The sequence below is a fragment of the Bos taurus genome, chromosome 2 (assembly GCF_002263795.3).
Source record: "Bos taurus isolate L1 Dominette 01449 registration number 42190680 breed Hereford chromosome 2, ARS-UCD2.0, whole genome shotgun sequence".
Lineage (NCBI taxonomy): Eukaryota > Metazoa > Chordata > Mammalia > Artiodactyla > Bovidae > Bos > Bos taurus.
The window spans coordinates 109,177,867-109,322,045 of record NC_037329.1 but is presented as its reverse complement, the minus strand read 5'-3'; positions in this window follow the sequence as shown (position 1 = coordinate 109,322,045).

Genomic DNA, 144,179 nt, shown 5'->3' with positions numbered 1-144,179 from the left:
AATAATTTTTTCCACTTATTTTTTTTGAATGAAAGATTCTTTAAATTTTATAATGCTTTACAACTTTCAAAAGTTCCACACACATGATTTCACATAATCACATAGTAACACCTTTTGCCCCCCCAACCCATATGCTGCCCCTCCCACTCCCCTCTCCCCACAGGTGACCATGAGTTTGTTCTCTCTATATATGTGAATTTGCTTCTTTTTTGTTTTGTTCACTAGTTTGTTGCATTTTTTTTTAGATTCCACATATAAGTGATATTATACAGTGTCTTTCTCAGTCTGACTTATTTCACTTAGCCCTCCAATCACATTCATGTTGCTGCAAATGAAGATTTCATCCTTTTGAAAATTTTTATCAGAGTCCTCCCCTTGGCATGCTGGTGAATATTTAACAATTGGACCTCAAAGAGGGTGGTGTGGGGAAGAAGATTTGTGAAATTTGCAGTTTTGGCGGCATAAATACTGCCCCCATGACTGATTTCAAGCTGCCAAGCTGATGTCAACTGATTCATAAAAGTTCTGAAAACTTACCAACTGGCTCTGATATGAACCAATTCCAGCCTACACTGAAATTACAGAGTGGAAACTCTAATTATCATTGCTTTTGTGTATGTATTTAAGGAGTAGCTCTGTGGCCCTCCCTGAGGGTTCAGATGTGAATCAGAGATTGTAGAGCTCCAGAAAGAAATGATATGGATTCCTCTGATGTCCTGGTCCCAAGCAGGGCTATTCTGATACCACTGAATGTTATGCTTTAGAAGAGAACCTTGACTGCGGAGGTCACAGGGCACGGCTGCAGGATCATTCTAATACTGTAATCCACACAGGCAGAATTAGTGTGGTATGCAGCCTGCTCTGATGTTTCAGGTGCTTGGATTCTGAACACAAAGGTAGCCATTGTGGGAAGAGGGGATGGTGCAACCTTTGCAAAGAAGAGAAGCATTCGCCCTGGGGCAGGAGACAATAGCAAGCGGATAAGGAGGTGGAGGCACTCTTACCTGCCCCAGACCAGAAACAAGTTTAAACAGAGCAGGTAGAGAATCCATCAGTATCAGATAATAAAGCAGCCCACAAAAGGACACAGGTAAAGAAGGAAAGGGTGGAGAAGTTTTAGAAGTGGCAGCTGTAGGCAGAGAGACAAGGAAGAAAATGAAGGAACAAGAATATGGAGAGAAGAAACTAACAGGAAAATAACAGGAAAGCCTGTCACCTGTCAAACATGTGGGTCAGCGGTCTCATAAGTGGGATTATGTTAGGGAGGGTGATTGCACAAAAGGGATGAGGAATGTTTTCAAGGGAAATTGATTGAGACGTTGTAAACTTCCTATGAGCAGATACGAATCTATATGTGTGTATACGTGTATGTATTTAATATTAGTCATTTCACCCAGGTAAGAGTCAAAACATTTGGAGACAAAAGAGAAACAAGTACCCAAAAAGTGCAGATAGAAAAATTCCAATGTTTGAGACTGAAGTTGATGAAATGCAAGCTTGATTCTGTCTTTAAAGAGAGAAAAGTAGAAATTTCTGCTACTCTTCAAATCTTTCCTCTTATGATTTGGTTGTAATAATGTTCAAATGTCCCAAACTAAAGGGACAGTGGATATTCTCAAAGGAAAAGTAGCCCAAGTAAGATGTATCTTTGGCTACCATTGAAGATAAGAAGAATGGAGATTGAGCAAGATACTTAGGTAGCTCTTAAAAGAAGAAAGAATAGATGACTTTAGGGGGATTGGATTTGTGCAGGAAAATGACTACTTTGAAAAAAAACAAATGCTGTTTGCTTTTGGGGACAGTGATCCTGACTGGGCTCCTTTTGGACTTGAGGGGAGACGGATGGCAAGCAATTAACTGCCTCCTTCACACAGAGATATGTATCTGTTACCTTATGATAAATTATGATTTATATGCAAAGAATAATCCAACTGGTGTCACCTTCTCTCCAAAAAGGAGAAAATAAAAATCGACGTACTCAGGTATATTCTCAATGAAGATGTTGGGAAACCTGTCCTCTACTCCCAATCTGAAGAATATTTATGGACTTCAAGGTAGAAAGAAATCAAAGATTTTCAAATGCAAATTCACATTAACTCAGGAAGACAATTTTAAAAGACAAATAGAAATGCTCTAGTCTTGGCTTAGGCAGAATTGAATTTCAGCCCAAACCTGGCCTCAACATTCTTTGCTACTTGGGACAAGTTTCATGCTTTCCCCAGCCTGTCTTTAATAAAATGCAGAAACTGGAGCAGATACATATGGGTTCTGTTCTGTATGAAATTGACAAAGCATTCTACAATCAAGACAGACTCATTTTCTTTAAATACAAAGTAAATAATACATTTTAAAATTTAATTAATTCATTTAAAATACATAAATAATGCATGAATAAATGTTCTGCATAACAAGCTTAACTAATATAAAATTATATAGAAAACAAAATCATCATATGCATACCTCTCTCCCCACCTCATTTCTCTCAATAAAGGTAACCATCATTCATGGTTTGCTGTGAACCTTTCTGGTTCTTTTTCTATTCACTTATATATAATATCATTTTTATATTTTTCTACTATTGAAGCAATGTAATCATATTCGATAGAATTTAGAAACTAGAAGAGTAGAGAATAAAAGAACACCTGTAAGTGCCACTCAATAAGAATTTAGTATCCAGTTTGATCAATTTCTTCAAATTTTTGCTTATGCATAATTTTCAATAATAGTAATAATATAAAAGGAAGGTATTCAATGCTTGGGCCAAAAATTAGCATGATTGTGTATTTTGCTTTGGGGTTATATTTTAGTATTTTAATAGTGCATCTATTAATAATCAGACCTTTGTGACATAGAGGAATGGATTTTGTTTTCAAGAGATGAAAAATATATTCATATTTTTTCATATGAATATGAAAAATATATTCATATTTTGGGGGCTACTTTGGGATTTTTGGGGGGTACTGAGCCCCTTTTGGGATACTCAAGATGGATGATAAATGTATTAGAAAAACATGAAAGCAATGATTTTTCATTAATGAAAGTCATATATAAGAATATATAGTAAATAATTCTTATTTGTTTATAATGTTCAGATCTATAGTAATTATTTATCTATGCTGTAATGTCTGGTGCCAGCTTTTATGTGTTTGTATGTAAGCAGATAGGGGTGAGTTTTTAAACACAACATTTACATATACTATACACTCCAATGTGTAAAATAGATAGCTAGTGAGCACCTGCTGTATAACATAGGAACCCAGCTCAGTGTTCTGTGCTGACCTAGATGGGTGGAAAGGGGGTTGGGGTGGGTGTGAGACACAAGAAGAGGCGATATATGTACACATACAGCTGATTCACTTTGTTGTATGGCAGAAACTAATACAAATTGTAAAGCAATTATACTCCAATAAAAGATATATTTATATGCTGTCATTTTTCAGGTAGTAGATAACCACAGTATATCCTTAAACCAATATTATTAGTAGTATTCCTAAAACCTCTTTTTAAGTAATAGATGTTCACATCATTAAAAGTAGAAAATATATATAAGCATGTTAATAAAAAGAAAATAAGAGCTACCTAAGTGCCAATATAGAATTATCCTCTTAATATTTTGGTGTCTGTCTTTTTGAATTTCCCCAGACATCTGTGCTTTTTGAAAATAATAAAAGACACATTTCCCTTAATATTTCTCATATTATGTGGTCTTTCCTTCTCTATCTCTATGAAAGCCAAGAGAATAATGAAGTTTTAATGGAGGTGTATATTTAGCTTTATTTATCTTTCAATCAATGCTAAATCTAGATTCCTAATTTAATTTCTCAGGTCCTTAGATTTAATGCATTTCTATCACATTTGATTATATGTTAAAAATAAATACAGAACACTGCAAAGGACCAAATATAATAAACACCTATCTATTTACTACTCAAAATGCATAAATATTAACCCTTTTCTAAATGCTTCAGATTTAAAATTATTATTTAAAGCTATAAAAAAAGAAATATTGTTATGAAATTCAAGGCCCTCATGTCATCTTCCCACTCCCATCCTTCTCTCTTCCTCCCTCCCTCCACAGAGACGATCTCTGTCATAAAGTTTACTCTGTAAAGTTCCCATGTAACAGCACATAAACTTCTGAAGGACAGCAGCTACAGACTTTGACCACTGGTGTATTTTAATGGTAACTGCAATATTTGTAGTCAAATATGTGTTGAATGAATATTCATCCATAAACCATATTCTAACACATATATAGTTTTATCTAATATGTAATACGTGTTTGTGTAGATGTAATATATATAATGGTATCTATTTTATGTAGTGATATTTTTGTGTATTTTTCAACTCTGTATAGATGGCATCATACTCCAGATATGTAGCAAATTCTTTAGGTTACTTTTTTCACTTAGATATTAAGTATCATATAAATGGAGAAGGCAATGGCAACCCATTCTCTGTCCTCTTGCCTGGAAAATCCAATGGACGGAGGAGTCTGGTAGGCAGCAGTCCATGGGGTCGCTAGGAGTTGGATGCGACTAGCGATTTCCCTTTCCCTTTTCACTTTCATGCTTTGGAGAAGGAAATGGCAGCCCACTCCAGTGTTCTTGCCTGGAGAATCCCAGGGACGGGGGAGCCTGGTGGGCTGCTGTCTATGGGGTTGCACAGAGTTGGACACGACTGAAGCGACTTAGCAGCAGCAGCAGCAACCATATAAATATGCACTATAAATAGCTCAGCAGGTAAAAAAAATCTGCCTGCAATGCAGAAGATATAGGAGACTCAGGTTTGATGCCTGGGTCAGGAATGTTCCCTGCAGAAAGAAATGGCAACCCACTCCAGTGTTCTCGCCTGGAGAATTCCATAGATAGAGGAGCCTGGAGGGCTATAGCCCGTGGGGTCACAATGTGTTGGACATGACTGAACACATACACGGCATGGCAAATATTCACTGAGTATGGTAATGTGTACATGTCTCATTCATCCATTAAATTTTTTCTTATCTATTTCATGTTTACATTTATGCATAATAAGCAGTATCCATTTAAAGTACACGATTCATTGTACACACTCATGAAGCCACCAGCAAAACCAAGATATAACATTTCATCACAGCAAAAGATCCCCATGCCTTTTTTCCTTTTGTCCCTAGACCAAGGCAACCACTGATTTGCTTGTCACTATAGCATCAGTTCAGTTCAGTTCAGTTCAGTCGCTCAGTTGTGTCCGACTCTTTGCGACCCCATGAATCACAGCACGCCAGGCCTCCCTGTCCATCACCAACTCCCGGAGTTCAATCAGACTCACGTCCATCGAGTCAGTGATGCCATCCAGCCATCTCATCCTCTGTCGTCCCCTTCTCCTCCTGCCCCCAATCCCTCCCAGCATCACAGTCTTTTCCAATGAGTCAACCCTTCACATGAGGTGGCCTAAGTACTGGAGTTTCAGCTTTAGCATCATTCCTTCCAAAAAATCCCAGGACTGATCTCCTTCATAATGGACTGGTTGGATCTCCTTGTAGTCCAAGGGACTCTCAAGGGTCTTCTCCACAGATCAAAAGCATCAATTCTTCGGCGCTCAGCCTTCTTCACAGTCCAATTCTCACATCCATACATGACCAATGGAAAAACCATAGCCTTGACTAGACGGACCTTAGTTGGCAAAATAATGTCTCTGCTTTTGAATATGCTATCTAGGTTGGTCATAACTCTCCTTCCAAAAGGAGTAAGCGTCTTTTAACTTCATGGCTGTAATCACCATCTGCAGTGATTTTGGAGCCCAAAGAAATAAAGTCTGACACTGTTTCCACTGTTTCCCCATCTATTTCCCATGAAGTGATGGGACCAGATGCCATTATCTTCCTTTTCTGAATGTTGAGCTTTAAGCCAATTTTTCACTCTCCACTTTCACTTTCATCAAGAGGCTTTTTAGTTCCTCTTCACTTTCTGCCAAAAGGGTGGTGTCTATAGCATAAGTTGCATTTTATATACATTAAATCATACTCTATATCATTTCTCTGTGCCTGGCTTCTTTCTCTCAGGAAACTGATTTAAGATTCATTTTGCATGTATCAGTAGGTTTTTCCTTCTTACTGATGAGTGGTATTCCAACTCACGGATGTGGCATCTTTTATTTAAACATTCTGTTAAACACATCTAGGTTGTTTCCAGTGTTTGGCTGTCATGAACTAAACTGCTGGGGACAGCCATGTCATTGGGTGGACATGTTTTAAGATTTTAAAATCTAATATCTTAAAAACTACCAAACATTTATTTATTTATTTTTGCTCCATTCTCTCTCTCTCTACTGGGACTCAATTACCTGCATATTAACTTTTTTTCAGTAGTCTCAGGTCCTGAGGTTTTTTTTTTTTTTTCAATTTCACCTCTTTTTTCTTCTGTTTTTAAATTATTTTCAAGATTATACATTCAAGTTAATTGACACTTCTGTCATATCTAGTTTTTTAATGCCTATTCAATGATTTTTAAACTTTAGATACTATAGTCTTAGTACTTTTTCAAATTTTGTTTGCTGATTTCCTATGTTTGAACTCACTTTGAGTTTATTTTTCTTTATCATCTTCAGTTCAGTTCAGTCGGTCAGTTGTGTCCGACTCTTTGCGACCCCATGGACTGCAGCACACCAAGCTTCCCTGTCCATCGCCAACTCCCGGAGTTTCCTCAAACTCATGTTCATCGAGTCATTGATGCCATCCAACCACCTCATCCTCTGTCATCCCCTTCTCCTCCTGTCTTCAATCTTTCCCAACATCGGGGTCTTATTCAATGAGTCAGTTCTTTTTGTATCAGGTGGCCAAAGTATTGGAGTTTCAGCTTTAGCAGCAGTCCTTCCAAGGAATATTCAGGACTGATTTCCTTTAGGATGGACTGGTTGGATCTCCTTGCTGTCCAAGGGACTCTCAAGAGTCTTCTCCAATACCACTGTTAAAAAGCATCTTACTGATCATCATTACAATTAGTGTGTTAAAATCTTTGATAGTTTCAATATTTTTGTCATCTTAGTGTTGACATCTGTTGATTATCTTTTCTTGGAAATAATTCACACTTTTCTTTCTTTGTTTTTAACATATATGCTGTGAATATTTTGGTGTATTGAGAAAGCTGCACTGTTAACTCTGGGTTCTGTCAAGTTGCTCCAAAAGTATTGATGTTCTTGTTTTAGGACCAATGAACTTGATTAGGCACAAATTTCAGGATGTCATGTTTGAGCTTAGTGAAAATTTTCAACCCTAGTTTCTAGTGCTTTCAGATTGTCTGTGTCAGCTTAGGTCAGGGGTCAGTCTAGAGAGGCTGTGTGTACACGATCTAGGTGGCCCCTTCCCTAGCTCTTCCATTTCTGAGACTCCTTTTTGCTCTCTGGCAACTCTGGTTGTAACTGACTTCTTTCATGCTTGTCCCCACCAAAATTTTAGCTGCTGCCACACATCTAAGCACACACGCATGCCACCATGACCACTGCTTTCAGGACAGTGCCCTCAAGAGACAGAGAATTCATTCTATGATCGTTTCTTTAAGTTTTGATTGCCTCCCAAAGTCTCCTTGCTTTCGTTAATTCACCAGCGCCGTCTGGTAGTGGTTTGTGTGTGTTTTTCAGAGATTCCTGGTGGCATTTATGAAAGAATCAGTTTTTTAGGGGTTCCCTCATCCATAGACTCACATATTCATTTTAACTACTCTGTAGTATTCTGATGACTGGTCATGACCTTATTTATTTATTTCTTCATCTATTGATGGAATTGTTGCTTTTAATTTTCAACTGTATAAATAATGTAGAATTAAATCTGAATGACACGTGTTTTTGTGCATTTGTATTGGAGGGTATATTTGAGATCTTGGGTATACCCATCTTCAACTTTACTAGATATTGCTAAATGATTCTTCAATATATTTGTAGCAACTACACTTCCAACAAAGAGTTTTGCAATTTCCTATTTTTTTTGCATCCTAACCAGTATTTGGTATTCTCAATTATTTCAGTTTTCAGTGTTCAAATGTCGAGAATGTTGTCTGATTGCTGTTTTTATTTGCAATTCCCTAATTACTAGTGGGGTTGAGCAAATGTTTATTTACAGACTATTTGTTTTATCTCTTCTGTGAATTGCCGGTTCATAATTTTTTTTTCATTTTTCTATTGGATGTTTGTCTTCTTATTGATTTGTAGGAATGTTTCATATATTTCTTGATTTCTAGTTATTTGCATCACAAATATCTTCTCTCATTCTGTTGCTTACATTTAAACTTTACTCGTGGTATAGCTACTAATAAAGATGTTTTACATTTTCATGGAGTTAGGATTATCACATTTTTTATGAGTTCTAGTTTTGATGACTTTTAAAGAAAATTTCTCTCTCTTTTTAAAGTATGCACTCAAATATATTTATGAACACCTGTTTATGTTCCAGGCACTCTCCCAGACACTGGAGAATATGCTAGCTAAAAAATGTAGTAGGAAAAATAGAAAATACACAAGTAATGAAAGCTGTTATAAAGAAAAATAAAATAGTAGAAGATAGCTTAGCAACAGAGTTAAGGGAGCAGGCTTTAGATTACCTGGGTTTACATGCTGGCTCTGCCACTTACTAGCTGACAGCAATAAGTTTAACATGTGTGTGCTTCATTTTCCCCACTCATAAAATGATAAAGATAATAATGTTAGGTTGATAGGGTTGTTTTGAAGAATTAAGTGCATAATTTAATTATACTATAATATATTATAGATAATATACATTATACACATATACATATGTAGTTTATGTGATAAACATGGTATATATAATTGTATAATAACATATAGTAAATATTTAAATAATATATATTATTATAAAATAAAATACAATAAATACATATTGTACTATGCCATATTATATGTTCATATACACATATTTTATTTTAATAAAATAAGTAATAAAATATATACAAAATATGTAATGATAAATATGTATCATATATTTTATAAGATATAAAATGCCTACCACATAGTAAGCTCGATATCAATGTTCACTGAATTATATAAAATACAATGAGATAATACTGGATAATAGATAGGGTTCTTTATTATAGATTCTTTATGAAAAACTTGACCAGGAGGTGACATTTGACCAGAGACTGGGATAAAATAAACTGGGAAAATCCTTTATGCTTATGTTGTAAAAACTTAAGATCTTATCCTATAGTTTCTTTTAATAACTTAAATTTTACTTTTTCATTGTTTGTTTTTAAATCCATCTGGAGTTTAATTTCATGCATGGTGTGAAATAGGGTTATAATTATATTTCCTTCCATATGGAAGCCAGTTGTGCCAACAACATTTACTGACTAGTCCATTCTTTATTCTCAATTTAGCAATTTCGTTCATATTTATGACAGTGTATACTTAAGGACCCACTGATCTATTTGACTGTCACTGTGCCAATGCCATGCAGTCTTAATTACTATGCATAGTAAGGTTTAGTACTTTATAGGGCAAGTTCTGAACTGAATTGAATAGGCCATCTTCTGAATTGTCTTGAGTGTTCTTGTTCAGTTATATCTTCATGCATATCTTAGAATCTTTTTGTTAATACCATGAAGAATCATATTGGAATTTTTCTGCAATCACATTGAGTGTGGTGGAGAACTGACACCTTATCAAGTTTTTTTCTTCCATGGAAATTGCATATGCACACAAGTATTTATTAAATTCTCATTTTATGACAACTTTTAAAATTGTCTACATAAAATTCCTCTATAATTTTGTAAACATTTTCCTAAGTATTTTTTTAGTTTTCATGGCTAATATAAATATCTCATTTTATTCAGTGCAATTATGTTTTTTAATTAGTTATTGTTAGTGTATAAGGAGTTAACAAATTTTGATATTTATCTTGAACTCTACAATGTGTTAAACTTTGTTACTAGTTGTTTCTTATGAGTTTATCTATAGCATCTCTAGGTTTTACTGTAAAAATAGTCAGGATAACTGTCTAATCATATACTTCTTTATTTTTTTAAGTGATTAAAATTTCCATTACAATTCTAAATTAATAGGAAGTAGAAAATATCCATATAGTGTTCTTGATTTAATGGAAATCCTTTGAAAATAACATCATTAATTATGTTAGTTGTAGGTATCTATTTGGTGCCATTTAGCAGATTAAACCATTCTTTCTATTCTTAGTTTTTTAGGAATTTTATCAAATGATTTTTTGGCATTTAAGGTTTTCCACTTTTACTCTCTTAATTTTTATTTTATTAAATTGGATTTATGATGTTGAAAAATGTAGCACATCTTAATCAAGTTATTTGATTCTGATGTTTTAAAATATATGCTGGATTAATTACACTTCTTATGTTGAGGATTTTTGTGTCCGTGTTCATAACTGAACTTTAATTCTTTACCTGTTTGCTGTCTGCTCTGCTCCTTCTGCTTCTGCTCTGTGCATTGCAGGAAACATTTTCCATTCTTTAATGACCTCTGACTTCTGAGCACATGTGGCCACTGTGAAAAACTGGTTGTATTATAAACGGTGGGGAAAAGGAAAAAGCAAGAGTGTTATGACTTCGATCTCTCTGGCCAGACTGAATTGGCTTCCTGTTAACGCTAATCTTTCAGTGATTTCACAGTCCCTTCTTTGGCCTTTAAAGAAAAAAAAATTTTTTTAATCACCTGTGTTACCAATTATCAATGATATATTCCATGTGCTTTAAGTATCTAGATTGATTTCAGGTTTTCCTAATGGGATCCTGACTGATGCAAATAAATATAACTTAACTGCAAAGTTATATTTATGTGCTCTTCTTGTACCATTTGACATCATGACACAGTCTCATAAAATGAAACCAATAGTTATCACTCTTCTTGAACATACTTTCTCTGAGATGAAAATTGGCACTGAAAATCTTTTATGGTGTCAGAAAAACTAAGAAATTGCATTAAAGATAAATAAAAATTGTATTATCTCGTTTTCTCAAATTACATTTTAAAAGACAACAGAAGTTGGAATATGTGTTTTCAAAAATTTTGCAACCATTTTCCTTAGAGAGGGAGTGTCTTCACATGAAACTAATAAAATAATCAGCAAATTTTCTTTATATGAATTTAGCTGATGGTCTTATTTAATTTCAATTCTTATAGACTTTAGTTCTAAAGTTAAGGGGAAGACTTTTGTGCTATGTGTATCTTATAGGTAAAACTTTCACACAAAAGATGCTCCTGTAACTCTAATGTGTCATTAATTTTGTTGTTGTTATTAAACAAAGATAATTTCCTTTTAGTCAATGGATGATGACTTTATGTAACTCCACCCAGCATTCCAACACCCCCTTCCCATACTGGAATAAAGGAAGTCATTGAGAGATTTTCAGCTTTGTTATGCCAAGCATGACACACAAGAGAAACAAAACCTACCTGATGGAATATTTGGATGCTGATGCTTAAATGTGTAAGTAGGTAAAGAATATTATTATACTAGGAACTCAATTTTATCTCCTCTCTGTAATCTTAACTTCCAAACATTCCTGTTGATTCTATATACGTCTATTTTAATCACTGAAGAGGTTATGGATGATATTTTCTCCTTACTAGTAAGTATCACTGTTTTAGTTCTTCTATGTATATTGTCATCTAATACTCACAAAATCCTGTAACATGTATTATTGCAACCATTTGGCAGATGAGAAAACTGAGGCTCATAGGGATTAAGCTATCCCACGTTCACAGAGTCTTTAAATGTTGGTTAATAATTTAAAACAAACATGCCTGACTTTAAATAGAATACTACATGATAGGTATCACATTACCAGTAGAGCACTGTTTGTTGTTTCTATACAAAATCAGAATCTTCTCTTCTAGGAGTCTCTCCTACATAATGGAGCATGTCAAAATCACTTTAGGGAACTTTTTACAGTATACAGATAGTCAGGGGTGGTCTTAAAATATTAGCTAACTACCTCCTTGCTTCACTACACTCCCACTTGCATATCACAGCTGAATATCAATCTTATATATATATTTAAACTCACTCCTTTCTTCTGTGGGGTATGCATTCAGAATCTGGATCGTTTAATTTAATAATCCATGAGATTTTTTTTCCAAGCCATGACACATTTGTGAGTTTCCTGACATGTACTGGGAGGAAGGAGGGAAGCTAGGGAGAAGACACAGCCATCTGACCATCAGACACCTGCCATTCCCAGATGTATCATATGTGTGTATTTGTTAATTATGAAAAACCATGAATGTTTCTATTCTCCATATACATGGTAGTCTTCCTGTGTCTTCTCTTTATTGGAGTACTCATTTCTACCTTTCTTGCAAAATATCCAAAGCCAAGGGAAATATTTATACACTAAATCATAATTCTGTTTGATGGTAATTTTGTCCACAATAACTGGGGAAAATATAATAGATGATCTGCTTTGAAATGCTCACTTCTGTCCCTGGGTCTGGACATCTGTTTGTCTTTTCAACTGAGAATGAGTATCAAATCCGTAGGTTTGATTAAGCTGAGACAGAGACTGCCTATTCATCAATCCACTGTAAACCTCCTTGGGAAATCAGTCTCGTAAGGCACCCAGTCTTTGGCAGGGTCCAGAAAAGTTATGCAATGAGAGCATTTATCGGAGACTTTTATAGTGGAAACCAATCTGTGAAACCAAAGGAAACTTTAAATTGCATAGTGACTGTGGAATCATAAACAAGGGCTCAAAATCATGAACTATTGAGAAATCATTTCTCACTTTTTGGAGTATACTCATCTGGGAAAAGATACTTTTGTATTCTGGTTGAACAGTCTTCCTCTTTGGAGCTATACTATGCTATGCTAAGTCACTTCAGTCGTGTCCAACTCTGTGCGACCCCATAGACGGCAGCCCACCAGGCTCCCCCGTCCCTGGGATTCTCCAGGCAAGAACACTGGAGTGGGTCGCCATTTCCTTCTCCAATGCATGAAAGTGAAAAGTGAAAGTGAAGTCACTCAGTCGTGTCCGACTCTTAGCGACTGGGCTAATACTAATACTGATCTTTTCTTCTGATCAACTTTTCAAGATGCCATATTCCTTTTTGCAGATTTTCTGATTTCCATTGTGTTTCATGATTTTCAGATATCACTTTCTTCATCTTTCCAGTTCTATATCAGCTTTCCTGGAGTTAATTCCCTGAAATTAAGCAGGAATTACGACTTTACATATTCCAAGTCATGCTTATAAGTGTGCATGGTTAATTCTTGGTGCCAATTTATTCTCTAGCTTGGCTCAAGACTGCTTTTATTTTGCATTTAATTATGTCAGGGTGGAATGTTAATACATGTTGGTTCTTTCCCAAGATCACTAGCCTGGGAATCAAGAATCTTTACAAAGTTGACTTAACCTCTGTGAGCCTCAATTTCTCATTATTAAAATAGGGAGCTACAAGTAAATGTATTTCTTGCCTTTTCTTTTTATCAAAGTCTTCAGTAGTACTTGATATACAATATGTACTCAACAAATTATTGTTAAATTAAATTGCATTATTTATTTTCTCTCTCAGTTCCATTTACTGAAGCAAGAAAAATTTCCATATCCTTGCTGTTACTTTATATAGAAATACTAGCAGGGCCTCCTTTAAAATCAGGAGAACATGACAGAATCAAATGATGAGTGATATAACTCCAAAATGAATGTCAAAGGAATTTCAGTTTTAATATGGTGACATCAAAGCTGATTTATGGATTACATGAAAAAAAAAATCCGCCTCCTTACTTCAGTGTTACACCCCTTTTTGGACCAAAACATGAATTACTTGGTTTGATTACCCACCTATTTACTGAACTTGGCTCTAAATGATTTTTGATTGTTCCCAGAAATCAAATCCATCTTCAAAGGACAGAGATTTCTTAACATTGAAGGGATTCAAAAGATTATGCCATAAGCTCTGATCTGAAGGTAACAAAAAGAGGATCCGGCAGTTGCTTTGTTATAAATTAATAAGCAACAACAATAAAAAATAGGAATACCTGGATTCTAGCCCTAGCTTTGCAAATAATTAGCTGGGTTTTAGGCAAGTGACTTTACTATGAATCTCAGCTTCTCCATCCGTATAATGAAGTATGTGGGCTAAGAGATTCCTTCCAACTCTACTATTTTAATTTGAATCTAGTAGACAAATGTGGGAAATGCATTGTTTACACATGGAATCACCCACGTTTGTAAAAACCTTGAACGTTATTTATGTTACTGTTATTGTTGAGTGGTTTCAAAATTTATTTAGAATACTTTAAATGGGAAAAAGTAGCAAGGAATTGAATGATAATCATTATTTTTTGGTAGGATTAAAAAATCATTTTCAAAAGCCCATGCAATACCGTGTTGTAAACATGGAGTTTAATTTAAACTAGTTGAAACAACAAAGAAAAGTACTGGTCTGTGTAATTAAAATGTCCAGTGGAGGATCTGCCTTCCAGCTCTGCTGGATTCAAAATTCAGGCAGTGTCTTTGGAGTCCTAGTTTCTCCTTCTCTGTCTTGCCATCCATATAGTGACCCTTTTCTCAGGATCTATAAGTTGGATCCATGCTGGCTCCAGCTCTCCTCTTATAGAAACAAAAAGTTCCAGACCTCAGACTTATTTATGCTAAAAGAAAGAGAAAAATTGGGAAAGGAGTACATCAAGGCTGTAAGTTGTCACCCTGATTATTTAAATTGTATGCAGAGTACATCATGTGAAATGCCAGGCTGGATGAAGCACAAGTTGGATTCAAGATTGCCAGGAGAAATATCAATAATCTCAAATATGCAGATGATACCACCCTTATGGCAGAAAGTGTAGAGGAACTAAAGAGCCTTTTGGTGAAAGTGAGAGAGGAGAATGAAAAAGCTGGTTTAAAACTCAGCATTCAAATAATGAACATCATGGCATCCGGTCCCATCACTTCATGGCAAATAGATGGAGAAACAATGGAAACAGTGGCAGACTTTATTTTGGGGGGCTCCAAAATCACTGCAGATGGTGACTGCAGCCATAAAATTAAAAGACACTTGTGCCTTGGGAGGAAAGCTATGAAAAACCTAGACAGCATATTAAAAAGCAGAGACATTACGCTGCCAACGAAGGTCTGTCTAGTCAAAGCTATGACTTTTCCAGTAGTCGTGTATGGATGTGAGAGTTGGACCATAAGGAAAGCTGAGTGCTGAAGAATTGATGCTTTTGAGCTGTGGTGTTGGAGAAGACTCTTGAGAGTCCCTTGGACAGCAAGGAGTTCAAGCCAGTCAATCCTAAAGGAAATAAGTCCTGAATATTCATTGGAAGGACTGATGCTGAAGCTGAAACTCCAATACTTCGGCCACCTGATGAGAAGAGCTGACTCTTTAGAAAAGATCCTGATTCTAGGAAAGATTGAAGGCAGTAGGAGAAGGGAAAGACGGAGGATGAGATGGTTGGATGGCATCATCAACTCAATGGACATGAGTCTGAGAAAGCTCCAGGAAATGGTGAAGGACAGGGAAGCCTGGGGTGCTGCAGTCCGTGGGGTTACAAAGAGTTGGACATGACTGAGGGACTGAACACCAAAAACAAAAGAAAGAGAAAAATCTCATCTGAGATTCATTCCCTGAAGCCCACAAATCTTCTATTAACAGGTGAGCTCTGATTAGATAGCATGCTTCTCTCTGAGCCAATCACTGAAGTCATTGGAATCAGACAGGAATTTTTATTGAAGCCAATCAGTATTTATTCCTGGAGCTAGGGATGAAGACATTTCCATACATATATGATAGAGAATGGTTAGGATGAGGTTCCTCCAGGGAGAAATTTTTACCTGAAGGATGGGGTATGGGAGCTAGAGAACAAATACAACAAATGCTTGTGACACAATATTAAATCAATAATAGTAACCAAGATCTGAAGATCTGCAATAACACCTTAACAATAATAGCACTTTGTAAGTTATGGAGTCCTTTTGCACATTTGACTTCCAAAATACCCATGTAGAAAAGGCAGGACAGGAGCTCCAATTCCCATTTTACTGATCAATAAATCAAGACTCCAAGGATACAGTTCTGTCAGTGATAGAACTAGGTGCTGTGAAATCTCAGGTTTTCCAATCCTAGAATCCCAGTGTTTTTCAGATTGCCCATGTTCAAAGTTTAACTCCACCCTCCTCTCAGTAAATTCCTTGACTTCATTAAGCCCTAGTTTCATCATCAGTAAAATGGGAAAATTATAATGCCAACGTAATGCCACTGTTGTTTGAAACAAATGAGCTATTTATTTATTCAAATAAATAATTCTGCACGGTGCCCTAGAAATAGAAAACATTTAGCAAACATTATTTTTGGTGCTTTTTGTTTGTTAGTTTCACTATTTGTAAACATTATTTGATACCATCATTATTCCATGATAACTCTATGAAAGAACACTCACCATAGAATCCATTTTGTATCCCATGAATACTGTTGCTCTGGACCATCTCACTAGCATTATTATATCTCCTTTAAATATAGGCCTGAACATTTCCTTATACAACTTGCTTTATAACGTGTTTATTAATAACTCCTTATACATTGATTGGCTGGGAATTTGACCAATTATATTTATTGTGACATTTAAAAGTGGATATTTGACATATTTTCTGGCTTCTCAGAATCTTTTTATCTCTTTTCTCAAGTCTGAAGACTTTTCTATGTTGTAAATCCCACCTCCCCCTTGCAAGTGAGTTTCACTTCCCAGCTTCCTTTGCGCCTCAGGCCCAGGCCTATAGTATGATTTAGGCTCCAACCAGCCAATGAGTTGCATGAGACTTCAATTTAGAACTGAGCACAGTGAGGTGATAGTCGTCAGACTCATCTGGTGAGTGGCTGGTAGGCTCATCTGATTCCTGGGGGGCAGTGGTGGTAGAGTTTTGGATATCTAGTCCAACGCAGTGCCCATGAAGCCATGAAAGTGCTGTAAAGAGATGGCAGCAGTGCTTTTTGAGGTGAAGTCCCAGAATATGATGAGATTTTAAAATCGCATTTCTGTATTGGCTCATGTCACCGAAACTTCCAGCAGGTCTCCTGTGCAGCATTTACACCTGGTTCTCTGGCTTCCAGTAGACTTTGTAAGCTCCATGCACCCTCAATAAATTATTGTTCTACTTGAAGTGAGCAGAGTGGATATTGTTGTTTGCAACTGGACAGTTGACTCACGCATTGAGGTTGTCCTCGGCCTGTCACACTTCTCCTTACTCTTCCAGCTTTGAGAAGATTAGCATGTGGGTATTAAAGCATGTCCTTACACAGGGAACAAAATGAAATGAAGGACATAGTTTGGTACTGATGGTATTTAGTGCAATTTATACTATTTCTTGATTTTTTTACTATCAAAATTTCCCAATTACTTGGGTTAATAGAATGATTTTTTTAATGATCAGGGAAAAAAAGAAATTTTAAAGCTACTGATTATTATACATTTTGTCACAAACTGCTTCTCTCAGAAGATAATTTTATCATCAAGCCACATAACGTGAGGATTTGAGTACTGCCCTTTACTCCAAAGAATTCATAAATTTGAATTAGTGTCTTAAACAGCCTTTCAAATAACCCTGTGCACTCATGGACCTTTTACGACTAATCAGACATAATTAGTAGTATTTCTCTGCTGTTTCCATTTAATTTTCTGGTCTTTAAACATCAATAAGCCAGAGATGTGGATAATTTCTAAAGTGTAAGAGAGGTCATGCCATTTGGGTTTTGAAAATGTTTCCCAAGCTCAAAAGTTGTTGGTAGTTTTGTGACTATTTGAGTCATGAAGCTGAACCCCATGGATCACATTTTATCATTGTGTATCTGTTTCAGAATAATGGAGCTACATGTGATTCTTTTCCATATTTCTTATCTCGTGGCAGAATTTCAAGATAAATATTTTCCATTTAAACTCACACCTCAAAAAATGACCATAAGAGAAATATTGGCAATTCCTAAGCTGCTCTAGGAAAAAAAAAATTAAATGGAAATGAAGAAAGAAAAGACCTTTGAAAATATCAGTGCATGCATGCTCAGTTGCTCAGTCATGTCTGATTCTTTGTGACCCATGGACTGTAGCCCACCAGACTCCTCTGCCCATTAACTTTTCCAGGCGAGAATACAGGAATGGGTTGCCATTTGAAAATCTCAGTAAATTCTTCCAAAGTTGATTTATATTAACTTGTTTTAAATTTTGTCTGACTGGTGAGCCAAACTTTTGTTCACACTGAACAGATAAATTTAAGTAATCATATGCTTGTATGAAAGCTATATATTCAATATACAATATTCACATATACCTTAAAATATCCAATTGTCTCATAAGGTTTATAAACAAAAACAGTAGTTCCCTTCTTCTTTTAAAATTTAATAGTCCCATTTCTTTGAGATAATCGTTTTGAGCTCTTTCAGTTTCTTCTGGAAATTAAATCCATATTCTTAAATAACATCCTTGTAGTGATTTTATCAGTATTATACATAAGCTATTGAATATACATAAGCTATTTATAAAGATAAATGGGAAGATTTAATTATCTCATACCACACAGACACATACCTCCTCTACTTTCAATCTCTCCTTTTATCTGATTGTACATATTTATATGAAGTGGCTTCTATTGAGCCAAGAAGTATCTACAATCACATTTCTTTTTTCATACAATCCTTTATTTCTCCTGAAGTTCGTAATCACTTAATTTTTTATTTTGCTTGAGTTTTATATGGACCTACTGCAATCTTTTCCCCAAGCACTCCAATACATCTATTAAGTGCTTATCTGTAACGTTTCCAAGTATTCAATTCATCTGATAATCCATCAATCCCACTTTCTTCTGGGGGGACCTCCATTTTGTTCTCTAATCTGGGATGCTCTTTTGGCATCTTTCCCCTCCAGTTAAAGTGGAATGTCCTTGGTATCTTCCTGCTCTCATCAGGAAGGGCCTTCTTATGACCTGTACTGTCATCTGGAGATTACCTGCTGCTGCTCTCCTAAACAGGAAATAGCATAGAGAACATGAAACAGAAATGACTTGCTTGACTAAAGTAAGCATAGAGTTCACATCAGTTATTAATACATCCATGGAACACAGAAGAATGGCTTAAAGTGATCATGAGGGCATTTAAAGAAGTTTTCCTATTCCATATTTCATATTAAATGTGAAATTCATTTAGATTTCTGTATGAAACCACTCTTTTCTATTGCACGTTGACGTTCTTTGAAAACAAATTGTTGCTTCAATAGGTTTTCATTCTCTAGGCTAAAGCAAAATATCTAAAGAGACCTACAAAGTTTCTAAGGCCCTTTATCATCTGGTCAGCCTCTCAAGTGCCACATGGTTCCATTCTCTTGCTCAGTCTCTGAGCATCAGCAATACATCTATTCACTTTGCCTCATATGTGCCCCATGCCCAGCTTATACATGGCTGTCCCATCAGCCTGGGATACTCTTCAACCAGCTCGGTACCTCTCCTTTACCTGGTTAACTCATTTACTTTTACCTTGACTCATTTCCTTGCAGAAACCTTTGGGTGCTCTCTTCAAGCTCAGTGTCCCCAGTTGTATGCTCTCAGAGGGCCTAGGACTTCTTGTACATTGAGCACAGTGTGTTTTTACAATGTGTGTGTGTGTGTGTGTGTGTGTTTGTTCAGTCATGTCTGACTCTGTGACCCCATGAACTATAGTCCGCCAGGCTTCTCTGTCCATGAATTTTCCAGGCAAGAATACTGGAGTTGGTTGCCATTTCCTTATCCAGGGATTGAACCTGCATCTCTTGCATCGCCTGCATTGTCAGGTGGATTTTTTTAAACACTTTGCCACATGGAAAGCCCATGTATTTACATATTTGTTGATTTTTTGATTATCTAACTCTCCCAAGAATTCATTGGTTACATGAGAGCTGGGGACCATGTGTGTTTAGACTCAGCATTAATTCCTCAAGACCTAGCATAATCCCTGGAAATAGAAGGCACTTCATGAATACTGACATGACTGGATAACTAAATACATAACAGCTAACTAATTAAAATTTGGTAAGAAATAGGCATCTCAGTGTGGCTCTGTTTGCTGTACCTTGAACACAAGACAGTGCCTACACATGGTTATCGTTTAGTGGATGTTTCTTGAATTAATGCATTAACTGATGAAATTTTACTTGGTAGCTTCAAAGTAACAAGTCATGGTAGGTTTGACTCCAAGAGAAATTTGAATATGGGCATATTTCCTTCCAAATCCCTAAGAAGGACCCAAATTATCATTGAATTCAGATGCATGTTTATTTGTACTATTACTTTTTAATTTGTCTAAACCATTCTCTATTAGACTGCATCTGCCCAGTTAAGAAATCTAATTGGATCCAGATTGTAGAGGTGCATTTACTATTGCGTCATTTTGTTAGTAAAGCCATCTTCTAGATATCCATAGAAGAACTCTGAGGTTTTTACCTGTGGCTTATTTGCTCCTACTTTACTACACTTTTAACCACCTTAGTATCTACCCTCAATTTTGCAAATTAAAAGGGAAGAGAGTTTATTAAGGAATGAAAGAGAGTTGATTGCAAAGAAGGTGACAGAAAATCTTTCAAAGGCAAACACAATTAAAACACACACACACATAGAAACTGGAATGATTCAATTAATTGCCAAAGTGTTCCACATTCCTCCGTTGAATCTAAGGACATCTAAGTAGTATTAAAGTAAATGATAAGCGTTAAAATGCTTTTGACTAATTAAGAAATAACTAACTCAGTTTAACACACAGGGAATGCCACGTCCATTTTCAGAATGTTTCAATTCAAAGTAATTAAGTAACACAGTTCCAGGACTTAAGGGAGTTTACCCTCAGGGGTTTCCAAAGCTTGACTTTCTGGAAGGATCCATTCCCTAAGGAATCTGAATGGCCAAGGTTTTATTTTACTTCCTGAGCTAAATTTCCTGCTGATAATAAAAAAAATAGAGGGTTTCCTGTTTGGTTTCCCTTGTTTGTGTGTCTCCATAGAACTCATGGTGGCATAGAGTTTAAAGTGACAAAAAATATTCAAAATACGAAGAAATCCCTTTTCCCATGTTGAGGACTGAACTTTGAAATGGTGTATGTAGTTGCATATATTGTTTTTTGCCTGTGCAGTGGTAATGTTTGTTGAATATTAAAAACTATTTGAAGAACAGGAAGAGCCAGTAAAATATTGGAACTCCATCTCTTTTAAGCATTGGTAAGAAGAATAATACACTGATGTTTCCATTGAAAGCACCAAATTAGAAGATCTAATGATTCAAATATGAATCCTGCTACTATACACTTTACTGAACAGAGGTGATATGAACCATCTTGGGCAATAGTGTTTTTATGGATTAAAGTGAAAGTGAAAGTCACTCAGTCATGTCCGACTCCTTGCGACCCTCATGGACTATACAGTTCACGGAATTCTTTATGCCAGAATACTGGAGTGGGTAGCCTTTCCCTTCTCCAGGGGATCTTCCCAACCCAGGGATTGAATCCAGGTATCTTGCATTGCAGGTGGATTCTTCACCAGCTGAGCCACAGGGAAGCTTATGAATGAAGAAGAAATACTAATGTTCATCCTATTAGTCAAGGTTTGCTGTTGTTCAGTGGCTCAGTCGTGTTTTACTCTTTGCAACCCCATGGACTGCAGCATGCCAGGTTTCCCTTTCTGTCGCCAAGGTTTGGATAAACTAAAGAAGATATTAAATACAAAGTGGGCTTTAAAAAGAAAACAAATATAAATGTTAATCATCATGTTTTTGGTATGCTTATGATAGCAATACAGATGTATTGGTTTGGGCATAGTACTGGCTTTTAACAATGCATCTTGCTTTTATTAATATCCTAGTGAAATCAACCAGGTATAATGGCTTCAAAGAAGTATAGTGTCAATAGTAATTGGCATGGTTCTTATTGTCTTGAATTCTAATTTCCACTGGATATGGGCAAATTTCTTTCAAGTCTTAGGTCTGTTTTAGTTGCTACCCACATTGCTGAAAATTTGGAACAATACTAGCACGTTCGGATCAGCTAAATGGGGGTGGAGACACCTTCCTGTGAATGCACACAGACCAGTGCCATGGAGCTGGAGGCGAAGAGGCCTGTAGTCCAATTCCTTTGTGCGTGCATATCCCTTTGTTATATATTAACAATGCCGAACCGATTTAATTGTTCTAAATAAAATAATTTGTGAACAAAATTGCCAAGGCATTCAAAATGCCACAAGTATTTACAGCACGCATGAAACGTGCATGTCCAATGTGTCGCACTTCCCAGATTTTTAGTGCAATTGAATTGTGTTGATCCTTTGCAGTTGGGGACGAATTAACTGGACTCCTCTTAGATTTCATTATGAACTCTGCTAAATGGAAGGTCCTTATTATGCTTTTGAATTTGGAGAGGCAGGATGTGTGTATTTACATGCAATAAATGAATAACCTTGCCAGAAATTGCTCCCATCAAGATTTTTTTTTTTTTTTTAAGCCATTCTTGCTCTACAACTGGCATTGTGTGATTTAAAATTCATATTTTCCAGGGATGCTAAGAAATTCAAGTTGTCACAAGTGGGGAGAAACATCCATGTGTTTCTCAAACACACGCGAATGGGAAGAATCTTATAGGTGAAGAAGGAAAGCAGATGGTCATTACCAGGTAGTTATGAAACCACACAGAGGAGCCAGCATCTTTCTCACTTATTTCTCATCATCTGTGTCAGGGAACCGACATTCCAGTGATGCAAACATGATGCTATTCTGAGCAGATAGTTCACAATTAAACCTGCACCTGAGTTTTGGAATGATGTCAGGAATGGATTTATAGGGGGATATGATGAAGTCTTTCCTTTTGTGAATCTTGCAGCTCTGTTAAAGCAGGCTAAGTGAAGAAGTAGCCAAAATTATTCCAAAATCCTTCAAAATTCTTCCACCTTTTAAAAAGTGTTCCAGATTTATATGGCAACAGAAAATGACAACAAAATAAAGATTGCTGATTTGTCAGTCAGCAAGCTTGTAGACATAAAGTGCTTTAGGTAGAAGACTCTGACCAAAAACCTGTCTATTTTCCTTATCTTCTTCTTCTCAATTTTCTCTCTTTCAGTAAAGTATCCCACATTTTTCTAGCTAATATAAACCTGGGTCACACAGCTAAGTTAAATGGGATTGGAATTTATTGAACAAGTGACTACGTCTTATCTTTAGTAGAAACTTTTTTTTACCAAGGCCAGAAAAAAAAAAATATTAGAAAAATAACCACTGTATATAAAGAAATTATACACGTAAGAGTGATATTAGTGGCTACAAATCAGAGTTAAGATAATACAAAAAATATTTTGGGGCATTTTTTTCCCTTTTTCATTCTCTAAGTCTCACTGCCTATGTCATCATTTGAAAGTCATTTATAATCTTGCCAACAGCGCTAAAAATGTTCTGAAGAGAACAGGTACTAGAGATTAGACCTAAAAATATCCAGGAGATAAGGGAGGATCCATAGATTTCCATAAGCTTTAAACAAGCATTGAATTTTTCCAAAATGAAGATGAGCCCTGATTGCACTCTGAGATGTCTGATTTAAAAATCCAACATTTCCATCATGTTGATGTATTAATTCCTAAAATCTGGGAAATAGGAAAGAGGATGCATGCTGAGATTCTTTCTGCGTAGTAAATGCTTTTAGACTTATCTATTGTTCCCTACTTCCTTGTTCTTTCCCAACAGCATTGTAATTAGGGCCAAATTTAGTTGATCTTTCTATGAGCAGAACAAAGAAGCTTTGAAAGACAGCCATAGAAAACTGTTAACACTATGCTAAGTCACTTCAGTCATGTCCGACTCTGTGTGACCCCATAGATGGCAGCCTACCAGGCTCCCACATCCCTGGGATTCTCCAGGCAAGAACACTGGAGTGGGTTGCCATTTCCTTCTCCAATGCAGGAAAGTGAAAAGTGAAAGTGAAGTCGCTCAGTCGTGTCCGACTCTTAGCGACCCCATGGACTGCAGCCTACCAGGTTCCTCTGTCCATGGGATTTTCCAGGCAAGAGTACTGGAGTGGGGTGCCATTGCCTTCTCCGATGCCAAATTAAATACATTATTTAGGATTTAAAAGTTTCACTTTGAAAAGTTAAATTTAATAGATTATTGGTATGGAACCAAATAATCCCCCCAAATTTTAGACCAGACTTTGGCAAACTACTGCTGTGGAACAAATCCGGCTTCCTACCTTTTTTATTTTTTGGTAAAGCTTTACTGAAGTGCAACCATGTCCATTTGTTCATGAATTTTTGTCGTTCAGTTGTTAAGTCATGTCCAACTCTTTGTGACCCCGTGGACTACAGCAGGCCAGACTTCCCTGTCCTTCACCATCTCCTGGAGTTTGCTCAAACTCATGCCTATTGAATTGGTGATGCCATCCAATCATCTCATCCTCTGTTGTTCCCTTCTCCTGCCTTCAATCTTTCACAGCATCAGGGTCTTTCCCAGTGAGTTAGCTCTTCACATCAGGTAGAATTGTCTATGGTTATTTTCTCACTATAATGGCACAGTTGAGTAGTTGTAAAAGAGACCATTTCTTCTCCAAAGACCTAGATTTTTACTAACTGACACATTGCAGAAAATAGATGGCCAACTCCTGTTTTAGGCATCACCATTTTTTATTAAGGGCTTCTCTGGTGGCTTGGATAGTAAAGAATCTGCCAACAACAAGGGAGATCCAGGTTCAATCCCTGGGTGGGGAAGACACTCCAGAAAAAGAAATGGCAATCCACTCCAGTATTCTTGCCTGGAGAATTCTATGGACTGAGGAGCCTGGCAGGCTATAGTCCATGGGGTCGCATAGAGTTGGACAATGATTGAGCCACATGCAGGCACACACACACACACACACACTTTTTTAAAAATTAAAATTATCTCAGAATACGAGAATATGAAAATACTCTTGAAGTAATTGGTTTACCTGATTCTCTTATCTCTCTGTCTGTCTTTCTCTCTCCTCTGTTTCCCTTTTCTCTTGAATCTTGAATACTGCCATATCCCAGACACAGTGCAAAACTTTGTATATATTATTTCATTTAAATTTAACATTTCCTCAGTGAGGAAGGTACTATTAATATCCTCACTGAAAAAAGCAAAAATGTTAGTTGCTCAGTCATGTCTGACTCTTTGTGACCTCATGGACTGTAGCCTGCCAAGCTAGTCTGTCCATGGAATTCTCCATGCAAGAATATTCGAGTGGATCCATTCCCTTCTCCAGGGCATCTTCCCAACCCAGGAATTGAGCATGGGTGTCCTGAATTGCAGGCAGATAATTTGCTATCAGAAGCACAAGGGAAGCCCAATATCCTCATTATTAACAAGGAAATTGGATTTTGAGAAGCTGAATAAGTCACATAAATTACCCAAGTAGTAATTAAGGGTTGAGGGGCTCAAGTTTCTCAAACCCTAATACAGAAAGGAGGATCCAAATCCTTTTGAAGGAGTTTGCCATTATCTTCATTACCTCCACCATAGTTTGGCCTCAGGTCAGACAACAGGGAGGGAACAGAGCTCTGCCCATCAACAGAAAATTGGATTAAAGATTTACTGAGCATGGCCCTGCCCATCAGAACAAGACCCAGTTTGCCTCTCAGTCTCTCCCATCAGGAAGCTTCCATAAGCCTCTTATCCTTATCCATCAGAGGGAAGACAGAATGAAAGCCACAATCACAGACAACTAACCAAACTGATCACATGGACCACAGCCTTGTCTCACTCAATGCAACTATGAGCCATGCCATGGAGGGCCACCCAAGATAGATGGGTCATGGTGGAGAGTTCTGACAAAACGTGGTCCACTGGACAAGGGAATGGCAAACCACTTCAGTATTCTTGCCTTGAGAACCCCATTAACAGTATGAAAGGCAAAAAAGACACTGAAAGATGAACTTCCTAGGTCAGTAGGTATCCAATATGCTACTGAGATCAGTGGAGAAATAACTCCAGAAAGAATGAAGAGATGGAGCCAAAGCAGAAACAGCACCCAGTTGTGGATAGGACTGGTGATGGAAGCAAAGTCCAATGCTATAAAGAGCAATACTGCAAAGGAACCTGGAATGTTAGGTCCATGAATCAAGGCAAATTGGAAGTGGTCAAACAGGAGATGGCAGGAATGAACATCAACATTTTAGGAATCAGTAAACTAAAATGGACTGGAATGGGTGAATTTAACTCAGATGACTTACTGTGGGCCTTGGAAGAAGAGGAATAGCCATTATAGTCAACAAAAGAGTCTGAAATGCAGTACTTGGATGGAATCTCAAAAATGACAGAATGATCTCTGTTCGTTTTCAAAGCAAACCATTCAATATCACAGTAATCCAAGTCTATGCCCTGACCAGTAATGCTGAAGAAGCTGAAGTTGAAAGGTTCTATGAAGACCTACAAGACCTTCTAGAACTAACACTCCAAAAAGATGTCCTTTTCATTATAGGGGACTGGAATGCAAAAGAAGGAAGTCAAGAGATACTTGGAGTAACAGGTAAATTTGGCTTTGGAGTATAAAACGAAGCAGGTCAAAGGCTAACAGAGTTTTGCCAAGAGAACACACTGGTCATAGCAAACACCCTCTTCCAACAACACAAGAGAAGACTTTACATATGGGCATCACCGGATGGTCAATACTGAAATCAGATTGATTATATTCTTTGCAGCCAAATATGGAGAAGCTCTATACAGTCAGCAGAAACAAGACTGGGAGCTGACTGTGGCTCAGATCATGAACTTATAGCCGAATTCAGACTTAAATTGAAGAAAGTAGGGAAAGCCACTAGACCATTCAGGTATGACCTAAATCAAATCCTTTACGATTATACATTGGAAGTGACAAACAGATTCAAGGGATTAGATCTGATAGACAGAGTGCCTGAAGAACTATGGGTAGAGGTTCATGACATTGTACAGGAGGCAGTGATCAAGACCATCCCTGAGAAAAAGAAATGCAAAAAGGCAAAATGGTTGTATGAAGAGGCCTTACAAATAGCTGAGAAAAGAAGAGAAGTGAAAGGCAAAGGAGAAAAGGAAAGTTATACCCATTTGAATTCAGAGTTCCAGTGAATAGCAAGGAGAGATAAGAAAGCCTTCTTCAGTGATCAGTGCAAAGAAATAGAGGAAAACAATAGAATGGGAAAGATCAGAGATCTCTTCAAGAAAATTAGAGATACCAAGGGTACATTTCATGCAAAGATGGGCTCAAAGGGCAGAAATGATATGGACCTAACAGAAGCAGAAGATATTAAGAAGAGGTGGCAAGAATACACAGAAGAACTATACAAAAAAATCTTCATGACCCAGATAATCATGATGGTGTGATCACTCACCTAGAGCCAGACATCCTGGAATGTGAAGTCAAGTGGGCCTTAGGAAGTATCACTAGAAACAAAGTTAGTGGAGGTGATGGAATTCCAGTTGAGCTATTTCAAATCCTAAAAGATGATGCCATGAAAATCCTTCACTCAATATGCCAGCAAACTTGGAAACTCAGTAGTGGCCACAGGACTGGAAAAAGTCAATTTTCATTCCAATCCCAAAGAAAGGCGATGCCAAAGAATGCTCAAACTACTGCGCAATTTTACTCATCTCACATGCTAGCAAAGTAATGCTCAAAATTCTTCATTCAGGCTTCAACAATACATGAATTGTGAACTTCCAGATGTTCAAGCTAGATTTAGAAAAGATTTAGAAAAGTCAAGGAACCAGAGATCAAATTGCCAACATCTGTTAGATCATCAAAAAAGCTAAAGAGTTACAGAAAAACATCTATTTCTGCTTTATTGACTATGCCAAAGCCTTTGACTATGTGGATCACAACAAATTGTGGAAATTCTTCAAGAGATGGAATACCAGACTACTTGAGCTGCCTCCTGAGAAATCTGTATGCAGGTCAAGAAGCAACAGTTAGGACTGGACATGGAACAGCCTGGTTCCAAATTGGGGAAGGAGTACATCAAGGCTGTATATTGTCACCCTACTTATTTAACTTATATGCAGAGTACATCATTCAAAATTCCTGACTTGATGAAGCACAAGCTGGAATCAAGACTGCCGGGAGAAATATCAAAAACTTCATATATGCAGATGACATCACCCTTATGGCAGAAAATGAAGAAGAACTGAAGAGCCTCTTGATGAAAGTGAAAGAGGAAATCGAGAAAGTTGGCTTAAAATTCAACATTCAGAAAATGAAAATCATAGCACCTGGTCCCATCACTTCATGGCAAATAGACGGGGAAACAAGGGAAATAGTGACAGACTTTATTTTGGGGGGCTCCAAAAATCACTGCACATAGTGACTGCAGCCATGAAATTAAAAGACGCTTGCTCCTTGAAAGAAAGTTACAAGCAATCTAGAGAACATATTAAAAAGCAGAGACGTTACTCTGCCAACAAAGGTCCCAATAGTCTAAGCTATGCTTTTTCCAGTAGTCATATATGGATGTGAGAGTTGGACTATAAAGAAAGCTAAGCACTGAAGAATTGATACTTTTGAACTGTGGTATTGGAGAAGACTCTTGAGAGTCTCTTGGACTGCAAGGAGATCCAACCAGTCCATCCTAAAGGAGATCAGTCCTGGGTGTTCATTGGAAGGATTGATGCTGAAGCTGAAACTCCAATACTTTGGCTACCTGATGCAAAGAGCTAACTCATTGGAGAAGACCCTGATGCTGGGGAAAGTTCGGAGGAGAAGGGGAAACAGAGGATGAGATGATTCGATGGCATCACCAACTCTATGAACATGAGTTTGAGTAAGCTCCAGGAGATGGTGAAGGACAGGGAAGCCTGGTGTGCTGCAGTCCGTGGGGTTGCAAAGAGTTGGACTTGACTGAGTACAGAAAATACAGTTTTGGAGTTAGAGTATATGGTTGCACACATACAAACATTCTCTAGAATGGTAGATATGAGGATTAAATAACATAACCCATAAAGGTATTTGAAAGTGCCTGACATAATAGATGCTTAATAAAAGCTATCTCTGATCTCTTACATCTAGATTTCATTGTCCTTATTGAATTAAGTTTTAGTATAGAAAACAAGCAGTATATAATTGGCAGGGGAAGAGCACAGGTGATTGGGCTTAAAGGCAAAAGTTATAAGAATTTCTTCCTTGTAAGAGCATCCACCATCAGTGGATCATGTGTGCTTTTGTACACTATGGTGGTTAAAGGTGGTTCTGAGCCATCCACATGCCCCTATGCAGTCTCAGTTGGGAATAAGGATGGACCTCTGTGAAAAGAATGATTATAGTTAAAGGTCCAAGTCAAGGCTATGGGAATTGTTTATTTACTTATCTTTTCAACACTTACTGACTCCTAGGGAACAACTCCCTGACTTTAGCATCATTGCTACTGCTGCTAAGTCACTTCAGTTGTGTTCGACTCTGTGTGACCCCATAGATGGCAGCCCACCAGGCTCCTCTGTACCTGGGATTCTCTAGGCAAGAACACTGGAGTGGGTTGCTGTTTCCTTCTCCAATGCATGCATGCATGCTAAGTCGCTTCAGTCATGTCCGACTCTGTATGACCCTATGGACAGCAGCCCACCAGGATCCTCTGTCCACAGGATTCTCTAGGCAAGAATACTGGAGTGGGTTGCCATTAGCCTCATTAGCACATGCTCTAATCAGCTAAGCTAATTAATTGTCATTCTGTGCTCAGTCGCTCAGTCCTATTCAACTCTTTGCAACCCCATGGACGATAGCCTGCCAGGCTTCTCTGTCCATGGAATTTTCCTGGCAAAAATACTGGACTGGATTCCCATTTCCTCCTCTAGGAGATCTTCCCAACCCAGAGACTGAACCCATGTCTCCTGTGTCTCCTGCACTGGCAGGCAAATTCTTTACCTTTGCACCATCTGGGAAGCCCCAGTTGTCTTACTACGATTCATAAACTCTAACTCAGTTGTAGTCTAGAAAGAGAAGCTGCTTAGGTTCACTTACATTTTTGTTAACTTTCCTTGATGAGATGACTCTTTCCTTGAGTGACTAAGCTAATCTATTTTTGTTGTGCCAACTTATTTTATACTATTTTCTTTTTTTTATAACTAAAGATCCTTTGGCTATAGAACTGGACTGAAAATAAACCAATAGAAAAATTGAAACTGTGTCCCAAATTCACACATTATATACTTCTGTGTTTTACAAAGAAGGTTGAAGTTTTCAGCTCTGCGAGAGAAAGGTAGGGGTGCTGGCCTCATAACTGCAGGTCTGGGCAGAGACAGGTTGGTCTTCCATTCAGACACTTACCTTTATTTGTTCTTCAGTAGACACGCTGACATTGATCCTTACTTCAGTCAGATTGCCAATCCACGCATGCCCACCCATTCCTGGCAATTGAAAATAGACACAGTCTAATGAAATGGCAAACCACTCCAGTATTCTTGCCTGGAAAATCCCATAGACAGAGGAGCCCGGCAGGCTACAGTCCATGGGGTCGCAAAGAGTCGGACACGACTTAGTAACTAAACCACTATATATTTACTACTGAACACAGTCTTAAGCTTGTAGCCATGTAGCATTTGTCTAAATTCTTGAGGGAAATCTGGATACTGCTTCATATGCCTTCTTAGTCCATGCTTTTGGTAATTCCCACCAACTGATTCACACTGGCGCTGCTATTGGCCATCTCTGCCTTAGAGGCTTTTTTCATGCAGCTTTTTGAAGTACTGCCTCTTAACTATAACTTCAGTAAAATTGGCCCTCTGATTTCCTTAGTGGGAAATATAACCTTCGCACCCATTAAAAGACAGTAAAATCAAATGGTGCTGTAATAGCAATAATATGTACCCTTAAAAATAATTTACTAAATAATAATCTGCCAGAATGTATCTCTTTTAAGACTGAAAAAATAAGTTTCTCCTTCCCTTTGGCCCATAAAATCTTAAGTTTAAGCAGTATAATTGTAGGGCCACGCCTTCACTCTGAACAACTCTAGCTCTTGAAGGCTGTGGAAACCTTTGCCTAGGTGTGACTTATCTCAGTCATGTGTTGTGTAAGGAAAATGATTTCCATATGTCCCTGCTATTTCACAGCCAAAACTTTACTGCACAGGTTGGGCAAATGCTTCCCATAGGGTTCATTCGCCTGGTTTCAAGTCATGAGTAGAAATGCTTTGTATTGGAGAAAAGAATTTGACTGTCATTACAGTGTGTATACACACACACACACACACACACACATAAGCACACTCATGTGTGCATGTATCCTCTTTGTCTTGCAATGATTTAAAGTGGTTTTCAGTCATTAACCAGTTATATGTGTTTTAAGGAAAAGGCCATCATCAGTGTTTAAATCAGTGTTGCATCAGAGACAAATATTAAAGGGAAAATAGCTATAAAAATTTATTTTGATATGTGTCTTAGAAAACCTCAGCGGTCCAAATATGTTGTTTGCCTTCCTGTATTTCCAGCCCCCCCAGAGCAACAGCCCATTCCAAAGCCAAGCAATTTTGAAAATTTAAAACATATTTTATTAATAGCTCAAATACAGGAAGAACACAACAGCCCTTCCTGGTGAGGTAATTGAACTTGATGATTTGAATTAAGAATATGCTAACATCTGGTAGTACCCCAAACACAGCCTATTAGAAATGAAATAGGCTAATCTCTGAAGTCATTGTCATATTTTTTTGTTTTTTGTTTTTTTAATTTTTATTTATTTATTTAATTTTATTTTTTAACTTTACAGTATTGTATTGGTTTTGCCATATATCAACATGAATCCGCCACAGGTATACATGTGTTCCCCATCCTGAACCCTCCTCCCTCCTCCATCCCCGTACCATCCCTCTGGGTCGTCCCAGTGCACCATAGTCATATTTTTAATATATGTTTTAGAAACAAGAAGTCTACTCCTCCAACAGAAATCTATATAAGTAAAAAAAGTTTGATTATAATGCTGTACCCAAACTTACAGAGATGGCAGTCAGGCACACGGGCTTCTGAAGAGTCCCATGGCCAGTCATGAAGTGAAAACAGAAAATGTCTTTCTTCTGATGTTATGTCAACATGTTTCAAACAGGTCAGAACCAAAGTACTATATATTTTGCAGCATGATAGAATTTGTGTTAAAGTACACAGATAAGTAGTTAGATGCAAAGTTAAACCCAGCCAGGAACTTGAAACAGTTCCTTCATCATGTTGTTATTAAGACATTGTCAGATCTTGAAAGGAGTTAAATTATATTGTTGCAATTTAAAATGTTTACCTTTACATGCACACACCAAAAAGGAAAAAAAAAAGAAAGAAAGAAATGAAAAAGAAAACAATATACAAAATTTCTTTCATTTCAATTATCACGAAAGGCCTCAGCAGGGGTTTTCATTTGATAAATGCAAAAAGACAACCTAATAACAGCTTGCTTTGTTCCAAAATTAGGAAAGGAAAAAGGTGGGAATGAGCATGTCACAGAGTTCTTAGAAAAAGGACAGTTTGTTTTCAGGACTGAAAATTAGAGATAATTTGTTGTCCAGAGCATGGAAAATTACTAGTAAGTTTATAGAAATTATTCCTAAAAGTGGCTTCAGACATCACTGTGCCCACTGCTGGTTGTTTTTTTACCTCACTCAGCAAATCTTCTTTAAAAGGTGAAGGCTTTCTATTTTAGGTTTCTCAAGAACAATCATATCTCAACAATGTACTTCCCAGAGAATGTGCCTGAAGCTTCTGTTCTTTACCTTTCTATCATGGAAAAATTCATCTTTTATCTAGCTAAGAGAACACCTCTCAGTTGCAAAATAAAATAAATCAACATTCATTTGTACAGCAGAGATTTTGGGGGGTAATTTTTCATCTTTGTATGGTATCAAAATTTCAGAAAAAAGTGCAAGAAAAGGAAAAAGGAACTCTTGTATATTATTCACCAATTGTTTATATTTTGCTTGTTTTGCTTTCTAATTCTCTCTCCTCTTTCTTCATAGACACACACACAGAAATACACACACAAGCATGCTATATTATTTTGGGGGAAACATTTTAGAGTAAGTTAGAGACATGTGTCTCCAGGTCCAAAACAACATCACATCGTTTTTCCATTTCCCATATTTGTGACTCTCTTCTCCAAAACTAAGAAACTTGCTTCTATTATCCTTAATATAAATACTGATTTGCTCAAGTTTAGAACATATGGAACAGTCTCAGAATTGTTAATTGTATTACTGCAAAACACAGACTCACTAGTTAGGGTTTGCATTTGTTTATAGTTTTTTGATGTATAAATCCATACAGTGGTGTGAAAAAATTTTAAGTATACAATTTCATGAGTTTTGACAAATGTATATTATTTATCTATCCTACCACTAAGATATAGAAGTTTTCTATCCCTTTGCTCCTTGCTAATCAATCCCCACTCCAAAGCAAATTTACCTAAAACAAATAAGATAAATGAAAGAATGAAGGTAAGACTAGAGAAAAGTAAGACAAGAAATGACAAACAACAGAGAAAAATCATCAAAACCAACAGCTGAATCTTTGAATACCACAATAAAATTGATAAATCCTTACCTAGACTGATCATTATTAGAAAAAAAAAAAGAGGAGACATGAGCATAAATCTTAAAGATAGTAAAAGATTGCAAGGAGATATCATGAATAATGTTATTCAATTTTGTTTTAATTGGGGTATAGTTGCTTTCCAATGTTGGTGTTAGTTTCTGCTGTACAACAAAGTGAATTATGTATACCTCTTGGATTTCTCTCTAAGTGTTCTATTAATTTTCCCCATAGGAGATAGATTATCTTTTTTTATTGACTTTTGTGTCTTTCATGTGGTTAGTTTCTTTTCCTTTCTAATCATTTGTGGTTAAAATTTTTATCTTTGTATTTGATTCATCTTGATGCCTGTTAGTGGTTTTCAGTTCAGTTCAGTTCATTCACTCAGTTGTGTCCGACTCTTTGAGACCCCATGAATCGCAGCATGCCAGGTCTCCCTATCCATCACCAACTCCCAGAGTTCACTCAGACTCACGTCCATCGAGTCAGTGATGCCATCCAGCCATCTCATCCTCTGGCATCCTCTTCTGCTCCTGCCCCCCAATCCCTCCCAGCATTAGAATCTTCTCCAATGAGTCAACTCTTTGCATGAGGTGGCCAAAGTACTGGAGTTTCAGCTTTAGCATCATTCCTTTCAAAGAAATCCCAGGGCTGATCTCCTTCAGAATGGACTGGTTGGATCTCCTTGCAGTCCAAGGGATTCTCAAGAGTCTTCTCCAACACCACAGTTCAAAAGCATCAATTCTTCGGCGCTCAGCCTTCTTCACAGTCCAACTCTCACATCCATACACGACCACAGGAAAAACCATAGCCTTGACTAGACGGACCTTTGTTGGCATAGTAATGTCTCTGGTTTTGAATATGCTATCTAGGTTGGTCATAACTTTCCTTCCAAGGCGTAAACGTGGTTTTAGGTTTTATTTTTAATACCTTGCAATGGTGGCTCAGTGGTAAAGAACCTGCCTGCCAATGCATGGAACGTGGGTTTGATCCCTGGGTCAGGAAAAGCCCCTGAAGAAGGAAATAGCAACCCACTCCAGTATTCTTGTCTGGGAAATCCCATGGACAGAGGAGCCTTGTGGACAACAGTTCATGGAGTCTCAAAGAGTTGTACACAACTGAGTGACTACACAACAACAAGATTTTCAGTTAGAGTTACACAAGAGAAGAGGGAAGGTATAGGACAAGATTGTCTTCTAGATATGAGGCTCTCTTTTCCTTCTAGTAGGTGACTTGGGCCTTCTACCCAGGACAAACTCAGCAGAGCTCTTATAATAGACTTCAATTTCAGAGCACAGGGCTCAGAGAATGCTGGAATGCTGGCATCAGCTCCTGTCCTCCTACTTTTCTTTCCTTCTGTGGCTACCAAGGTCTGCAGTGGTCTTAATCTATTTGTTGTTCAGCTGCTAGTCAAGGCTATGGTTTTTCCAGTAGTCATGTATGGATGTGAGAGTTGGACTGTGAAGAAGGCTGAGCACTGAAGAATTGATGCTTTTGAACTGTGGTGTTGGAGAAGACTTTTGAGAGTCCCTTGGACTGCAAGGAGATCCAACCAGTCCATCCTAAAGGAGATCAGTCCTGGGTGTTCATTGGACGGACTGATGTTGAAGATGAAACTCCAATACTTTGGCCACCTGATGTGAAGAGCTGACTTATTTGAAAAGACCCTGATGCTGGGAAAGATTGAAGGCAGGAGGAGAAGGGGATGACAGAGGATGAGATGATTGGATGGCATCCCCGACTCAATGGACATGGGTTTGGGTAGACTCTGGCAGTTGGTGATGGATAGGGAGGCCTGGTGTGCTAGGTTCATGGGGTCACAAAGAGTCGGACACAAATGAGTGAATGAACTGAACTGAACTGTTCAGCTGCTGAGTAGTGTCTGACTCTTTGTGACCCCATGGACTGCAGCATGCCAGGCTTCCCTGTCCTTCACCATCTCCCAGAGCTTGCTCAAACTCATGTCCATCCAACCATCTCATCCTCTGTCATCCCCTTCTCCTCCCACCTTCAATCTTTCCCAGCATCAGTGTCTTTTCTAATGAGTCGGCTCTTCACATCAGGTGGCCGAAGTATTGGAGCTTCAGCTTTAGCATCAGTCCTTAATCTAGTACAACACTCATTCTAGACTCCCTCCCAGCTGTGCTATCCCCCACCCTTTCTTTCTTTCTTTTTTTTAAAGAAAACATTTCTCTAGTGTTTAAATGGAGAGAAAATGTCATTGTTTCATGGTTGGCAGGAGAATCACAAGACTGTCCAACTATTTTAAATCCTGTTCTTTAATTACTTCCTCTAATAATTGCCCAATGCCTTTGTCCTGCTCTTGACATGACTTTTCCTGAGCTTTAGTTATCCCTGGAATTTCTGGAAGAACTCATTTCTCTTGAATGTGCAAGTTTGTGGTTTCTCTGCTCCTTCTTATCCCTTAATATGAGCCTATTAGCGTCTCATCTCAGGATGTGTCAGTATCTCTGGTATACCAATGATGCGTTCCTTGTTTTCAAGCACTGATGTGAATTTATATCATCTTTCTTATTTTCCTTCCTGTGAGATTTGAAGCAGAAGACAGGAGTATTTTATCCATTCTTTTATTATATCCTCATCTTTAAGGCATTCATATAACATGATCAATTTTACAGATGAAAAAAAAAATGAGATGGCTACTCACCTCGCCCAAATTCAGTTAGCTGGCAAGCTGTAGACTGAGTTTAATCACTTAACTCTTTATGTAGAGTTTGCTTGTCTCTCATTAGTATCCAGTTATAAATGGTAACATGATGGGGCATTCTTAATACCCTTGATGAACAGTTAGTGTACTTACATAACCAGGCAAATTATCTTGAAATTCTGGCAAACCGCATATTGAATCACACGTCAGTGACTCTGAAGCTAACAGTGTATATTTTAATATCACTGCAATTCAGTATGGCGTGTGTTTGGGCTTGCTACCATAGTTTCATGTTTTCTCAAAATACACAATGTATACATACACTCTCAAATTAATAAACTAGCCATGAAAGTTGCACACATGCTCCATATGGAAGTCACTCAGTCCTGTCTGACTCTTGAGACCCCACGGACTATCCACAGAATTCTCCAGGCCAGAATACCAGAGTGGGTAGCCTTTCCCTTCTTCAGGGGCTCTTCCAAACCCAGGGATCAAACCAGGTCTCCCACAACGCAGGCAGATTCTTTACCAGCTGAGCCACAAGGGTGGGTATCAATATATTTCTTGCAGAGGAAAATGGGTATACTAACCCAGTGCCTCATTATTGTCCTTCTCAGTGTTAATTCCATCATTTGCTTTGGAATTTTCATTTGTATTATCCTGTTGATTAGGGGTTGTTTTTCTGTCTCTGCCTAATTTATTCCTGTCTCATCATTTGTAGTTGTCTCCACCTGATCTCGTTCATTTTCAAGTCAGTATGAATCTTGTCTTAGTGGGTTGGGGTTACCATGCCATGCTGATGCTGAAGATCCAGTTCCGGTCCAATGGAATACTGAAGATGCAGTTATTGAACTAGGTTTCTCTGTGTGCTCTTGTACTCTTTCTGCAGGTATGCAACTTCACATGTGCGGTAGTCTTGGGGAGAATGTGTATATTATTTTAGCTCTTCCCCAGCCTCCTGTATAGCATCATGAGCTGGTGCTGGTCCAAGCTAAAGCATGGGTTCTTTTTGACCTCTCTTACCCGTGGATTCTTGATATGGGTGCCAGCAGGTTTAAAGCTCCTTTCTTCCTGCTCAGAACTTGTGAGTCCATATCCTTGTTCTGTCGCTGATCAAAGAACATGTCTTTGATTGAATCTTCTTGATTTTATGTCTTCAGTTTTATCCACTATTTGATAATTATTTTCTTCTCATCTTTTGTTGCATGGCAGTGACCAGGACAGGCCCCTCCCTCTCTATGTTTTTAAAAGTTCACTGTGATTCTGATAAAAATATCTCTAATTAATTTATTCCTGTCATTAAATGTTTAACAGCAGTACTCAAACACTTTCAGATCACACTTAGTGCTAGCCAGCTCAAGGGCCGGACAGATGCCAAAATATTTTTCATTTGTATTTTGGTATTTCATATTTGCTAAATATGAGCCATTATGTGATATATTTACATATATATGATGAGCATGAATCAAAACATTTCCCTCTGATTTTCTTAATTGGTTGTGGAAGGAGAAATGTCTTTAATCTTGTTTGTAAATGATGTTTAATTTTCTTAGCGCTAATTGGTGGCAATACGAAACACTCTTCATGGGTAAAACACATTCTGGAAGATCTTATTTATGGCTTTAATATCCTTAGTTAATGATTCTCGCACCTGGAGCCATTCTCTTGTATGACTTGACTCAAGAAGTAACGCTAGGTAAGGTGAGTTTTAAATTATAGACCTGTACGGTCTAAGGGGGAAAAATAAACATGGGGAGTGAGTTACTCAAATCAATTTTTAGCAAAACATGTTTATGGGTATCAATCAGACATTTTTCATAAATATGCCCTTCAAGGCTAATCTAGACTTTTATGAAAAACAGGGAAGCATATTAGATCAAGGCAGAATAACTACATGAATTATTGGAATATAATTACCATGGGTTATAGCAGCCTTTTGTAATAAAAGTCTTAGAATTTAAAAAGTCAAATCGATATTCTTTTTCTATATACAAATACTGTCCAACCCTATCTCACATCAGCCCTCATACCACTTCTAAAAGGTTAGAAGAAACTTTTCAAATTATGTTTACACTTGTATTTAAAATAAGGGAAATAACCTCATGATTGAAATCACTGGGATTTGTGACAAAGGCTCTTTTGATGAGAGGTTGATCTGGCCACACACAGAGCCAACAAGAGCTCAGTGGGCAATCACACAACGGACTTTCTTCAAATACTGCCCCTTACATGTCATAAACACACATCCAGGCCTGCACTGCACACAGGTAGGAAGGAGGGACAGCTGAGTTTAATACAAGGTTTCCAGATAGCTAGACAAAAGGTTTTTGAGACTATAGAAGGCATAGAAAACTTCATTCTTTCATCATTTATTTTCTTTCATAGAAATAAATCTCATAATTGCATTTCCTTCTCACCTACCTGCTTCCCTTCTACCATCCATCCATGTCAGATCCAGGAAGATATGACTCAAGATCCTCTCAGGAAACTGTTTATACTTGGAAATAAGCAATCTGATTAGGATTATCACTACTTCATCCTGCCTAATTCAGAGGTTATTGGTGCCCATAAAGTTACATGGACTTTTTATTACTCAGCTTTCCTGTTGTAGTGAAAAGCTACAATTTGATTAATTGTTGATTGCTACAAAGTTACTGAAAACTTTTATGTGAGTCTATCAAAGCAAAGGGAGAAAGTGCAAGAGGAAAACTCAATAATAAATTGCTCCACATAAGGATGGGACTGTACTTGGGATGCATACAACATATATAAAAGTGTTTTATCATTTGATTATATGTCATGAAAGTCATAATTGGACTGACCAAACACCATGATGAAACAATGAAAGCAGTGAATATAGATACATCTTTTGGGGAAAAACATACTTATTTATAAAACAAATGGTGGAGGGTAAAGAAACAAACATCTATAGGGACAGAATGTGGACTGACACAGCATATTTATAGCAGTTTGAAGGTACATTTTTGTGTGTACTAATTTCAAAACCGGCGACCAAGGTGGCTGCAACCGCGGCCGGGAGAAGCTACCCCATGCCCCTAAGCCCAAGGCCAGGGGTGGTGGCCGGGAGGACCGACCCCACATCCAAAGAGCTGTGGCTGCGTGGGCGCGGGCGCAGAAGGGTCTAGAGGAACTATCCCACGTTGAAGGTCAGGAAGGGCAGCAGTGAGGAGATACCCCTCGTCCAAGATAAGGAGCAATGGCTGCATTTTGCTGGAGCAGCCATGAAGAGATACCCTACGCCCAAGGTAAGAGAAACCCAAGTAAGACAGTAGGTGTTGTAAGAGCATCAGAGGGCAAACACACTGAAATCATACTCACATAAAACTAGTCAATCTAATCACACTAGGACCACAGCCTTGTCTAACTCAATGAAACTAAGCCATGCCCGTGGGGCAACCCAAGATGGGCAGGTCATGGTGGAGAGATCTGACAGAATGTGGTCCACTGGAGAAGGGAATGGCAAACCACTTCAGTATTCTTGCCTTGAGAACCCCATGAACAGTATGAAAAGGCAAAATGATAGCATACTGAAAGAGAAACTCTCCAGGTCAGTAGGTGCCCAATATGCTACTGGAGATCAGTGGAGAAATAACTCCAGAAAGAATGAAGGGATGGAGCCAAAGCAAAAAGAATACCCAGCTGTGGATGTGACTGGTGATACTTCTATCAAGGTCCGATGCTGTAAAGAGCAATATTGCATAGGAACCTGGAATGTCAGGTCCATGAATCAAGGCAAATTGGAAGTGGTCAAACAGATGGCAAGAGTGAATGTCGACATTCTAGGAATCAGCGAACTGAAATAGACTGGAATGGGTGAATTTAACTCCGATGACCATTATATCTACTACTGAGGGCAGGAATCCCTCAGAAGAAATGGAGTAGCCATCATGGTAAACAAAAGAGTCCGAAATGCAGTACTTGGATGCAATCTCAAAAACAACAGAATGATTTCTGTTCATTTCCAAGGCAAACCATTCAATATCACAGTAATCCAAGTCTATGCCCCAACCAGTAACGCTGAAGAAGCTGAAGCTGAACGGTTCTATGAAGACCGACAAGACCTTTTAGAACTAACACCCAAAAAAGATGTCCTTTTCATTATAGGGGACTGGAATGCAAAAGTAGGAAGCCAAGAAACACCTGGAGTAACAGGCAAATTTGACCTTGGAATACGGAATGAAGTGAGGCAAAGGCGAATAGAGTTTTGCCAAGAAAATGCACTGGTCGTAATAAACACCCTCTTCCAACAACACAAGAGAAGACTCTATACATGGACATCACCAGATGGTCAACACCAAAATCAGATTGATTATATTCTTTGCAGCCAAAGGTGGAGAAGCTGTATACAGTCAGCAAAAACAAGACCAGGAGCTGACTGTGGCTCAGACGATGAACTCCTTATTGCCAAATTCAGACTTAAATTGAAGAAAGTAGGGGAAACCACTAGACCATTCAGGTATGATTTAAATCAAATCCCTTATGATTATACAGTAGAAGTGAGAAATAGATGTAAGGGCCTAGATCTGATAGATAGAGTGCCTGATGAACTATGGAATGAGGTTCATGACATTGTACAGGAGACAGGGATCAAGACCATCCCCATGGAAAAGAAATGCAAAAAAGCAAAATGGCTGTCTGGGGAGGCCTTACAAATAGCTGTGAAAAGAAGAGAAGCAAAAAGCAGAGGAGAAAAGGAAAGATATAAGCATCTGAAAGCAGAGTTCCAAAGAATAGCAAGGAGAGATAAGAAAACCTTCTTCAGTGATCAATGCAAAGAAATGGAAAACAACAGAATGGGAAAGACTAGAGATCTCTTCAAGAAAATCAGAGATACCAAAGGAAAATTTCATGCAAAGATGAGCTCGATAAAGGACAGAAATGGTATGGACCTAACAGAAGCAGAAGACATTAAGAAGAGATGGCACGAATACACAGAAGAACTGTACAAAAAAGATCTTCACAACCCAGATAATCACGATGGTGTGATCACTGACCTATAGCCAGACATCCTGGAATGTGAAGTCAAGTGGGCCTTAGAAAGCATCACTATGAACAAAGCTAGTGGAGGTGATGGAATTCCAGTTGAGCTATTCCAAATCCTGAAAGATGATGCTGTGAAAGTGCTGCACTCAATATGCCAGCAAATTTGGAAAACTCAGCAGTGGCCACAGGACTGGAAAAGGTCAGTTTTCATTCCAATCCCAAAGAAATGCAATGCCAAAGATTGTTCAAACTACCACACAATTGCACTCATCTCACACGCTATTGAAGTAATGCTCAAAATTCTCCAAGCCAGGCTTCAGCAATACGTGAACCGTGAACTTCCTGATGTTCAACCTGGTTTTAGAAAAGGCAGAGGAACCAGAGATCAAATTGCCAACATTCGCTGGATCATGGAAAAAGCAAGAGAGTTCCAGAAAAGCATCTATTTCTGCTGTATTGACTATGCCAAAGCCTTTGACTGTGTGGATCACAACAAACTGTGGAAAATTTTGAAAGAGATGGGAATACCAGACCACCTGATCTGCCTCTTGAGAAATTTGTATGCAGGTCAGGAAGCAACAGTTAGAACTGGACATGGAACAACAGACTGGTTCCAAATAGGAAAAGGAGTACGTCAAGGCTATATTGTCACCCTGTTTATTTAACTTATATGCAGAGTACATCATGAGAAACGCTGGGCTGGAAGAAACACAAGCTGGAATCAAGATTGCCGGGAGAAATATCAATAACCTCAGATATGCAGATGACACCACCCTTATGGCAGAGAGTGAAGAGGAACTAAAAAGCCTCTTGATGAAAGTGAAAGTGGAGAGTGAAAAAGTTGGCTTAAAGCTCAACATTCAGAAAACGAAGATCATGGCATCCAGTCCCATCACTTCATGGGAAATAGATGGGGAAACAGTGGAAACAGTGTCAGACTTTATTTTTCTGGGCTTCAAAATCACTGCAGATGGTGACTGTAGCCATGAAGTTAAAAGATGCTTACTCCTTGGAAGGAAAGTTATGACCAACCTAGATAGCATATTCAAAAGCAGGGGCATTACTTTGACAACTGTTCATCTAGTCAAGGCTATGGTTTTTCCTGTGGTCATGTATGGATGTGAGAGTCGGACTTTGAAGAAGGCTGAGTGCCGAAGAATTGATGCTTTTGAACTGTGGTGTTGGAGAAGACTCTTGAGAGTCCCTTGGACTGCAAGGAGTTCCAACCAGTCCATTCTGAAGGAGATCAGCCCTGGGATTTCTTTGGAAGGAATGATGCTAAAGCTGAAACTCCAGTACTTTGGCCACCTCATGCGAAGAGTTGACTCATTGGAAAAGACTCTGATGCTGGGAGGGATTAGGGGCAAGAGGAGAAGGGGACGATAGAGGATGAGTTGGCTGGATGGTCAGTCCATCACTTACTTGATGGACATGAGTCTGAGTGAACTCTGGGAGTTGGTGATGGACAGGGAGGCCTGGTGTGCTGTGATTCATGGGGTCGAAAAGAGTTGGACACCACTGAGTGACTGATCTGATCTGATCTGATCTGAATTTCAAAACAATATCTATAGTTGACCAAGTGCAGCATAACCCCCTTGAATCTGAACTTGAAAGTGGTTTTCAAATACAAGTCTGCTTTGCCAATGTCAACTGATTCACAAAGAGTAACACAGGTTATTTGTACCAACTCAATGAATTGTTCTGGGTTCATGTGTATGGAAAGTAGAAACAGGCAACAATGATATCTTGTATGGGATCCATTGTGCTCTAATGCAAAACTGCATTCAAATAAGGATTATAAGTATGAATATGCTCTGAAAACCAATAGGTGACAAGTTTAAAACATTACAGAATGTTTCTGCAAGGAAAAGATAAAATGATAAAATGAGAAGATGTGAGAGCTGGAAGAATTCTTAGAGTTGTTCTAGCCCAACTTTTCCCAAAGTGTGGTCTGCCGACACAAGACATTCATTGAGGAATAAACAGGAAAAAAAGAGACGATATGAACTGTTTCTGGGAAAGTTAGTTTAAGAAAAGTTTGCTTAAACTCTTAAGTTTATTCCTTTATTGCAAGATTTTTCAAACAAGTGTATTTTAAATCTCCAAGAAAGAAAATCTTCCCAAATTTGACACAGACAGAAGTGTAAATGCAGTATTTGTGCACATCCATACCTATGTGTGTGCATGAGAACTAATGCTCTATGGGAGACACTTTAAAACTTTGATTCTCATTCAGCACCCCTGTTTTGAAAGATAAGTACTGAGGTCCAACATCACAGCCCACGGTGGTCAAGGTGTGCAGTGACCGCTGTTCCTACAACTCAGATTTCCTGACTCTGGAATGCTCCCCTTCACATTGTGCCCTTAAAGAGGCTGTGGGCCATGGTGTCCACCCCCTGAGTAGAACAGGTGATAGCCAGCATTACCAACAGAAAAAAAGATTCAGAATATCCCCCCACTGGCCTGCTGAAATGTCAAGAGTTTTATTCTTTAAGGCCTTCTTAGAGGCATAAGATTTTTAATTGAGCCTCAGCATGAAATAACTGCAAAGAATCCTATATTTAGCCAATTTAGAGTATTTTCACTGCTAATACCTAGGATTGGAAGAAGCAGGGGGCAAAACTAGTCTTCTTTAAGGCATGTCTGCCTGCTTTAAAGGGAGAGATTAGGAAAAGTTTTCATTAGTACTTCCCAGTTTAATTGCTTATGTGGCCATCTGGTTGAATTCTGTAGGTCTGAGGTGGACCTGAGAGTCTGCATTTTTACCAAGCTCCCAGGCCAAGCTAATGCTGCTGGTTTATAGGACTATGCTTTTGAGGAACAAGAGGCTGGGTTGGGAAATAACAAAGAAGCAAGATTTTTCTGTGTGTGTATGTGTGGGGAAGAGAGAATGGTATAAATGTAAAGGCCAGCACAAAACCCCATAGTTTTGCTGAGAAATACAAGGAGAGAATATTTGAAAAGTGACTGAGTTGAATTTAAATATTAACTCTAAATTATGGAATTTTGCTATCTGTTTGGCTACTGTCTTCCCTGGATCTCCCATTTCACTCAGCCACTTTTTATTCTGAGACTGAGAAAAGACCCAGGTATACGATTGCCTTCATCCACTTACTATTTCTGTCTTAACTTTGAGAACAATTTGTTAGTTGCTCAGTCATGTCCAACTCTTTGTGACCCCATGGACTGTAGCCCACCAGGCTCCTCTGTCCATGGACTTCTCCAGGAAAAAATACTGGAGTGGGTAGCCATTCCATTATCCAGGTGATCTTCCTGAGCCAGGAGACAAACCCAGGTCTCCCGCATTGTAGGCAGATTATTATCATTATTATTATTTTTACCATCTGAGCCACCAGGGGAGAGAGTAACAAGACCCTTACAGGAAATGTTTTACAATTGAGGTTAAGGGCATCCATTCCTCTTTTACGTGGACTCTTTTCTGAGCTTCTGTTTATGATCTATTCCATGAGGACTAAAAAATATGACTATAAAATGAGGCAATATACATGGACTTACTTGTAAAACACTCTACGCCAGTTCCTCATTTTCTGTCTTTGTCCCTGGGAAGATCAATGACTGAAACTTGAGGCTGGAAGTGAATACAAATTTTGGATGCCAGCAAAATTTGCAGTTAGGATGCTGTTGCTTTGTCTCTACTGTTGTTCCCAAGACAGACACCTGTTCCCCCAGTACCTCTGTTTCTCCATCAGCAAACACGCTTCCTATGCTGGGGAGTCAGTGATACAGATGGCGGTGGCAGCAGTGTTCTGTTGAGGAAACAACAGTCTAGCCTGTTTTGGAGTTTCTGGCTGTTTTTAATTCAAGACACTTATTTCTGTCACACAATCAAGTATTTTCTAGACAAAAAGCTTTATGTATACTGTCAAGGAATTAGTTTTCCACCATCGTGCCATACTGAAGCACTGCCTTTGCACTACAAAATGCGAGAGAGAACAGAAAACAGCACAGTCATTTGGGAAATCCTTGCAACTTGAGATATATAAATCAGGTTTGCTGAATTTTCTCAGTGGGCCTGAGTTCTACAGGGAGAGAAGAGAGGGCTGTGCTGAGGGTTCAGTTTCTCTGAAAAGGAGTGTCTACCTTAGTTGCAGTTTAGCCCATTTTGGAGTCTCTGGCTATTTTTAATTCAAGACATTTATTCTGTCACATGATCAAGTTGCAGTAGGACCCATAGATGGTAGTTAGTGAAGGACTTGCAGCCGCGGAGCTTCTCTTCACACTCAGGCATGGACCATGGTGCCAACATGGACTTCCCAGGTGGGCTCGTGGTAAAGAATCTGTCTGCCAGTGCAGGAGATGCAAGAGATGTGAGTTAGATTCCTGGGTTGGGAAGCTCCCCTGGAGTAGGAAATGGCAACCCACTCCAGTATTCTTGCCTGGAGATCCCACGGACAGAGGAGCCTGGCGGGCTACAGTCCATGGGTTGCAGAGTTGGACATGACTAAGCACTGTGGCCTCAAGGCCAACTTGGGTTCAGGGATAGATTCTGCTGTCTCATCTCTGTGTAGACTGAACTGACCTCACTGTTCTGAACCTCAGTTTCCACATCCAGAAAATGGTGATACTCGCCTTTCAAATTGGAGTGAAAATGAAAAACAGCACATGTTAAACACCCTTCCACAATAAGACCCAAAGGAATAGCTGTCATTTTATTTTTACTGTTTATTTTATTGCTCATTCTACTATTAGTGCTTATATTACTATTTTCTTTTCGGATCTTTGTTGATGCTACCCTTTCCCTGTCCCATGGCATTAGAGGCTGACCTTTCCCACTGCCTTCTTTCCTTTCTTCTTCATGGTATCTGTAGTATGTAGTATTCATGGTCTCATTGCTGTTCTCCCCTTCCCCAACCCTGCTTCCACATCCCCACCTGCCACACAGTTAAATCCTGTTGTATACTCATCTTCACAAAACTGGCAGGCATACAGAGTCCCATTGAACATTTCAGGTATAGAGCCAAGGCACAGAGCCAGCTCATAATTACTTTCTAGAAAGTTATGTTTTAAGTGCTAATGTAGCACATCTGAAATCCTATGCATGTAGGGCCTGAATTGGTTAGAAAGTGTAAGGTTCTTTCTGTTACTGGTCTGCCTTTTATAACTTTGAACAAGTCATTTTCACTCTTTTTTGCTCACACCCCTAATGGAAATATTAGGGAGATAATAGCAGAAAGGTGTTTCTAAATATTAAGTGATGTATAAAGGAAACAAGTATCAGATGCTGTCTGTTGGATGCTGCTGATTCTTCCACCATATGTTTTTCTGTGACCTTCAGTTTCCTAGGATCAGTCTAGGAATTAATAATATTAACACAAGTCAAGAAGTACTCCAGTTTTCCAGTGTCTTCTTAAGGTGGCTGTTCTGCTTGTTCTGTTGCTGGCAGATTTTTAATTGCTTGTTGCACATACTTGGCCTATTTCCTAATATCAGAGATTGTTGGTATTGAGGCTTAAAATGAAGTCCTAGGTACATGCAGAATATAGAAGAGCACCCAGCTTAAGAATAAGAAGAGTACTCTGTAAATACATTATAAATCCTGACTCTCCTGGCTGAGTTGGTTCCTCCTCAGCTCTTACGTTTAAAACCTAGCATTTGACCTTGTTCTCTGAGACTCAGACTCTAATTTCACAATCACTACCTTCTAGACCATGCCTTAGTTTTTGGACTCTTCCTTCTCAGTTTTCCCCCAGCTATTTCTGCCCCAGATTTAAGTCAGGCAATTTGCAATCTACTGCCTTTGAGACCGTGCATTGACAGAGTGAGGGTGAAGCCCGTCGCAGAACTTATCTGTTTTATAAAGTAAAGCTTGAGCAAATGTCTTGACATGACTGGAGAGTGGGAGGAGGGAGACTGTAGTCAAGTGGACTCACTCCATCCTCCTGGATTCTTCCAGGCTACAGACAAATCTAAAATGACCTTAGAGATGGTTCATTTTGCCAACCCAAGAGTAAATTGTTTCCTGTCATTTGAAATGTCCTCATGAGCAAACTCATTCTAAATGTTCACACTTAGAGCTACCTAGAAGGTGTGTTAATACTTTCAAAATAATATTTGAGACTTGTAAGATGATGGTTTAGTGCTGGATGTTTTAGTCATTGCTAGGTGCTTTAACTGATGATGATGAATGTATAAAATAGCTTCAAAAATGGCTTAAATAGAAATGTATATATTTCTAGGTCTGTTTCTCTTTTCTTAGAGCTATAATCATCTATTCTAGTAAAATTATATTTTCTTTTCTTTGTGATGAACTTTTCTTATATAGTTCATTTTTATTCCTTGCCTGAGCTATTTTCATTTCAAAGTTACAACTCCTAAACTGGAGATGATTACCGTCTCGCTTTTTAGTAATTTCCATTTGAATACTATAAAAGTGTCATTCTCCTTAAATCTCTTAATATTTTGAGCTTTCTATTTATAATTAAAATAAAAACTCATTTTCACATATCTTCAAGGAAGAAAGTTTTATTTAAGCAATTATTTTGCACATGCCTTTCTGTTTTGCAGTAGCTATGCAGGCTATCCCCAGGCAAAATCCTGTTGAGCATGCAGCTGATTCTTAGCATCTCCCTGTCCTCTTTCATGGGAAGTTCTTGTCCACGGCCATCCCTCCATAGGCTTGCTGTGGAAAGTACCACTGCACAATCTAGACCAGGAGTCCAAACTCCAATGCCTGTAGGAATGAAGTAGTGAAAGGTAATGAGCAAAGTCAACAGCATGGAAATGGTGAAGACTGTGGTGAGCCAGAGAGTAGCTGCCCTATTCAAACTGGGCAGCCATTATTCAATTTCAATAGGCTTATTGCCAAATCATTATTCTAGATCTACCGCTTTTTCATGAGAACCCTGAAATCCAGATTCAATTCAAAGTATAATGTGGACAAATATTGCATGGACCTAACAAATCACATCAACATACTGCCCTTTGGAGATCTTTTCCTTTGTCCCCCTAACTGTTTGTGACATTTACACTTATCTGTCCCAAGATGTACCTTTCTCTGCTGGGGTTAAAATGAGTAAAAGTATTAACACTTATAAAAGTACAAATAATGTGTTGATAAAGTAGTAAATGACTGTGACATAGTAGTGTTAGGGGTAGAATAACAGACAGGGTATCAATTGGAGACGTATTTGGTAGAAAGATAAAAATAAAAGCAGGCAGAAAATTGATTTTGATTTTGATAAGGCAGCTTTTGGCCATGTTAAAATGTACTGCTTTAATTTAAGTATGGTGCCAATTGTGGTTGAAATTAAACATGTGCCCATTTCTTCTTTCATTAAGCTGTATCTTTAAACTGTCCTCAATCACTATAATTCAATGGAATGAGTGATGAGGGATATGAAGAAGAAGGCAGCCACCTCTGACTATTTTGCAGGGGTCCTCAACCTCCAGGATCTAATCTCTGATGATCTGAGATGCAGATGATGTAATAATAATAGAAATCAAGTGCATGATAAATGTAATGTGTTTGAATCATCCCCAAATCAGCTTCCCACCACCGTCTGTGGACAAATTGTCTTCCATGAAACCAGTCACTGGTGCCAAAAATGCTGAGGACCACTGGAGGGTTTAAGTTTAAAAAGTTTAAAATTTAAGGAAAGACTAAATGATTCTCTTTTGTGATGGCCAAAGTCAGGAACAAATTTACCAGATAAAGGATAATGCCAGAAAGATAAATGATATTTAAATCTTTTTAGTCCTTTCCAGATACATTTTCTTCTAGATTTTGGATTTACCTTCAAAGCAAACTTTTAGGAAAGTTCTGAAACTTTTTTGCCATGGATGCATAAGAAAGACCACACAGGCACATATAAAACGGAAACTTACTAGAAATTGACCTCAGTTGAAAACATTTCCTGTATGTGTGCTATCATTATCACTGATCATTCTCCACAAAAAATATTCTCAAAGCTACAACAAATCTACTCCTTTGAAATTATTTGTTTTTGAACCTTAGTTATCAAATACAGAAGTCTGTACACCTAGCTATAGTTTCTCTACATGGTTGCAAAATGTGTGTTTCATGAACTCAGACTCTTCTCTAAGAAGTATTTGAATGCCTGAAAGATTGCTTGTTTATCTGTCTCTCTCTCTTTTTTTTTCTTAGGAAGAGAAATATGACTGGGAAATTAATCTTGGGAAATGTCCTACACAACTTGGCCTTTGAAGACCAAAGATATTTTTTCAAAGAAATTTATTGATTTTGTCACAGATTTTTGGAAGGATGATCAAGAATACTACAGGGGAAAACAAAAACAAAAAAAACAACCAAACATTGTCGTGAATTGTGCTAAGTTTTTAGCATATATAAATTAAATATGACATGAATCTGACAGGTACTAATTTGAGTTTTTTCTAACCCTAAGTAATAATAATAAATAAGAACACACTCATGCATTACAAACCTCCAATACAGCAAGATTTCATTCACAGAAGTAAGAAAATTTCAAACTGCAGACTCAGCTTAGTTCTGAATTATACATCTTGGAACAGTGTTAAGTCAAATATTTGAGTATCTGTAAAACTAAGCCTTCCCATTTCAATTACAATCCATTATGAGTCTGTCCCTCTTTACAAGACTGATGTTAGGACTGCATCATGTCTCTAGCTCTGCTAAGGCAGATCTTTAAAGGAAATCTGGTTGGCCAATCTTATGTGAAGAACGGCAGGAACCGTTTGGGTATAGAGCTCTGAAAATAAGTGATAAAACATGTACCCTCCAGGAAATTGTTTCAAACCAAGCTTGTGTTCTCTAGAAGTCATTTTTATGTTATAGATGTTGAAGGCTTCCTGTTAGGCATGATTTTTATGGCTTTTGGTTTCAGAGACTTAGGGAGTTACTCCAGGCAGTCCTTTAAATGACTTTCTTATATTCCAGATGAGCAGTAGTCAATGGGCTGATCAAAATAAAAAATGAGTGTATCATTCTGGTTTATTTGTCAGTTCATGAGAGCTCAGTCAACCCATGGTGTATCGAAGACATAATCTGACACTACTCATGGGATTAGGTACTAAATTTTTATTGCTCCAGAGGGAACATGGATGCAAGATTCCACTTTGGGATTCCAGAACATATCTCACCCACTTAAACTCTGGCAGAAAAGACAGACAATGCATCTTCAGTGATGGCCATTGTGGTTTTGAAGAAAAGATTCTCAAGAAGTGAGAACTAGAGAGAGAGTGTCCAGGCTGGACTGAAGGTTCTCAAAGCAATAAGTCTGCCCAGGCAGAGTGTGAATGACAAGGAAGCAAGACAGAAACCACAGAGGGGCAAAACATGTCCACCAAGTCCCAAGGATAAAATAATTACTGTGTTTCAGATTTCATTTACTTCTCATACATGTGTACTAAGTCACTTCAGTAGTGTCAGACTCTGTGTGACCCTGTGGACTGCAGCCCCCAGGCTCCTCTCTCCATGGGATCTCCAGGCGAGAATACTGGAGTAGGTTGTCATGCCCTCCTCCAGGGGATCTTCCCCAACCAGGGATCAAACCTGTGTCTCATGTCTCCTGTACAGGCAGGCAGGTTCTTTATCAGTAGCATCACCTGGGAAGCTCTCATTTGCTTTTCATAATGACCCTTTATATAGTTAGTTATTGATGCATACTAATCCACCTAAAAACACAGTGGCTTAAAAGTGAATATTTAATATTGTTTATGAGCTTACAGGCTAGTTGAATACTTCTCTCATTCTATCCAGACTGACATATATCTGTAGTTAGTTGCAGATGGGTATATGGCTTTGCTGATCTTGGTTGGTTTTTACCGTGTCTCACCCTCTTCCGAAGCTTCCTTGGTAGCTCAGCTGGTAAAGAATCTCTTGTAATGCAGGAGACCCCAGTTTGATTCCTGGGTCAGGAATTTCCTCTGGAGAAGGAGTAGGCTACCCACTCCAATATTCTTGGGCTTTCCTGGTGACTCAGGTGGTAAAGAATCTGTCTGCAATGCAGGAGACTTGGGTATTATCCCTGGGTTGGGAAGATCCCCTGGAAGAGGGCATGGTAACCCACTCCAGTATTCTTGCCTGAAGAATCACCATAGACAGAGGAGCCTGGCAAGCTATAGTGCATGGGGCCGCAAGCAGTCAAACATGACTGAGAGACTAAGCACAGTACAGGACCCTTCCTCAAAGAATTTCAGTGATTCTCTTCTACCTACTCAGGCGTTCTCAAATCTGTTTCATCTTGAAACCAGACCACTTTGTTTTCTTAATGATTATTGAGACCCTCAAAGATCTTTTGTTATACGGATTATATCAATCCAAACTTAACATATCCAAAAATTAAAAATATTCATTAATTTGTTTAAAAACTAAATTTTTGTGTGTTCATGTAAAGAACATAATCTTAATGAAAAACAATTATATTTTCCAAAACAAACAAAATTACTGAGAAGAGTAGTGGTGCTTACATTTTTACAAACGTTTTAATGTTTGACTTAAGGTAGCAATATCTGGTTCTGCATTCAGTCTATTGTAATGTGAAATGTCAGGTACACTCTGGAAAAATCCACTGTACATTTGTGAGAGTATGTGAGTAGACAAGGTAAATAAAGTTTTAGTACTATTTTATGAAAATAATTTTGACCTCGTGAACCCCCTTTAAATATCAGTAACTTTGGGATTCCTGGACTTGACTTTGAGAACCCTGGTCTAGAAATGAAGTATGTACTTTCTGCTTTAAAGATTTCATGATTTTGGTTCACTTTATCCTCAGTGTAAGTATATTTAAATTTCTCTCTTGCCATTTACTATCTATAATAACTTGGACAATTTATCGACTTTCCCTATTGGTAAAAATGGGCATACTCATATCTTACTCATGGAGTTGTAATATAATTAAGTAGATGTTCTGTGTAAAGAAGCAAAGGACTGGAGCAAAGGTTTTATGGTGAGAAAGTGTCTTGTCTGGGGAAAAAATGAGTTATCTATACTGATGTTTGTGTAGGATAATTTGTAATGAATTATCTAGGCGGGTGTTTGTTATCTTGCAGAAGATAAGAAGGAAGGAAGACAGAGTAGTAAGCCTTGAAGGGCTGAATAGTAACAATAGTAATGGTAATTATGGCCTCCAAAGGTAAGCATCACAGTTTATAACCCTTGGGGCATATAATATCATATTCTCATTTGTAGGTGGCCAAATTGCAGTGAGTTTTCTGGTATCTCCTCTCATTTCATTCCCTTTCAGCTATTTGATGCAGAGTTTATCCTGTAAGCCGTGGGTAGGATACTGTTTTATAAAAGATTTCTGTAAACTTGCTGTTCCTTGACCAGTTGTGTCCGACTCTGCAACTCTATGGAGTGCAGGCTGACAGGCTCCTCTGTCCCTTGGGAATTCTCTAGGTATGAGTACTAGAGTGGGTTGCCGTATCCTCCTGCAGGGGATCTACCTGACCCAGGGATGTACCTGACCCAGGGATCTACTCGACCCATTGAAGGCAGATTCTGTACCACTGAGCCAACAGGGAAGCCCTCCTGTAAGCATATTCATGTTCAAAGGATGGAAATGGAATTCATCTTTTTGGAAAACAAGTATACTTGAATTTGAAAAATTCTCTATTGAAGGTTTTATTTAAATTAAAGCAAGTCCTAGAGTCCAATCCCAAGAGGTCAGATAAAGAGGTATTAAATAGTTCTGCAGGATAAATGAATCAAGTCTTTTTGGGGAATGAGAAGTTATGCTAATTAAGTTCTTGCTTTTGGGAGTCGAAGACTCAAGGCAGGGAAGTTCAAGGGACATGGACATGGACATCAAGTTCACAGGGACATGGATCTGAGCAGTATCAGGTCCTTACATCATGACCTTATATCAGAGGGAGCCGGCAGGGGAGTTTGCATATCAGATACAGTTTGTGGATAATACTGGGTGCTGTTCTTGATCAGTTGCTGAGTCATGTCCGACTCTTTGTGACCCCATGGACTGCAGCATGCTAGGTTCCTCTATCTTTCACTATCTCCTGGAGTTTGCTCAAATTCTTGTCCATTAGGTCAGTGATGCTATCTAACTATCTCATTCTCTGCTGCCCCCTTCTCCTTGGACCTTCAATCTTTCCCAGTGTCAGGGTCTTTTCCAGTGAGTCAGCTCTTTCCATCACGTGGTCCAAGTATTGGAGGTTTAGCTTCAGCATCAGTCCTTAAAATGAATATTCAGAGTTTATTTCTTTTAGGATTGACTGGTTTGATTTACTTGCTGTCCAAGGGACTCTCAAGAGTCTTCTTTATCATCACAATTCAAAAGCATCAATTCTTTGGCGCTCAGCCTTCTTTATGGTCCAGCTCTCACATACTGGAAAAACCACACATTTGACTATATGGACCTTTTTTGGCAAAGTGTTATCTCTGCTTTTTAATATGCTGTCTATGTTTGTCATAATTTTCCTTCCAAGGCATGTGTCTTTAAATTTCATGGTTGCAATCATTTGCAGTGGTTTTGGAGCCCAAGAAAATAAAATCCATCACTGTTTCCATATTTTCTGCATCTATTGGCCATAAAGTGATAGGACTGGATGTCATGATCTTAGTTTTTTTGAATGTTGAGTTTTAAGCCAGCTTTTCACTCTCCTCTTTCACCCTCAAGAGACTCTTTAGTTCCTCTTTGCTTTCTGCAATTAGAATGATACCATCTGCATATCTGAAGTTGTTGATATTTCTCACAGCAATCTTGATTCCAGCTTGTGATTCATCCAGCCTTACATTGCACATAATGTTCTCTGCATGTAAGTTAAATAAACAGGGTGACAGTATACAGCCTTGACATACTCCTTTCCCAGTTTGGAAACTGTCCTTTGCTGCATGTCTGGTTCTAACCATTGCTTCTTGACATGCATACAGGTTTCTCAGGAGACAGGTAAGGTAGTCTGTTATCCTCATCTCTTTAAGAATTTTCCACATTTTGTTGTGATCTACACAGTCAAAGGCTTTAGCATAGTCAATGAAGCAGAAGGAGATGTTTTTCTGGAACTCTCTTGCTTTCTCTATGATCCAATGGATGTTGGCAATCTGATCTCTTGTTCCTCTGCCTTGTCTAAACCCAGCTTGTGCATCTGAAAATTCTTAGCTCATTTACTGTTGAAGCCTAGCTTGAAGGATTTTGAGCATTACCTTGCTAGCATGTGAAATGAGTGCAATTGTGTGGCAGTTTGAACATTCTTTTGCATTGCCTTTCTTTGGGATTGGAATGAAAACCGACCTTTTCCAGTCCTATGGCCACTGCTGAGTTTTCCAAATTTGCTGACATAATGAGAGCAGCACTTTAATAGCATCATCTATTAGAATTTTAAGTAGCTCAGCTAGAATTTCAACACCTCTACTATCTTTGTTTACAGTAATGCTTCCTAAGGTGCACTTGACTTCACACACCAGGATGTCTGCCTTTAGGTAAGTGACCACACTATCATGGTTATCTGGGTCATTAAGACCTGTTTTTGTATAGTTCTTCTGTGTATTCTTGACACCTCTTCTTAATCTCTTCTGCCTTGGTTAGGTCCTTGTCATTTCTGTCCTTTATTTGCATGAATATGTGTATGAAATATTCCCTTAATATCTCCAACTTTCTTGAAGAGATCTCTAGTCTTTCCCATTGTTTTGTTTTCATCTATTTCTTTGCACTGTTCTCTTAAGAAGGCTTTTGTGTCTCTCCTTGGTATTCTCTGGAACTCTGCATTCAGTTGGGTATCTTTCCCTGTCTCCTATGCCTTTCACTTTTTTTCTATTTTCAGCTGTTAACATTTGTCAGGCCTCCTCCAACAATGACTTTACCTATTGTATTTTTATTTGGGATGGTTTTGGTCACCGCCTCCTGTACAATATTATAGACCTTTGTCTATAGTTCTTCAGGTGCTCTGTCAACCAGATCTAATCCCTTGAATCTATAGTTGTAAGGGACAGGTTCAGAGTCATTAAAAAACCCTTTAGACACTTTAAAGCTGAGTGAGAATATATATTAAAAGTACGTGTGTCTATACCTAGCCTTTCGTGAGTTTGGGAACTCACTCTGCTGGCATTCTTATTTTTCCCCCAGTTTTTAATTCAGATGTAATTGACATATAGTATTGTACTAGCTTAAAGTGCATAGCACACTGATTATATATACATATATGTACGGTATGTCTCAGTCTCCAAAACTTCTATTTCAGGAGGCAAAGGGCAACTTGAATAGAGACAGAGAAGTCTAGTGTATATGTATATATATATAGTCTATATATATGTATACATATATAATAAAAGGATTACCACATTCATCGCCTTGTTTAGTTAACATTCATTATCTCACGTAGTTACAATTTCTTTTCTTGCAATGAGAACTTTTGAGATCTACCCTCTTCACAATTTTCAAATGTAGAATCCAGTATTGTTAACTATAGGTATTATGCTGACATTATATATCCAGAATTTACTTACAACCGGGCACTTATACATTTTGACCACCTTTACCCAAATCCCCATTCCCTGCCTCCCGCCTGTGGCAACCACCAACCGGGTCTGTTTCTGTGAATCAGTTTCCTTGTTTTGTTTTCAGATTTAACATGTAAGTGACATCATATAGTATTTTTCTCTGACTGAGTTATTTCACTGAGCATAATGCCCTCATGTTCTATCCATGTCACTGCATATGGCAGGATTTCCTTCTTTCTTACGGCTGGATAAATATTCAGTCCCACTCTAGACTTCTCTGTCTCTATTCAAGTTGCCCTTTACCTCCGGAAATAGCAGTTTTGGAGACTGAGACACACCATACCTCTTACACTCTAGGTCCAATGCTGTCCAATAGAACTTCTGTGATGAAGGAAATCACGTATATCTGTGCTGTCCAATAAGGTAGTCATTGGCTATTTGTGCCTAGTGAGCCTTGAAAAGGTGAATGAGATTGAGAAACTAATTTAATTTTAATTTATATTACATAGCTCCATGTGGTAAGTGGCCGCCATATTGGATAATACAACTCTAGATCTTGGCATCCAACATCCCTATCCAAACTGTGGGTGCCTGGGAGCTTCAATAGAGGGGCTTTTAACCTATGTGTCAAGCCCACTTGTACCTATGGATGTGGCACACATAAGCATCCCTTCTTACTGCTAGTCTTTCGTGAATTTCCTCTAGGAATCATGCTGGCAGACTGCGTTAATTAATACTGCACAAATGAAAGAAATTGAACACAACTAATTATAGTTCCGGTTTCATTCTTTTAAAATTACATAATAAAACTTAGATATTAGCAAGATTACTGGCAAAAGAAATTTAGATTCAATGCCCTCCTCTTTAGCTCTTGTGACTTGTTTGAGTCACATTTATTTAGTGTGATTGCCTCAACTCCCTGTTGTTATCAGTGCAGTTTTATTGCCCGGCAATCATTTTGACTCCTGGCATTGTGAACAGGTACTGAAAAAAGCTTGGGACCACCCTCCATCCTGGCTCTAGACATTTCTAGCTATACATCCTATGATCTATCTGAGCTTGCAGCCTTGAACTCTTGCCATATATTTGGCTAGTTACATTTAACGTAGCTTGTGCTCAGATGTTAATAGGTAGTAACTGTTTAATCCTTGTCAGATGATATATTAGTATTCTAGGGCAGGAGCCTTCAGAGTCTGAAGCCAAAGAAAGAATGAACAGGGAGTTTTAGCTTTCCCTGGCTGGCACCTGAGCAGTTTAAAGTAGAGGGCAAGATGAGAACATCTCATTCAGTATGCATTTAGAATGTGACAGTGATACGGTGAAGCTTTGAGGTAGACAAAAACTACTTCTCTTTCTTGGGCCAAGAAAGTTACAGGGCAAGGCCCCTCTTCTATTTGAAAAGTTGAGTCTAATATATCTGCAATTTATTGGGCTTTTCTTAAGACTTCAAAGTACTGCCTAATCAAACCCTGATGTTTTTATTAAAAGTATTTTTTTTTTTTTTTAATTCTGAACTATTCAAACAAAGAGGTAGAAGATAGGGACATTTGCTAACCTTATGGTTTGTTGATACACACTCTCTCTCTCTTTCTCACTTATGTGTGTGTGTGTAGGTAAATAAGGTTCATTCTCTTTCCTAGAAGTTTAGGATCTTTGCCATTTACTGGTCATGTGAGCTGGGGTAAGTCTCAATCTCCCTAAGCCTCAATTTCCTTGTGAAATGAGGGTAATGATACTTCCCTCTGAGAGTTACTGAGAGAATTAAATGAAGTTATATATGAGAAAACAATAAAATAGTAAGTCCTTTTAGGATAATGCATTTGATGTGGGGGTGGGGGGAATGGCAGGAATTGCTCTTTATCCAACAGGAGGATGAAGGCTTGTGCTGAAGTCTAATTTAACAAATGCCCTGGGAAGCATATGGATACATTTTTCTGGACAGATGGCTGATACATTCTGGGCTGCACATGCACAGCTTTCTATGGAGTTGCTTTAGCATGAAGAGCCTCTTTCAGGAATCTTTATGGGGCTAAACTCTGTTAGGTGAACCTCAACAAACAGGGAGCTGGAGGCCTGAACCTACTGCAAATAGTGGCATGGACGTTCAGAACAGTGAGTGTAAATACCATCTTGAATGCCACCAAATGTCAATACCGATGCTAGATGGTATTACATAAATTCAGCTTTAATTGAGCAAAACTGAATTCAACCAAATGGGCCTGTTTATATTCTTGAGTACTGAAATAAAGCCTATATCATGGAGATTTTATGTCTGTGTCTGAGATGTCTTCATATACAAGACACACACACACACACACACACACACACACAAATATATGTATGTTTCCTCTGCTTGACAATTCTTATCTACTTGAGAACAAGGTCTAAAGTAAACGGTCATCCTCAGATACCAGCTGTTCCAAGGGTTAGTCTATGGAACGGAGGAAGGGTGATTTATGCAGGAGGAGAAATTGTTTATATTCTGTGACACATGTGTCCCTGCTCCATTAAAAATTAGTAACTAAATCCAGCTATAACAACCTTGAAAAATAACATGGGTTCATAGGAGGTTCAGTTTCCCGGTGCTAGCACATTTATGACTTCAAAATAGATAATCTGGGAAATTTAAGCAGACTGCTAAAAAGGACTAGATAGAAGGTGCCTTTTCTGGATACTCTTCTGTATCACGTTGGAATTGGGCTGAACGGCTGTTTTCAGGCACAAAGTCAAACACACAAAGTGCCTGTTGTTTCCTAACCAGGTGTTTGATATTAAATTAAATGCATATATATGTAAAATAGGAAAAACATGGGAGAATATTGCAGTTGGTGAGCAAACTAGATTTCTGATTTAAAAAGCAGACATCTGGAAGATACAAGTCTGCTGTCTTATTTTAAAAAAATGCAGGAGAGAAATTAGAATTTTTCTCCCACAAAAACAAAATCTAGTTATGAAAAGTTTAACTTTCGAAGGAGAGCTGAAATGTCTGATTCCACTTACATTCTTCCCTTCTTGTTCTGTAATCACCCAGGTTGAAGAAGAGCCGTTTATGAGCTTCTGTATAAGAGATAGCAGACAAGTGTGGATTTATTATTATGCTGCACTTAACTGCCTCTTCTATAGGCTAAATAGCCTAGTTCTGTGGACCTTTTCCTAAGTGTAGATCACTTTTCAACTGTGTAATAACCATCTTTGTTGCTTTCCTCTGAAGGGTTTCCAAATTATTCCCACCTTTTGTAAGTTTTCATCATCAGTAATATTCATCGTGCCTGTGCACTCAATGCTCTTCTGGGCACTGGGCCAAATTTGATTATGTCTTCTACCTGTCCTCAAGCTTCAGAGCCATGTTACAGACAACACAAATGAGATCAATATATTTAATAACACAGTGACAATGCAGCCTTTGATTTAGGAGGAAAGAAAGGCATGGGTGTGGCCTGGGCCTTTGTATCTTGTTTCACTTGCTTTCCTTGATGACTTTGGTCATCCACTAAGACTCTTTTGATATTCTTAATATGGAGGGTTGTCATTGATTTTAAATTCAATGTGAGGGTATATTTGAAATTCACTCAGTTTAAATTGTATAGGTCGGAAGACCTTGAAATATTATCAGGGCTAAATCGACACATTGTCTAAGAGGAAGGGACCAGCAGACCCGAGGTAGTGGTGTGGATACATGTGAGGCTCCAACCTGAGTATGAGTGTATAATCCAGGACTATGTGTAAATCAGAAGGGTGACCCCCAAACCAGAAGATTCGGGTGTTAGGAAAGGTTGTATGTGTGTATGTGTTAAGTTGCTTCATTCGTGTCCGACTCTGTGTGACCTTAAGGATGGTAACCCACTAGGCTCCTCTGTCCATGGGATTCTCCAGGCAAGAATCCTGGAGTGGGTTGACATTTCCTCTTCCAGGGGATCTTCCTGACCCAGGGATCGAATCCACATCTCTTATGTCTCCTGAACTGGCAGTCAGGTTCTTTACCACTAGTGCTACCTGGGAAGCCCTAGGAAAGATCATATAGAAACCAGCTAACCCACAAGGGCATTGATAATAACAAAAAACAAAACAGAGATAATTATGGCATCACACAGACAGAGCCCAAGGCATCTGTTGAGCAAGGACATCTGGCGCTCCCAGGTTCCTTTTTTTGCAGGTGGTGCTGGCCCTCCATGAGGTCAGTCTAAGAACCAGGTGAGGATTGAGCTGGGGCTTGCATCTGTGTTAGGAGGAATTTGAGAAAGAACTCTGAGGGGAAAAACTCTGAGTTCAAAGTTATGAAAACCTCATTTCAAATCATAAATATTTGTTGTTAAACAGATAGCTTAGTTGACTTCCTCCCACCTTCCCCCACCCTTACCGCCCTACTCCCAAACCCACTGCCCCAAGCTGGCTCCCAGGAAGTTTAGACCATATTTGTAGATCAATTATCACAGTTAAGGATATCTTCTTAGCCTGTACATTAACTACATTTTTTTCTCTCTCTTATCTTTACTTTTTACTCATTTGTACATTTTCCCTGGCTCTGGTTTTGCATCCTTGTTTGTATATTTCTATACCTTACAGTAAAAGTTCTTGTATCTCAGAATTTCTATTGAAAAATAAGGCAGGTATAAATAAGTAAATCTTTACATTTGTAAAATAAAAAACATTGAATAGATTATAAAGCTTACTGTTTAATTTCTGTGTTCTACCCATTGCTGTATTTATTTCCCTAGATCTGTCTTATTTGGGCAAGATTTACCATACACTTTATTCTTGGGCTTCCCTGGTGCATCAGCTGGTAAAAAATCCACCTGCAATGCGGGGCAACCTGGGTTTGATCCCTGGGTTGGGAAGATACCCTGGAGAAGGGAATGGCTACCCGCTCCAGTATTCTGGCCTGGAGAATTCCGTGGACTGTATAGTCCATGGGGTCACAAAGAGATGGACATGACTGAGCAACTTTCAGTTTGGAATTGCTTACCTGAAAGTCACTTGCTTCCCAGGAAACATTACATAGTCCTTGTTTTCACTTCAGTGAAAACTCTTCTGTGATGTAGCTATCATCTATTTGGATGGACAGGAATCACACATGTGCTTCTGATCATATGTCTGTCATGTGCATTCTCAAGCATCCCTGGTAACCTTGAGGAACACAAGCAATTCAAACTCAGGTCCCTGAACTGAGGTCCAGTGACACATGGCAGGAGCAGCTCTTCCTCACTGTTATGAGTTTTACTATTTGCATACTAGCCTTACTCCTCTGTACTGTGCTCTTGCAGTAAGATACGCACTTGAACAGACTCCCTCTGATGGTGCATTGAAAATATTTTTAAATCTTGCAATCCCTAAATTTAAATTCCCCACGTTGTGTGGAGAACGTTCACAAAGAGACATAATTTTAGTCTTGTGCTGGCCTACCACTCAGCATTGCATTCATCTTTTTTCTTTTACCTTTTACTTGTTATGACTCTTCCCAGAAAAGGCATTCTTTTTGAGAGAAGTCAGCTAAGTGGACAGTAGAGATGCCATAAAATGTCTTCTCAGAAAAATGTCATTATTCTTGGGCTGAGAGTTCAGGGTTTGGATTTGGAAGACCTGGGTGGGCTCCAGTCCTAGTTCCCCTTGTTCTTTACTCTGTGATCTTGCACAAGACTTGGAAATCCTCTGAGCTTCGTTTTCCTCAACTGTAAAATGGGGAGAATAATTCTCTTTTGGCCTTGTGAGGGGAAGTTCAGATAATTTATGTGAAGGTCAAAAGTTGAGTTCTCCATTAATCTAAGCTGTAGACCCTCATGGCCATAGCCTCCACCTCAGAAGACCTCCTGTCCATTAAAGCTACCACCGGTACTCCCACACATCCTATCTTGTGTCTTCATTTGTCTTTGTAATCAAATCGGACTCTATTATCTATAACAACAACACTCCCTTGAAAATATCTAACTCCCTTGCCTTTTTCTTTCTTCTAGAGGTGTCATGGAAAAGATCAGACTCTGGTTAAAAAAGCTCTTTCATACTTTATGCTTCTATCTGAGTCAAATGTTCCTGAAAAAAAACATATACACACTTACTGACTATTTTTGCTCTAAATTTTTGGTTATAAATCTCAAATGGGCACTCCATCTGTCCCTACTCCACCCTGCTAAAGACCTTGCCTCATATTTCTTGGAGAGAATAGAAGAACAGACCTCTCGTCTGCCCACCATCAACATTATCAGCCTCCTCACATCTGTATTTTGTGCATAGTACCAGGGTCTATGAATATTAATTATTATTGTGATTCCATGATTCTTGGTTGGAGATATGTAATGCATTTGGAATGCTTTTGGAAAAAAAACCGTCTCAAATCTGACCTTTATTAAAACTGTTGTACAGATTAAGCACTATATTAATTATAATACACTATTGTGAAATTTAGCTTTATCGAAAAGTGTGCTGTGAGTGTGCAAGGCACAAGAAGAGTGACTTAAATCTGTTTAAGGTAATGAGTAATTTTATTATTTTATCATTGCTTTTTTAAAAGCATATTTATATTTGGGAGGATAAAGAGCATTCCAATTTAAGTAACAGTCACTGCGTTAGAATGATGAATATAAGGGACACACAATTCCCTATCTTTTATTCTACCTTACATTTACAAAACATACAATGACCTGTGTTTGTGATGCTAAAAACTCAGATTCCAAATACATTTTTTAAAGTTCCTTTTCTTCTTTGCACCTTGTCACCATGAATCAATAAAAGCCATATTTTTTTCGTAGAGGTTAAACCGTGCAGCCAAGAAGGTATCCTCAACCACTTCCTCTAAGAAAGGGCCCCTCATAAGCTCTTCTCTGGGAAGTGGTGAGAAGACAAATTAGCAGCTTGAAAAATAAGACTGTATTTTCACAATCTGTCATAATCTCTTTGATCTTGTTATGAAAAAGACTTGTCAGACTTCATTTTCTTCTCTAAGTTACAGCTCAATAATGATCCCAGTTTCCATGATGCTACTAGGTGTCCTGAAAAGCCAGCCTTCAGCTTCTGTTCCGCAGCACCCTGTTTGTCTAGCATCTGGACTCCCAAACCTCTTAGAAGTGAGAGTATAGCATGTGAGCACAGAGGCTAGAGCATCTAGGCAGTGTCCTGGGACTTAAACTTTTTAAAAATGAATAAAATAAGCCATATCTTCAATGCAGCTGTTAATACACAGCAAAGGAGAATTGAAACAAATTTTATTCTTTTGTTCCACAACTTTTTCCCAGATATTTCTTTTAAAACATTGATCCTGTGAAATGCTACATTAGAGGAGAAAAAGTTTTCCCTCGTTAAACAATTGGGAAATATACATACTCTAATCTGTCTAAGAAATTCAAAATGCAAAGTATTGAAAAACTCTGCTGTGTGACCTTCGGAGAAGGCAATGGCACTGCACTCCAGTACTCTTGCCTGGAAAATTTCATGGACGGAGGAGCTTGGTGGGCTGCAGTCCATGGGGTCATGAAGAGTCAGACACGACTGAGCGACTTCACTTTCACTTTTCACTTTCATGCATTGGAGAAGGAAATGGCAACGCACTCCAGTGTTCTTGCTTGGAGGATCCCAGGGACAGAGGAGCCTAGTGGGCTGCCGTCTATGGGGTCGCACAGAGTCGGACATGACTGACTCGATTTAGCAGCAGCAGCAGCAGCTGTGTGACCTTGAGCAAGCTGCTTAATCTGTCTGGGTCTGCAAAACAAGAATATTATAGCAATATTGAGAATTAAAAGAGTTTATATATGTAAAGCACTTAGATTAGTGCTTGGCACACAAAACAGCTATTATTTTCAATCTAGGATTTTCCAAACCTTTGGGTAGAGAACCCATGATCACCCATAAAACAAACTCTGAAAAATCTGTCCTAGAATATTAAATGTTCCACCAGCTGGCAAATACCTTGCAGGCAAGAATTCTGCTCTGTTAACTTTTGTATTCCCTGCTTCTAGCACAGTGCCTAGCATCTTGCAGACACTTAGTAGACACTCAGGAATGTGCAAATAGCCGTATGTTCAACATTGTCCTGTGTCACCTCTTGCTTCCCAGCTGTGCTTAGTTTAGATGGCTGATCTCATGGGCTGAACGTTTGTGCCCCCCAAATTCATGTCAAAATCCTCACTCTTATGCAACGGTAGTAGGAGATGGGCCTTTTGAGAGATTAAAACCCAGTCTCCCCCAAAAATCAAGTTCCCCTGTTGAGTTTATGATTAAGCTCTCCATCCAAAACTTTATTCTGTTTCTTCTCTCGCCACCGTTCCCTTCAGGACTGGGGAGTATCAAAGAAAAGGGGGAACTGAAACCAAACAGAAAGCTGTGGGACTTCCCTGGATACAAAAGCTCCTCTGTGCCGCCCATCTCTCGTTTGTAGATTTAAAATGCTTTCCTCTCTTAGGCCTTCCCTGAGTTCCAAAGAGCAGACTCAAGTGGTTACTAATTAGAGAAGTGATGGAATGCAGAAACAAAGGAAAAGCAGTTAAACAAGACAGCTTGGACCCTTCAGGGATAAGACAGATTCCTAGTTCCTCCTCCAGGGATCTACCTAACAATCGGATGCATATTTTTGAGTTGTTCTGTGGAATGTAAGACCCTCCCCAAGGTAGGGGGTGGAGACTACATACTGACCACAAGTTTGTAGACTCCAGACTCCTGACTCCAGAGGCTGATGATTAAGATTCTTGAAATATCACCCTGTTACCTCATCACCAACCAATCCGAAGAAAATCATGCACCCTACAAACCTCACTTCAAAGGTCCCCTTTAAAAACTCTTTTCTAAAAGCCATCAGGGAGTTTGCGGTCTTTTGAGGATGAGATGCCTGTTCTCTTCACTTCATGCCCTGGAATAAATATTATACTCTCCTTCACCACAACCTGGAGCCATAGATAGGCTTTGCTGTGTGACTGAGGAGCAGACCCAAGTTCAGTAACAAGGTGGTTAAGTCATGGAGTCCTCATGGTCATAGAGCTCTTAGTAATGGGATTAGTGCTAGTGGTAAAGACTCTGCCTGTCAATACTGGAGATGTACAAGATGCAGTTTCAATGCCTGGGTTGGAAAGATCACCCAGGGGAAGGCATGGCAACCCACTCCAGTATTCTTGCCTGGAAAATCCCATGGACAGAGGAGTTCGGTGGGCTACAGTCCAAAGGGTCACAAAGAGTTGAACACAACTAAAGTGACTTAGCTTGCAGCATGCACAAAAAGAGGCCTCAGAGGATTCTCTTCCTCCCCGTCTGTCATGTCCAAACAAAGCAGGAGGATAATCATTTACAAATCAGGAAGTGGGCTCTCACAAGACATCAGCTCAGCAGCACCTCCTTCTTGGACTTCCAAGCCTCTAGTATTGTAAGAAAATAAATTTCCGTTATATACAAGATAGACAGCATGGTATTTTTTTATAGCAGCACAAACCAAGTAGGACAATTGAGTGGCCCCTGTGCATGGCTGGATGAACACCTATTTTTTCCAACTCCATAGAGTCAGATGGCAAATGCCTCTGTTGTTCAGTCATTGGCAATGCTCTTGACAAGTACCAATTTGTAGTTGACAATATTAAAATTCTTCCACTGGCTAGTACTTTATAATAATAAATAATAATATAATAATAATATTATAATATTGGTATTATCTTATTTCATTCCCTAAATGGAATTCAATTGTCAATTAGGTATTTGAGACTGATTGACAGAGCTGGGGTTTGAACCCCAAACAACTCCAAGAACATGACTTTTCCACCATCATTCAGAAGGGAAAGCTACTCAGATCTGTGAGACCAGAAGTAGCTTGGAGCTTGGGTTAAATCTTAATATTCTAATTCTTTTTAATTAGCTTCTGCAGCCTCTCCATGACTTTTGAGATACAGACCTTGTCACAATATATAGGAATATTGGGTTTCCCTGGTAGCTCAGCTGGTAAAGAATCAGCCTGCAATGTGGGAGACCTGGGTTAGATGCCTGGGTTGGGAAGATCCCCTGGAGAAGGGAAAGGCTTACCCACTCCGGTATTCTGGCCTGGAGAATTCCATGGACTATCCATGGAGCCGCAAAGAGTCAGGCACGACTGAGCAACTTTCATCACCACCACAGGAATATTACTGGATCTGATCACTTTTGTGTGCTCAGTCATTCAGTCATGTCTGACTCTTTGTGACCCTATGGGCTGTAGTCTGCCAGAATCCTCTGTCCATGGAATTTTCCCAGGCAAGAATACTGGAGTAGGATGACGTTTCCTTTCCAGGGGATCTTCCTGAGCCAGGGATTGAACCTGTGTCTCTTGCATCTCTTGCACTGGCAGGCAGATTCTCTACCATTGTGCCACCTAGGAAGTCCTTTTGATCACTTTGATGGGAACTTAAATCTACTCTTAAAACTAAAGATTTGGGCTCTTTTCCAATACATATATTTTGAATAATTTGAATAAATTTGCATTAATAATACATGTAATTTTTTGGTTAACTTTGATTTGTTGTAAAATATGTAAGTTTTGGGGACCCCCAACAAAGGATTTTGTAAGGAGACCCCAGAAACTGGCTGGGAATCTTGGATTCTTGGGCTTTTTATTTGCTAGCTTGAAGAGGAATAAGAATTTTCTAGGACCCAGATCTGTGCCTCAGTTTACAACACTTCGTTTTGTATATATCATGAACTAGATTCATGGCTTAGTAAAGTCTCTTATCAGTATTTTCCTTGTCTCAAACATGAAGCTACTCTTAGTGGTTCTCTCAGTGTGAGGGAGAGAAATTTAGTCATAACCTCCTTTACATATAAAGATTCTTTAGCCTCACTTTATTTAGATTTCCTTTGCACTGAGTTAGTCTTAAAAGCATGTTATTTTATTCCCTAGTAATCTAAAAATGACCCTCCCTTTCTTTCCTCCCTTTTGAAGTTTTTGAAATCATCAAGAACGTTTCCTTTCTTCTTTACCTCAAGTACGTATGATAATAATCACTTTCATCACTGGTCATTTACAGAGACCTTTTTGACCATACTTTTTGAGTCATAAATAAAGGGAATTCTAGGGGATATTTGCATTCTACTTTAGGCTAAAAATCTAGAAGCAAATAGAGCTTGAAATATGTTCTGTGGCAGTGTTCTGAGGCTGTGCAATATGCCTCTTAAATTACAATTTCAGTTTTGCAAGGGCACAGCAGAAAATCAGAGGAATGAATGGGACCACCCAGCTGGTTCATTTGTAACACCTGAAAGAGCAATGAATTTCTTTTTGAGTTTCACCTAGAGTTCTGAATTTGATTGATGACGTTCAAAATGCAGGAGCAGTACTGGTAGTAAATAAGTGAAATCAAATGAAATAATGAATATGAAAATGCTTGTAAATGAGGTGTACTATGCATACATAAGGTACTATTATGAGCCAAATACTGCTGGGGAAAACATTGAAAGATGTTGAGAGTATGGCCTCTGTATTCTTTTAGTTGCCATCAATACAATGTGAGCCTTCTGTCTATAGTCTTTGGAAGTGAATATCTGAGAAGGGCTAAGCTGGGCTCAATCAAGACAGAATATTTGTCCAGTTCCTTTCTACCTGAGTTTTACCACATTGGTTTGTCATTTGCTATTCATCTGGATTTGGGAGTATCCATATAACACGAAGAGCCTTTTTTGTTTGTATGTCTTTGATACTTTAAAACCAAATACAGTGAGATTAATGTTGCATTTAATACATATGTCAATTTCAGTTTATCCAAGCACTTCTCAACTGCATTATCTCCTGTGTGAGATTTTCAAGTTTCCTAACACTAAGTGGGGGGTCCTCCAACTGAATTAAATTCTGACATACGTACCTAGAGTTAGCATCAGACTCCACAAATTAAAGGGCTCAGTTCCACAGGTCTGCCCCCATCTTGATTCCAGTCACAAATCTCAGAACACTTGTATTTATGACTAACAAACTATGAATTAGGAGTTCTAACCATTTCCTATCCAGGCTTGATAGTTTGCTATAGTGATGTGAGTAACTGAGGAAAATACTGGTTTATTGTAAAGGATACAGCTTGCTGCTGCTGCTGCTAAGTCGCTTCAGTCGTGTCCGACTCTGTGCAACCCCAAAGACGGCAGCCCAGCAGGCTCCTCCGTCCCTGGGATTTTCCAGGCAAGAACACTGGAGTGGGTTGCCATTTCCTTCTCCAATGCATGAAAGTGGAAAGTGAAAGGGAAGTCGCTCAGTCGTGCCCAACTCCTAGCGACCCCATGGACTGCAGCCTACCAGGCTCCTCCATCTATGGGAGTTTCCAGGCAAGAGTGCTGGAGTGGGTTGCTAGTGCCTTCTCCAACAGCTTACCAGCAGCTAAATGGAAGAAATGCATAGATCAGGGTATGGGTGGGAGTGTGGCATGGAATTTCCATGCTTTTTCCAGGTCCATGACCCTCCCAGAACTTCGATGTGCTCATCAAACTGAAAGTTCTCTGAATATTACCATCTTAGAATTGTACTCAGTCTTCAGCTCTCTTCCCAACCCTAATGGTTGGTGGGTGAGGCTGAAATTTTCAACTAATAATTTGCTCTTTCTGGTTTCCAGTCTTATTCTGAGGTTATTGAGGGATCCTGTCTTAAGTTATCATATTAGAATAAGCTCAAGTATAATCAAAAGGAGCCTTTTTATGAACAATAGAAAACATTCCTATCACTCAGGAAATTCCAAAGGTTTTAGGGTCTGTGTCAGGAACTAGGAACAAAGAACAAAATATTTCTTACACCACACCTGTTTTTTTTTTTACAGATTTTAATTTTTTTTCTTTTAGAGCAGCTTTACAACTGTTCACTGTACAGCAAAACTGAACAAAAAGGCAGTATTCCCATATACACTCTGCCCCAGCCCCCCACTCATAGCCTTCCCCACTATCAACATTCCCCTTTATCTCTAGAGTGGTACATTTTTGCTACTTGTGAATGTACATTGACACACCATTATCACCCAAAGTCCATACTTCACATTAGGGTTCACTCTTGGTACTGTACATCTATGGATTTGACAAATGTATTATAACACTGAAGTGACTTAGAGTGTGTGTGTGTGTGTGTGTGTGTGTGTGGGCACGTGCACGCAGTTGCTTCAGTCGTGTCTGACTCTTTGCGTCTCTTTGGACTGTAGCCCACCAGGCTCCTCTGTCCCTCGGATTTCCCAGGTGAGAATACTGGAGCAGATTGCTATTTCCTACTCCAGGGAATCTTCTTGACTCAGGGATTGAATTCATGTCTCCTGCACTGGAAGGTGAATTCTTTACCACTGCTCCAACTAGGAAGACTGAGTTAGAGTATGCCACCCCAAAATATGCAACTCTGGCATATAAATTATTTTAAGCTGAAAACAATAGAGAAAAAGTTGACCCAGAATCAACTCTCTACCCCACACCACCATTAGGAAGGTCAGGGGATTCTTAATCACCAGAGATAACTTTAGACTCTTCTCAGCCCCAAGACAGCACCAGAGGAATCTACATGACAGTTCTTAGTAACTAGCCTGTATTTTCCATTGTACTGCATGCTGAATCGCTTCAGTCACATCCAATTCTTTGTGACCCTGTGGACTGTGGCTCTCCAGGATCCTCTGTCCATGGGACTCTCCAGGCAAGAATACCAGAGTGGGTTGTGATGCTCATGCCTTCGTCCAGGTGATCTTCCTACCCAGGTATGAAACCCATGTTTCTTATGTCTCCTGCATTGGCAGGAGAGTTCTTTACCATTAGCACTACTTGGGAAGCCCATATTTTCCCATTAGATTCCCGATATATTTACCATCCCAAAGATACATGGCATGGCCAAAAAATAATACTATTTATCTTCTCACAGTCTAAAAACCTTTTCGTTCTGTCACTTCTCTCCAAATATATTGTTCTTTGTTCAGAAACTATGTGAGCTGTATGTTCTGACCACCCCTTTGAGTTACTTATGACTGAATTCTCTTTGAGTTACTTATGACCGAAAAACAAAAATGTCTGTTTGCTCTTTTTCTGCTAAATTTTCTTTAGTCAGTCTAATTTGCATGGTCCCAGTCAGAGAACCCAGGCATAAAAAGAAAAAAAGAATCATTCTTTTCTCCCTGCAACACATATCCGTTATTGAAAGATGGTGTGCTTTGACACACATGGTCAAGCTTTGACATGATGGTCAAGTTAAGCAGAACACATTTGGGCCTCTAATATAGTATATTGTTGTTGTTCAGTTGCTAAGTCATGTCTGGCTCTTTGCAACCCCATGGACTATAGCATGCCAGGCTCCTCTGTCCTTTGCTATGTCCTGGAGTTTGTCAGATTCATGACCACTGAGTCAGTGAAACTATTGAACCATCTAAACCTCTGCTGCCCCCTTATCTTTTGCCCTTCATTCTTTCCCAGCATCAGGTACTTTTCCAATAAGTCAACTCTTCGCATCAGGTGGCCAAGGTATTGGAGCTTCAGCTTCAGCATCAGTCTTTCCAGTGAATATTCAGGGTTGATTTCTTTTAGGATTGACTTGTTTGATCTCCTTGTAATCCAAGGGACTCTCAAAGTCTTTTCCAACACCACAGTTCGAAAGCATCAATTCTTTGGTGCTCAGCCTTCTTTTCGTCCAACTTTCACATCCATGCAGGACTACTGGGAAAACCATAGCTTTGACTCTACAGACCTTTGTCAGCAAAGTGATGTCTCCACTTTTGGATACACAGTCTAGATTTATCATAGCTATTCTTCCATGAAGCATCTTTTAATTTCACGGTTACAATCACTGTCCACAGTGATTTTGGAGCATACATGAAAAAAAAATTCTGGAGTGCCCAGTAAACATTTGGCCAGTCCCCAGGGATGACATACCATCACCTCAAAAAACTTTGGTGATGATCCAGAAGATTCTAGTATTATGACATGAGTCTTCCCAAGTATATGAGACACCTGATACGACTTGAAATAACATTAAGTCCAAAGCTTATTATGTGAGGTGTAATAATTACTGGAAAGGTAGGAAGGAAGTTCAGCCAAAACAGAACTTGTTCTGAAGAAAGGGTCTCCAAATCACATGCCAAATGCTGGCACTCCAAACAGCAGATGTGAGAGTTGCTGGCAGATACCCAGACCATAGGCTGTGGCTCACTTCTGTTTTGCATTTCATGGGTCCCAGGATATTTTGAAGATGAGTTCTTTTCTGCTGCATTAACAGTAGCACAACTCATTCTTAATAATAGAAAATAGCACCCTGAGTTAGAAATTCAATCAAATCCTTGGCATTTCCAATTAAGATTATAAGGTATTTTATTTTATTCTTTAATTGAATATCAAAAAAGTATGATGCTTTGCTTTACCCTCAGAGAACAAATCATATAGAAATCTAGAAGACTAATATCGTATCAGGTTAGAAATCCTCCTTGAAACTGTCTGGCTTCAAGAACCAACCCTCTTGGGCCAATATTTAATGATTCAGTCTTTCTTTTCGCAGCAGTGAAAGTCATACCGAAGAACATAATTCAAAGTTTCTGGAATTGTCTAGAGATCTTAAAAGTTCATAAAGCAAAAGGATAATTTACAAGACTTTTGTGTAAAGTGCTCAGATGACTAGGAAATACCAAATTGATTCTTATCTTAAACAGTATAATAAAAGAACACTCCATCTTTAAAGAAGCTTAGAGATGATAAGAACAGTTTGTTTTTCTATAACAGCCCTATGAGATGGTAAGCGAATTCAAAGGAGAAAAATAGAGATATATGAATTAGAACATATATAACTCTTGGGTATGTGTGTCATACATATATACACACACACACACTTGGTGCACATAGTTGAGATGCTTTCGAATGAGCCTACCGCTGGTGAGAACAACTCCTTCTCAGAGGAGGGGAGCTCTTTCTCCCCTCAGTTTAGCAGCACCTGCTGGGGCTTGACTGTGCTGGGAGGGGCTTCAGGCACCAGGTTTCCTGGTCCTGAGTCCACTCATCCCATCAGGGAGTGATTGTATAGAACAAAAGCTCTGAGCACCATATTCTCTAAGAGGATTTAGAAAGAAATCTCTGAAGGAAGTTTGTACTTGTAGAAAGAATTGTGACTTCAAAGCTGCCTTGCAGGTGGAAAGCCCCTAATTCATTAATAAAAAGAGGACGGAGGAGGGGACTTTCACAAATGTCAAAAGGAACTAAAGATAAAATTCCTGAGTGGAATGTTTGCCGATGGTTGGTTTTCTGAATATGCCAATACACGGGCCCAATGTTTTTAAGCCATTTTTCAATTGCAGTTATCACAATGAAATACTTGGCTTTGGATGTGGGAGCAATTTTTAAAATTTTAATTCTGATTGTGCTTAATACCTTGCATACAGCTTTCATTTATTGCTTGCATACCTATTTAATTCTACCGCTTTATGACTCAGTCTGGAATTATGTTATTTATTTCATTGATGTATGTCTCAACATGGAATTCTCCATTTCTTATTGAAAACCAAAAATGTCACTTCTACACTGTAATTGGGATAATGGGACCCCGCTTTGTATCTCTTAAAATAATATGCTACAATTATAGCATATCCCAGGCTTCCTTGGTGCCTCAGATGGTAACGATCTGCCTGCAATGAAGGAGACCCAATTTTGATCCCTGGATCAGGGATTCCCTAGAGAAGAGAATGGCAATCCACTCCAGTATTCTTGCTTGGAGAATTCCATGGACTGAGTAGCCTGGTGGGCTACAGTCCACAGGATTGCAAAGAGTCGGACATGACTGGACACCTAACAGTACTACTACTATAGCACAACCCACATATTACAGGATGTGCCATAAACAGTCAAACTTGAGCTTCTGAGTTATGGACAGAATGGTGTCTTCTTCTCCCCCAATTCATATGTTAAAGCCTTAATCCTGATGTGACTGAATATGGAGACAGCGTCTTTAAGAAGTTAATGAAGGTTAAATGAATACATAAGTGTGGGCCCTAATCCAATAGGAATGGCCTCCTTATAATAACAAGAAGAGATACCAGGAGTGTGCATGTAGAGGAAAGGCTACGTGAAGACATGGTGAGAAGGTGGTTCTCAGGAAGCTGAGATGAAAGCTCTCACCAGAAACCAAGTCTGCCAGCACTTTGATCCGAAACAAATAAATTTCTGTTATTTATGCCACTCAGTCGGTGCTATTTTATAACGGCATTTCTAGCAACCTAACATACCCTGTATCTCAGGAGAATACTTATAGGAAGTATCATGTGTGTCGTGTTTTTGAGCAGTGGAAAATCCATCTTGGCCCATTTCCTAATTAGGAAAACATTCTTTCTAGCAAATGGGCAGAATTCAATCTATCTCTTCCTCAAATGTACACCCAAAGAGGATAGACCATGACTGTAGGAGAAAAGAAATTCCATCTGGATTAAGGCACATGTAATTCTGTTGGTCATATGTATCTCAGGGTTTCCAACTTTTTAGCATATACTCATGCATATACTAATAGAAAGCATATACTAATAAAAAGTTTCCAGCTCTTTAAAAAAAATAATTTGTTGTTGTGATGAATAATTACTTTTAAGCTAGCTGTGTAGGAAAAAAAACCTACTTTTCATTCTACAATATGGGTTTAGTTCTTCTACAAAGAAGCCAGTTTTATTATATTTATAAAATTATTAGTTAAAAAGTGACACAATATTCTTAACGGTAGGTAACTGGATTATGTAGACTTTATTTGAAATTTAATTATGGTATCTAAATTATCAGTAGAATAAACACAGAAAATTAAAAAAAATAAAAGATTTTCAGCCTCTTCCAAAGTCAACTGAAAATCTAATCTACCAGGATACGTAATATTTTACCTACTAAACTGACAATGAGGAAAAAATGACTCACTTTTGTTCTGGGTATGATAAAAACAGATGTTGGCATACACATTTTATGGGAGTATAATTTGAAGAGTAATTTGTCAATATGTACTTAGAATACTAGGAAAGACTCAGTCATTGGTAGTTTTGCGTAGGAAAATTCACATTATAGAAGTTACCATCTAAACATTACCTGCTCAGTGTTCCTAGGCCCCAGGGTTCTCTGGTTACTTTTTCCTTAAATATTCAAATGCAATTCTTATGGCATATTTCTACAATACGACTTCTTTCCTGAAACTCCTGAGTGGTCTCTGAAGTCTGTTTCTTCTCGACCCTTTACTCCATTCCTGTCTCCATGAAATTTTCAGATTCAGCCCTGCCACTGTCCTCCTTTCTTGTCTTTCTCTATATTTCCTTATTGTGTAGGCCCTTAGTCCTTGCTTTCTCTAATAGTACAAGGCCACTCACAGTGTAGAAGACTTTTACTGAAGGTTGTGGGTGATGAAGAAAAATCGCAACACCGCCTAATGCAGAATATAAGCCAAGACAGCACAATATGGACAACAATGTAAAATATAAGCCAAAATGCTTCCTAGTCCATTGTCTGTCCTTGTCATGAGGAAATTGTCATTGGTTGGGCATCCCACTGGATTCCACTGTCCCTCTGCTTTTTCAGATCTTCCTTTCTTCACCTTAGAAACCTATTTCCTCTCCATCTAAAAGCCACTAACTCGCCCCCTGTATCATTCTTCTCTAGGCAGAGCAATAATCCTCAACTTAATCAATACTAGTCATCTGACTTAACTTTACATTTTGAAAAGCTATTGAAGTATTTCTAAAGCAAATGTCTTACCTTCTCTGAATATCCACTTTTAGCACCCCCCCCCCAAAAAAAAGCAGAAACACACAGCTACACACACACAAACATACATACTTGCAACTAGGAATCCAAAACTACAACCACAAACCGGATTTAAAAACTGAAAGGCTTCCATAACAAAACCAGAAATCTTAATATCTGATTTACTCATTTATAAAATGAAATGTGTCTGTGGAGAAAGCTGCCCACAAGCACAAGCTCTTCTTGGTGGTTATCTTGGACTAAGGAGATTCTGTGCTTTTTTTCAAAAATTAGTGTCTTCTAATGTTATGTATTGTGCTAACTATTTACAAGGATACTGTATTACTTCTGTTGTTGTTCAGTCTCCAAGTCATGTTCAAGTCTTTGCAACCCAATGGACTTCCCTGTCCCTCACCATCTCCTAGTTTGCCCAAGTTCATGTCCACTGAGTCGGTGATGCCATCCAACAATCTCATTCTGTCACCCTCTCAGAAAAAAATCTTGTCATGTTATTTTTTACTGTGGAAAATAATTTGCAAGTTTTTATGAACAGGATCATATTTAGATGGGGTTGTCACTTCTGTCCTGATGGATGTGATGAATGAGACTGACAGAGTAGCATAAAAATTTATTTTCTCTCTCTCCAGAGCAAGACTTATATGTGCTTGCTTGTGGTCTCTGGGTTTTTCTGCCAGTTGGTATGTGCTGTATGGTAGGGTATGAACATAAATAAGTGTACATTTGAAGGTATATCACACTGTTACTACGTGTAAGAAAGAAGAGCAGTTCTTACAGAACCTAGCCATAAAAAAGCTGCCTTCAGTCTGGTAGGTGTTACAACTGCATGTTACCCCACGATAACATGTACATGCATGCTCTATCTTATGCATGTATGTGCAAAACACCTGCACTTTCTGTACACATTTTCTTGAAGGGAATCTAAGCAGTTTGGAAACAGCAAACAGGGTGTGACTAAGAAGAGACTAGGCATGAAGGTCACTGTGGGCCAAGTCTTGCAGGTGAGGTGGGTAATGAAGTAACAAAATAGGAGCCAAGGTGCTGGGGTGCAGCCCTTCTTCAGATGAGTGACAATAGCAACAGGGTTTTGTGGTCAACATCAGTCTCAGCCCAGCTGGTACCATAGGTAAATGGCGATCCTGTGTGTAAGGTCACTTTACTTGTCTGGTTGGAGCTGATTCTGCAATGTAATTTAGTTCTGATGCTAGGGTTGTTCTTTCCATCATTGGGAAAATTGGTAAATGGTACGGCTCAGAACTGTGGTTCATCTTTGTCGACTGACTGATGCTTTTTAGTAGTCACTTTGACCCTTAGGGTAGTAGCAGTAGTAGTAATGAAAGTCGCTCAATACTGTTCTACTCTTTGCGACCCCAGCTTCTGTAGCCTACCAGACTCCTCTGTCCATGGAATTCTCCAGGCAAGAATACTGAAGTGAGTAACCATTCCCTTCTTCAGGGGATCTTCCCGACCCAGGGATGGAACACAGATCTCCTGCATTGCAGGCAGATTCTTTACCATTTGAGCCACCAGGGAAGCCCTTAGGATGGTACATTTCAAATCTGCAGTAGAACAGCCAGCTGGTCAGGTACTGTAGTCAACCTCAAGGGAAATGATAAGAAAGAACATTTCAAAGTTACTTAATAATGGTTAATCATGTTGCATTGAGAAATAAAGGATTCTGAAGAAGAGTAAATCTTATATAGCCTATCTTTTTATCTAACTAAAGAATCAGGAATTTGGAGGAGGCATAGTAAGTATGTAAAACCTCACTTAAATGAAAAGCAATTATGATGTAAAATTTTGAATATACTTCAGATATTGCAGTACTGGCTGGTATATTAAGGTTCTATTGGTGCAGAAACAGATCACCACAAACGACATGGCTTACTACAAAACACATTTGTTATCTTACAGTTTTTGAGGTCAGAAGTCTGGCAGGGATCTCACTGGGCTAAAATCAAGGTGTTGGCAGGGATGCATTCCTTTTGGATGCTCTAGAGGAAAATCCATTTCTTTTCCAACTTCTAGAAGCTGCCCACATTCCTTGGCTCAAAGACCCCTTCCTCCATCTTCAAAGTCAACGGTGTTGCATCTCTTTGATCCTGCTTCTGTAGAAATCACCCACTGATCACAAGCAGGCCAGATTCTCTGCTTTTAAGGACTCATGGGATTATACGGGACCCACTTGGATAATTGATAATCTCCCCATCTCAAGGTCATTAACTCAATCTGAGATGCAACATCCCTTTTGCCATACAAGCTAACCTCTTTGCAGGTTCCAGGAACTAGGACATGAATATCTTTGTAGGGGTTATAATTCTGCCTACCATGCTAATTTTGAAGTGTGGTATTATTGTGCTGGATAATAACACTGAAAATGTTTGCACAGGGTTTTTCAAGTCTGATGACATTTCATTCCTATTACCAATGCCTGTGTATTTTCATAAAAATAAGCTCTTTGAAAAGAGGTGCAATATCATCTTATGATGCCAAAACTACAGGAATTAGCCTTGCATAGCAATAGCCTTGCAACATAACAGCACCTAGAGTCACATTGCTGCATTAATTACCTGACGGTAGACCATTGTGTTTCATGTAGATTGCATTTCTAAATATGGTTATTTAAGCATAAAGCAATAATTTGCCCAAGATTTAAAACAGTTAGCAAACATTAATTTGTGAGGATCAAGTAACGGGAAATAATTCGTGATGAGAGAAATTACACTGAAATCTGGAAATCTAAATATATAAGATTCTTCTTCACTTTCTTTTCCATTTGTAGACTGGCTTTTTATTACTAACTCATCTGTAAGGTTAATGAATTGTCTCCTTAAATACTGTGTACTTAGTTTTATGGTTTAAAAATTAGTATGATTAAAGCATCTAAAGTAAAAGAGGCTTTTTGAATTCCATTGCATTTGGCTAGTGAAAGTAAATTGCATAATTATTACTTTGCTGGCTTGAAATGCTAGTTCTGATATTCAAGTTCACTTCCTTAGAATATTAAATAAAAAGAGAACCAGTAATCAAGAGTATGTGATATCACTAAAGAAAAGATTCCTAAAGAATAAAGACCATATGATATTCACACATGAAAAATTTCTCTTATTAATGTTTTCATTTGGGATTTCAATAATAGTTAATTTCCAGTTAATTTCTAATTAAGTGCAGTGGATACTTCAGTTGTTTTCCTGGCAGATGTTTCCCCTTCTCTCCTTCTCATTATGACTCCAGCTGATCAGATTGTATGGACATGCTTCCTTTCCCCCAACACTTGATTCAAGAGATCCAACCAAATCTATATGATTTCCCTCCTGCGGCTACAGGGATTGGCATAATATGTTCATATACAGCAGAGTTGGTGTTTTCTGCTGGGAACTTTAGTTTATGGCTTGGAAACTCTTTCTTTTGGATGGCATTGAATGTGAATGTCAGACTTGAAAATATAATAAAAGAATACCTAAGTAAGGCTAGCTGTTTTATGAGGAATAAATATGGTAATTAAAAATTTTTTTAAAGGTTTTGACGATCAGTTTGCTATAGACAATGAATATCAGAGCAGCATGGTGCATGAAAGTTAAAGAGATTATTTTTAAACTCATAGGTCCTAGAAGAGGGATGCACAGAAAACCAAGGGGGCCAAACAGAGGATCCCCAAAACCTTGTTCACAATTTGATTACGACTACATCAACTCTCTAGATAAGTTTGGGGAGAATTAATATCATTTAGATAATGACATTTTTATCCTTGAATATCATCCATTTCTCCATTTATTTGGAAGAGATAATATCACCACTTATCCCAGTTTCTAAAACTAATTCTCTACTTTTTCTCTTAAGTCGTCTAAAAGCAGTGGTTCTCACCTATCTATACTCCACTTCTGATAGCATATTAACCTTTGACTTAAGCTCAGCCAATCAGATCCACTCCCTCTGGAATTTGAACTGAAACTAGTTACTCAAAGAAGCATGGACAGTAGAAAATTTATTTTGGCAGAGGCAAAGGGTAATACTGGAAGCAACATTCAGTTTCTGGGCTCATAGTGGCTGCAATTCTGGGTTGGAGTCCACACAATTTGGAAAGAAAAGGTGGAAGCAGTCATGTCAGCTCCAAACTAGTTCTACTTCTTCTATCGTTTATGCCATTTTACAAGCCTACGTCTCCAACCTTCTCAGTGAGTTTAGGAGATACCCAACATCCTCTCAATAAAGGTCTCTGTCCTTAAATCATCAAAAGCCAGTTTCCACGGCTTGAAACCAACAACCTTGACTCATAAGTCTCATATGCTGAAATATTATACAGCCATTAAAATAAGATTTTCTAAGAATTTTAACAGTGCTGGAATTTCCAAGAATTTTAACAGTAGTATGCCATACTACTAAGTGTAAAAGAAGTTTAGAATACAGTGCATACACTATGGTCTCAATTTTATTTAAGCATTATGTACATATAACCATAGACAACGATCAGGTGGGAATATATCAAATGTCTATAGTGATTATCTATGTGTAAATAGATTACAGTGAACTTATATATTCTGCTTTATATATGCCTGAATTTTACAAATATTCTATATGTATAACTTGTGTTATCAAACAACACCTAGAAGAGGGAAAATCAGTTCAGCATTGTCTTTAGGAATTCTTCTTGTTCCTATGTTAGCCTAAATGAATCTCTCATTGCTTCCAGGGAGATCCTTATGGCAGCTCTAACATAGTCTCAAGTTCCCTGAGTTCACTTTTCAAATTGTAAGCTTCTTTAGGAAAGTTACTAAACTTACACCCCTACATTACAAGTGACAAACATCTCAGTCAGTCAGTTCAGTCGCTCAGTCATGTCTGACTCTTTGCAACCCCATGGACTGCAGCACGCCAGGCTTCCCTGTCCATCACCAACTCCTGGAGCCTGCTCAAACTCATGTCCATAGAGTTGGTGGTACCATCCAACCATCTCATCCTCTGTTGTCCCCTTACCCTCCAGCCTTCAATCTTTCCCAGTATTGGGATCTTTTCCAATGAGTCAGTTCTTTGCCTCAGGTGGTCAAAGTATTGGACCTTCAGCTTCAGCATCAGTCCTTCCAATGAATACTCAGGACTGATTTCCTTTAGGATGGACTGGTTGGATCTCCTTGCAGTCCAAGGAACTCTCAAGAATCTTCTCTAACACCGCAGTTCAAAAGCATCAGTTCTTTGGTGCTCAGTTTTCTTTAAAATCCAACTCTCACATCCATACATTATTACTGGAAAAAACATAGCTTTGACAAACATCTGGCATAGAGCAAATGCACAGCAAATTTTGTTGAATGAAAGAATAAAGCTATTTTAACATAATTTGATAGTTTCCTTTAGTTGGGGTAAAGCTATTTTATTCAATTGCTGTGATGACTATAATTCTAATATAGTGTTCTTTTGCTTCTATGTAATTTGAATATTTATCTTGGATGGAAATAATTCACATTACTATTTCTCCCACTTTCCTCTCATAATGATGAGAAGTGAACAAAAGGATGCAGAAAAATAATTTAATAGATTTTGCCTATACCTAAGATAAATAATCAATTATGTTAACTGTTAATATTATCATCAAATCATTAACTCAGAAGCATAGAGCTAGTTAGATTTTACTTTGCTTTCCATTTCATATGTCAGAATCTACCTCAATTCCAGACCACTGATGGAGAGTCGAGGCCAAGTTTCAGTATCACTCTGATTCAATATCTCACATGTAGGAGTCGACAGTAATCTCATTTCATGGATTGTATTTCCTCTCAAATTTACCACACGATCTTATTTAGCCTAAAGCAATGTGTTCAAGCAGGTCAACCAGAGTTTGGTCTGGGGTGGTTGCTGGTAGCTGTTCCATGCTAGTGGTGGCACTCTGGACCCACGCTCATCAAATAGCTCATCTGAAATGAAATGAGGAGCTTGTACCAGAATCTCAACCAACACATTGTTTTGTTTGTCAAGAAAGTCTTACTATGAAAAGATTGTCAGCTGAACTTAACAGTCCATTGAATAGACCAATTTTGAACAGCAGATGTTGAGGGCCACACATCCCCAAAACTGAGTGTTCTAATTCTGACATTCTCCAAATGTGTTTTTATCTTTACAGAAGCAACTATAATAACTTAAACTACTAGGGTGCTTGCATACGTGCTAAGTTGGTTCAGTTGTGTCCAACTCTTTGTGACCCCATGGACTGTAGCCCAGCAGGCTTATCTGTCCATGGGATTCTCCAGGCAAGAATACTGGAGTGGGTTGCCATGCCCTTCTCCAAGGGATCTTCCTGACCCAGGGATTGAACCTATGTCTCCTGTAGCTCCTGCATTGCAGGCAGATTCTTTACCACTGGGCCACTGGGAAAGCCTGAACTACCAGGGTAGAGCTATGCAAATGTGATCATGGAGTCAAGGAGTATGGATTTTGAGGTCATGCTTATCAGGTGGTCATTGGAACCATGGGCAGATAAACAGGAAATAGAACGCTGAGAGGAGAGCCTCCAGTTCAATCTCTTAGTTGTGTCCGACTCTTTGCGACCCCATGAATTGCAGCACGCCAGGCTTCCCTGTCCATCACCAACTCCCGGAGTTCACTCAAACTCACATCCATAAAGTTGGTGATGCCATCCAGCCATCTCATCCTCTGGCGTCCCCTTCTCCTCTTGCCCCCAATCCCTCCCAGCATCAGAGTCTTTTCCAATGAGTCAACTCTTCACATGAGGTGGCCAAAGTACTGGAGTTTCAGCTTTAGCATCATTCCTTCCAAAGAAATCTCAGGGCTGATCTCCTTCAGAATGGACTGGTTGGATCTCCTTGCAGTCCAAGGTACTCTCAAGAGTCTTCTCCAACACCACAGTTCAAAAGCATCAATTCTTCAGCACTCAGCTTTCTTCACAGTCCAACTCTCACATCCATACATGACCATGGGAAAAACCATAGCCTTGACTAGATGGACCTTTGTTGGCAAAGTAATGTCTCTGCTTTTCAGTATGCTATCTAGGTTGGCCATAACTTTCCTTCCAAGGAGTAAGCGTCTTTTAATTTCATGGCTGCAATCACCATCTGCAGTGATTTTGGAGCCCAGAAAAATAAAGTCTAACACTGTTTCCACTGTTTCCCCATCTATTTCCCATGAAGTGATGGGACTGGATGCCATGATCTTCGTTATCTGAATGTTGAGCTTTAAGCCAACTTTTTCACTCTCCTCTTTCACTTTCATCAAGAGGCTTTTTAGTTTCTCTTCACTTTCTGCTATAAGGGTGGTGTCATCTGCATATCTGAGGTTATTGCCTAGAGATAGAAAATAAAGCCCAAATTCATCAGTTTATTTATGGAGCTGGAAGTGGAAAAGATGTAATCAGAGAGAACTAGGGAGGAATATCAGAGAGTGGGGAAGAGCCAGGAAGGTACACATCCAAAAATTCTAGGGAGGAATGTGTTTGACAGAGGATATTGGGTCGGTATCATCTGCTTCTGTTAGGATGGGCTCTGCGTAGTTACAAATGCACTCAAATCTTTCGATGGTTTAATATAATAGATGTTTATTTCTTGCTCACCTAGCAGTCCAAAATGGGTGATCATAGTTGCTGAGTGATACTGGGGAAAAGGCTCCTTCCATCACAAGGCACCAGATAGCATAAGGCCTTGCTGTTATTGACTGAGAGAGGGACTTGGAAAAGCCCTTGATCTGAAAATGACTTATTTCCTTCTGCTTACATCTTATTGGCAAGTACCAGTCACAGCCAAATGTAAATGCAAGAGTTAGAAGACTTCTTCCTTGAAATAAATCTCTACTCTGGAAGTGGTAGATGCATTTTGTAGACAGTTGGCTTCTCTTCCTCAGCGTTTGATGTCCAAGCAAGGTTAAGGAAACAAGGCTTGAGGAATATTGTGGCCGAATTCATGATTTCATGTCATTAGTGATCTTCAGTAGAGAGATAAGGACTAAGGTCATATTTCCTCTGCTAAAAGAAAAATGGATATTTAAGGAGGTGTGGATTGAAGGGATAGATTTCTCTTTTAAACAGTCAGGCAGTGCAAAGGCAGTAAGAGAAAAACCAACAGACCGAAGTACCTGGATAGAAGGAAAGTTTTCATTTTTATAGCTAGTTGATCTGAGCAAGTACAGAATAGAAAGAAATAGAAATGAGACAAGAGCAGCAGGAAAAGAAGGGCTGGAGAACACAGGTGCAGGGATCAGCAAGCAGCAGGAAAAAGACAAATCTTCCAGAGAGATGAGAGATTAAAGATGAGGATGGACACACATGAAGTCAGTGAAGGAAAACAGAGAGACTTAACTGCTGAGTACTGCCCGGAAAAGCAGGAAGAAAACCTGTCTGCTTAGACTGGGGAATAGGGACAAAGGGTCAGGTTTAAGGGGATTATAACAACTATGGAATCTCCAGTGTAGAACTAGGAGGAAATGTCAGGAGATAAATAAAATGACAGCTAAGTATGAAGAACATAGAGCTGAGGTTAGAGATTTATAGATGTCCCAATCAAACAATAAAGCCCTTGGTCATATTTTTCCTTTCTTTACAGGTAAATTTCCATCTCTTCCATTTTCTTTTTTTTTTGAGAAAGGAATTTTTTTTTTTTAAGCATCAGTTAAACTAGGCAAAGCATATAAGATCAAGCCAGTTTATGAATACACTAGAAATATTCATTCTTTTTTCCTTGGTACTCTATTTTGGCAACAAAACATAGCAAAGTGGATATGAAAGAAAAGGTCATATAAAATGACTGAAATACACAAATTAAAAGTGTTATTTTTACTTATCATTTCATATTTCAAATAGCTTCTGAGTAATGATCCTTGTAAATGTTTGTTCACAAATAAAGGTATGAATTCTGTGTGGGTGTTAATACCATTTAAAAAGATGAATTACTTAAGATGCATTATTGGTACAGAGGGTGGTAGTTATTTTTTCCTTTTAATATAAGAATAAATGCAAATAACATTCTAAGGAGACAGTGAATAATTTTTTTTTACTCAGTTGAATGGCAGTGTTTTCAATTTTATGATTTTTCTTAGTCTGCAGGTTGTTATTTTGCAAGGTATATTTAACAATATTTTTTTTTTTCCTTCATTCTTCCTAGGAAACACTAAACCTATCCATTACCCAAAGTTCCTACCAGTTTAAACAGAATTCTAAAACTCTAACTTTTTCAGGCTGAGAAGAAACCAGCAATCTCTACCCAGAAAGCAGTTTATAACCCACTAAAATGACCTCAGCGTGAGCCGGATTTTAAAGGGAAAAAAAAAATTCTGACATTTCACATTCAGCCTTTAGTTGCCATAATTGTCCCACCAATTAGATAGAGAAATAATTATTTATATACATACACATGCACAGGTACACACAAACACACTGAAACATATATTTTTGTGTATTTTAGCCTTATTTTTTAGCTTGTGTCAACTTCAAATAAAATATGTTTATAAGAAAATTTTAAAGATATGTTTTAATATAGAGGCATTTTTAAATGGTTCAAAACATTCAATATTGTAGTTATTTATTTAAAAAAATATGAGTGCATTAAAAAGCTTTTAATATCCATAGCTATTAATCTATATGACATTATATACAAAATTTTAAAAAATTGCATTTACACTTGAGAAAAAGAAATGTAAATATAGCAAAATTGAATTTGGTTTTCATTGGTACAAGATTTCTAATATATAAGCATTGCCTTGAAGAAGCTTTATCAAAAAATATTGAAGTATTCAAAAGTTAAGCTTCAATGAAAGTTCTTATAAAATAGAATAGCAACTGAGTTTATTTTTCTTATGTTGAGTCAGAAATGACTACAGTGTGTGTGTGTGTGTATATGCAGATATATATGGAGTGTATGCATAAATTAAATGTATATCCATAAGTATATAACATTGTTAAAATGGGTTAAATTCCTACAAGCAATAAATTATCCCAAAATACCACAATATAATAAAATTACTACAAGTTGGTTTATTACATTTTATTTCTTGTGTATCTGATCTTTTTTAAAGCTAGAGAAAAAAAAATTACCAAATGTTTATAGACAGATGGTTTAAGCTTAATCAGATTAAATATCAACATGGAAATCAATTCAAGGTCTGAGAACTCCAAGAATGCTTTAAAAAAAATCTATAACAAGGCAACTTCTTAAGACAGAGTTAGGCAGAACACTCATATTTCATCTGCTGGATTTATTCTGCAATTGACTTGTTAAGTGTCCCTCAAGTAAGCTATCTTCCTAAATGGTTGCCAAAGTACATTTCTGAAGTTAGTATAAATGTATTGTTTGACAGTTGGGATTTGAGAGGTTTAACTAGTTTCTTTTTCTTTAAAAACTAGCCTCAGTATAAGATTGCTTAATTTTAAAATGTACAATAAGTTCCAGATTGGTAGTACCTGATTTTAACTTCAGCTTTGTGCAGGGTACTGAGTAGTCACAATGTAGATGGATATTCACTATTGTGATTTAGAGCTGATAAGCTATTAATTTTTTTTTCTAAATCTATATAAACCTCTCTACTTCCTTTATATAGTTTAACTTAAAACATTTGTTTGTCTTCTTTGTGTGTATTTTTTAGTTTTTTGACATATATTTGACTTATAATGTTGTGTACATTTCTACCATACAACAAAGTGACTCAGTAGTACATATATGAAAATGTATTTGTCTTAAAGGAATATCTGCACTCTCAAGTTGACTGCAGCATTATTCTTAATAGCAAAGATTTGGAAACATCCCAGTGACCATCAATAGATGAATGGATAAAAACATGTGGTATCTATATGCAATGAAGTATTACTCAGCCTGGAAAAGAAAAAAGAAATCCTACCATCTGTGGCAACACTGATGGAACAGAAGATATTATGCTAAATGAAAGAAGTCAACCACTGAACAACAAATACTGCATGATTCCACTTACATGAAATATTTAAAACTGGCAAAATCATAGAAACTAGAATAGAATGGTGTTTGACAGGGACGGAGAAGAGGGAGATGGGGAATTGTTCAATGAGTATAAATGTACAGTTATACAAGATGTTTAAGTTCTAGAGATCTGCTATAACATATAGAGCATAATTCTATACACTTAAAATTTATTAAGAAATATATTTATAAGAGATAGATCTTATGCTAAGTGATCTTACTACAACAACAAAAAGAGAGAAGACACACGAAACCTTTTGGAAGCTATGGATATGTTTACTACGTTGTTTTTGATGATGCATATGTGTACTCATATGTCTAAATTCACCAAGATGCATACATTAAATATGTTTGACTTTGTGTGTATTAAGAATGCCTCAATAAAGTTGAAAAGAAAAGAAATGTGTTCATACAAGGAAGAAACTTGGCTCTCCCATAGTCTTGCAATATCTTTAATGTATACTGAGAGAAGAGAGAGGGCAGGTAAATGTGTTAAACTTTGTATTGACTTTGTATTAAGAATGCCTCAATAAAGTTGAAAAGAAAAGAAATGTGCTCATACAAGGAAGAAACTTGGCTCTCCCATAGTCTTGCAATATCTTTAATGTATACTGAGAGAAGAGAGAGGGCAGGTAAATAACATATGCTAAAACAAGCTTGTAACCAAGTCCATTTTAGATCCTGAGTGTTTTGATTTATATTAAAAAGTTCCAAAATTAGACAAAATGCTACCTTTCCTCATCTCCTTTTAAAACTCTTTCTGTAGCACCAATTACTTTGAGTTTGTTGTTTATTGTTGTTCAGTCTCTGAGTCGTGTCTGTTTTTGCCACTCCATGAACTGCAGCGTGCCAGGCTCCTATGTTTTCCACTATCTCCTGGAGTTTGCTTAAATTCATGTCCATTGAGTCGGTGATGCTTTCTAACCATCTCATCCTCTGTCACTCCCTTCTCCTTTTGTCTTCAGTCTTGCCCAGCATCAGGATCTTTTCCAGTGAGTCAACTCTTCACATAGGGTGGCCAAAGTATTGGAGCTTCAACTTCAGCATCAGTCCTTCCAGTGGATATTAAGGATTGATTTCCTTCAGGATTGACTTGTTTGATCTCCTTGTAATCCAAGGGACTCAAGAGTCTTCTCCAGCACAGTTTGAAAGCATCAGTTCTTCAGTGCTCAGCCTCTTTTTTGGTAAAGCTCTCACATCAGTTGATTTGTTGGCTCAGACGGTAAAGAGTCTGCCTACAATGTGGGAGACCTGGGTTCAAACCCTGGGTAGGGAAGATCTGGAGAAGGAAATGACAATGCACTCCAGTATTCTTGCCTGGAAAATCCCATGGATGGAGAAGCCTGGTAGGCTACAGTCACAAAGAATCAGACAGGATGGAGCAACTTCACTTTCACATCAGTAAATGATACTGGAAAAACCATAGCTTTAACTGTACAGACCTTTGTTGGCAAAGTGATGTCTCTGCTTTTTACTATGCTGTCTAGGTTTGTTATAGCTTTCCTTCCAAGGAATAAGCATATTTTAATTTCATGGCTGCAGTCACCATACATAGTGATTTTGGAGCCCAAGAAAATAAAATGTGTCCCTATTTCCACTATTTTCCATGAAGCTACAGGATGGACTGCCATGATTTTAGCATTTTTAATGTTGAGTTTTAAGCCAGCTTTTTCACTCTCCTCTTTCACCATCATCAAAAGGCTCTTTAGTTCCTCTTCACTTTGTTAGATTTTGGGCATTTATATACTTTCCACCCTCTGTCTCTCCCCTACTCTACAGTCATATATTATCTCAGGGCCCACTCACAAAAATCAGAATCAAGGCTTGAAAGTACAGACTTGTGAGTGGATTTTGTTAAATGATTTCTAATAAATAAATGCTTTGTATTTGCAAAGAAATAGCCTAGATATAATTAATCTCAAATTGGCTCCATATTTTAACAAAAAATAATTATGATTTACTCTCAGGTCTACCAAGCTAAAATAAAACATACGCCCAAGTACAATAACCAAAATGGGAATACCAGACCATCTTACCTGTGTCCTGTGAAACCTGTATGCGGTTCAAGAATCAACAGTAAAAAGCTTGTATAGAACAACTGACTAGTTCAAGATTGAGAAAGGAGTACGACAAGGCTGTTTATTGTCACTCTACTTATTTAACTTATATGCAGAGTATATGATGTGAAATGCCAGGCTGGGTTAGTTACAAGCTGGAATCAAGATTGCTGGGAGAAATATCAACAACCTCAGATAAGCAGATGATACTAATTTAATGGCAGAGAATGAAGAGGAGCTAAAGAACCTCTTGATGAGGGTGAAAGAGAAGAGTGAAAAAGCCAGTTTAAAACTCAATATTAAAAAGCAAAACGAAACAGACAAACTAAGATCATGGCATCCAGTCCCATTACTTTGTGACAAATAGATGGAGAAAAGGTGGAAGCAGTGACAGGTTTCCTGTTCTTGGACTCTAACATCACTGCATGGTGACCACAGCCATGAAATTAGAAGCCAATTGCTCCTTGGTAGGAAAACTATGACAAAATTAGACAGTGTGTTAAAAAACAAAGACATCACTTTGCCAACAAGGATCCATATAGTCAAGGCTGTACAGACAGTAGTCATGTATGGATGTGACAGTTGGACCATAAAGAAGGCAGAATGCTGAAGAATCAATGCTTTTGAACTGTGGTGATGGAGAAGATTCTTGAGAGTCCCTTGAACTGCAAGGAGATAAAACCAGTCAGTCTTAAAGGAAATCAATCCTGACTACTCACTGTAAGGGCTGATGCTGAAGCTGAAGCTCCAATATTTGGCCACCTGATGCAACGAGCTGACTCATTGAAAAGACTCTGAGGCTGGGAAAGCAGAAGGAGAAAAGGGCAGTAGAGGATGAGATGGTTGGATGACATCATCAATTCAGTGGATATGAACTTGGGCAAACTCTGGGAGATGGTGAAGGTCAGGTAGGCCTGGCGTGCTGTAGTCCATGGGGTTGTGAAGGGTTGGACATGAGTTGGCAACTGAACAGTAACAACAGTAACCAAGGTAATTCAAGTCCAAATTCTGCTTTTACCTGGATTTATCAGATTTCTGCCTCCATCTTATAAGCTTTAATTATCTATACTTCATAAAATATGACTCAAAACCTTGGCTCACATTTGTAGCGAGATGTGAAAGCTTCTTTGGACTACTAGTACATCTTTCTCTCCCTTGAACTGTATGCAGGATCTTAAGGCTGTTACAGTTGAACACAAACCCATGTTACAGTTGAATGATACTTTTTCCCCATGGCATAAGTAGTGTTTCTTGTAAGGAGACTTTCCTTTTAACAACTACCATTTGAAATCCACTGGGTCACTATATAATTACTTGAGTCTAATTCTTACCCCATATTTTCATTATCATTTTAAACAACAAATAAAATTTCAGTTTTCATGTGATATTCCTTTTTCCATAAAGGTGAAAGGAATGATTACGAAATTTATAAAAGTTGAATAGCTCCTACTTCCTCCCATCACCATTTCATTGAAGAGACTTAGAAGTCTCACTTCATTCTGAGACTCCACAATATCAAACTTGGAAGACTGTATTCATGTTCCAGATCTCAGAACTATCCACTCAGAGGGTGATATTTTGGTCTTCATTTAAAAAACTCTAGAATCCAATCGTCATGTAATCAATGGTGAACAACAAAGGAAGGTACATGAAAAAGACAGTTATCATGGGAAATGTCACCTCTATGGATTTAAACTTCCAATACTATATATTTTTTCTTCCAAATATTTCAGGGTGACAAGCAATTTCTATCTTTCAAAGTGTAACTTTCAGCTTAAGTAACAGCTTCTTAAAAGTTGTTTTGATCACCTCAACTTCAAAATAAGCATATCAAAAGAGAAAATTGCAAAATAACATTTTTGCTATAATGCCTTGTTTTCCTGGCTATAAATACTTAGTCAATTCAAACAAACAAAGGAAGTGAAAACAATTCCCTTGGTCATAGGAGTATGTCCATATTAATTAAATTAATAATAACAAAGTACTTATTAAGTTCTGAGTAGTGTTATATACAGACACTTAAATTCTCCAAAAAGATTTCACATCTCTATATAAGATGATTCAGTTCAGTACAGTTCAATCTCTTAGTTGTGTCTGACTCTTTGTGACCCCATGAATCACAGCACGCCAGGCCTCCCTGTCCATCACCAACTACCGGAGTTCACTGAGACTCACGTCCATCGAGTCAGTGATGCCATCCAGCCATCTCATCCTCTGTCGTCCTCTTCTCCTCCTGCCCCCAATCCCTCCCAGCATCAGGATCTTTTCCAATGAGTCAACTCTTCTCATTCAATAAGATGGTTACTTCTACCATATGGCACTGAACACTAGTATTGCTTCTTTTACCTATTATGTTGTAACAAACCACCTCAAATTTTAGTGGCTTTAGACAACAAGAATCATTTATTTTGCTCATGAGTTTATCACTTGAGCAAGGGTTGGTAGGAAAGGCTTGTCTCTGTTTCACTCAGTGTCAGCTGGAGCAGCTTGACCGTGGGCAGAGAATCTACTTTCGCATTGCTGGCAAGTTGGTACTGACTGTTACCTGGGAGTGCAGCAGAGACTGGAGATGGAGCCTCAATTTTGTCCCATGTAAACCTGCTCATATTGCATCAGCTTCTTCCCAGCAGGGTAACTGCATTCCAAGGGCAAAGCATGGTGACATAGAGAGCCAGAGAGATGCTCTACAGTTTTTTCTTTTTTTCACCCTACTTTGGAAGTCAGAGTATTGTGTGCACTCCATTCTGTTCACTAGAAGCAGGTCATTAAAGCCAACTGAAACTCAACCACATTCAAGGCAATGGGAATTAAATGCATTGTCTTGATAGGAGGAAAGTCAAAGGATTTGTGGATATAGTTTTAAACTATCAGAACATCAAACAAGGGATGCTAGAAATAAATGTTAGGTAAATTCTGAAGAGGCAGAAAGATCAATTCTTCCTTGAATTATAATTGTTAAAATATCTTTTATTGAAGCCCTAGCATGTGCTCTGTATCCCTTTTCAGGAGTACTTAGACATATTCTAAGTATTTTTCGTTTTACAGATGAAGAAATCCACAGTCACGGTAGAAAGGGGTTTGCCTAAGTTTACATAGATGGTAAATGGTAAAACCAAGTATTTCATAATTGACCTTTTCCACTACTCCAAGGTAAAACTCCAAGGAGAAGCATGATTTAACTCAGGATTTGACAATGGGATGAGACTTGAGTGGTCAGAGAAGAACAGGGATGTTCACATTCTCTCTCTGGAGAAAGATGTGATAAAAGATACAGGACAGTACCAGATAATTTTTAAAAGAATCATTGGCTAGACCAGCATATTTATGTGTACTGTCTTGGTGGTCATGTCTAAGACAGGTATGGAATGAAGATAAGTTACTGTTCCTTGCTGTCTGAGAGGTCTGGGCAAAGACTGGCAGAAGTCTTTCTAGACTAGTCAACTCTAGTCAACTAGAGTAGATTCTAGTGTATTCTCAGGGGAGTCAGGGACTGTGAAGAGGGGGCTGGGTTGTGGAAGAATTAGCACATTCGACTTAGATCAGGCATCCTAGAATTGTTATATATGGTTTAGCAAGTAAAATTTCAGTTGATTTCAAAGATTTCAATTACATACACTGTAATTTCTAGAAGTATTACCCCCTCAGAATTTGGTCTTACCTTTCCTCCATAAAGAGCATCTGGTGCTCAGTGCAAATGTTGGTCTCAGGCATATTAAATATTTTTTTACGTTCTTCTTTAAGCAGTTGTGCCATACTACTGTCTTGAGTTATAAGAAGGGTTACATCCATCAAACTGTTTTGAGTTCTGAAATAAAGTTTTATTTTTCTACTCAAATTTTTTTCTATTTATTTTTGCCTAAAAACACTTTTATAGTACTTACTATGAGCCAGACACAGGGTTATATGCTTTACAAAGATAAAAACCAAAAATCTCACACATGTCCCTTGTAGTTACTGCTGCTATCATACTTAGGATTGGTGGTGGTGGTTTAGTTGCTAAGTTGTGTCTGACTCTTGTACCTCCATCGACTGTAGACTGCCAGGCTCCCCTGTCCATGGGATTCTCCGGGCAAGAATACTGGAGTGGGTTGCCATTTCCTTCTCCAGGGGATCTTCCCAACCCAGGCATTGAACTTGGGTGTCCTGCACTGCAGGCAGATTCTTGATCAACTGAGCTATGAGGGAAGCCCTACTTATGATTACTGTAGTGCAATTCCACTCATCTCACATGTAGAAAAGTAATGCTCAAAATTCTCCAACTGAGGCTTCAATAGTACATGAACTGAGAACTTCCAGATGTTCAAGCTGGATTTAGAAAAGGCAGAGGAACCAGAGATCAAATTGCCAACATACATTGGATCATAGAAAAAACAAGGGGATTCCAGAAAAACATCTACTTCTGCTTCATTGACTAAAACTAAAGCCTTTGACTGTGTGGATCACAACAAACTGGAAAATTCTGAAAGAGATGGGAATACCACAACCATCATACCTGCCCCCTATACACAGATCAAGAAGCAACATTTAGAAATGACGTGGAACACTGGACTGGTTCTAAATTGGGAAAGGAGTACATCAAGGCTGTATATTGTCACCCTGCTTATTTAACTGCTATGCAGAGTACATCACGTGAAATGCTGGGCTGGATAAAGCACAAGCTGGAATCAAGATTGCCGGGAGAAAAATCAAGAACCTCAGATATGCAGATGACACCACCCTTGTGGCAGAAAGGGAAGACAAACTGAGGAGCCTCTGAATGAGAGTGAAAGAGGAGAGTGAAAAAGCTGACTTAAAACATAGCATTCAAAAAACTAAGATCATGGCATCTGGTCCCATCACTTCATGGGAAATAGATGGGGAAACAATGAAAACAGTGAGACTTGATTTCTTTGACTTCAAAATCACTGCAGATGGTGACTGCAGCCATGAAATTAAAAGGTGCTCATTCCTTGGAAGAAAAGCTATGCAAAACTTGACAGCATATTAAAAAGCAGAGACATCACTTTGCTGGCAAAGGTCCATCTATTCAAAGCCATGGTTTTTCCAGTAGTCATGTATGGATTTGAGAGCTGGACCACAAAGAAAGCTGAGCACTGAAGAATTGATACTTTTGAACTGTGGTGTTGGAGAAGACTCTTGAGAGTCCCTTGGACTGCAAGGAGATCCAACCAGTCCATCCTAAAGGAAATCAGTCCTGAATACTCATTGAAAGGACTGATACTGAAACTGAAGCTCCAATTCTTTGATTACCTGATGTGAAAAACTGACTCATTTGAAAAGATCCTGATGCTGGGAAAGATTGAAGGCAGAAAGAGAAGGGGTTGACAGAGGATGAGATAGTTGATTGGCATCACCAACTCAATGGACTTGAATTTGAGAAAGCTCTGGGTGTTGGTGATGGACAGGGAAGCCTGGTATGCTGCAGTCCATGGGGTCACAAAGAGTTGGACATGACTGAGTGACTGAACTGAACTGACTGTAGTGCAAGCCCAGGAGCTCACCATCAGTGGTCTTTTTTTTTTTTGTCTGAGTGGGGAAGAGAATAAGTACAAGTTGATCTGGGTTAATCTCAGAGGCCGTAAAAGAAAAGATCTTCAAATTTGATAATTGCCATTTTCTTGAGAAACTCTCTAACTTCTCTAAGCCTTGTTTTCTTCTATCTGAAGTGTCATGAGAATTTGATGAAATATAGGGCACTGTATGAAAAAGTATGTCATGAAGTAAAGAGTTATCAAAAAATATTGAGTGATATTCTGTTAAGGAGAATGAGTGATGGGCATGTCCCCAGGCCACAGAGGACAGCTTTGGACAAGGACCAAGCTGTTGGTCTGTGCTAGTGTAAAGCTTGCCTCAATTCCCAGGTTGCTTCATCAAGATCCTCCTGACTCAGCTCTAGAGCTGCTTCTACTATTGGCTGAATTGATAACTGGAGAATAAATTGTTTATTAAAAACAACAAAAAGTGTTTTGTTTTTTTTTTGATGATAAAAGCAGCTACACATTGTAGGCTTTAGCATATTGGCTTAATCATGATTCTACTGAACATTTAAATTTACAATTCTTTTTGTTAATACATCTTTTTGGTATTCAACATTCATTAAAAAAAAATATTACCTTTATCTTGTCCATCACAGATCTATTCTTACCATTAACTCTAGTGAAGAATCGATAATGAACTCATTTGCTGTTAATGATATATGCACCTTATGTGACTATATATGAAACTTCAAATAAGACAAAAGCTTATCTGTATCTATTTATCTATCTACCTATCTAACAAGGGAGAGAAGGATATATTTAAATTAAAATTTATTTTTATATTATTATATATAACATGTAAACCTGTATTTATATTTAACATGTAAACCTGTATTTGATTTAGCATGTATTTAATTTGCCCCAAGAACTCATTGCCAACTTATTGTAACTTCAACTGCATACCGCAAATATTACAGTAACAAAATAATGAACTATTGTCTGAATGGAGGACAAACTGAACAGTATGCTAAATTTTAGTCTTTCAAATATGTTAAAATATTTCTAGTACTTCATACTTAAATATTTTGTAAAAGCAGAATTATCTGTCAGGCATTCCATGTCATATGTATTTGTATTTTTTCTGTTTAAAAGCTTTTATGTTTTCATAAAAATTCACACTTGCTGAAAATAGAAAACAAATGGTTTAATCGTGGTAAATCTAGCCATAATGTTGACTTGTTCTTTATTTTTAAAAAGAAGTTATAGCTATTAATAATGTTTTTTTATTATAACAGTAACATATAACAATAGTAATAGAAACTGTAATAACAATAAGAACATGATAGAAAACATTTACTGCAGATTATTTTTGACAAATTTTCTACAAACATCATCACATTTAGTGCTTGTAATAATATATGGTATACATTATATTTTTTCTCACCTACAAAGAAACTTAGGCTCAGAGAAGTTACATGACTTACCCTTGCAATGGTAGAGCTATGTTTTTTTTTTTTTCCCATTAAGCCATGATGGTGTGTACAAGACAGGACACAAAACAGATTGCAAATATATGGGATATCCTATGATGATGCATTATTTCTGTCAACTTGAGGGCTTTGTTAGATTTCTAACTTTTTTGATAATCTTTGCTACTTTGGAATAATAGCATGCATTATCAAAATGCTTTAAAACTACAAAATACTTTCACATGTATTGGCTCTTGTTCTTCTCAACACTTTTAGTCTCCCTTTACAAATTGGACACTATTGTAAATATATATAATACACACTTCTTATATAATGGATCATATGCACAGAAATAAGCCTGCTTCCCCCATGTATACACACAGAAAGAGTGCAAAGGTTCAGTAAATGAGGGCACACACTTTATACAGGCATGAGTCTACTTTGACAGTCATAATAACAGATGACTCAGTTCAGTTCAGTCGCTCAGTCATGTCTGACTCTTTGCGACTTCATGAACTGCAGCATGCCAGGCCACCGTGTTCTTCACCAACTCCCAGAGTTTACCCAAACTCATGTCCATTGCATCGGTGATGCCATCCAACCATATCATCCTCTGTTGTCCCCTTCTTCTCCCACTGTCAATCTTTCCCAGCATCAGGGTCTTTTCAAATGAGTCAGCTGTTTGCATCAGGTGGCCAAAGTATTGGAGTTTCAGCTTCAACACCAGTCCTTCCAATGAACACCCAGGACTGATCTCCTTTAGGAAGGACAGATTGGAGCTCCTTGAAGTCCAAGGGACTCTCAAGAGTCTTATTCAACACCACAGTTCAAAAGCATTAATTCTTCCGTGCTCAGCTTTCTTTATAGTCCAACTCTCACATCCATACATGACTACTGGAAAAACCATAGCCTTGACTAGACAGACCTATGTTGACAAAGTAATGTTTCTGCTTTTTAATATGCTATCTAGGTTGGTCATAACTTTCCTTCCAAGGAGTAAGCATCTTTTAATTTCATGGCTGCAATCACCATCTGCAGTGATTTTGGAGCCCAGAAAAATAAAGTCAGCCACTGTTTCCCCATCTATTTGCCATGAAGTGATGGGACTGGATGCCATGATCTTCATTTTCTGAATGTTGAGCTTTAAGCCAACTTTTTAACTCTCCTCTTTCACTTTCATCAAGAGGCTCTTTAGTTCTTCACTTTCTGCCAAAAGGGTGGTGTCATCAATATCTGAGGTTATTGATATTTCTTCTGTCAATCTTGATTCCAGTTTGTGCTTCATCTAGCCCAGCGTTTCTCATGATGTACTCTGCATATAAGTTAATTAACACCAAACAAGTGAAACTTTTGCCCTAAAATTGAGAAAGAAGGTCCTCAAAAAGTCTGGAAGGAGAGGATTATCCATAGACCCCAAACTCTAAAGACATTGGCCTACTTCCTGCATTGGAGACTTAAAAACTATCTGCTGGCCTGCTCTACATTAATATCTATCCCAGACTCTGTCTTGAGTTCATATAGTCTCTCTGAGCAAGATTTCCAGATTGCAAAGACTTTACTTAATCCAATGTGGAATAAAATAATAAATAAATAAAGGAAAGTAGCATATTTTCACCACATTCTGTTAGTTCTGCTGCCACCATAAATATGGAGGTATTTCTACAACTCAATATGTCAACCCATCAATCAATTCCAAATAAAACTTAAAACAGGAAAAAGCGTGATCCAGTACTGGAATTTTTCAAACAAAATGCTTTCCTGACACACATTCACTCCCCGCCACCTCCCCTCCCCCGCCCCCGCATACACTATGGAAAGACTCTTATGAGGTCTTGTTTTCTATCACCTTCCCCTTTCCTTCAGAAAGTAGGATATGTAGAGATATTTTGGAAGCTCAAGTTCTAAAGAGGCAGCTGGGAATTATTTTACAGTTATTTTTTATCACAGAACTTTGATAATAAATGACTCTCTTAAAATTGACGTTTCCATAGCAATTTAGTGTTTGCCCTGTTCTTCCCAAGTACATGATATGCATTTATGAAGTGTATCTGTAACTATTGTAAACCTGGGGTTCAAAGCCATGAGTTCTTCAGTCGCTAAGTCGTATCTGACTCTTTGTGACCCCATGGACTTCAGTCTCCTCTCTGTCCTTCTGTATCTCCCAGAGTTTGCTCAGATTCATGTCCATTGAGTCAGTGATGCTTTCTAACCATCTAATCCTCTGTCATACACTTTTCCTTTTGCCTTCAATCTTTCCCAGCATCAGGATTTTTTCCAATGAATCAGCTCTTCACATCAGGTGGTCAAAGTATTAGAGCTTCAGCTTCAGCATCAGTCCTTACAATGAATATTCAGGGTTGATTTCCTTTAGTAATTTGACTGGTTTAATCTCCTTGCAGTCCAAGGGACTTTCAAGAGTCTTCTCCAGCACCACAGTTTGAAAACATCAATTCTTCAGCACTCAACTTTCTTTATGGTCCAGTTCTCACATCCATACATGACTGGTAGAACCATAGCTTTGACTCTGTGGATCTTTGTGACTCAATGATATAAATAAGAGTGACCAGTACTGTTTGAGAGGTTGTATCATCCAGAGGAAATTGAACTAAACTGCTATTCAGAAGTCTAGGAATATAATTATGGCTTCAGAAGTACAATGTGGATTATTTAACTTACTAAGGGATTCCCTGGTGGCTCAGCAGTAAAGAATCCACCTGCAACTCAGAGGAAGGGGGTGTAATCCCTGGGTCAGGAAGATCCCCTGGAGAAGGAAATAGCAACCAACTCCAGTATTGTTACCTTGAAAATTCCATGGTCAGAGGAGCCTGGTGGGCTATAATCCACGGGGTCACAAAATACTCAGACAAACACAGTGACTAAACAAGAACAACAGCGTGCCATTATGAACTTTCCTGGTTGCCCACATCTCTTGCAATGGAAATGACTGTTTACTACTCAGGAAGGTTGGAATAAAGAAGAAATTTTTCCAGGTGAATCAACTAGTCTGTGTTCTTTGAAAGAAAGGTGTTGATCATATTTGAGGTGTAATTCTACATTTGACTGAATACGAATCAACTCTGAGTGGTATGTGGAGCCCAGAATGGGTTCAAGATTAGGCCAATGAAAAATGTGATTTTATTTTTATTGAAAAATGAGGAATCATCTTCAATTTAAGTTTCAGTGTCATAATGCTGACACCTAACTTATGCACAGACAATTCCTCTTAGAGTAAAAGGTCGGGTAATTAATCCATTGCATCTCCCATTCACCTATGCGACCAGCTGTTTGGGAGAACTTGAAAAAATGATGGAGAATTCTTAATATTCTTTGACAGTACAATATTTGTACTTAGACTCTGGCTATTGCAGAGCGATGCTTCCCGGTTAGAATAGCCGGTCAATCTCACCGCATGATGGGAAACAGATGTAAGATTAGGATGCAAAGTAGTTTTCCAGATCCTTGGTCCCAGCATGCTGCACAGTCCAGCCCCAGAGTTAACCAGCCAAGTGCTGACACATGTCTTACAGCAAAATATCCCTCACAGCCACAGTTCAAAGGCCTCGCTACCCTCCAGGGCAATTAATACAGCATCACGTTCAATGGTGCTTGAACCAAATCCATTGAATCCTCGGGGGAGAAATAATGAAGCAATCGCAGAGCTCAGACAAGAGCAGCATGCACTGGTGGCTAATGTTTCAGTCTCTGAAAACGTAGCTTTTCCCAATAGCACGAGCAGGGTACGGTTACAGACTTACTACAAGGGAACCGTGCTCACGTTGTGTAATCTACGTGTAGGACAGTTCTTGTAAGATAGCATAAAAGCTAACATAGTCATTTAGCAAGAAAGCAAAAATGGAGGCAGAAGGGAGGGAGAGAGGCAGAGAAAGACAGAAGGAGAAAGAGGAAAGAGAAGGAGGAAGAGAGAGAGAAAAGAAGGAAAGGAGGAAGGAAGGGAGGAAGGAAAGGAGAAAAATCTGTCTACAGCTGTTCACTCTGCCATAGTACAGGTTTTCAAGTTTGATTTGTTGGAGATAATTAGAAAATTGTATTAGTTTATAAAACAAAAATGTACTTCCTTAATAAAACTGGAAGGCACAATCGGTGTGCCCTACCAAAAGCAGTAAAGGTCCTTTCTGAGACAGATGGCAAACCTGGATTAATTCCATCCAGAGAGATAAAGTCAAAGATGATGTTTTTCTCAGTTGTCTTCAGCATTCCTTAAGGTTTACTGAATTTGAAAAGGTAGAAAACAAACCATATTGGGTAAATATGAAAAGAAAATCTAAACTGTAATAAGGTATTTTGCAACCTCTTATATGTAAATTCCGAGTAAAATTTTCAATTTTGAATGGACCAGGAAACAAGTGTCAAGACCATAAGCTTCTAAAGCTGCCCAGGACCCTGGAAATGACAGGCTTTTTCAGAGGTCACATTAGTTTTAGGTCATGGCATCATGCAGCATTTTGTGAGGAAGCAATAGGACCTCTCTGGTAGCTCAGATGGTGAAGAATCCACCTGCAATGAAGGAGAACAGGGTTCGATCCCTGGGTTGGGAAGATCCCCTGGAGAAGGGAATGGCTACCCACTCTGGTATTCTTGCCTGGAAAATTCCATGGACAGAGGAGCCTGGTGGACTATAGCCCATGAGTTCATGAAGAGTCAGACTGAGTGACTAACACACACATACAAGGAAGCAATAAGTCAGTGCCCAGGAAGAATAGTTCAATATTGCAAGGTGCCTCACTTTCTCAGAAGCTGAGAAAATAAAATGTATTTAACACTCAATCAGACAATGCAGATTTTCCATATTTTGCCTTATTTGTGGTCCATGGAAGCTCCTTATTCACTCTGTCCATCAGCTGGGTCAGGAAGACAGCAGGACTACCCCATGGCATGCACCCAGGGTACAACTGAGCAGAATATATTTGTAGTCCTTGCCCCTTTCCTCCTCTTTAAAATGTACACAAGTAATGCACTGTTCACTAAAGAAAACACAACTACACAAAAATTAAAATTCCAGTCACTTAAGGATAATTGTGTTAAATCATGATGGATGTTATCCTATATTTTACTCTCTGCCTGTGTACATACAAAGATGAATGTATGAGCAAAACGCCACAGGGATCTATACAAAGGTAGGTATTATGTTGGAGAGATTGAGAGTGTGGTCTCAGGCAGTCAGACTGCCTCAGTGTAAAGATCACATTTGTCACTTACTAGCTGTTTCATCTTTAGTGAACAGCTTCATGTCTTTAGGGTGATTTCTTCACCTAAACCTAGTAAATCAGGGATAATATCAACGAGATTGAGAAGAGTTACTGTATATAAAATATATGTATACATATATATCTCAGAACCTATGCCTTTCTTACAGTAAACACTAAGTAAATATTAGCAATTAATATTATTCTGCATAGAGCCCCTTTTTTACTTAACAGTGTGCCATGAACAACTTTCCCTGTCAATAGACATATATCTACATCTTCATTTTGAATGTGTATAGAAATAAATGCATTTTATGACTATCATAGTGTACTTTATTATAACTATATGGAATCTACTATAGACTCATTGTAACAGATATCTCTAAAATATATATTTGTATGTTGGTGTTCATTTTAATAGACATCTAATAGTGGAACTAATGTATCAGATGACTTGCACAGTTTAAGATTTTGGATTCGTATAGCTAAACTGTTCTCCAGAACGTTTTCCCCAATTTTATTTTCACCAGCACAATATGAGTGCCCATTTACCTAAATTCTTGCTGATTTGAGGGATTCTCTGTTAGCTCAGCTGGTAAAGAATCTGCCTCCAATACGGGAGACCCGGTTCCATCCCTGGGTTGGGAAGATCCCTGGAGAAAGGATAGGCTACCAAGTCCAGTTTTCTTGGTCTTCCCTGGTGGCTCAGATGGTAAAGAATCCACCTGCAAAGTGGGAAACCAGGGTTTGATTCCTGATTTGGGAAGATCCCCTGGAGAAGGGAATGGCTGTTCTTTCCAGTATTATCTGGAGAATTCCATGGACAATGGAGCCTGGCAGGTTACAGTCCAAGGGGTCACAAAGAGTTGTATGTGACTCAGCGACTTTCACTTCACTGCACTTACTGATATGAAATAGTATCTTTCTTGAAAATCTTGAAGATAATGCCAGCTGTATGTGCAAAAGCTATGTTTGCCTTACTGTGTGTGCATTTATACATGTGTTTATGTGTATTTATATATACATATGTACATGCATATGTTTGTACAAGTATGTGTAAACTTATGTGTGTGCAATAACTATATCAAATATTTATAAAAATATTGAATTGAGATTATATATCAAAATATGCAAAGATTTTTAGAATGATCTTTGTTTCATGGAAAGAACAAGAAACAGTGTACAGTAAAGATGCACATTCAGTAATTACGGTACTACTCAAGGAAAGGGGTAATTTTCACACAACCAGGTTTCTCTCCTCATTTTCCAAAACATGTTATACATTTCATCTGGGAGTATATCATTTGCATAGTAAAAGAATGAGATGCATTGCTTCTTGGCCTTGTGGCTAAGATCAAGCGTAGGAATGAGATGTAGTAGGTAGAGTGGAAGGATCAGTTAATAGACAAACATTACTTTGCAGCAATAAGGACATGACACAGCCAAATTTCACTTCTCTAATTGACAAGACATTTCTTGTGTGTTTATTTGTTTATTATTATTATTATTTTACTATGGGACCCAGGTCTGGAATTAACTACCAGAGTTTTTTTTTTTTTTTAAGAGTGCACCCCACCTCCTATCTCAGCTGTACTACATCAACTTCTAGGCCCCAAAACCCCATGATAGCAGGACCTGTACATACTTTAGTCTTTATCGTAGCTTCCAAAACTAACCAATGAATGAAAGGATTCAATGATACCTTCTTTATCGATTTCTAATTGCTTAGAAATGCCTTTTTCATCCCCTGGATGCCCATCAAACTGGAAACAAATCTGCCCCTCTGATAAATCTGATTTTTTTTCACAGCAGGCTCAGTTCATGAATGGGCATGAGTTTTACAGCTTCACAGCAGCACACAATCATCATGCCATGTGGCCTTCACACTGCGGGGTTTTCTATTACTGTCCTGGCTTCTTGATTCTCAGTTGCCATGATAATTCCAAGTCTTCCACCATTCTTTATAGAAAAGATATTGGGTCTAGACCAAGAATCACTTCTTTGTATTTCCTTACTCCCACTCTCCTAGGGATGTAATTAAAAGATAACTATGTAATTATTTGAGACCAGTAGAGTTTTTATATTTTCTTTACCATATTCTAGTTTTTCCATGACCTTACTTTCCAGCCTATGTTTAACAACAAGTTTAAAAAGTTAAATCTTTATAGTTTAAGAAATCAGGGAGGTGTGGACCTCCCTAAAATATCATTGCACCAGATTCTGAATAAACACAAATTACAGTATTTTTGAAACTCCTTTGAAGAATGCTTTGTATATCTGAAGTGACTCTCAGAAAGTATTAGGAAGAATGATAATCCCTGGCTAAGTCCTTTCCACTGTCTGAATCTATGCTAGACTAGACCTTAAAGATAATCAATGTTTTTAACTGTCAGAGGGGTTGTACAGGAAGAATTTCACATACGGAAATTGGTATCAATTTAAATAACATAGGGTGGGGGGAATATGATGCTTGTTCAGAAATGCTGAGCTGACTAGAATGGAAAAAATATGAAATTTGTACAAAAAATAGTAGAGATTTTTTACAGGGAATGGTAGCAGGTAAGGCTTTAACCAAGGATCTTTACGGTTAAACTAAGTTTCAGTTCAGTTCAGTTCAGTTGCTCAGTCGTGTCTGACTCTTTGTGACCCCATGAATCGCAGCACGCCAGGCCTCCCTGTCCATCACCAACTCCCGGAGTTCACTCAAACTCACGTCCATCGAGTCAGTGATGCCATCCAGCCATCTCATCCTCTGTCGTCCCCTTCTCCTCCTGTCCCCAATCCCTCCCAGCATCAGAGTCTTTTAGATTTTGCTAAATCACAGTTGAGAGTCAGGCAAGTTTTTTGGAGAAGGGAGAAAGATGTTAAAACAGTATTTAGGAAACTGCTGCCTGATTCTCAAGTGTGGTCCATGGTACTAAGCTGATGATGGTGGTGGTGGTTGTGGGGTTGGTGTGTGTGTGTTAGTACAAGTGTGTATGTGTATATGTGTGTGTACGGTGGCAGGGAACCTAATTTGGATGCATAGAAACCACCTAATTGTGCAGTTGTAAGGAATTGAAAGAAAGAGATGAGAAGAAGGACCTGTGTGAGGAATGATCTAAAGGAAATGTTTTCAGGATGGTGTGGTCTTGAGATGTATAGCATAGCATGAAGGGCAGTCTGCACTGAAGTGAGTGATTTTAGACTTCAGTGAAACTTTGAGATCACATGTCATAGGTTATGCTAAAACAGAACTAAATGCATCTTGGAAGAACCAAGGGAAAATGGCACATTGATAGATGGTCTTCTACTTTGCAGTGTCTTTTGCTTTGTTGAAGCATTTCATTCTCCACGGTCAGTGAAATCTATAGTCAGAAGAAGATTGAAAATCCCATAGGAAATGTGCCTCCCCTACCAACACATTCAGGGTTTACCTTTTCCATCCTTCCCTCCTGAAACATCCAGGTGAGTTGCTTTTTCTATCTGACCTGATTGGTGGTCTATCAGGGCACAGGAAACCCTGGGCAGCATTGTACAAACATGGGATTAATCTTAAAGGAAGAGTTTGGTTTGCCTTAGAAGCAAAACCCCGTCTATTGAGCAACATTAGTTAAATTTCTATCCCTAATTTGTCCATGGTTTCTTACCCTTTGCCCTGGTATCTAGGTTCTTAGTGAAGACCTGCATAAAAGTGAATGAATGAATTGGAAAACATCATGTGCTCAGTCGCTCAGTCATGTCCACCTTTTTGCCATCCCATGGACTGTAGCCTGCCAGGCTCCTCTGTCTGTGGAATTTTCCAGGCAAGAGTACTAGAGTGGGTTGCCATTTTCTACTCAAAAATCATTATAGTTTTCTAAAAATAAGGAATATGAGAGTAAGATTCATACAAACATAAGTGGATTTGGGGGGATTGCTGTGAGTCTAAAGCTGTGGACAGTATCATAATGGAGAGGGTGAGGTCCTGGGAGAGAGACTGCAAAATGCATTCCTATCTAATCCCATTGGGAAACATTTAGAATCTCACTTCAGCGGGAATTAAAAGTTTCTCCAAGATGGTGCATTGTGTGGAAGAGGAATACAGCTGGCCTCAATGGTCCTAACACAATTTATGTAAAGACTGTGCTAGTTTCTTGATTGTGGTTTTCTTGGGAAGTGAGTAAAAGATTTTCCAAAGAAAACTCTCATTGTTCCATATGTATCTATTTAAAATTTAAACTTGACAGTGTCTTTATTCCACTTCACAATCAATTCTTAGAGGCTAAAGTGAAGGGAAGGGATGAGGACTTGGTGACATCTTAACTTCCTAGTCAGTGGGAGCGCATGCCTCTAGGCCATGCTGACAGCCAGAATCTATTGCTTTTGTCAGATGTTTTATTAGATTCTTCTAAGCTGTACAGTCCTTAACAAAAATGTAATTCCAGAGCCCAATTATGATACCATTTAGATTGTATCTCAGTTCTTTGGGCTATTTTCCTGTGACAAATTGTGCATTTTAGTTCTAAGAGGTGCTTTTATGCACTTCTACCCATAACTAGTGAAACTATTCATCAGACATGTTTAACATACCTGTGGTCATCTAATCTGATGTTGGTGCCACTGAAAAGTATCTATCTGCGCCAGTACCATAGCCATCTCCTCTGCATCTGTCTTTGCCCCCTGCAGGTCAGGGAGACTGACAGTGTTTTAAGGACAATCTTCTACTTCTCTATCTCCTTTTCCTTCTAGAGAAAAATCTCGCTCTGATAACATTTAATGACCTTTGATGAGACTAACTTTCATCAGTTGAATGCCATTTGGGTGTCAATTAGGCTCTCAGTTCTGCAACAAGGACATTTTTATCCTCATTTTACCTAAAAGGACGCCCACTCAAGCTCATTTTTTTTAAGCCATTAACACAAGGTCATGCAGCTAAATGGAGGTAGTGCTGTGTTCCACTAGCCCATGAACTGGGATAGAGATAGTGTCTGTTCTCACTCTCCAGGACTTGTCAGTGGCTAGCTCAGGGGCTGGCATGCAGGAGTCTAACTGAATAGTTTTAGAGTAAAGAAATTGGTGAGTGAATGATCCAGGTGTATGAATGCAAAGCCTGAGTGCACTTACCTAAAGGGTTCATGAACACTGACAAAGAGATAAGATCCCACAATGAAATTTTCATTGGTTTTTAGAAACATGACTTAAAAAGAAACTTAGGTGACTTTAAAGGCACATCCTTGATTCTGAACCAATTTAGAAATGATGATGTTAGTGGATGTAGTTCTATCTTCTAATAATTTTATGTATTTATTGGTTGTGCTGGGTCTTCATTGTTGTATGAGCTTTTCTCTAGTTGTGGCTGCTGCTGCTGCTGCTGCTGCTAAGTCGCTTCAGTTGTGTCTGACTCTGTGTGACCCCATAGATGGCAGCCTACCAGGCTCCCTTGTCCATGGGATTTCCCAGGCAAGAGTACTGGAGTGGGTTGCCATTGCCTTCTCTGCCAGTTGTGGCAAGTGGGAGCTATTCTCTAGTTGCGTGGGCTTCTCATTGAGATGGCTTCTCTCATTGCAGAGCACAGGCTCTAGGGTGTGTGGGCTTCAGTAGTTGTAGCACAAGGGCTCAGTAGTTGTGGTTCCCAGGCTCTAGAGCACAGGCTCGATAACTGTGGCACATGGGCTTAGTTGTTCTGAGGCATGTGGGATCTTCCCGGACCAGGGATTGAACCTGTGTCTCCTGCATTAGCAGGTGGATTCTTTACCGTTAAGACATCAGGGAAGCCCTGGACATAGTTCTTAATAGCAATGTCTTGGAAGAAAAGTTATGACCAACCTAGACAGCATATTGAAAAGCAGAGACATTACTTTGCCAACAAAGGTCCGTCTAGTCAAGGCTATGGTTTTTCCAGTGGTCATGTATGGATGTGAGAGTTGGACTGTGAAGAAAGCTGAGCTCTGAAGAATTGATGCTTTTGAACTGTGGTGTTGGAGAAGACTCTTGAGAGTCCCTTGGACTGCAAGGAGATACAACCAGTCCATTTTGAAGGAGATCAGTCCTGGGATTTCTTTGAAAGGAATGATGCTAAAGCTGAAACTCCAGTACTTTGGCCACCTCATGCAAAGAGTTGACTCATTGGAAAAGATTCTGATGCTGGGAGGGATTGGGGGCAAGAGGAGAAGGGGACATCAGAGGATGAGATGGCTGGATGGCATCACCGACTCGATGGACATGAGTCTGAGTGAACTCTGGGAGTTGGTGATGGACAGGGAGGCCTGGCGTGCTGCAATTCATGGGGTCACAAAGAGTCGAACACGACTGAGTGACTGAAATGAACTGAAATAAAAGTTGGAAATAGGTCCATACAATTAAAAAATAATTTCCAGTCCTTCAAATTCCAAAGCCTATGTTACGTCAGATGGCATCCTGAGCAAGCTTTATCTTACTCATTCACAAACAGTGAGAAATCCAGATATTATTCCCTACCTTCTTCTTTACTTTGAGAATCCCAAGGAAAGCCTGGGGAAGCACTTTCTTCAATATGATTATCCTTCTACCCTCCACTGGGCTCCATGGCTGTACTTCATGTGCTGAATCATCCCTAAGAGCACAGTCCTGCCCATCTAGGTAATTTCAATCTCTTAAACTCACACAATTTAGAATACATTCTTACAATGATGTGGTTAAAATGAAAGTTTTTTTTTTTTCTTTTTGGTTAAGATTTATAAAATTGCTGTGTTATAGTACTGGTAGTTCGGAGAAGGCAATGGCACCCCACTCCAGTCCTCTTGCTTGGAAAATCCCATGGATGGAGGAGCTTAGTAGGCTGCAGTCCATGGGGTCGCTGAGGGTCGGACACAACTGAGCGACTTCCCTTTCACTTTTCACTTTCATGCATTGGAGAAGGAAATGGCAACCCACTCCAGTGTTCTTGCCTGGAGAATCCCAGGGATGGGGGAGCCTGGTGGGCTGCCATCTATGGGGTCACACAGAGTCAGACACGACTGAAGTGACTTAGAGGCAGTAGTAGCAGTACTGGTAGTTAGAATTAATGTGCATTTCTCTTAAGCAATTGATTCCCTCCTGCCACTTGGCCAAGAGGTGCTGTATTTAAAGGAAAGATCTATATACTGGGACAATTTCAAGAATAAAATATTAGGAATAAGTTACATTAAATAATAAGTTACATTAAATAACTCCTAAGAGTTAGATAAGAAAATCAGTTGTCGGTAGAGAACTTGCATTAGGTTTTAAGATTATGTTATTATTTTCAGAGTGTAATATGGAATTAATCTTCATCAGTGGGAGAAAGTAGCTGATCATCATTTTGAAAGGGAAGATAGGTAACAAGCCAAAAATGTTCTCCCATAGAGACTAGCGTAATTTAAATAAACAGTAGGTAAAGGAGAACATTTTCATGTTTTCTCAAGCACAAAAACATAGATATCCCATTTCTGATTGTTTTGAGGAGAATATTTTATTTTTGTGGATGCAAACATGTATCCACAAAGTGAGGCGACAAAGTGAGGGAGGTTGGAGAACACACGATGGTAGAAAAAACAAGCTATTTTTATTTTTTTCCTAAGTCTTTGCAGAATTATGCTTTATGTAATCTTTGTCATTTTATATGGCATTGTTTTATTAAATCTGAAATAACTCTGAACTCAAAATAGCTTAAAAGGTGACGACTGACTCTCATCTGTAGTCAGAACACTTCAAGAACACTTTCATATTCTGAGGATCTCCAAATAAGAGAAACTTGGGATACTCCTCGTAGGTGGATAATGTCCCTGGTTGTCTTCAGTAGCCCATTGATTAAATTTCTAGCCAGGGCAGTTCAACAGAAATCTCAGACACATTTGCAAGATTCCTTTTCCTGGCTTTACTGAAGTTCTCTGTTGTTCTAGCCAAAGCATTTGTGGTTTCATATTTGCCTTCTTCTGTATTTTTAAGAAAGTGATAGAATGGTATTCCTTAAACAATAAGGGTTTGCAAGGCTGCCCTAAAATTACTTTTTTAAAGGGCACCCAAAAGACCCATCAAATTGATTGTTTTACTCTACAACTTTCTCCTCTTTTTCTGTTCTAAGTCTCTAATAATTTGAAGTAAAGTGGTAAAAGCACATCCAAAATGCCATTGAAAAGTTTTAAATGCACTTTTCCGTATATCATCATTTTTGTTTAATCATCACTTTTTTATTTGGCAGTAGTAGAAATATGTCCATGCTACAGTGCTTATTTTGGCTAAAGAGCCAGCGCTATATTTTTTTCTGCTACTGCAGTGTTTCACTTTTACATAAATTAATAAGTTCAGTCCTTACATATAGGAAATAGACATTTACTAATATCAGCCAAGTAAAGCTAATACATGGTTTGTTCTCAAACTAAGGTAAACAATAACATAATAAACATAATATAAACAGGAGTAACAAAGAAAGGATGCCCTTATTTCCATTAACCACAGGTTATGTAAATTCTTAAGTGTCACATACAGAGATATTTCTAAATTTGATTAATTCAAGTCAAGAAAAAAAAGGTTTTAATTCAGCCTAGTTCTTTTAATCACTTTGAAAGGTATTGATATATTCCAAAGAATTTCCTAACATGTGTTCATATTAAAACAAACACAAATTATGTTATGAACATAATTTAAAATTTCTGATTGTGAAAACAGAGAAGAAAATCTTCATGTTTTAGGCATACTTTATAGAGGCTGTTCTTTGAAAAGGAAGTCACAATTATTACCTAGTTACTGTAGCATTCTGCAACAATCCTGGGTACTCATCTAGTTTTGCTGTTGGATTCAAATTTGTGTTAAAATAATTTGGGGCCTGTTCTGCTTTTTTTTTTCTTTTTTTTTTCTAGAAGGATCATAGGATACTGTGATCAAGAAACTACTGCGTGGTATCAAAAGCATTTTCGAGTATTTCTAATAGAGAAAATGCCAGATTTGATTGTCTAAGAATTACAGAAGTCTAGGTTGTCTGATAACTACTGTTGGCAGTATTCCTCATTGCCTTGAGCTATTTCTTTCTTTCAAATTCATTAATAGAGGGGTAAATAGCATACTTGTATTTATTATTATTATTATTCTGCCATTAAAAAAATCTTCTCCACTGTTCTCCAGGCCTCCAGCACACAGGTTGAAAACTGACTGAAGTTTTTTGGGAATTAATCATCCACAGTCTTAATTAATCCACAGAATTAATCATCCATCAGCATCACTTGTCCTCTGGCCATATCAGTTAGTTTACAGCTTGAAACAAATGGAAAATTCTACTGTCTAGATGCTGCTACTTTAAGATCAAGTCATTCTTTTTGAGTTTCTTTTTACATCTTTCATTGGCCCCCAGGGAAGAATCAGTGTATTTAAACATCCAGAAGATTTGTTTCAGGTGGTTGATATCACAATGTTTTGTAGTCCTATTAAAATGACATTTGCTGATGACTTGCGACAATGCGTTGCATCATTCCGTCTCAGCATGAAAACGGACTGATCTTTTCATCACAGCCACCCAGGTAATCTGGTAACCCGCGGCTCTAATGTGATCAGCCACACCACTAACACCGTATTTGCATAAGTGCTTCTCTGAGATGGACTGAATTTTTAATCCAAAGTCGAGTCAAGGAAAAATAGCTGTTGGAGAATGATTTATCCTTTTATTGACTAAATGAAATTATTCAAATCCTGAAATCAGCTCTCTCCTTCAGCATTAGAATTTCAAGTAGACGCACCCTGGTTCTATATTGTATATTAAATACACACACACATACACAGTAGAACTTTTGAAAGATAGTATGTTTTTATTTCCATTACTCTAGGAAGTGAGTCAAAGAGGATCTTGCTGTGATTTATGTCAAAGAGTGTTTGTTCTGCCTATGTTTACCTGTAAGAATTTTATATTGTCTGGACATATATTTAGGTCTTTAATCCATTTTGAGTTTATCTTTGTGTATGGTGTTAGGAATTGTTCTAATTTCATTCTGTTACATGTAGCTATCCAATTTCCCCAGCATCACTTATTGAAGAAGCTGTCTTTTCTCCTTTGTATATTCCTGCCTCCTTTGTCAAAGATAAGGTACCCATAGGTGCATGGGTTTATCTCTGGGCTTTCTATATTGTTCCATTGTTTTATATTTCTTTTTTGTGTGTGTGCCAGTGCCATACTGTCTTGATTACTGTAGCTTTGTACTTATTTGCAGGGCAGGAATAGAGATGCAAACACAAACAGACTTGTGGACACAGCAGGAGAAGGAGAGGGTGGGACAAATTGAGAGAGCAGCACTGAAACATATATATTACCATAAAATCAGTAGCTAATAGGAGGTTGCTTTATAACTCAGGGTCCTCAGCCCGGTGCTCTGTGACAACCTAGAGGGGTGGGAGGGGGTTTCCTGGGGGAGGGGACATATTATACTTATGGCTGGTTCATGTTGTTATATGGCGGAAACCAGCACAACATTATAAAGCAATTATCCTCCAATTAAAAATAAGTGAAAGGCAAGATAGTATGGAATGTTCAGCTTTTGTGCATTCTATTATTTTCCAATACCAGTTACAAAAAATGGGCAGTTGATGAGCATGGAATAATTAAGAAAATTAAATCACTCCTCTAGGTTAGATTGGATGAGAGCTTTCATACTATTCACATACAGAACCAATACTAATGTAACTTTCTTTTCCTCCCTCAGTTCATAGGAGAGAAAAAAAAATGCAGTAGGCAACAAAACAAAATAGGAACATGGATCTCTTTGAGACATACATGTCTCTGGGTAGTGTACTTGTCACAAAAGTATAGAAGGCCACACAGATGGGAGGCTTATTTGAGAGGTCATGACGCTCTCTGAAGTAGAAAGTGAATTTCATATTCCCTCTTGAATATCGTGACTGTAGAAAAATAGAAAAAAAGCATTAAAGGAAACAAAGTGAATAAAAAATACTCTCAAAGTACATTTTCGAAGTGCCAAATACATTTGAAGACATTTATTCTGTCTCTCTAGCAGAAGGGTAGTACCTATTTGAAACTAGATTCTAATGCCAGGTGGTGAAACTTCAAAACATTCATGGGTTAAAATATCAAAAGGGCAGTTTTCTCTCCTGTGGTATTTTTTTAAAATCGCACGTGAAAATAAGAGGCTGTGGACATTTCACAAAACAGCCTGTTTTCCTGGCTGATTTTACAGACATGCAGGATTTGGATATTTTGGGCAAGTTCCAAGTTTCTGAAGCCACCAGCGTTTTGTCCATCAATATTTGAAACCTGTCAGTTCCCGACATTAAGTCTGTGTGATGACAGACAGCAAACTGGATATGAGACTGTGAAAATAAGGTCCACCTGGTTTAGAAAAAGCCCTGCATTCAGCTTCTGGCCTCATGACTTAGCTGTAAAGATGAGCTGTGACAAATCAGAGACTATATTTTAAGGGGAAACAACCTAGCTTTTTAAAGCACATGCCTCAAACAGTTCTTCTGAAATGAACCCTCATTTTCTTAAAGTCAACTTCAGATTGCAGGACTCCCTTATAAAGATTGTGAAGTTTTATCACTTAAAAATAATCATATATCATAGCCTTAGATGTCTATTTTTTTTTTGCCTGGGTACAATCCCCAATTGTAATTTCTAGGATGAAGTTTATAAGGCATTGTTATGACACATTTTTAAGTTTTAATAATACTACATAACGGGAAAGAAGACTTTGGAAATCAAATTGCATTATGAATGCTATTTAGGTTTCTTGTTTCTGCTTATAAATGTCTCACATTTATAAGTTTGATTAAGCTTGTTACTGTTTATTCATAAATGCCCAGCTCTTTTGAGTAAGAAAAAGAAAAACTCCACAAGACAAACACTGCAAAACTAATTATCGAGCTGTTCTTATTGACCAGAATTAATAGTCCAAAACATCGCATAGAATGAAAAGTTAATGAACAGAATGGTGAGAGCAGAATGCCATTTGAATAGAGATGTCTTCACTAAGATTTACACCATAATTAAGGACAAATTTCTACCTTTCATCATTTCGGGAACCTGGAACTTCTTTTTGTTTTGAGTCCAGGATTTCATGGGTCATATATTTTGTAAATGTGCAGTCCGTCTGTAAAGCATTTTTCTGCACTCCTCCATGGATCTCACAGCTTTTGAGTATTGAGAAAACTGACCTTCATAATACCTTGAACAAGAACCCAATTCAGTTTGATATTTCAGATGTTTGGGGTGGGGTGGAAACAGCAGCTGAGTTAGAATAGATTTCCTTCTTTTTACCAAGCATATGATACCAGTCCTTAAACACGAAACATGTCCTCTAAAACTTTACACTTGACAGTCTTAGTAGATAGTTGGGAGTGTCTATGCCAGTCTTCACAGAGTCGGACAGCTGTTGGATCATCATTTTTATACTAGTATTTAAACAGATATTTTAAAATATTGGCAGTTCAAATGTTCTATAGATTTCTATAAGATTCGACAGTTCCCAATCTATCAAAAAGAAACCTCTTTTCTGAAATTTACTTATTTCATTTCCACTAAATGAAATTATTTTTACACCGAGTGTTACATACTTTTTACCATTACATACAATAGTTTCTGACCAACGAAGTAAAATTGAAGAAATAATGTGGATACTCCAGTAATGAGAGCTACTATTTGCATGGAATTTTGTAATTATATAATGCATACTAAGTCTCTTCAGTAGTGTCCGACCCTTTGCGACCCCATGGACTGTAACCCACAAGGCTGCTCTGTCCATGGGATTCTCCAGGCAAGAATACTGGAGTGGGTTGCCATGCCCTTCTCCAAATTATATAATGGATATTTGTAAAATATCCATTTGACTCCTTCCAACAGCTTCGTGAGGAATGTTGCACTGTCCTTGTTTTCACAGGTAGTACTTGTTCAAAGGGTTTCCCACGTGACCCGGTGGTCAATAATCTGTCTGCCAACGCAGAGATTCAAGAAACATGAGTTTGATCCCTGGGTTGCGAAGATCCTCTGGAGGAGGAAATAGAAACCCAGTTCAGTATCTTGCCTGGGTAATCCAATGGACAGAGGAACCTGGCGGACTACAGTCCATGGGGTCTCAAAGAGTTGGACATGACTGAGCACAACAACAAAACTTGTTCAAAGGTCGCCTACCAGGAAGAGACTTGTTCAGGTCTTCTGCATTTTTCATGTCCTGTTACCATGTTAGTTTAAATAAACTAACTACTCTCATTTCAATGATCTAAAAGAAAAATTTAAATTTAGAATTATACAGATGATTTAGAATTCTCTGTTGAAGATGGTCAACTGGTTTAAATACTGAATGTCTCTTGTACCTTCCCCACACAAGCCGGTGCAAATTCATGATGTCTAAAAGATAGGAACTGGAAATGCAGAATTTTATTTGCTTTTAGTATTATATTAAAAAGGAAAAATTAGAATTAAAAGAGGCTGACTATATTAGCAGGGCATGGGTACAGGCTTTGCTCAGATAAAAGGGAGCATTATCAAGATTATTGGCTTGAGCCCAAAGGAGAGAGATCTTTCTCTAGTGCAAATTGCCTCACACTTCGACACTGTGCCAGCCTTGTAAATGGGACATATTTCCCCTCTAACTAAAGCCAAAGTATCATATTTATTTTTTTTTGAATGCAATAATTAAGCCATTAAGTAGGAGGTTTCTAAATTGGACCATGTTTGAAGAAACCATTAGGAAAGGTCAGAAAAGGTCATTTTGCTTCTGAAACAACACAACCTGTTAATCCAAATCAACCCCACTGGACAATCATTACTTGTCCCTCTTGTGGAAGCTGGTTTTCCCTGTAAAGCTCATAAACAAAAAAGATACAATTAGCAGTTTCATACAATCATGATTGTGGTTTCTGTTAGGAAACTTCATGGAAGTTTTTTATCAATTTTTTTATGGAGTTTTATAATTTTTATGAATTAGCTTCAAACTGGCACACCTAAACCTTAGATGAAGAGGATCTGGGAACTTAGATAGGAAACCATTACATCTATATTTTCACTAGCCTCTAATGGAAATTTAGCATTTCCTTCAATAATTCATCAAAGCAGCACATCGCTGTAGTATCAGCAGTGCTTCTGAATTTGGTACCAGAGCAATCATGGTTATTTTCATATTGCATTACTGTTGCTTCAGCAACCTCATTGTGTTGTTCAAATATTATCACTTCTTTAAAATTAACAGTAGTTAGATATGTCAGTCCATTTTATCAATTAATGAGAAAGAAACAGTATTACTGTGTCACAAATTTATTTTAAAATACTTTGGAAGTTGTAATTGAATATAACGGATTTTTGTAATTAACCCCAAACACATTTCATTTCATGTATTTAAAAACACTTTTCTGAGAAGGAGTTCAGAATTTAGCATGCTGCCAAAGTGGTCTGTTGTGCAAGTTAAAAAGTTCAATACCTTTGAGAAGAATTCCACTGTTCAGATTGTCATTTATATCTGGCTCAGATTCAACAAGTGTGTGTGTACACATACTTACAAGGAAGATATGCACCATAGGCATGTTTTACATGCATCATAATTTTTATCTTTATTTTATAGACAAAGAGGGGTTTCCCTGGTGGCTCAGATGGTAAAGAATATGCCTGCAATGTGGGAGACCTGGGTTCAATACCTGGGTTGGGAAGATCCCCTGGAGGAGGGCATAGCAACCCACTCCAGTATTCTAACCTGGAGAATCCACGTGAACAGAGGAGTCTGGCAGGCTATAGTCCATGGGGTCACAGAGTCAGAAATGACTGAGCAACTAAGCACAGCACCAAGACAAGGAGACTTTGGCATAAATGTTAGGTAAAAAATAATGAAAAAAATATTTTTTATAATAAACTGCTCAAGCAAGTAATTTGGTTGAGCTGGAATTTGTATCTAAGAAATTGAACTCCAAGACCCCCAAGTAGAACCACTGGGCTCTCCCGCTGCTCCATTTGAAGAGTGCAAGCCTGCAGATTTTTAGAGGCTCTCTGAGATCAGAGAGGGCAAGTAGGCAGCCAAAGAATAGAGGGCATTGTTGTGGGTGTCACTTCTTTCACTTATGATGTCTAGATAAGGTTGGCAGGATGGCAGCAGTCATCCAGGTGAAGAAGTAAAGTGAGCATGGCAGGAAAGGATGGTGACACATGCAATGAGCAAGAACATTTCCATTGAATTTACTGCGAAATATTACCAAGTGTACAATTGAGCCAAAGACTGGAGGGAGCTGGGACTAGAAGGTAAATGGAAACCGAAAGCAGGTAGCAAACTCAGTGCCAAGCTCTCTATTTTTTCCTTCATTACTAGATGTACAGTGTTTTGCAATGTACCCCTTAGGTTCTGCAGCTTTAGCCCACAAGTTATAATATCATGATATTTTTATTTAGTGACTAAATTATAAGGTTTCTACCTAGAGCTTCACATGTTGTTCAAACAAGTAAACTTCTAAAGGAAACAAAAGACAAAGTCTGATTGAAGATGTCTGGAATAAACTAGATTCTTGAGGAGATACTTACCAGAAGCTAAAGTGCTAGAAGCTGACCTGACTGACTCATTTTGGGCTAATATTTCAGTTGTGAAATTTAACCTAGTCTTTAAAAGTCTTTTAAATTATTAGACTATGAGTTCACTATGAGTTCAGAAATTCATCAGAAATTTTCATTTCATTGTGTCTGATAGCCCAGTTTTGTTATTTTTGCGTTATTTAGAAAATATTTGTGAATACTGGGGAAACTCTCTTCTTACTGTATCCAAAAAAAGAAAATGACCACTTTGGAGAAAACTATCCAAAGAGGAGGGTTCATTGCTCATCATCTGATAATGCAGCTGGGGAACCATCTTATTTTAAGTTTACTGCCCATTCTTGTCCTTTTTAAAAATATTGCTGGTTATATATAATCCCTTCTCACAGATTTATAAACCTATTGATTAAGCATCTTAAATTACATGAGAACATAACATATAAGAATTTCCAATTGATTCCTACCAATAAGCAACGGAGCCTAGTTGTCAGTCTTTGTAAAATCAACAGAGGAAAATAATATCTTAGATTTGTATGACTTTAATGCAATTTGAATGTCTTAGAACAGGATCCTGAGGAAGATAACTTATTAGATTTGTATAACTTTAATGTAATTTGAATGACCTGGAACAAGATCCCCCCAATACACTAGAGCCTTTTAATGTAATTCATTATGGTACACAGTTCAGAATAAAATAGTTTTGTCTTTGATCCCACCAGATTCAGGAATATAGAACCACATGGGCAAATTTAGCTAATGTCTATCTCTTCAATAACACTGATTGCATGGCAAGGATGCCAAGTTTGAGTTATAAGGATGTTAAATGATTCCTGTATAAGCAAAACTACGCAGATTTGGTCACAGCAAACCCTTCCATGGTGTTTACTTTGTGACAGGCTGTCTTTAATTCTTATGTTAATACTCACAACAACTTTATGAGGTTGACCCAAATATTCTCAGATCTAAATATCTGGATAATCTGGATTATTCAGATGAGGAAGCTGAGGCAATGAGTGTTTAAGAAACTTAGCCAAGGTTACGTGTAGCAGGGAACTGAGATTTGAGCCTATACAGTCTCCTGCCAGAGTACATGTTTCTAACCACCAAGCTTTACTATGCCTCAACTTGAATATCTTAAGCATAGAAATGATGCTGAATTATTTTTAAAGGGCTGGAAGTCTGTGAGATCTGGAAGTTTGCTGAAGCTTAAACTGAAATATGGTATAGTAAAAATATTTGCCATCTCCTCTCTAATTAGGCTCTTCAGAACAGAGATAGCATCTCTCACACTTCATTTCTGAGTTAAAAACTGACAATAAAATGGAGATAGTGGCTACTGTAAAGCACTACATAAAAACACTCTTTTCCAAATGATGATGAAAACATACAATAAACCAAGGATAGATTACATTATAAAAATCACATCAAAAGACCTTCAATCAAAGCTAGTGATAAAATATTCAGGCACAGAAAATAGGAAAGGACCACAGGTTGTTGTTGATCAAAACGCAAGAGACAGAGGGGGAATAAAGAAACAAATAAAGTACTGTTGCATGGCTGCCAAGCATAAATAAGAGATCCTCAGATTCTGAGAGCAAATGAGAGGGCCTGGGAAACCACAGGCGTTTGAGCACCTTGTTCTTTTTAAAGCAGTTTACAAGACAAAACAAGGAAACAAATGTAAAACCTTAACTACAGAGAAAGAAAAATCAGAATATCACAGAGCTAGCTAAAGAGTGACATAGACTTTATTTTCCGCTAGTAGCAGACTTAAAAGACTGCCAGTCTTATTGAGGATAAGGATAGGGAATTAATTAAAAGCTGATGGAGCTGGTCAGATGGAAGAAGGAGAATTTTTTTATGACTCTGGCTGAGACATCTGTCTGTCACTCATTAGTCCCAGGATGGATTGGGCAGACCTGGCTGGTTTATCTGTTTCTTCAGTCACAGCCTTCCTGAGGCTGCTGAATTAAAGAATTACAGAAATTTGATTTTCAAACAAGTTTTTATAAGCTTCAGGCCTCCTTTGCTAGAACTTATAAAGAACTGTTTAAGAAATAGTTTGCAACTCCAAGTTAAGCAAGGTTAATATCAAATAATGACAGCCAATAATTGTTCTAGAAAAGTTCTTAAACTAGAAGCCCATGGACAATGTGGTTTTCAAGAAGACCAATCCCTCACCCCCGCAAAAAAATCATATGTATAATTTTGTGTATGGAGTGAAGTCTGCCATAAAAAAATTAGTGTCAACTGAGTGACTTCAACCGCAGAAATTTGCATTCTCACAATTTGGGAGGCTGAAAGTAAGTGCTCGATCAAGGGTCAAGGTGTAGGCAGCACTGACCTCCTTTGAGGCCTCTCTCCTTGGTTTACAGATACGTATCCTCTTGCTGCTTCTTCACGGGGTCTTTTCTCTCTGTGGATGTATACTTGTTATCTTCTTGTGTGTCCAAATTTTCTCTTCTTAGAAGGGTGCCAATCAAATTCAATTAGCACCCACCCATATGATCTCATTTAACCTTTGTTGGTATTTAGTCACCAAGTCATGTCTGACTTTTTTGTGACCCCATGGGCGATAGCCCCCTTAGGCTCCTCCATCCATAGGATTTCCCAGGCAAGAACGCTGAAGTGGGTTGCCATTTCCTTCTCCAGGGGATCTACCTGACCCAGGGGTTGAAACCATGTCTCATCCATTGGCAGGTGGATTCTTTACCACTGAGCCACCAGGGAAACCCCATTTAACCTTAACTCCCTCTTTAAAAACTCTCCAAATGCATTCACATTCTGAGGTACTGGGGGTTTGGGCTTCAACATATGAATTTTGGATGGGGCCAAAGTTCAATGTATAACAAAAAGCTTATAGTCCTCATCTCAAAAAGATAAATAATCCAGAAAAAGTTAATGACTAAAGGCTCAGAGTCAAAGCATCAGCTTCTTATGATATCCTGTTTCTTAAAAACCCGCATCAATTAGTATTCTCCCATGTTGGTACATAGATATAGATAATTAGTGTGGAATATTATGCAGTTATTAGAGACATGCTGTTAGTACAGACAAAATGTACTGGCCTCCTCATATAATTCCACAACAAAGGCATCATTGCATGCTGGTTAGGTCACCACTAATAATGCAAATATGTTGTCTAAGAGCAGATGACAGACTTGTTCTGGGAAAAAACAAATATCTTAGGCTTACCAGCCATATTGTTTCTGTCCCAACTACTCAGCTCTGAAATTGTAGCATGAAAGCAGTCATAGATGACAAGTAACAAGTAGGTGTGGTTGGGCTCTAATTAAATATATTTATGGAGACTGACACTTAAATTTCTTGTGATTTTCACATATCATTCTTTTGATTTTTTTGACCATTTAAAAAGGCAAAAAATATTCTTATATCTTGAACTGTATGAAAAACAGGCAATCTGCCATAGTTAGCCTACCCCAGTCTAGGGAAAAGGATCATTTCCAAGGAACTATGCCTGAGATTTTAGGGTTATTTGGTGTCTCAGACAGTAAAGATTTGCCTGCAATACAGAAGGCCCAGGTTCAGTCCTTGGGTTGGGAAGATCCCTTGGAGAAGGAAATGACATCTCACTTCAGTAATTTTGCCTGGAGAATTCCATGGACAGGGGAGCCTGATGGGCTACAGTCCATGGGGTCACAAATAGTCAGACAGGACTGAGAAACTAAGACTGCTGGGCTTTCAGAGTTTCTTTTGATAGGAAAGAAAAGTTCCCTATATTATCTCCTTTATGCTGTCATATCCAATACTAAAGAGTCATGTAAACTGTATCTTTCAAACACTGTAGAGACTGTTTTCCCTCTAACATTTGTGTACTCTCCAGATTTCACTACCAGATGGTCAATACCAAAATCAGATTGAATATATTCTTTGCAGCCTAAGACGGAGAAGCTCTATATAGTCAGCAAAAACAAGACAAGGAGCTGACTGTGGCTCAAATCACGAACTCCTTATTGCCAAATTCAGACTGAAATTGAAGAAAGTAGGAAAAACCACTAGGCCATTCAGATATGAGCTAAATCAAATCCCTCACAGTGAAAATGACAAGTAGATTCAAGGAATTAGATCTGATAGACAGAGTGCCTGAACAACTATTAACAGAGGTTCATGACATTTTACAGGAGGCAGAGATCAAAACCATCCCAAAGAAAAAGAAAGGCAAAATGGTTGTCTGAGTCAGACACAACTGAGTGACTGAACAACAGCAAGACACTGAAGACATTAGAGCTAGGAAAATGAAAAACTAGAAAAGCGTCCTGCCCCCAAGGAGCTTTTATTTCTTACCTCAGGAGCTGTTACGAGGAGAAAATAATTAAAACTTAGAGAGTACAAACCAGATCCCTGAGGCTACGTGAGCATAGACAAAGTAATTGTGTCCTTGGTATTATCCTTACCGCATCAGATGTACTCTGCTCTGCTCAAGTCTCTGACTCGTAGACTGAAGCCCCCTGGTACTGTTCTATGGAGAGGTCAGGGGAAAGCATTATCTCCTTTTTGTGAACAGGGAATTTTATCCTAAGTCATGCTGTTCTAAAGCAGCAGAGCCAAGTGCAGGACTGTTTGCCTCCAAAGTCCATGTCATTTTCCTTATATAATTTTTTCTTCCAAAATAACTTTTGTCAATATTAAAAACAAAAACTTTGACACCATTCTTTGAGAATATGAAGAAGGATGAGGTCAAATGCAAGTTTAGTTACCCAGGGCTCTTTCCACTGAGGATTCTCTTGTAGCACCACTTTGAACATTAATTGAGAGATTTAATTAGATTTAATCAAACTTTTTTTCTGTTATTATTGCAACATCTCCCCTGAACCTTATTTCTTAGGTAAATTTCATGTCACATTTCTCTCAATTTTTTTTCCCTCTCTTAACTTCAGTTCAGTTCAGTTCAGTCGCTCAGTCGTGTCCGACTCTTTGCAACCCCATGAATCACAGCACGCCAGGCCTCCCTGTCCATCACCAACTCCCGGAGTTCACTCAGACTCACGTCCATCGAGTCAGTGATGCCATCCAGCCATCTCATCCTCTGGCGTCCCCTTCTCCTCTTGCCCCCAATCCCTCCCAGCATCAGAGTCTTTTCCAATGAGTCAACTCTTCGCATGAGGTGGCCAAAGTACTGGAGTTTCAGCTTTAGCCTCATTCCTTCCAAAGAAATCCCAGGGTTGATCTCCTTTAGAATGGACTGGTTGGATCTCCTTGCAGTCCAAGGGACTCTCAAGAGTCTTCTCCAACACCACATTTCAAAAGCATCAATTCTTCGGTACTCAGCTTTCTTCACAGTCCAACTCTCACATCCATACATGACCACTGGAAAAACCATGGCCTTGACAAGACAGACCTTTGTTGGAAAAGTAATGTCTCTGCTTTTGAATATGCTATCTAGGTTGGTCATAACTCTCCTTCCAAAAGGAGTAAGCGTCTTTTAATTTCATGGCTGCAGTCTTAACTTACTTTCTACAATCTTCAATATCAATTTTGAAAGTTTGTATTTGCTTTGATGACTATACTTAATGTCACAAGCCAGTATACAAATATAAAATCTTTATGTCAGATTTCCATTTAACAGATAAGCAAAAATGCTCCCGTTGGAGAAACTCAGGTTTTGTTAAATAGAGAAGAAATCTAACTCTAACCTTATATTGGATTAGAAGGCAACATAATACAATGAGGAAAAATGAAACTAGGTATCTTAAGTTTTAAATCTACCTAGAATTACAAACTTGTCCAAGTCACCTCTCATGCTAAAATTCTTCCTTCTTAATTACTAAGTGGTGATTCCTTCAACATTTTAACATGGCATGGGTGTTTCTACTTTTGTGATGTGAGCCAAAAATATGTAGACAGAGAAATCTCAGTAAGGACCGTAAAGTGCCCTGGCTTGATATGGTCTCAGTATCTTCTATCTGGGGTAATATTTGGATAGTATGTGCATTGAATTTTGAAAGAAAAAATGTGACAAAATTGAAAGTATCTCTAGGATTATTGTGAAAAATAAGCAAAACTACTTGTGCCTAGCTTAGCACCTGACCCAGTGTAGGAATGTCTAGTACATGATGATGAGTGGTATTATTCTTGCCAATAATTCTCAAGCTAAGAAAGTTCTGAGGGGACAGTCAGATGCCAAATGTGGTCATTCACAATGAGAACTGCAGCTGTTGGAAGTGTCCACACAAGTAACAGACTGACCACTACCTTTCTCCAAGTAGGAAATCCCATGGGTTGCTGTGTCAGGGGAGATTATTGGTAAGCTTGGAGTTAGGCTAAAGGAGTTACACCTACATCTTCATACTTTTAGTCATAAATATGGTTTGATCTTATAGGTTTTTTGTGGTTTCTAATGTCTTTCTCTGTCCTTGTTCTCTTAAATCTGTTAATATGTGACTCTGCCGCATTACAAAGGAGGATCTCTCTTTAGTATGACCTTTGGAGGTCATCTGAAAAAGTCCTCAAATTAAGACATGCCTCTGTTTAAGCATTCCACTTCTGGTCTGAGTGTAGGAGAAGCCTCCGGTCTTGTTACTATTTATGGTACCAGTACTGGTTTGTATCATGTATTTAGCTGCTTCCAATTGTTCTAAAGGAAATCAGTCTGCCTTTGTACCTATATTTTTATATATTCTCAATACAACATCAAGTGCAAAGGAACTGGGAATCTGACTCTCAGACTCTGCACTTCTCAAAAGGGACTATGGTTCAGATGCAGAATGGCATTGAGCTTGAAGTTAGCTATGACCTGGGGCCACCACCTATTATAGTTCAATGATTGGGAAGTTTTGAGGTGACATAGAGATCTGACCCAGGGGCCTAAGAGAAATTTTTCTGCATTTATGATCAGCTGACCATTTTGTTTGTAGTGTAGTCTAGATTGAGGCCAGAGATTACTCATGGGAAAAGATGAATTTTTTTTTTTCTTCAAGTGAAACAAACAGAAAAACTTTTGTACCTCTGCTTTCTTCCTACCCACCACTGGGAAAGGATGACCATAAGAAAGAACAGTAGGTACAAAGATATCAGAAAAAAAAAAAAAAAAACCCAAAACACAAGTTTTTGAATGTGATTCTGGAACTATAGCAAATTCATAAAAACAGAGCTTGTTTTTAGAGACTTGATTTTATGCTTTTCATACCAGAAGTAATAATCAGTCAGTTCAGTTCAGTTCAGTTGCTCAGTTGTGTCTGACTCTTTGCGACCCCATGAATTGCAGTATGCCAGGCCTCCCTGAACATCACCAATTCCCATGGTTCACTCAAACTCATGTCCATCAAGTCGGTGATGCCATCCAGCCATCTCATCCTCTGTTGTCCTCTTCTCCTCCTGCCTCCAATCCCTCCCAGCATCAGAGTCTTTTCCAATGAGTCAACTCTTCACATGAGGTGGCCAAAGCACTGGAGTTTCAGCTTTAGCATTAGTCCTTCCAAAGAACACCGAGGACTGATCTCCTTTAGAATGGACTGGTTGGATCTCCTTGCAGTCCAAGGGACTCTCAAGAGTCTTCTCTAAGTTCAAAAGCATCAATTCTTCGGAGCTCAGCTTTCTTCACAGTCCAACTCTCACATCCATACATGACCACTGGAAAAACCATAGCTTTGACTAGACAGACCTTTGTTGGCAAAGTAATGTCTCTGCTTTTGAATATGCTGTCTAGGTTGATCATAACTTTTCTTCCAAGGAGTAAGCGTCTTTTAATTTTATGGCTGCAATCACCATCTGCAGTGATTTTGGAGCCCAAAAAAATAAAGTCTGACACTGTTTCCACTGTTTCCCCATCTATTTCCCATGAAGTGATGGGACCAGATGCCATGATCTTAGTTTTCTGAATGTTGAGCTTTAAGCCAACTTTTTCACTCTCCTCTTTCACTTTCATCAAGAGGCTTTTTAGTTCCTCTTCACTTTCTGCCATAAGGGTGGTGTCATCTGCATATCTGAGGTTATTGATATTTCTCCCGGCAATCTTGATTCCAGTTTGTGCTTCCTCCAGCCCAGCGTTTTTCATGATGTACTCTGCATATAAGTTAAATAAGCAGGGTGACAGTATACAGCCTTGACGTTCTCCTTTTCCTATTTGGAACCATTCCAACAGACAATAAACTAAAACTCCCTTTAGAAAATGCTTTGAATGTTTTGTTGTTTTCTTGAGAAATTCATGCCTCTGGTTCCTTTTTCTCTGGAACTTATAACATTTTGTAACTCTGGATTAATGTATGAAACCAAATCTTTGTTATCAACATTATAGGCATATTCCAGTAACATCTATCTTATCAACAAACTGAAAAACATCCTTTCCTAGCAGAAAAGCATTTTAAACACCTACCTTTTATTTTGGGGAAATCTTTTCTCTCCTGAGATATGTTGTAAAATAGAAAAGTTTAGATTTTCAGAAGAGATCTTGTATACTAATACAGTTCAAGTCTTGGAGAACTACTACGCTTTCTTATAACTACAAATGTATCTATTTCTCTAGGAAAAACACACAAATTTTCAAGACATTTATTTTTGATCTATCCTTTCACTCTTCAAATTCCTCCATTGAAAAGACTGAAGGTTAAAGAGTTACTTTAATAGTTAAAAAGGCGAATAACCCTAGATGACAAGATTCAGATGTTATTTGATTATAGTGTTTTATAAAGCAAGCATGAAACTCCCACCACCTAGGGGATGGAGGTTAGATTTTCTCTTTTATCTCAAAATCTGCCATATGAGCATTCTGTCACCAAAAGGGTTTGAAGGAATTCACTTAACAAACATTATCCTGGAGGAAAAAAGAACATGTTGTTTCCTTAAAAAAAAAAAACGTCCAGTGGCTTCCCATCGCGCTCATAAAAGAGTCCAACTGCTTGCCACAAACCACAAGGTCCTACTAGACCTGGAGAGTCTCCTGAGCATTTCTGCCACGTTCATTTGTTTTGATATTCATGGTTCTCCTCACCAGACATTCCCTGCCCGCAGGTTTCCTCATGAACCCGCTAAAACTTGGTCTCTGCACAGAGACTTTTTCTCACCACCCATCTCAAGTAACTCACCCCCTCCCACTAGAATGCAAACACCATGAGAAGAGGGAATTTTCCATTGCACCCAAGGCTATATCCTCAGCAGTGGACTGGTATAAGTTCAGCATTGGTTGAATAACTTTAAAATACATATATGTATTTACTTCTTGTTTGCACCCTAATTTTATAAATGACTCTAAGTCACACATTCAAGGTTAGCCAGCAGCTCCTGCAAGAGCTTCATTGTCACCTAGCTCCCTAGACAACCAATGCTTTTCCACTGTGCCCTGCAATTAGAATTTTTTCTTTTCTTTTAATGTTTCATTTTGTATTGGGGTGTAGCTGATTAACAATGCTGTGATAGTTTCAGCTGAACAGCGAAGGGACTCAGCCATACATATACATTCTCTCCCTAACTCCCCTCCCATCCAGACTGCCACATAACAGAGTAGAGTTCCATGTGCTATATAGTTAAGACCTTGTTGGTTATGCATTTTAAACACAGCAGTGTGTATATAGCGGCATGTCCATCCAAACTACCTGACTATCCCTTCCCCCCATCCTCTCCCCCTGGGCAACCTAAGTTCCTTCTCTGTCTTTGAGTCTCTTTCTGTTTTGTAAGTAAGTTAATTTGTATCATTTCTTTTTAGATTCCCTTATAAGGGATGTTTGTTGTACAGTATTTCTCCTCCTCTGTTTGACTTTCTTCACTCAATATGAGAGTCTCTAGGTCCTACCATGTTGCTGTAAGTGGCACTATTTCATTCTCTTTAATGCTGAGTAATACTCCATTGTATACGTGTACCACATCTTTATCCATAGGATTTTTTTTTTTTCATTTGGTCTCTGCCTTTTATTATGTGTTCATGTGTTCAGGTTTTCACAGTTTTCCCCTTCCCTAAGTATATTCCTATTAAAACATTTGGAGATTTTTTTAGGATAGTATGAATAATATTTACAGTGTTTTATTTGATACAGATGTGAATGAGGATATAGAGGTGTATGTAGCTTCTAGGATAAAAATGCAGAAATTGTAATACGCATTTTGTATTTGTGCCTGCTAAAGAAACTCCGGAAGAATATGCATGAAATGAACAACAGTGCGTACAATGTATGGACATACATTAGAAAAGGGAAGAAAATAAAATGGTTCATTTAAAGCTCTTAAAATTTTTTAATTTTTAAATTATGCAATGGTATTCTTTACTCAATAAAGAAATAAAATTTAAAACCCCTCACACAGAAAATCATTTATATATATGAAAGTTCATTTGTGATCATTTTTGTTTTCAAAAGCAGAGGGATTATGTGGTCACACCCACATGTGGTTACCAAGTCACATAACTGGGGTAGATTCGCAAGTGTTTTGTAGCTATGATTCAACTTCTGAACAATATGTAGAATATTTTAGGACTTTCAAATGTTAGTAAATAATTTTTCTGCCATACTAGAGAAGGAAACACAATAATTAAAACTTCCAAGAAGGATGAGAAAACTTAAAAACAAATTTAATCCTTTTACTGATTAAATTTGACTAATTCTTTTGCTGGGGCTTCCCTGGTGGCTCAGTGGTAAAGATTTCACCTGCAGTGCAGGAGATGAGTGTTTGATTCCTGGGTTGAGAAGATCCCTTGGAGAATGAAATGGCAACCCACTCCAGTATTCTTGCCCAGGAAGTCCCAGGGACAAAGAAGCCTGGAGGGTTACGGTCCCTGGGGTCACAGAAGAATAGGACATAACTTAGTGACTAAACAACAACGGCAACAGTTCTTTTAACTAATGGTTTTCATATAGTATTTAAGTGAATTATGTTCATAATTATTACAAAGACCCTCACAGGGACCTGTAGCAAGTAAGAGCATACAATTTTGGGAAGAAGATTCCATTTAGGTGGAGAACATTAACACTGAAGGAAATATCATGATTTTGAGGAGGATTTTATAACATGGCCATGTTATAACCTTACCAAGATCATCAAACATAACCAAGGTTTTAAAAGTTGATTGACAGTTATAAATTAGTGTAGGCAAGTAAAATATGAGAAGCAAATCTATGCATATGGTTAAGGATGAATGAACTAATTTTTCTTGGATTACAGTCCCATAAACCTACAGCTTTCACGATGAATAAAAGAATCCTCTATGTAAGCCTAAAGACATTTCTCTGTATTTTCTCCTGACTCTATTTTTTTTTTTTTTTCAGGTTAGTTGATCTAATTAAATATTCTCTAAAACACTGGATGTTAAGAAATGTACAAAAATCTAAGATCCTGAAATCTCCCAATTTAATGTTGATTAAAATCGATGAGTTTGGAGTTTTCTGTTAAATCAAAAGCTGCTGGCTTTCAGCAACTCTTTATTTTTGGAGAAACAGCTTTTTCTTTGTGTAACAAAAAGGCTTAGGAAAGCTTCTTAAAAAAAAAAAAAAAGAGACTTATATGCTGCTGAGTCTTAAAATAGCCTTTAAGGACCATCCCAGATGTAGCAAGATGTGTAAATGCATCTGGACCCAAACCCAAGGAGTCAAGTGTCCCGCAGTTCAGGACAAGCCCCTTCTTGGGGTCACATCCTCCAACTCAGTACCACTGTGGCGTTGTGTGTGCCTTCCCTGGAACTCATCAAAGCAAAGGCCGTTTCTTTTGTTTCATTTCCATTTATCTCATTTTGTAAACAGCCTACTTCGTCGCTGTGTAAATATTGGCTCCACAATATGTATCACTGATTGACCAAAGTATAGAAACTGAGTTAATGCAAAAATGTATTTCCCAAGACAACTGTGTTTCTCTGATTGCAAGAAGTTTGATATTTACCAAGGGCCCTCTATGTACTGTGGCCCAAAGTTCCTAAATAAGAGACTTAAGCCGTGCCCTCAAGTAATTCATCACATGTCATAAAGGAAGAAAACGCAGATTTTTGAAATCTGTATTGGATATAACTTTTGTTGAACAGTAACTCTGTTAAGGAATTAAGAGCTGTTAATAGAAATGTGGAAATGAATATGAAAAGCTTTTGTCTCAGTATTAGCTAAAGTAATGCTGAGTGCAGGATAGATTGAGGCCCATGAAATGTGAGAAAACAAAACAAACACTGATGGAAAACACCCATAATTGGTCTTCAAATGTTTTAGGGATAAGGAATTCTAAGATAAAAACAATTTAAGGATTATCCTTATGTTACCCACTCTGACATTGGTTAATTTTGCATTCTTTTATTTCTATAGGGGATGAATGATGGGAAAAGATTGCTTCTTTGCAGGGTACTAACAGAACACAATAATTTCTCTAACAAATTGACTCCAAAATATATAATGACTCAGTCAATAGGTTAGTTCTTGCTCATATAACAGAGCAGATGAATGGGTTGATGAAATGGCTTATCTTCATGAAATCATTCTGGGACCCAGGTTTAAAGAAGTGTAGCTATCTTTAATGGGGCTTCCCGGATAGCTCGGCAGGTAAAGAATCTGCCTGTAGTGCGGGAGATGCAGGTTCGATCCCGGGGTTGGGATGATCCCCTGGAGGAAGAAATAACAACCGACTCCAATAATCTTGCCTGGAAAATTCCATGGACAGAGGAGCCTGGTGGGCTACAGTCCATGGGGTCACAAAGAGTCAGACATGACTGAGCACACAAGAGCACAAATTATATTTAATATCCTGCAGCTTCTAAGGTCAGCCTGAGTCTGACTCCATTCTTGGAAAGAGGAGGTGAGAAACATGGAAGATCTTTAGTGGGCTGTTTCAGTGGACCATAACAGAAAATGGCACAAACACACCTCAGAAATACCACAGGGTATGTTTCAGACCCCTACAAGAAAGCAAATAGCGCAGTAAGGCAAATCACACACATTTTGGTTTCCCAGTGACATAAAAGCTAAAGCTATGTTTATACTATACTGTAGTCTAGTAAGTGCACTATAATAGCATTGTCTAAAAATAGTGCACTACTTAATTAAAAATACTTTATTGATAAAAATATTAACACTATCTGACAATGCAGGGTTACCATAAACCATCAGCTTGCTAAAAAAAAAAAATCTGCAAAGCACAAAAAAACAAAGTATACCTATACTTCATTCCTCCTGTTGGCTAGAGCTTACTCAACAGCTACATCTAACTGTAAGTAGACTGGAAAATGTAGTCTATCTGTAGTGTCCTGGAAAATAAGAGAATGTAGATTTAGAGGAATATACATAAGTCTCTGCCATAAACAATGAGATTGGGAAGAATAGGGTCTTTTCCCAGGTGGCTCAGTTATAAAGAATCTGCCTGCAATGCAGGAGATGGGAAATGCAAGTTTGATCCCTGGATTGGGAACATCCCCTGGAGAAGGAAATGGCAACCCACTCCAGTGTTCTTGCCTGGAAAATTCCATGAACAGAGAAGACTGGTGGGCTACAGTCCATGGGACCGAAAAGAGTCTGACACGACTAAAAGTGTGTGTACATATGTATTTGGAAGAACGATTGTCCCTGTCGGTGGGTATAATGACCTGCCACATCAGTTCAGTTTATGCAAGCTGTCTTCAGATATCAGACAACTCAGTAAAATAAGTGACTGTGATGGATGGTCCCAGGTTTATATATTAATTGAAGATCTTACTTTAATTTAATGGTGAATTAGTTTGCTTCTTTTTAAACGCTGCCCCCCCCGCAACCCCCAGGAAGTGCCATCTGCTAGGAAATTTGGCTTTCCAATTAAGGCTTTTGCTAATAGATAAAAAGTTGTGTTCTTTTCTCTTTGCTTGTTTTTTGTTTTATCTCTGAAAGTCAAAGTCAATCCATCTCTAAAAACTTCCTGATACAATTTTACATACTGTTTTGCATATTGCTTTTTTCCACTTAATACATTTTAGATATTTTTCTATGGCAGTTATCACAGATGCATCTCTCTCTCTGTATGTTGCAGTGCAGCTTTCGAGATCTTAGTTCCCCTACCAGGATCCAACCCATGCCTCCTCCTGCAGTGAAAGCATGGAGTCTTAACCATTGGACTGCCAGAGAAGTTCCCCTGACAGTTTTAAGTCCTTCACATTCATAAAATTTAACACACATTATCATTATTGTTGTGAAAGTTTTGTAGATGGAATGAGTTTGAAGCTGGTGGGAGAAGGGACACAGAGCTTACGTTTTGTGGGCATTCATTCACCCAACCATCCACAAATGTTTATGGAGTTCCTACTCTGTGCCAGGCTAACACACTGCTGCTGCTGCTGCTCCTGCTAAGTTGCTTCAGTCGTGTCCAACTCTGTGCATCTCCATAGATGGCAGCCCATCAGGCTTCCCCATCCCCGGGAGTCTACAGTCAAGAACACTGGAGTGGGTTGCTATCGCCTTCTCTGGGCTAATACACTAGGCATGCTTAAATAGTGGGCATTGACAGTATATCAGACTCCAGGCTGGGTGGCATACATCTGTTTCCTCTTATAATCCTCCCCAAATCCTTCCGAGGCAGATGTGAAAACCCCTGAAAAATCAAAAGGGCAGCAAGATTAAGTCACTTATCCCAAGTCACTTGTTAGTCAAAGTCAGTAGTAGATCTAAGGTTAGAAACAAAATCTGCCTGACTGTAAACCTGTGCTCTTTCCAATGTGCCATCCTACCTCCGAAGGCAAGTGTCTATTTACCTGATCATCCACAGGACCTTGAGACCTTGATATATATCAGTACATAAAATGAAGTAATGGAACCAGAGGAGTTAAGGGATTTGAGGTGCTACTGGTTTCCCTTGTGGGAACTCCCCTGTAGGATTGCAGCAGTTTGGACATAAAACTTGGCTTTTGAATATTAAGCACAGATGTTTCTGTCCTACTCCCACCAATGTGGGAAAAATTTCTGAAAGAGGACTTGAGAACAGCAATAGAGAAAATAATCTATCATTTTCCAGGAAAGTTATGTCACGGTGACGCTTTCCTCAGAGTCTGTTTCTGCCAGCCCCAAACCATGAAGGCAAAATAATGAACCTCTCCTAGAATGCCAAGAATATCCTGAGAGATATTCAGGCATTTGTGGAAACCACAGTATTGTGGTGGCAACAGTTAGGCCAGTTTTTGGCTGGATTCCAGGTTGACTCAAATAAAGGGTCGGGGTTCTGGCCATGGGATACCGATGGGTACTTTGAAGCCTGCCAACATACTCAGATGGCATTAGGTGACCCTAGGATTACAGGAACAGGGATGATCTCATAAAAGAATTGGGGTCGCCATTAATAAATGTATAGCCCACTAATCAAAGGATCTGGGTCTGACTTTGATAAGTATAAAAGTTGTTTCCTAAAATAGCCATTATATTCATTTATATTATTATAGTTACCATTTACAGTAAGCACTAAATGTTGATTCATTTCACACAAATTAATTGATCTCTTACTAAGTGCCTAGGTTGAGGATAAAGTGATGAACATTCTGGCAAACCCACACTTACCTTCTCATAGGGGAAACAAACAGGCATATAAATACAAGTTAAATCATTTTAAGTGACGATGGGAGAGAAAGTGTTTAGAGGTAAAAGGGCAATTTACTTTCAAAGGATTCAGATTAAGGACAAGAGCTAGTGGGATAGAGAGGGGAAAACCCTTTAAATATAGATTAAGGAGAGTAATAGAGGTGACATTTGAGCAGAGGTATGAATGACTGGGGGAGAATGTTGGAAAAATGTGTCTGAGGCACAGAAAACAGCACTTTAAGTGACGCTGAGCAAAAATAGGGGAAGATTGGAGAACAGAAAATCTCAGAGGCAGTCAGCCGCCTCACAAACCATGGTGAGGACTATGAATTTTATCCTAAGTCTAAGGCAATGGCACCCCACTCCAGTACTCTTGCCTGGAAAATCCCACAGACGGAGGAGCCTAGTAGGCTGCAGTCCATGGGGTCGCTAAGAGTCGGACACGACTGAGTGACTTGCCTTTCACTTTTCACTTTCATGCATTGGAGAAGGAAATGGCAGCCTACTCCAATGTTCTTGCCTGGAGAATCCCAGGGATGCGGGAGCCTGGTGGGCTGCCATCTGTGGGGTCACACAGAGTTGGACACAACTGAAGTGACTTAGCAATAGCAACAAAAGGGAAGCTATTGTACTTTTAAAGGAATTATTAAAATCTGATTTGCATTTGTATGTGATTACTATTGCTGCTAATCAGTAAATAATCTACACCAGAGTAAGAATGGAAGTAGCCCAATTAAATATTTCCATCCTAAGCATGAAACTGGCTTAGCTTAGAATGGCAATGACAAATAGGATGAGACAGACAAGGAACCTACAAGTTAGAAATAGAATGTTTTAATTTTAGCCTATACTAAAGGTAAGACATATAAGTTCCTTGCCCTCAGTAAGCTTACATTCTAGGGGGAAGGTGAGACATCTACAGATAAACGGACTACATAAAAGTCAGAAATCATGTCAAATCATATTAACAAGTAGAATACAGAGAACTGAAATATGAATAGGTGAGTGAAATGAAAGGTGATTGGGTAGTCAGGGAGGAACTTTTTCTTTTTTTGTTTAACTTTTTATTTTTATACCATTTCAGGCCTACAAAAACATTTTAAGACTAGTGCTATTCAGCCAGATCCTCTGATGTTAACACTTAACTGCTGTTGGTTAGAAATACTTGTGTTTGTGTCTGAGATTATATATTCTCTGCTGCTAAGCTGCTAAACCACTTCAGTCGTGTCCGACTCTGTGTGATCCCATACGGCAGCCCACCAGGCTCCCCCATCCCTGGGGTTCTCCAGGCAAGAACACTGGAGTGGGTTGCCATTTCCTTCTCCAATGCACGAAAGTGAAAAGTGAAAGTGAAGTTGCTCAGTCGTGTCCGACTCTTCGCAACCCCATGGACTGCAGCCCACCAGGCTCCTCCGTCCGTGGGATTTTCCAGGTAGGAGTACTGGAGTGGGGTGCCATTGCCTTCTCCGATATATCCTCTAGTCAGCTATTATTAAAAAAATGCTAGAACCTAAAAATGTTCAATAAACATTTCTTGTAATGAAAATATAAAATTATACTCTGTTTTGAATTTGGTTTTCTGTAAGTTTCCCAGGGATGAGGAATTAATATCTAACATATGTAAACAGCTTATATAACTCAATATCAAAAAAATACAGACAACCCAATTAAATAAAGGGCAGAAGCACTAAATAAACATCTTTTCAAAAAAGAAATGCAGATGGCAAATAGGCACATGAGAAGATACTCAACACCACTAATCACCAGGGAAATGAAAATCAAAACCACAGTGAGCTATCATATCACACCAGTCAAAATGACTATCTTCAAAAAGAATACAAATAGCAAGTGTTGACGAGAATGTATAGAAAAGGGAACCCTCGTTCACTGTTGGTGGGAATGTAACTTGGTACAGATGTGGGAGACAATATGAAAGTTTCTCAAAGAAACTAATAGAACTGTTATACGACCCAGCAATTTTACTCCTGGGTGTGTATGTATGTAACTTTTGTGCCTTATGTATGAAGAAGCATTTGAAAAGATATTCATAAGAGCACTATTTACAATAACCAAGATATGGAAGCAACCCAAGTATTTGTCAACAGAGGAATGGATAATGAAGATGTGGTATGCATGTGTGTGTGTATATATATATATATATACACACATATATAATGAAATATTACTCAGCCAGAAAAAAAGAATGAAATCTTGCCATTTGCAACAACATGGATAGACTTGGAAGGTGTTAAGTGCAATAAGTCAGACAGGTATAAGATAGGCTATAGGGTTGTATTGTATAATATGGGGAATGTAGCCAATATTTTGTAATAACTGTAAATGAAATACAATTATTAAAAAGTATATAAAATTTAAACAATTAAAAAAAACACAACATGCTTTCATAATCAAGGATTTTCTTCTTCTCTTTTTAGTTAAATGTTGACTGCTTGGATCTGAAGCTACCTAAGAACCCAAGCAAATAACCCCAGACATCTTCCTGCTCACTACAAGTGTCTCAAGCTTTTATGTATGTACATACATATTAGAATCTTCGGCCTCCCTGTCTGAACAGTCCAAAGCTCTGGCTCCCAATCAACATGTGGTTACTGTGAGCCCTGATCATGACTTAATTGTAGAGCTTGTGTCTGTGTTCAGTAGCTCAGTCTTGTCTGACTCTTTGCCACCCCGTGGACTATAGCCCACCAGGCTCCTCTGTCCACAGAATTCTCCAGGCAAGAATACGGAGTGGGTTGCCATTTCCTTCTCCAGTCACAGGGGTTAGCTCAAAATAAAATAGAGATGATGGATAGAAATTTAGAAACATTGCTATTGATAGTTTTTTTTTTTTTTTTTTTAATTAAAACTAAAGTGTAACAGGTAGCACCAGTGGTAAAGAACTGGGCTGCCAATGCAAGAGATGTAAGAGACGCTGGTTTGATCCCTGGGTCAGGAAGGCAACTCACTCTAGTATTCTTGCTGGAGAATCCCATGGACACAGGAGCCTGGCCATAGGGTCACACAGTCAGACACGACAGAAGCGAGTTAGCATGCATGCACACAAAGCCTAATGGTGGGGGGCAAGTCAGGCATGTTTTTAAAATAACATCTTTGCTTGTGTTACTTCTTTTTCTTTTGGACTTTCAGTTCAGTTCAGTTCAGTCGCTCAGTCGTGTCCGACTCTTTGCGACCCATGAATCGCAGCACGCCAGGCTTCCCTGTCCATCACCATCTCCCGGAGCTATGACTAATACACATTAATTTTAGAGTCTTTAATAGCTTTCAGCATCAAGCATGTCCGCAAGCATATTTTCCTGTTTTCTGGTAGTGTTTCAGAAGGTCTGAGCTGTGTCCTACTTTTCCTTTTACACCCAGCATTTAGTCCAAAGCTCACCACATAGTAAGTACTTAATAAGTAATTCACAAATAAACATTTGTGTATGTATATATGTATATAAACACATATATTATATATAAGGTTAAAAGACTACAGAAATCAGGAGTAAACAATAATACATTATGTTTGGAAAACGCTTTTCCTAAAAAGTAATAAAAAAGCTATGGAGTGTGTCTATAAAATGCTGGGAACTTGAGAGATTCCTTTTTAAAAGAATAACTTAAGAAACATCTTTTTGATAACAGTTTTTTTTTTTAAAGGCACAAGGGATTTGTAATTTAATGCCTTAACCACTCAAGAATATTTATTAAATAGAGCAAATAAATGAGTAAATCAGTTTGATAGAGAAGCAACTTTCTTTGAAATGGGAAGTAAAGTTTATTTTAAATAGAAAATAAAATGAACATACACACAGATAAAATGCATTCAACAAAGTGTTGATACCTAACACACACAATTGGAAATGCTTTCTCTTTTACTTCCAGACCTTCTGGTGGGTTTGCCAGTAACTGTACCTTTAAGGTATGTGGAGTGGAGAGTAACTTGAGCTGGTCTGGCAGCTCCTGAGTGGGTGGTAGAGACAGCTTGGCTTTGAATGGGCCCTTTGATGGAGCCAAGCATCTCCCATCTCTGGGAGCCTTATTCTCATTAACACTTGCCCCTTGGGGCAACTCTTGGCCAAAAAGAAAGCAGACAGGAGTGCACCCGCTCTGGGCATTGCCCTATCACATTGGGACTTTCCTGACTGGCTTTGGCACTGGCAGTCCATTCGATGGCTGGTTTCCCATTCTCACAGGTGGCCTCTTCCTTTCTAGGTTGCTGACCTGAAGACAGACATGCGAATGGCAGCTTTGAGGGAGCTGTGGTCTTCATGCTCAGGGCGCCCGACAGCTGGCCATACCCCATTGTGAACCACCCGTAAATGATCGAAACTTTTGCTCTATTCCCAGGGGACCCCCCATTAAAATGATTTTGCATTCACTACCTGCCAAGAGGACCTGTAAATGAGCCAAAAGGAGTAGCAGATTAAGCGTAATTATGAATTCTGAGTGGAAAGGAGTAGTTGGAGATTGTATGCATGAAAGACCTTTTTTTTTTTTCCCCTCCTGAAAATTCACATAAGCAAGTATTGAATGCTCCATGGAGTCTTTTGTATTTAAATGTGCTTTGCAATTAATGCTTCTCCTTGTGCTTTCTTGGAAACAGATAGAAAACCTCCCAAACTTGAAAGCTGTTGTTTGAGTTGGATTTTGATTTGCTCAAATCTTTATCCAATCAGCACTGAATTTGCTAGATAAGTATTTTTAACATTTATTAATAAGAACCAGTACCAAATGCATTTCCCAGGCTTAGTTGTCAATGACCGGCTAATCCCTAGGGATTTATAAACCAGCACAACTGAGTAAGGATTCAAAGGCCTCTTACAGGCTCTTCTAGGCTACTTAACGTGTCCCCATCAGGAACAAGTCACCGTGTCACTTATTCTTTTGTCTTTTCCTTCTTCACGGATAGAAAAAGAAAAGTTCAAGATGGTGAACATAAAAATATTTACAGTGCCTGCAGACACGGCATCAATTTGCATCCATGAATGTTTACAATGCTCCTGATTTGCTTTTAATTTTATAAATGTAATAATTTTGTCAACTAAAAAAAAAAGTGTTATGAATTGTTGATATACCATACCATTGATTTAACATACTAAATAAAAATGAGTTTTGTTTTTCTCTCTCAAGCACACAACTGGATAAAAGTGAAAACTTTTCCTGATTTACTTAAAAGTTACTAACATGATCCGTCACTGTTTTTTTGTTTTTTCATGTTGTCCACAGATTTTTCCCTCTTCTCAATTAGCGATCCCCAACCTTTTTGGCTCCAGGGACTGATTTTATGGAAGACAATTTTTCCATGGACTGAGTTGCCAGTGGATGGTTTCGGGATGATTCAAACACATTCCATGTACTATACACTCTGTTTCTATTATTATTACATCAGCTCCACCTCAGATCATCAGACATTAGATCCTGGAGGCTAGAGACCCCTGTTAAATACTTTTATCTGTATATAGGAGTAGTAGCATTCAAGATTTCTTTGTGGCTATGTAAATATTCTATTTATCTTTCCTAAAGTGTGTTATCAACTACCATCACACTATTAGGAAAGTAAGATCAGAAATTATGTAAATTCAAGTAAAAATGCTGATTTTTTTTTAAATGAACCTGGCAGAAAGCTGGAAGATGACATGATTAGTCATGTAACTTAGTCATGTAAATTAGTCATTAGTAACACTGATAACAGCTAGAAAATACCATAAACTTATAATATGTCAGACACCGAAACTTCCACCTCTATTATCTTCTAAATCTTCATAAATCTGTAGAGGAGTTACCACTATTATCTTTACTTTATGATAGAGTCTGAAGCCTAGAAGGTTTGTTGGTTTCCTAAGATCATAGGGTAATTTTTAGCTGCTGCTGCTAAGTTGCGTCAGTTGTGTCTGACTCTGTGCAACCCCGTAGACGGCAGCCCACCAGGCTCCTCTGTCCCTGGGACTCTCCAGGCAAGAATATTGGAGTGGGCTGACTAGAGGCTGAAATTTGAACCTTGACATGCATGTGTTCCATGGATTATATATATATATATATATATATATATATATAGCTTTAATTACTTTCAGAGTAACCTTATAAAACAAACAAAAATGCCAGTCTAATTTCTTTCTAATCATCTTTATACACAATATATCCTCCTGTTTCTTATATTCTTAAAATTTATTTAAATCTACCTATTGTATGTGGTTTAAAAGCAACTAATGCATTTGGCTAAAAGAAAATCCAGATGTTTAGTCAAAGATGCCCAAATTCCAATTGAATTAAATTTTCACTTTTATTCAGTTGTGTGCTTGAGAGAGAAAAATAAACCTCACTCTCATTTAGCATGTTACATCCCTGGTATGGTACATTAGCAATTCATAAAATTTGTTTTATTTTTTCAGCTGACAAAGCTATGTTTAACCATTTCTATTATGTTTATGAAAAATACTTAATGATAAAGCACATATGAGAACAAAATGCAGATACTCTGCCCTCACATGATCTGTGCAGCTTCATAGATCCATCATCCCATAGAATTAATGGTTCATGTTTTTAGCCTCATTAATGAAGCTATTTTTTTTTAGCAAGACAAATTATATTGCTTCCTTCGTTGCTGATATTCGATTATGTAAGTGGCTTAAAACAATATGCAATTAATCCTACATTTATGTTTAGTACTTATTAAAACAAGACATCTTGTTAGTCTGGATTTGTTGCTGTTCTTAACTTGAAAACAAATTTACTGTATGTTGAATAGCCAGCAAATTTTGGATCTACTCATTCACTGTTCGGTTAACTTTGTAATTTACAGAAGGATGCTATAGGCAGGGGTGGGAGGTGGTCATTGTTTTTTGTTCAGTTACTAAATTATGTCTGACTCTTTGTAACCCATGGATGCAGCACACCAGGCTTCCCTGTCCTTCACTGTCTCCCGGCTTTTGCTTAGACTCGTGTCCATTGAGTCAGTGATGCCATCCAACCATCTCATCCTCTGTCACCCCCTTCTCCTCTTGCCCTCCATCTTTCCCAGCATCAGAGTCTTTTCCAATGAGTTGGCTCTTTGCATCAAGTGAAGAGGGCATGATGGATAAGAATTGTTTTTTTCTAACACTGAATGCTCAAAGTTTCTGAAAACATTTTCATGGAAAAAGAACAGTGTAAGGGGTTAGAGTATTTATCTAGCCTTGCTATTTTTCTTTCTTCTTCCTATACTTTTATTGTTCAAATATAGTCGTGGTCATATAGTGATGACCTCAGAAAGTAACAGAAATGTTTTTCTCAGTTTATATGTAAGCATTCTGATCTTCAAATATCTGAAAAGCTTTTGAAAAGTTACTGAGTCCTCTCTGGTAATAACCCCTTAATACCAACCTGTAGTTGCAAATCACAACTATATGCCTTTCATGGGAATGGGATGGGAGGTAAAGAAGTTGAAAGAAAGCTGGGTGATACACACATTTGTGGTGGCATAATAGTGGGAGAGTGAATAGTTATATACTTTTTCTAATTATAAAAGGAATATGTCTGGGTCACAAAAGAATGTTTGAAAGAACTGTCTGGAGGTTTTCTTGAAAAATATTTGAAAAGCACCTTTAAAAATATGGCAAATGGGAATACTTGCAGTAGGTATTATTTGAACTCATATTTCCCTTTGTTTCTTGTGGCTTCCGACTGCAGATGAGAAAACACCATCTGTCCTACCCATCCCCAACAGCTCCCCTCCTCTCCTTCCCTGGCTTTGCTTTTGCTTCCCTTTGGCTGAAGATCCCATATGAGGAGCATCTTTAGGTCATCTTTGTGGCCCTCCATACTTTAAGAATTCTTACTTGGACAGGTCACTGGATCTTCCTGCTTGACAATATTTTAACAAATAAATATGTTATCCTGAGCCTTGTTTATCACTCTTGAAGCATGAAAAACCAAAATTATGGTTTGAAAGTTTAAATGGAGTTCTGTACTAATGAGTAAATGATGTAAAATGAAAAGAGGGATTTAAGGAGTCAAAGAGAGAGAGAGAAAAATGGAAATGGTCATAAAATGGTTAAACAGGGCTAAAGACTGAACTGCATCCTCTCACATATCTGTATTGATGCCCTAACCCTCAAGGTGATAATATTTGTAGACAGGGCCCTTGGGAGGTACTTAGGTTTCAATGAGGTCAGGAGGGTGAGACAGTCATGACGGGATTAGTATCCTTATAAGCACAGATGCCAGAGAGCTTACACTGTCTCTCCCCCTGTTCATAGGAGGGCAGAATGAGAAGGCCTCTGTCAGCAAGTCAGAAAGAAAGCCCATATGAGACCCAACCATGTTGACCATTCTGTCACCCTGGTCTTGGACTTCCAGCCTTTAGAACTGTGAGAAACAAATTTCTGTTACTCAAACCACCCAGTCTATGCAATTTTGCGACAGTAGCCCAAGTTAATACAATTATCTTAAGGCAAAATATGGCTGATTAATATTTTAATAGAAAAATGCCAATTAGGATATCAAAAAGTAATAAAGCAAGACAGAGTAAAATTACACTGTTTAAAATAATTAGAATAAGATAATTAGTAAATACAAACATCTTAAAAGCTCAGAAATAATGAAAAAGAATGAAAGAGAAGAAGTAAAGAAAACCACTCAAGGAAAAGAAAGAATGCAGAAGTGTAAGTTGCACCCCTTCCCTTCAAGGCAGGGCTTCCCAAGTGGCTCAGAGTGTAAAGAATCCACCTGCTGTGCAGGAGGCACAAGAGACATGGGTTTGATCCCTGGGTTGGGAAGATCCCTTGAAGAAGAAGGGCATAGCTATCCACTTCAGTATTCTTGCCTGAAGAATTTCATGGACGAGGAGTCTGGTGGGTTATAGCCCATAGGGTGGCAAAGAGTCGGACACGACTGAGTGATAAACACATCTGCAAGGCAAATAGTCCATTGGATGGAGAGAGCCACAAGTGACCAAGGGGCTAGCTTTTCTGGCCTTGTTGATGAGACAGGTTCCCCTAGGTGGAGAGCAGTTGTACAGATTAAACGCTGACTGAGAGCAAGTCCCTAAAACCCCGCTTTTCCACTCTTGCCAATGGTTTATACTATCAAGATCACATGTCTCTCCCTCCTAGTGTCAACTTTCCTATCTGCTGCAAATGATTCTAGCTGCTCTCTACCGAGGATACAAAGGTGTTCAAATCCAGCATCCTACAGTCAGGCAGAATTTGGGCTCAGTCTCTCCTTCCCATTCAACACTCCCACCTTTCTTTTTTCTGTTTATTCTTTGCTTTTATGCATTAAAAAGGAAAAAAAAAAAAACAAAAAAACAACTCCCTGGAAGCCTTTAATGCATTGGGTGCCATACCAGTGCTTTGTGTACAATGGAGTCTATTGAAAGGGAGCCAGGGTCTTACCCTCTTCAAGTTTTCATTCTAGTGGGTGGATGAAAGAGGAAGGCTGAAAACAACCAAGTGGATCTATATTTATAAAAGTCAACTGCTATAAAGCAAACAAACAGCATGCTGAGAACAAACAGAAAAGGAGCTCTACTATCATATAGAGTAGTTGTGGAAGGCCTCAAAGGGATCTAAGCTGAGACTGAAGTTTGAGGTGGAGCCACTTGGTAAGAGGAAGGAGCAGTACAAAAATTATCTAAGTCAGAAAAAAGTCTTAGACCAAAAAATGAGCCTGTGAGCTGGAGGAGGAGTAGAAGGAGAGTGGGAGAGGGGTTTGGTGGGTCTCTCTAGAGGTGTGGAGTCCTCGGGCAGGTTGTGTAATGACTCCATGTCTCAATATCCTCTTTTCCCCATCAGATATACTTGACAATGTCTTCCCCAGGGACCCCACGCTGGAGACATCTAAATCATGGCCATCCCTCCCTTCAGGTTCTTCTTAGGACAGGTAATTTCTCTTCAGAATTGAAGACATACAGGGCCTCTTGAGAATTTGGCCTGCTGGAAATGCAATCTGATTGCCTATCTTTTATTTTCTTTCAATGTATTTAAAATAAGACCTAGTTTATTGGACTGATAATGCACTCATTGCAACTCAATGCGAAGACAGTTTAAAATTCCAGATTCATTATTTTTCAGTTGAATTCCTTTCTCAGTGTAGTCAGTGTTGTGAGACAAAGACTGGGCCATAAATCTTAAAATTAGCTGGGGAATTAATTTTAAATTAAACACACTATGATGAATTATAGGCAAATGAATGACTAGGAATGTAGAGAAAGAAAACTGGGCGGGTGGGGTGCATTCACATGTGGTGGCTTAAACCAGCTGGCCTCTGCAGGTCAGCATCTCTGTCAGAGGAAAAGAGTAATATACACTTCTTTAATTTTGTTTTTGACTCTACTTGTGTGAAGGCTCATGTCTGAGAAGTCATTTCCAAATGAAAGCAGAATTCATGAGTTGTGGGGGTTTTACAGCATGCAGTGACAGTGAGAAGACAACTTTTCAGAATCTGAAAATGCAAAGATTAGACCAATGGTCACACTTAGGGATTGCAGACTTAGTCATCTGACTTTCCTAAGTAAGTATCTGAGGATGAGGGCAGAGTCTGTAACTCTCTTTTTCCCTCCATCACTTCTCCATTAGTGTGCTGGGAACTGGAATTTGGAGTGGAAGGGTCATCTGCAGAGGCTTTTGTTAGAATTTTTGTGTGGAACCAGAGCAATGAGTTTCCACATTGTCCCAGATTTGATTTCCAGTGTGTGGATACACTGTGGTGGACTGGGCCAGCCCAGCTCCTCGAGTGCTCATTTAGACCCTGACAGGTGCTGTTTTTCTGATCTTGTGTAATTTATTAAATTTTGAGCATCACTTTCTTTAGCTCTAATATGACAAAGAGTCCTTACCCGACAGGTATAAATTAAATTAAATGAGATGCTCTATGGAAAGACTTTGGCATTGTAAAGATTATCCAGAGCATAGTTTCAAAGATGTTAGTCATGAGTAGCTTATCAGATTTAGCGAACTGATGTAGGTAAAGCAAGATTTGATAAGATGAAAGGGAAGGAGTTATTGAAAGGATGAGGGAACAGATCCACAGGGGATGGACCTGCCTGTGGAGGGATTCAAGGTGGGCAAAAGACTGCTGTGAGTTTAGGGGGACTTGACTGATAAACAGAGAAGAGACACTAGGGGGCCAAGATAAACTCTTATTTCACTATCAAATATGTGTTTAGCTTTTACTTCCAAACAGGTAAAATATGTAAGACAGTACCTCATTATAACTTCATGGGTGGTATGCACTCCTCCCATTTACAGATGAGGAAACCGAGGCACAGAGGGGTTAAGTAACTTGCCCTAGGATGTACAGCAGGTGAATATCTGAGCTTGGGTCTGGATCCAGACTCCCAACCCTATGATTTTAAGCATTAGACTAAAGCTTCATTTCTGCAATATTTTTCAGTCTTGGCTCTGATCATCTGGAAGTGGAACAGGACCTAAAATATTCATGGTCAGTCCTCTGCATTCATGTTATTTTGGACCTTCTTGATCCCTACTCTCCTGGGCACCTTCTTGTTGTGTCACGGTTTTAATACATCATCCTTTGAATCAACTCATCCCACTTGTTCTTAAACTTCAGTGTATCTTCATGTTTATGTATTTTCCAATTTATTTGCCTAGAGACTTGGAAACTAATCAAATTTTATTTTGTAACCCATATATATTTGTCAAAATTAGTATACATTTTCTTCAGAATCTACAATATTTTCTCATTTTACTGCACGCTATCTGTAGAGATAGGGAATATGTGGTTAAGCTAGAGGCAGTGATCAAAATCTGCAATTCATTTCACAGAGACAATACTCTTTTATTATAAATTCTTACTGCTTCATGTGATTGAGAAAATGGTAGTAACTCAACTAGCCTTAAAACTGTTAAGAGATAGTTGCTTTTCATCTCCTTTCTTTCAGGCATGTACTGTAAAATGTTTCCTCCCACCAAGGGTGAATTTGTTACCTTTTTTGCAACATAAACATTCAAGTTTATAATGCAGTTATTTATTGGCTTTATTAAACATTGCTAGCTTTGATGCTGTAAACCTATTAAAAGACATTGAAGAAGATAAAGCTGTTCTATAAAGCTGAGGAAAGTTGCAGTTGTGAAGTCCCCAACTTATTTTTACTAAACTCTATAAAGCAGAAAAGGAAAATCATTTCTATTTAGTGGCAAAGGTAAACATGTTTATTTGTGTGCCTTTTTTACTCAAGTGAATTGAAAGCACACAAAACTAAAGCCATTGCTTTCTCTGTCAGACAAAATAGCACGAACAGTTAGGCTGCCTCACCTGCGAGTCACCATCTGAGCTGGAAGCAGCATTTTAAGAAAGTCATTCCTCCGAGATGACCATTTCAGCTTGAAAGTTCTTTGAGATTGTTATCCATTTTTACAGTGTTCCAAATTGGCCATTTTGATGTACATTCTGATTTATAGGAATATCTGATTAATTGTAATCATGACTCTAAAGCTCTTCTTGGTAGCTTTAATTTTCATATTTTAGTATCATTTCATCCATATTTTAGTGACTCAGAAGAAAACGGAAATGACAATGCATTGTCCACTGATTATCCTTACAGGGGACAGATATCCTTACAGTGGCTGAAAAAGAATTAATATTTTCTATTCCTCTTTTGCGGCACAGAAGGAAAAATTGTTTTTTCTAGGGAAACCTGGATAAAGAAAACTGTAGAGTAGGCAGAGAACATTTATATGTGTTATTCCCCTTGTTCTTTTTGAGAAAACTACCTAATTATTTCTATGAAGTAAAAGTGGTTGATAACTGACAGAGGCCTCAAGTTAATTCCATATAATGATGATATATTTTTCTTGTCAGCATCAAAGTCATCATCATTGTTTTCCATAGATTTTTGTCAGTCCATTGTGGCTGAAGGACATTTTCTCCCTAACTTCCCTTAATTCAGAGATTTTAATATGTCAACTTTAGAATCAAAAGTTGCTTAATGTCTTAATAAGTAATGTGATTGGAAATATGGGAAATATCACTCATACATTTGATTAGGTTGAAAGAACCATTTTTACTGCTTACTTCTGTACCATCCTTGAGCTAAAAATATTTTTTAAAAAATGTTGTTTGGAAAAATCAAAAGAAAAAGAAATATCTTATGACCTATGAAAATAATGTGAAATTCGAATATGTGTTTATAAATAAGGTTTTACCAGAACACAACCACTCCCATTTGCTTGTATTTTGCATGTTCTTGATTTTTCTTACAGTGGATTATTTATGAAGACCATGTGACATGCATATCCTGAAATATTTACTTTATAATCCTTCACAAAAGAAAATTTGTTGACCATTGAATGATAAGAATATTTGAAAGAGAAAAAATGAGAAATATTTGGTTAAATTATGTTTTTAAAGATTAGTATTTATTAAAAGAATGATGAGTGACTTCAAAATGTTGTCCAGTTGTTTGGCTGTGTCTGACTCTTTTACAACCCCATGGACTGTAGCCCTCCAGGCTTCTCTGTCCAGGTGATTTCCAGGCAGAAATACTGCATGGAATTGCCATTTCCTTCTTCAGGATATCTTCTCGGCCCAGGGATCAAACCCTCATCTCCAACACTGACAGGCAGATTCTTTACCACTGAGCCACCTGAGAAGGCCTTTATATACCTATAATAAAGTGTTACAGAAAAATGTCAAAAGTACTGTTCCTAGTTGTTCACAGAAGTTTTGGCATTACAGTTACAAGAAGTAATCTGGTTAGTTTTACCAGACAGATTCCTTCCAGAGACTGTGGTCCCAGGAAGGCATAATAATTGTGGGTTTACCTTCCACTACCTGAACTCTATTTCTTTCCTTCTTTCTACAGTGCATCATATAATCTAGGAACAACCAATAATTATGGTGAAACAGAGCAAAACAACAACTACAAAAATCGCAGTTTGATTAACTACTTTGAGAGCACAGTTGTGTCCTGATATTCACACTAACCCTTCCTCTCCAGCCCTTGGAAACATTAAT